Consider the following 144,179-nt stretch of genomic DNA (forward strand, 5'->3'; position numbering starts at 1 on the left):
CAAATGCAGCCACTGCAGAGTGGGTGGCAGTCGCGATGCTCCAATTACGCTTAAAAAAAGAAGACACTTTTCCATCAAGCATCTCAGGAGGCCGATTTTTCGGTGGTATTAACAAAATTTCACCAGACGCACAATGCCGCCTACTGTCATTAACGAGGCGTGCTCTAAAAAACAAAAAAACAGCAATTCTGCTGCGCCAAACGTCATTTTCTTCTTTTCTCACTACCACTTCGTAGCTGCAATGGCGGCCGCTTGCATCATGTGCCAGGCTTTTAAGAAGGCAGGTGTTTTGCTCGAAGGCAGGACAAAGAGGCGGGAAAAGTTCCATGGGGGAAATAACAAGATTACTTTCAATATTTGCACAAGAAATGTTCTCGGAATGGCAAACTCAATATTCGAATATTCTCATAATCTGAGAAAGCAGTGGTTTACGACGGTCAGTTAACAGGTTGTGCGCACATTTTCCGACGGGAGGAGACTTCTTAGACTCTATGACTACTAAACAAGCAATTGTTCTTTTGGTCACACACTGAAAGTTCAGTTTATAAAAACACTGATAGAACTTAAGCAGTGGATTGGTGGGCCGGGGTAACGGCCACCGCTTCGATCATAACGAAATGCCTTCTGAAATCAAAAAGCTTCGCCAAACCTAGTCGAGCCCTTTAATCACCACAGGTACCTTCAGCGCACCTCACAGCTCTGGCATAATGGCAGGCTTTGTTGATGAGTAGACGGAGATAATCACTTGATAAACAGCACAGCTCCCAGGTACAACACTAATATTAAGCGGTTGTCTAACAGGAAAAAGCGTATGTACAAACTTGCAAAACATTGTTCTAACTGCGAGCGATGGAATGCTTATCAAACCGCTTCACGTGAATATATTACAGCACTGGAACAGGCGAAGAACACATTTTTACACGTTACCTTTCCGTCCATGCTATGCGCTGATCCGCGAAAGTTATGGCGCATTATCAACCCGACTGATATCGATAGCATATCTCTTGTTGACAATTCTGGAACTATCATTCGCCCGGAACTGCTAGCTTCTGTGTTAAACGAAGTTCTCACTTCCAATTCTTCTATCACCGCCGATCTCCCGCTTCTTAGCACAGTGTCACTCGATTATACGCCCATGTATCCTGTCACAATAGACCTTGATGGTGTTGCAAAACTGATAAACTCACTAAAAATATCCGCTGCTCCAGGCTGCGACCTTGTTAATGCCAAGTTCCTAAAAAATACAAGGGTTTATTCTTCCGTCATAACAACAAAATTTTTTCAGCAGTCACTTGACCAGGGTTCGCTACGTGCCGAATGGAAGGTGGGGAAGGTGATTCCACTCCAGAAATCAGGTAACAGGCAATCTCGACTAAACTACCGGCCAATTTCTATCACCAGCATTCCTCGTAAACTTCTTGAACACATCCTGTTTTCTCACCTAGCTAACTTTCCAGAATCCAACTCTTTCTTCTCGCGATTTCAAAACAGATTCTGAAAATCTTATTCATGTAAATCTCCACTTGTATCCTTTACTAACAAGTTGCATGTTATTCTTGATCGTAATTCACTAGCTGACTGCGTGTTCATAGATTTCGCTAAAGCGTTTGATAAATTATGTCATAGCTTATTTCTATAAAAATTGCAGCAACTTAACCTGGACTCAAAGATTTTAACCTGGCTTGAAGCTTTTCTTACAAACCGTCAACAGTTCGTTTCCATTAATGACCTCACCTCAGACCCAAGTGTGGTTCACTCCGGCATTCCGCAAGGCTCTGTGCTCGGTCCGCTTCTTTTCCTTATTTACATTAACGACCTACCCTCCTGCATTTCATCTCACATTCACCTATTCACTGACGACCGCGTAATATTCAGGGAAATAACATGCGATGGTGACATACTAATGCTTCAATCCGACCTCGACTCCACCTCAACCTGGTGTAAATCTTGGCTAATGGACCTTAGTGTTAACAAGTGCAAATAGATGCGTGTGTCTCAGGTGACAAATAACTTGCCGCATTATCACCTTAACGGCTTGTCTTTAGACTCTGTACACACTTATAAATACCTCGGTGTTCACATTACTAATGACCTTACCTGGACTGCTCATGTCACACATGTCGTTAACAACGCCAAAAAACACCGTAACTTTGGTAACTTCGCCATAACTTTGGTAAAGCACCTTCATCTCTGAAGCTTTTACTGTACAAAACACTAATTTTACCTAAACTCGAATACGCAGCATCAGTATGGGATCCTTATCACCAGAACTTAACGCACTCGCTTGAGATAGTCCAAAATCCAGCTGCTCGATTCATTCTCATTAACTACAACAGAAATGCCACCATAACCAGCATGAAATCTAACCTCGGTCTGCCATCCCTTGCGTCCCGTCGTCCAGCACTTCGTCTTCGCCTTTTTGACAAACTTTTTCCCCATTCTTACCTGCGCGAAGAACTTATTTCACCCTCGCAGTACAGGTCACCACGGATGGATCACGCCCACGAGGATGGGATACCATCCTGCAGAACGAAAACCTAGTTTCATTCATTTTTACCCCAGTCATCCGACGAGTGGAATCACCTTCCCGCACCATTGGCACTAATTAATGATCACCGTTTATTTCAAGATGCATTAGCTAACACTGTATGACTAGCAACCTTCTGTAATATTGTGCTCATATTTCTTTGTTTTGTTGCTTGTATAACCACTCCCCTCAATAATGCCGTATGGCCCTGCGGGTATTTTAAATTAATTAATTAATTATTTCACTGCAGCTCATGTCCTTGTCCAGTGTGCATTAGGCGTCATCCTGGGAGACGTCTTTGTTTGTGTCTGTCAGCTTTCGTCTACTGAGGCTGTCGGAAGTATGCGTGGCCAGGCGCGGTCATAACGGCCGTTTTCTCTTCCAAGACGGTGCGACGCGACTCATCTGCGCCCCGTGCATAATAAAAGGTGATGTTGTGATTATTTGTCCAACAGGCACTGGTCTGAACGCGTTCTTGTCGTCGAGAAACTGTCCGCAAACGTTATAATGCGCGTCTGCGGACGGAATGCACGAGAATGCAACAATACTTTATCAGCTGCGCCAGCGACAGAGTTCCTGGCTTACTTATTTTCCTTATTCGCCAGTTACAGTTTTCCCGTTGAATGCAAAGCCTCAGCGTGCATGAGGAAGCCTGTTGCCGCCCTTTTCGAACTAGTAGCCAGGGCTACCACTATCACGCACTGTTGAGCTGATTGGTTGGCATATTCCAAAAGAGAACCCAAAGCTAAACGGGAGGAAGTAAAGAAGCAAGCACTCACATAAACACTCAACAGAAAACAGAACGCATCTCTCTTTATTGTTTTGCTCTATACGTATATTTGGCTCCTTTACCTAATTCATTTAACCTCCCTGCCTTTCCTCCTCCTCCTTATTTCATTCCGTCAAGCTTTGAGAGCGCCTATATGGAGAAGAATGCAGTGTGCTGAGCAGGCTAGTATGCGCTCGACTTCGATAAGCAATAACGTTGCACATATACTGACACAGAGAACGCAGCAAAACGAAGCGCTTCTCGCAACCAACGTTTTATTCAGAAAAACGCTGCAAAGTTTTGTTTCAGCGCATTAAAAGGTAATCAAGGACGGTATTTCAGTGCAATGCTTGAAGTCCACTGCGCTGGAATTCATGTCATGAGTTAATGAAATAAGGCATTAGCTGTCAGGTAAAAAAGACCCAATGAAAGTGATTACCCAGAAGACGTTATTATGAGAGCAAGTGAAAAAGTTGTTTAATTGGTGAAATGAAAACCGCACGAGCAGCGACAGAAACGAACGATGCAGATCTGTGAATTTATCACATAATCGTCTCTGGCACGTAACTGAGAAGCTTCCCAGTCCAGTTTATGCCCAGTCCCAGAAAAAAATGTGTGAGAGTGGCAGGAGTGAAGGAAAAGCGAGCCGTATGATAAAGCATGTTTCGCTGTTTGTTGCTTGAAAAGTCCGAGTCGTGTATAAGGTGCGTTTGTCCTGCGGGAGGCTGTATATCGGCCAGACTGGACGGCGTCTGAATGTGAGGTTAAAAGAACACCACTATTTCTTGAAAAATGATTATTCTTCCCGCTATTCTTCATGCTTCATGCTTAACTCTGTCGCAAATGATGCAAGCGCTGTTGTGATCTGTTGTTTCCTGAAAAAAGTGCTCTTTTCCGCAACCGCAATCAAGTGACGCGGAAGAGGGCACAGGCATTCCGTGTTATCAAAACCAGTGAATCATATATGAGTGATTCATACATCTGCTTGTCTGGGAATGAACTACTTTTTGTTGGAACGTCAGGTGAGATTTGCATGTTAAGGCTTCACGCCAACATGCGCGTGTCGTGTGAGTAAACTGTGTCACGCCTTTTGTGTTTCGTTGCCTCATACATCTGTATATATTGAGGCCTTATAAACAACAATGTTAGTCGCAAGTAACGCCTCGTACTGTTGCCTTCTCTGTGTGCGCGTGCGTCCAGCGCAATTATTTCTCGAAGGTGTGAAGAACGCCTACCGTTAGTCCGCCACTGACTGCCGGCTTTTCGTCCATCGGTTACACAAGCGGGCTGTGACAAGTGAACGGCCACATCTCATCTCAAGCGTTTCTATTATATTGGTTAATTGTTTTATAACCCAAGTTTAGATAGAAATAACAATAAACCACTCCCCTCAATCGCTACGCAATCTAGGGAGGCAAGAATTTTTAGTTCTGTTCTTAAGCTTATTTTGTGTTGTTTTTTTCGATGTACACTCTGGTGGAGAAGATAATAGCAGGAAAAGTGGGCGGCGCTAGTCTCTAAACCGCTTGTACCAAAGGGCGCGAGACCCCCAGTTCATTTGCCCGCCGCCGCGACTGCCTTCAAATGCAGCTGAAATGGCACGCGTCCACCCACTGATATTCTGATGCATGCTAAAAACGGCAGCAGAAGTCCAAATAAATTCCGACTCTAATAAGCACTTCCTAGCGTAGCCAGGATTTGCGTTTGGGAGTTACGCTTCGGCATTTGAATGCATAATCAGGTCTTTCATTATTGATCTCTGTGTCTTCTTGACACGTGCAGCGCTACACTATCTGGATAATTACGCGGTTCGGTGCGTTCGGAAGTTTCGAAGTGCAACCACTTGCTGATTAATGCACAAACAAAAATTCATGAAAGTATTTTATCTGAAAAGGCATGACTAGACGAGTTGGCATATGTTCACGATTTGTAGCATTGAAAGACATCAGACGAGAAAAACTGCGGCCGACGTGACTGCTGAGCTAAATTAAAATGTTTCGAAACGCGAAAGTAACTCATGCGTGAGCTATCAAGACCAAGCAACTGCAGATAGAATACAACAAAACCAAATGCATAAACGGAGCACCAATAACCAGGCACGAATATTCTTTGAAGGTGGAATACAAGACAACCAGCTTTTGAAGTAATTGCTCGTTAGCAGTTCATACCAGTGTGCTTCTGAAAGCAAATGTTTTACACTCTTAATGGCAATTTCAAGTAAAAAAAATAGAAACACATCGAGTGTTGATTTTGTTCTTTTATTTTGAAAAACTTGTAATGCAGCGTAAAACGGTGCGTCACGAAAAAATTTATTGTTTCGCGAAAACATTCGGTGCGCGCACTTACAAACAATCCGCGTAGCCCCAGAAAAATAGTCACAGTTATTTACACGCAAGAAGTACCAATTTTGACTCCAGTTTGAGTACGGCTCTCGATTAAAAACAGTAGACTCCACAATTCTTGAAGGCTATGTTTTTCAAGCCGGCGTTACTTCGCTCACGCATAAACAACGAACAATATATTTCAAACCTGCCTTTTATTCTGTTGCACTCTGATGACATTTATTTTTGGGGGTCTATCAATGCGCTGCGCAGAATTTTGTCTACGGTAAGCTCGATTCAAGAGCGTCCACTGAAGGCTTGAAGTAAAGTTGTCGTCTGTAATTCTTCGCTGAATTCAGTAGAGCTGATGCAAAATAGATTGTCAATAAAACTTTCGGAAGTATTGTTTCTTGAATTCCCAACCCAGACTACCATATCAATCCTCGTCATTTAGATCTGGGCCAACTTGAATACCTCAAGCATCGTGGGATCGGACCCCGGCGGCGGCGGCGGCCTCATTTGTGTGCAGGTGATGGGAAAAAAGCGACGTGCTGTGCTACGTCAGTACACGTTATAAACCCCAGGTTGCCGATACTGACCCACAGCGCTGCACTACGCCATCTCAAATAGCCCATGTGGAGCTTTTGGACGTTAACCCAACATACCACACCAGGTTAAAAGTTAGGCCCTCCCAACTTGCAATAATAAACACGCATATTTTTAATGGTTTCTCTGCATTCTCATGCGGACGGCTTCTGCTGCGGTGAACGTCGCACAACAGATCAAAATCTAAAAAGCGATTAGTATCCAAAATTACCATACATATCCTTTTGAGCACCACGCTTCATAAAGCGCATGCGATTTCTGGACAATATTTTTAAGCATTGTGTCGCCATCGAGCTTGCTCCACAAAAATTGAGAAACAGCGAATGCCTCGACAGTACCTATCAATTAATATCTTTCGTTTAACTTGGGGCGAAAGAAAATAACCACCTTCAGGGCAATAAATTAGCCTCAAGCAATTACCTTCCAAATTCTTCTAATATTAAGCATTCCGTTCTTTCCCCTTTGTGCCGTATAAGCTGATTAAAAGCCGCTTAGACAGTGGATTTTTCAATTATATTTCAGGAAGGTTTTTATATTATTGCCCCAGGAAGTAACCTAAACCTAAACGCACTTGAACAACGAGGTGCACGCCGAAAATATTTTTAAAAAAAACCTAAGAAGTGACAACAATTCTTTGGCACTACGGCGAACGCTAAATTGCCGTCATGAAATCCCTCAAGCAATTTCAAATTCCCATAAATAAGGGGGCAAAGGTCCACACTGAATGCACCAGCGTTAATCAGAGTTCCTTGTGAGTTTAGACGTCCGCACAACGGCATGCAAACGCGGAGACAAACTTAAACAGCGTGCGGTAATTAAATTTTAAACAAAGCGATTATTTAAATCACAAATGCACTACAAACAGCCTCACCTCACAAATCCTGGAGTACGGAGTAGGCTCGAAATCATCGCGGCCCACAAGTTGCAGCCATGCGCGTAGTCGAGCACCGTCCTTTTTCCCCAACGGACAGCGCATGAAGCGTTTTCCGTAATTTTGCCAGTTGAAACAGCCAACAACGCACCAAGACGGCATCCTCGTATGCTCTTGTGCAGCTGAAATGCTGTGAAGTGGGGCATTTCGTGGTCAATGCGTCGACCACTGACAGCTCTTGCAGCGTCATAGCACTGGGACTACCACAGTTGGCCGACTTAAAACGCATAAGCCACAAAATGGCAGCCCCCATGAAGCAATGGTCGATGCTACCAACTTAGTAATTTGTTGAAGTACAGCACTTGCAGCGTCATAGCACTGGGACTACCACAGTTGGCCGACTTAAAACGCATAAGCCACAAAATGGCAGCCCCCATGAAGCAATGGTCGATGCTACCAACTTAGTAATTTGTTGAAGTACAGCACTTGCAGCGTCATAGCACTGGGACTACCACAGTTGGCCGACTTAAAACGCATAAGCCACAAAATGGCTCGCGTTGGCCACGTGCGGCCTATAAAGAGAAATAGTTTTCCACTGTGTTGTATATATGGTTAGTAGTAAACATGTAGAAAGCGTTCCTGCCGTTTATGCGCTAGGCATTGAATAAAACAAGTTTTGACACTCTGCACTAGCCGGAATGATTTTACTTCGGGACAGTAGTGAGGGGAAGTGCTGGCCTTGTTTCGTCGGAGCAGACATGTGCTCATCGTCTGCTGACATACGTACGTGTCGCGCTGTGCGAAAAGTGGGGACAGCGTCGCGTCCCTCATCTCCTGTCTCGCTTAGCGCTGTTTTTAGCCGCATGACCACGCACCAGCCAGGCCGACTTGTCCTCTTGTTAAGCTGGTCGATTTGGTGAAAAGTTTTGATTTCTAGAATTATTTTCTTTCCTAGCCCTGAAGTCTAGTTTCGTGACGAAAAATTATAGCAAAATATTGAGTACAAATTTATAAATTACGTTTTTTAGAAGTGTGGTCGTCAAAAATTGTGAGGTAATTTCTTTGATTTCAGTGCCGCATTTCTTTGACCAAAGCGAAAGCGAAGATGCCATAAACGAGAGAATAAACTTTAAGGTTCCTTTTGTGACCTCTCACATTTTCTGCGACTGGATCACTCACCTTCGTAATTCGCATGAAAATCAAATGATTTCATTTGTCGCAAACTATTCCTGAGACGTTGAGGAGCGTAATAAATCTCTCGATTTTTTCCCTACACGTGCAGTACTGTGTTAGTTATTTCTTGTAAGAAACGTTTTCATGTAACTATGCACGCATAAGTACTGATCATATAGAAAAAGAACTAATCGCGTCATCGTAATGAACAGGGCTTTATGTACATGCTGGCATAAAAAAACCCCACTATCTACTAAATTATTTGAGACCTGGGGGGACTTGACGACGGTGTTAATTATAATTACCCAGAACTGCACCAGGTATAGCTATAAATAAAGGGAATTAGTGAAACTAGCGTAGGAATTTCATATTTGCACCAAGTTTAGTTACATATCGCATGCATGAGTAACGAAAACACATTTAATTGCCGCGTCCCCTCTTAATCTCGATCGCCACGTGTCTGTTAGTAGCACGCCTTCGGCTCCTTCTTTCCAAACAAGCTTCGCGATCATGTACTACCTCATGAAACATGACACATGCATGATGCAAAGTAAAAGCATATGGCGTTTAGCACACTTAAGGTACGCTATTCTAAGCACACCAACGCGACCGCGCAAGATTGACACAACTTACCAGACTTCTTTCTACTCGAATGAAATAATTACGTCGTCATATCAAGAAACAGTTTCAAGTAAATATTGAATGTCATAAAACGCGCCATTAAAACATGGTGTGCTATTAACAAAAAAACGCATTACTTGGGGGCGAGTGAACCTGTCGGCGCCCCGTGCACTCCGGCTCAAGGTGATAAGTACGTGTGCAGCTGCATATGTCTTTTTTTTCCTTGAGCAATTATCAGCCTACTATCCTGAAGTTCAGGTGAATGAACGCAGTAACTTGCAAGTTATTAAGTGCATTGAGTGGCAGTGACTATCGACTCCCAGACTTCGCGCTTTACTGCCGTGGCCCAATGCCTGTTAGCCAGTTTCTGAATGCGGCATTTATGCGCGAGAAACCTATCGAGGCTAATTTAATATTTTTTATGCTTCTACGCGGATCCAGCAGTGACGCAGCTGGTCAATACATGCTGCTTCTGCAGTGCACAGGCTTGAAGCAGCCGCCGGTATAGCTGGGGCACGGTCGAGGACACACGCCAAAAAGACTGGAAAACCTCTTAAGTGAGAAAATAAAGCCGAAAATTACGGACCGGTGTCAGACAGCCCACCTGGGACCTGGACCTGGGGGTCCCTGGCCGCCGGCAAAAGCACGTCAAGCGACCTCCTCGGCGCTGTGCGCCATATCAACGCCGACACAGAACATCACCGCCAGCTGAACTCCATGCTGCACTGATGGCAGCAGCGCCAGCGACGGGTCCAGCGGCCCCTGTAGTTGCGGCTACAGACCAGGCCCCGCCAAACAAGAGACTGCGCGACGGCAGAGCCAGCAACGAGCCTCTGACCGACCATCCAGAGGACATGGACCAAGCATCATTTACAGTTGTTTCGTACAAGAAAAAGAGAGCTACCGGTGTTCCTGTAGTTTTCAGGCCCACTGAGGAAGGAGGAAGCCTATGGAAAGCCAACCCCAACATTGTGGCTTCGCCGGTTGTAGCATCGGCTCAAGAAAAAGTCCTCAGCCATCGCATTCACAAGGATGGGAGCCTGATGGTTACAGTATCGACGCTGCCCGCCGCCAACCGTCTGCTCACGGTAACTAAGCTGGCTGGAGTGGCTGTAGAGGCCAGAGTCCCATACTCTTACATGGCAAGCTATGGCAAAATACAAGATGTACCTGCCACCTACAAAGACGAAGATCTGCAGGAATATCTACGCGACCAAGGTGTCCTCTCAGCAAGGAGGCTAACCGCCTACACTCCTGAGGATGGTGGAAAGATAAAAGCGGTACGCCGTCGCACAGTTATATTGGAATTCGCAAAAGATGCGCCGCTACCAAAACGCGTAACGCTGCGGTTCTGTAGTTACCCTGTAACTGAATACGTCGGAGCAGCAACTCAGTGCTATAAATGTCAGAGGCATGGCCACATATCAAGGCACTGTAACGGCCCCGTGCGCTGCAAAGTGTGTGCTGGCCCCCACTCGCACAAAGAATGCACTTCGAGAGCGCAACCTAAATGCGCTAACTGCGGTGGCCCACACCCTGCTTCCTATGGAGGGTGTTATAAAAAGAAAGCAGCCACAGTTGCTCGCACGGCAGAGCAAACAAGGGAAACCCCCTAAGCGCCATGAACCACCACCTAACCCCGACGTGGTTTTCACGACTACGGCAGCTCTTTCCGAGAATCAGTCAACACAGCGTGGCAGAGCAGCTGACAAGACCTACGCAGATGCGGTAAAAAAGAAGCGTGGGAAGTCCGTTGGTCCTCCTTCATCAAAGCTACTGCAACGCACTACACAAGACCCGACAAACAGCGTCGCTTGCTCTGACCCCAGGGCGCCACAACATGACAAGAAGATCAGCGGCAGGCAGCAAACCGGAAGCTCTGAACAAGATGTCACATGCCTACTGATTCCGATGCTGTTTGCAGCCATCAAGGCTCTTATCCGTGCAAACCCCTCGTCAGGAAGAGTCCCAGAAGTAGAAGCTGTCCTTGCAATGGAACCGTTGGTGTCGGTCTCCTACGCTCCGCAGGGGCGCAATACCACACTTTAGTAATCATGGCTTCCACAGCGAGAACTTCACCGCAGCTGACAATCCACAACATCTTTCGTACATGCACCATTTTCCAGTGGAACGCTCGCGGGCTACGCTCTAAACTCTCAGATTTACGACAGCTCGTGCGAGCGTACCGCTTCCCCTTCATAGTCATCTGTGAATCACGCGTCGAGGAAACTTTCCGACTCAATGGATACTATTTCCATCATTCACAACGACCGGATAACGTCAGCAGATTGCTGATAGGCTTTCGCAAGGATATCCCGGCCTCACCGGTTGATGTCCCGCCTCACAGCGACAATGAATACGTATGCGCTGTCACAGTTATTGCCGGACAACAGTACACTCTGATTGGAGTATATCTTGAGCCAGGCACGCCATTTGATGCTTTGAGACTTGAAGACTTGATAGCAAGGACGCCCTCTCCGCATATTATTTGCGGAGACTTCAATGCTCATAATGAAATTTGGGGCAGCTCACATACATGTGCCCGAGGTGCCAAGCTTGCAAAACTTCTCTCCAAGCATTCAGTTCAGCCATTAAATGACGGCAGCATCACCTACCTCCGAGGCCCGACGACTACCAGCAGTATCGACATGACATTTGTCACAAGTTCATTCGCCCACAACTTTGGCTGGTGCACTGATTTGGAGACACGTGAAAGCGACCATTACCCAATCCTCATATCGGCTTTCCATGCGCAGAGGAACCCAAAGAAATTTCTTATAAAATCTACAGACTGGGACGCATACAAGGACGCTATAAGCAGAGGAGTTACTGCGGCAACTCGCAATGAGGAATTAGCATCGACAATTGCGTATTGCCTGAGGGCGAGTACACAACTTACAGCTAAAAATGATAACCTACCTTCAAATGATGACACATTCCAAAGGCTTTGCGCTATACGCAGGCGAGCTGATAGGAAAGCTCTGCGCACAAAAAGCCTCGATGACCTACGTGCATGCCGACGGGCACAACGTCACATTCGACGCTACATGGATAAACTCAGTCGCCAAAAGTGGCGTGACTTTTGTTCTACGCTGGATGTGCGCAAACCAGTAACCAATATTTGGCGGGTAGTTAGAGGTATGCGCACGCCACTTCAACAACTCCACCCCTTCGCTGCACTCTCCCTTCACGAACAAAAATCTATAAAAGAAGTCTCAGAAGAATACTGCAAGCTGCTGTCGGCAGGGTCAGGGCATTCGACACTCTCCGCAGATGGTCAAACAGGCATCCCAAAGGCGGCAGTGCCAGCGTTAGACCTGCCTTTCACAATGGAAGAACTATCCACAGCTATCGCGGAGACTAACAGGCACACGTCTCCGGGTCATGATGAGGTGACCTATGACGCCATTGCAAAGCTACCCTACACCTCCCGTCTTCGACTCCTGGAGTATTACAATTCTTCCTGGATGGCTGGTGCGGTCCCCACGGAATGGAAGGTGGCAAAAATCGTGCCCGTTTTGAAACCCTGTAAGCAGCCAACAAGCTACGCATCATTCCGGCCCATTGCCCTACTGAGCTGCGTAGGTAAGCTCATGGAGCGCATGATCTGCAAGCGCATAACTTGGTTCCTAGAAAGCCGAAATGAGTTCCCCCAAGAAATGAACGGGTTCCGTCAAAACAGGTCTGCGACTGACAATATCATCGCCCTCGTCTCATCAATTGAGGAGTACCTTCATGCTGGGTACATCCCAACAGCCGTTTTCCTAGACATCAAGGCCGCTTTTGACTCCGTCTTTCACCATGCAATTCTCGCAGCCTTTGGCAGTCTTGGCCTTGGAGGAAGGCTATACAAGTGGATTGGGCATTATTTAAAAGAACGACAAATTTTTATTACCACTCCAAACGGTCCAACACGCTTTCACGCAGTGGAGAGGGGCGTACCACAGGGAGCGGTGCTTAGCCCTCTCCTGTTCAATATTGTCCTTATTCACATCAGAAGACACCTTCCGCGAGGGGTCCGCATAACAATTTATGCTGATGATATTTGCATCTGGACCGCGTCACGTTCGCGCTATATTACCCAGCAACGTCTTCAGAGAGCACTATTGCACATTTCGATGTACCTGGCTTCCAGAGGTCTTCGTCTCTCGCCAGAAAAGAGTGTTGCAATGGCGTTTACAAGAAAAACGATGACCCGATATCCGGCTGCTCCTAGGCGGACGATCGCTGCCATATGTACGATCTCAGCGATTTCTGGGTGTTGTAATCGACTCTAATCTGTCATGGTCACCTCAGATCAAAAAACTCCGTGCGAGGATTACTGCAGCATCGCAAGTGCTCAGGTTCATGGCGGGAACAAGGTGGGGTAGCAACTGCCGATCAATGCTTCTGCTTGAAAAAGCCTACGTTGAAGGAACCTTGCGCTACTGTCTACCAGTGCTTCAAAGATTATCTACATCAAGCAATAAGACTCTCAATGCCGCACGGAACAACTGCCTGCGAATATGTCTTGGCCTCCCCAAGGGTTCCTCTGCATCAGGAACAGTAGCGGAGGCAGGATGTCTCCCACTAGAGGTAATTGCCGCCCAGGAAACTATGCGTACCCATCTCCGCCATGTCCTGCAAGGGAAGAAGCACTTCCTACACCGTGTCCACCTAACTCACAGAAACTCTAGCTTTGGCCAGGCAGTGCAGCTCCTGCCCTTTCCTACTATTAATCAGCCTCAGAAACTACTACCTCTGGCCTTTCCTCCATGGACACTCTCTCCTCTAAAGGTGAAGAAGTCTGTTCCAGGTGTGAATGCAAAGAGCCGCATGCCACAGGCAGCACTTCTGCAAGCTACTCTCGCCTACTTAATCGAAGAATATACGCAGCACACCCATATCTTCACCGATGGTTCAACTACTAAAGAAACTTCTTGTGGCCTTTATGTGCCCTCAACAGGCCATGCCCTTTCTTACCGGCTGCAGCGGAGGACCTCCTCTACAACAGCTGAGCTTCACGGCATTAAGAAAGCTGTTTCTTACATCCTGCGCCGAACCGCCGGCCGTTGGGTTATCTTCACCGATTCAAAAGCATCTCTGCAGATCCTGGCCAACCTGCTGAAGAAAACGAATCACCAGCCAGTTTCCCTGGACATTGGGTATATCCATCATTTAGCTATTGCCGCAGGCCACTGCATAACATTTCAGTGGGTACCTGCTCACTGTGGCATTATGGCTAATGAAAAAGCAGATGAAGCGGCCCGTAAGGGCCATCAACATCACAGATACATTCTAAGTTTTCTCACGAAATCTGATGCGTCCCAAATGGCTAAAAGTTTTGCGTACGAAGAAACGTATCGGCTTTGGAGTTTGCCGACACATCAGTACCAATTTCTTCACTCAATCGACCCACATCTTAGATCAAGACTCTCACCCAGACTTCCTCGACAACTCGAAACACTTTATCACCGACTTCGTCTGAATGCTGCATATACAAATGGCCTGCGATACCGTTTTGGACAAATGAACAGTGCGCATTGTGACAACTGTGCTTCGATAGAAACTGTGGAACATATCCTGCTTGAGTGCCCTGCGTATGCTAACGAGCGTGCGTACTATGAACATTGCATGCAGAAGCTCTGCCCAGTGCCCCTAACAATGGACAAAGTTTTAGGCCCCTTAGCCTGCTTCAGGCAACAGAGACTTGCAATGAACTTTCTTTTTACATATTTAAAAGCCATTGGACATCTCGATAAGCTCTAAATTCACTTGCAGGTTACCTTCATGCATTCTTCTTGCAGTGAACTTCGTCAGCCCATTCGTCGGACTATGCACTCCATCATTCCATAGGTTACATCAATACTCGCCACTGCATCCTTAGTACCCATTTCATGGCTGCATTTTATTTTCGTTTTTTTTTCCACCTCTTCCACGCTGCTCTCCTTCAGTCTTTATCTCCCAAATTCCCCTCCCTACGCAGAGTAGCATGCCAGCGATATTGAAACGCCGGCTAAATTCTCTGTTTCTTCATTAAAGAGTCTCTCTCTCTCTGGGGCACGGTAGGCACGGGCAAGCGGAACCTCCCTATTGAAAAATCTCGTATATATGTGTTAAATGTGTCTCATATATACGCAATTATTGGATATGTGTCCACATATATGGTCGTATGAATACGTGCTCGTATGGCATACGCGTTCTCTCCACGTATGGCAAAACACATATATACGGGTGATACGTGCCTCATATATACGCTATTGGATACGTGTCTCCCTGGTCCCTCGTATATACGAGGGCCACGTAACCTTCGTACAGATACGAGGGCCTCGACATGGGGATACAATCAACACCCTCTAAATACTTTCTTCAGGCCTCTCCAGGCCCTCCTTTCCACACGCGCTACGTCACGCCAAGTGTCCGGTCAGGCTGCTCACCAAGCGCGGCTCCGCTCCGCTCGGTTGTCTCCCTCGATGTGCTCGCGCTTGCCCGGGCAAGCACAGACACGAACGCAGTCTTGCAGTGAGCGTCTAGCTGCTGCTTGAGTCTTTCAGCCTGGCGTTGGGTGCATTTCCGTTCGCTCCTCGCACGGCTGTGTCTGTTTCGTGTGGCCGTTTCTTGTGTGGCGTGCGTACCTGTGCTAGCGCACGAATGGGAAACTGATTGCCTGCCGTGTAGCGAGTGCAACTTCGTGAAACATGGGCCGGTGCTGTGTTCCCGGGTGCCGCGGGAACTACCAGAATGGTCCCAAAGTACGTGTTTATTGCTTCCCAAGAGACGAAGTACGAAGAAAAGCCTGGTTGCGAGCCATTCCACGGAAGGATTTCACACCTACAGAGCATTCGAGGGTAAGACTCTGAAATATTGCTTAATAGGCGCTGGTAATTATCTTAGTTGTGAGCTGTCGCTCCCGGAAAGGCATGCTGTCTTTGTAGGCAATGATATCACTTCTTACACTTATGTATGAATTGTCCAGGAAGCATTTAGTTCTGTGGATGTGCATAAGGCTTGTGTAAAAGCTGTGTAAATATGTAAAAGCTGTTCACTATTCAGACTCTTTTTACTTAGTGTTTTAGGCAATGGAGAGTCATGGCGAATGGCCTTGCTTCATTTTCTCGTGCAGGTGTGTGAACTGCACTTCCACGCAGGCGACTTCATTACGACGTTGTCACACCAAGATGAACTGACAGGGAAAATAATAGAGGTGAAGCGTGACAGGCTACAGTTGAAGATTGATGCTGCGCCTTCTGTTTTTCCAAACTGCCCAAAATACTTGTCCTCAACGCCTGGACGGAGTGAATCGCCAGAGACGAAAAAAGCAAGAAGGGAAAACGCTGCTTTGCAGGAGGCTATGAGGAAGTCACTTCAGTCTAATGAGCTTGAACAGAAAAGAAACAAAGTTTCATCTTACGAGGAGTTCAAATCTAAGTTGCCTGGAATCTGCAACACGAAATTCTGGACCGTTTCTGTCGATGAGCAGTGCGTTAGGTTCCTTCTCATCGAGAATGATCCTTCACCTAATGTGAAATGCGCCTTGGTAGTTCTCCCTGATCTGTCACTTTCTGTTTTCTTGAATGGAGTGAAGCTTCTGTCGCTTCCTTCAGGCAGGATTCTGCCAGCTCAAGTATGCGACACCTCCAGCCTGTCCTTGCTGCTAGAAGAACTCGAGATAGGCTTGCATAATATACCTGAGGTGACGAAAGAGTCGAAACATACTAAAGTATTGCAGTTTGTCGGTTCACTGCTTGCAGACCTCATTGAGGACAGTGATACGACGAAAGAACAGTCTTCTTTGCTGAAATTTCTGGTTGAGCAGATAGAGCTTCTCCTCGCGAAACAGCATGTGTATAGCGCAGAGCTGCTGGTATTCGCCAGTATTTTGAATTCAATTTCTCCTCACGCATATCACTTCACAAGAGCTGCATCAAGAATCATTCTGCCCCATCCTTCCACACTGCGCCGTGTTTGCTCAAATTACAAAGCTGACCCTCTTGTGGAGCAAAATCAACCGCACTGTCTCTCCTACATCCGAGAACGAGTCAAATCAATGAAAGACCACGAGAAGACAGTGACCCTGATGATCGATGAGATCCACATAAAACCATACTTCGACTACAAAGGGGGCACAATAGTAGGATCGTCGGTTCATTCAACGGAACCAGCAACAACAGCCCATGTGTTCATGGTACAATCACTCCTTTCTGCAAACAAGGACGTCATTCACATATTACCTGTGAGCAAACTGAGCGCAGAAATTTTGCACGAGCATGCTAAGAACATAATCATTAATGTTGAGAAAATGGGGCTCAAAATTATCGCTGTGATAACGGACAACAATGCTCTGAACCGCAAGATGATGTCGTTATTTGCTACAAGTCCTCAGGTGAGCATTGTCTATCCCCATCCAGCCGATAACGCTCGCCCTCTTTTCTACGTGGTCGATCCTGTGCATCTCTTGAAGTGCATTAGGAACAATTGGATTAACCAGAAAAACCCTGGAACATGCCTCTATTTCCCTGAAATGGACTTGAGTGGAGCAATGCCCGAAGGGCCTCCTCGTATGAAAGCTGCTTCTTTCGCAGCTGTGCGGCAGCTTTATTCTTCAGAGAAGACGTCGCTTGTGAAGGCTGCTTACAGACTGAACGCAAAAGCCGTGAATCCAACCTCAATGGAGCGGCAAAATGTAAAGCTCGCTCTCGACGTCATTAATCAGTTTGTTTCAAATGCCCTCAGGACACATGGTTCCGCGTTCAAGATTCCTCAAGCTGAGTCGACTGCTCTTTTCATTGACGTTATCCTCACATGGTGGCAAATAGTCAATGTTAAGACCCCTTGCAAAGGCCAGAGGCTAAGGGACAGCATGCAAGACCCTGTAAGGTCTGTTGATGACACACAGTTAGCTTTCCTGAGCGGCGTTGTGGACTGGTTGGACGCTTGGGCAAGAATAAACATCACCAGTGGCTCGCTGACGAAAGAGACTCACAGTGCTTTGCGACTGACATGCTATTCTCTGGTAGAACTCTCGCGCTACTGCTTAGAAGAACTTCACTTCAAGTACGTACTGCTGGGCAAATTTCAGACGGATGCGCTAGAAGACCGGTTCGGCCGTTACCGCCAGCTGGCAGGATCACAGTACCACATTTCCGTGCGTCAGCTCTACGAATGTGAGAAGAAGCTTCGTCTTCAAAAACTTTTGACATTTCCACGCGAGGAAACAGAGTTTGAAGACGTAAGTGAGGATCTTGTCCCATGCAACTTTTCTGTGGCTGTCAGCGACGACGATATTACACACGCCCACTCTGACATGGATGCTATTGTCTACATTGCAGGATACGCTGCTCATGCTGCTTTAAAGAAGCTTTCATGTTCTGCTTGCTTCAGCACATTGGTGATTGAAAATCGAGAGATCGAAGCGGAAAATACTGCCATGATAGCTAACCTGTCGAGAGGAGGGCTGAAGTTTCCCCAGCCATGCACAGTTCACATGGTACTGATGACTAAACTAGTTGCAGAGAAGTTGTCTTTTGGAGCAACCGCGGAAGATTTTCTCTCCTGTAGAAATCAACGTGGTGTCGTGATTTCACAGACGATTTCCCTCCTGGACGAACACGACATTGAGACATGTGAAAATGGCCACACTGCACAAACTCTCCTGCGCTTGGTAGTACGCGTTGCAACCAACGTTGTTCTAAACAACTTTTGCAAACTAAGAAATGATGCCATACAAGACAATGCGCAGCAGAAGGCCGCAGCCCGGAAAGCAGCAACGCTTAAGAAGAAGTAAGTTTTATTCCCAAGCAATAAAAATGCTTTGCGCACACTTCATTGCTGGTGTCTCGTCGTTTTTTATTGTAAGGGTCAGATTAGCTGTACAAATACTCAACAGCGCAACATTATTGTGAGTGTCATTATTGCTGTGTGTGAAAGCTTTAAGCAAAACACAATACAGAATAAAACTAACACAATGCGCAGTAGACGGTGTTTTTTTTTTCAATGTTCACGAACTTCTACTTTAACAACTAGATATACGCATGTGCGGTCTGTGCGGATGGATTTTACCGCACGGCAGACATCATGTACGTGATAGAACCTAATAATTAGATGATTAATTGAAATTAACTAATCAATTTTTTATTATAATGACCAATAATGCGAAATTGGCGGCCGTATGCTAAATTGTTTATTATAAAAAACTGTATTAGCAGCTCGAACTTTCTTGACAATAAGGTGTTCTGCAATAAAAAAAATATATAAAGCAGATAAAATGATAGCCTAAGGCGCGCACAAACTAGCGAATTTCTTTTCTGCAGCAACGACAAAAATGAAAATGAAGGAATCACTTATAAGGCAGCTACGTACGGCAGTACCCGAATAGTGCAGACGGGCGCGGCGCGCTGAAATCGCGGAGCGCGGGGCCTGCACGGTCCCTTGGCGTGACGTCACGCGGCCGGTGGAGAGGCCTTAGCATTGAGAGGGTGTTGATACAATGGCCTTGCAACACGTACTCTGGTGTACAGTTAATACCTCTGAATATGTAGGCTACCTGAATGAACTTGCAACCCTTCAGTGCAGCAAATGCTGCATCCCAGCAGTAAATACCAGGCTGCAGTCAATGAAATAATTTTTCTTGCTGCCTTTATTTTATCATTTTTATCTGACTACAGCCATTGACTACAGGGGCAGGTGCAGGCGATGATTACTTGATGTCCCTCAGTATGTCCGCCAGGTAGCAATTCAACTGCTCTGCGCATTTTCTCATCCTCGGCAGCTTGTGCAGCTTTGATGTATGCATCAAATGCATCTGAAAGAGTATGAATCATGACAAAATTGAAGACATGCAGGTGCTGTAAAATAAAGGTATTTAAGTCATGCACACTTAAATAAACAAATGCCTTTGTCAGTCAGGAAATGTACCTAAATAAAAGAGGCTTACTGCCCACAGCTGCTAGTTTTTCTGAGCTCATCCGAGGCTTCTGCATGCCACCAGCCTTAAGCGATTGCCGGCATACTGAGCCGGTGATGCTCCTTCCCTGAATGCTCTTTCCCCTAAGGCTCTTCGGGGAAGGAGCATCACCAGGAAGGAGCGTTACTTTTGTGGGGAACCCCACAAAAGTTTTGTGGCGTCCTTGCAAAACAGAAAGTCTCGACCTTGGGAAAGAAGCCAGCGCCACCGCTCTGCACTGACAATTTCCGCTCCCGAGGTGGATCTGCAATAAAACAGCTGCACATATGCTTTGTATAAAGCCCTATAACAGATTGGGGAGAGAGTTAATATTTGCCACATTAAAACTGCTAAAATCCTATTCCTCAGGACTCCTATATGTAACATTACGAAACTGGCAGTTTTCCTTGCAAACGCTACTAATGATAAAACATGACACATCGCTCTCTTCTTTGGAGTGAGCAGCACGATGGGCCACCAGGTCACGTTTATGTGCAATCATATAAGCTGCCTTTGACAACATAGATGAGCCTTTTTATCTTTACTTCAGGCTCCACTGCACCCTGGCAACAGTAATGCTGCCAAATATTCGGAAACACAGAACGAACAGATGAAAGATTATGAATATTTAAAACACAGCAATTAAATCTTAGCACAAGAGGCTGTGCTAATTAGAACATGAAAGGTGAAAGGTTGTGGTCATGGCTTAGTGATCTATGAGTTCAATAATGCAAAGCTGCCCTGAGCTGTCACAGGTTCAAATTGTGCCTGGGGCTCCTGCGCAGGCAATTTTTTTCCGCTCCACGCCATTTGGATGGAAAATTCCACGTGTCCGAGATGTGTGCACTGATCCTCAGCCCTATACGTTTCCACAGTTTCTAGATTGTTTGCCTGCAGTTACCAAGAACGAGAGCTAAGAACATTTCAAGCTTACAAACTAGTTCTAAATATGAGAAGCCATCGTACCTGGCCATTGACCTCAGCAAGAACACCTGGATTCCATGGTGCAGCAGGACCCATGCTAGTGGAAGCCTGGAAAGTGTGCAAAGTGTTCGCATTTGCAACAAGAGTAATGTACAGTGTCGGTGAAGTCTTAAGGCCAAAGGCTTTTCACTTCAGCCGCATAACAGAGCCATTACAGCAATATTAAAGACCAAGTGACCTTGAAGTGCTAGCAGGTTTCTTCTTGCGATACAGAAGCTTCCTGCTTGACTACAGTTTTGAATGATCCGCTACATGAATTATTCTAGGAACATTGATTTCACTGCAGCTTAATGCTGTAGCCTTAACAATTTGACCTAGACTGTACATGGTACATTAAAGGGACAGTGAGGAGAACTCAATCAAATTTCTTTTGTAAGCAAAATCTGATAGTTCAGCATTTCATGGCTTTGTTGCCGCTTGTCCGAGAGCGAAAGATGCATTTATTTCAAAGAAATTTGCATTCGAAGTTGAAAAAGTTTTTCCCGCCACTTCCATTCAAACTCGGGAACTCTTATGACATCACGCCGCACTCTTATGACGTTACAGGACGCAGTGACAAGAAACATGACGTAAACGCAGACTCCGTGATTTCTCGCGGCTAGCGGTGCGGTCTAGCAGCAGCCAAAATGAAAGCTACCGCCGCCACACGTTGAAGGCATCTATCGGGGGTCGCTACCATTGCTTCGTTTATGTTTGCTCCGTGATTTCTCGCGGCTAGCGGTGCGGTCTAGCAGCAGCCAAAATGAAAGCTACCGCCGCCACACGTTGAAGGCATCTATCGGGGGTCGCTACCATTGCTTCGTTTATGTTTGCACCAGCATTGCTTCGTTTATGTTTGCCAGCGTTACGATGGATCCCGTTCCCGAGCCCGATGACAAAGTTCTCGCACAACTCCGGCCTGCATTTCAGCGACCTCTGCCCCACAGAACGTGCGATACCTTTGAGGGAGCACGGTTAGTTAGGCGCTGGCGGGTCATTCCCCCTTCCGCCATGAGCAGCCGTTGCAAATTAAATATCATAACCCCAGTGCGGGGAGTCGCGAGGGGCCAGGACAAGGTCAGTGTGTCGCGCCCATCGGAGGCTGGCCGGGGCTTTGGGGTCAACAGATTGTGATTCCTTGAACGGCGCGGTTGCACGGTGCAGAAGACTGCGTCCAGGTCTCCCACGGTTGCAAGGGCGAGGTTATTTATTTTTTGCCACAAAAACGGATGGGTACTCAAGGGCGCTCGCATTTAAAGTAGGCGGCTTGAAAGTAAGGCCGACGCTTCAACGGCTTCTCCGCATTTCCGGAGGTACAGGGTCCACTGGATCGGGTTCTCTCGCCCACTTGCATGTACCTTCAGATGTGTACTGTGAATGGATTAAATTAGCCGAGAGTTCGAAAAGAACAGCACCGCTTAACGACCGAAGCTATTGAATGATGTCACAACGCGCACCTCGCCGCGGAACCGTATCAGTCTGGTCTGGCTGGCACAGCTGGCGCACTCGGCGCGAAATAGAGACATGCTCTAAGTCTCCGCCAATGTGGTCAGAGTGCGCCTAAGCTGCCGAACGCGTCACCGGTCAAGCGCAGTTGGAGTATAGAGGGTCTCGCTTTGGCCGACGTGACGGTGTGCAGTGCACGCGCATGCGTTACGCCAGGCTATAAACGCGCATTAAAGGGACACTGAGGAGAAATTGAGGTTGCCTTGTATCGATAGAATACAAGCTCCTGATCACAAAAACGCAACTCTTACAGAAAACAAAGCTCTTGTAAGGTAGAAAATAGCAAGGACCAAAACACAGGTATCGCCGCCACAGGGCAATCTCGCAAGTACAAGCGTGATGACGTCATAGGACAAGAGACGCCACCTTGGAGGAATGTTCCTTTTTACATGGAAGCTGCTAAATCTCTGAGGCTGACAAAAGAAGGTTGCGCGGTTCAATATTGAAGTAAGTTTTGTTTTAAAACCGATAGCGCACTTTTATCACACCAGGAACACAGACAAAAGACAACCTCAATGTTGGAAGCAAAGAAAACCAATGCTTGGGGGCGCCACAGGCAGCCACGAGAGTTTCGATTTGTTATGGCGCTTCGCGTCTATGAGCTTTGCGTGCCCCGAGGTTTTGTTTTTGACGCACCTCTATTTACAAGTGCCGAACAGCAGAGGAACTCCATGTGCCGCTTCAAGTGCTAGTTAACCTTTGAAGGCGCCTGTTAAGGCTGGTCAAATGATCGCCACGGTCGATGAAAAACTATCATGGCACGATGGTCGGTGATCGTACAAGGCAGTTAGCAGTATAAAGAGCACTTGTGTCGTCGTACGCTCGCTTGGCAAAACATTCCCGGCTGTGCCAGTCAACTTCAAACTACTTAACAGAAATCATTTATTAGGGACGGGAGACAAGGTACAAGGCAGTTAAAAAAAATTGATGGCCTAGCTGTGTTAGGCCAGGATATACGTAGCGAAAGCGCGGAGACTTCTGCATCGGAAGAGTGCAATCACTAGACGCGCCTTTATTCATGGTTAAATCTTGAGCCGTCGTGGCGGAGTGGTAGAGTCTCCGCCTAAAACTACAAAGGCCCTTGTTCGATTCTGAGCCTCGGCACAGGTTTTTTTTTTTTCAGTGAGTGGGCGGGGGGTTTCAGTGGCTACCATAAGTGCCGCCACTGAATACGTTGGTTAGCTGTTAAGCGCAGGCTCTGTTAAGGTGCGTTTACACTCCGGAGTAATGCGAGCGCGCGCTGCATGGCGACGTCACATCGGCCAAACCGAGACCCTCTATGCTCCAACTGTGCTTGACCGCCAACGCGTTCGGCAGTTTCGGCGCACTCTGACCGCACTGGCGGAGACTTTAAGCATGTCTCTATTTTGCGGAGGGTGCGCCAGCCACCGCCGGCCCGGCCAGACCGATTCAGCTCTGCGGCGAGGTACGTGTTGTGACGTCATTCAATAGCTTTGGCAGTTGGACGCAGCTGTTGTTTTCGAGCTCTCGGCTAATTTAATCCATTCACAGTACACATCTGAAGGTACATGCAAGTGGGCGAGAGAGCCCGATCCAGTAGACCCCGTACCGCCGGAAAGGCGCGGAAGCCGATGAAGCGTGGGCTTTACATTCAAGCCGCCAACTTTAAACGCAAGCGCCCTTGAGTATCCATCCGTTTTTTTGGCAAAAATAAAATAAATAACCTGGCCCTTGCAACCGTGGGAGACCTTGATGCCGCCTGCTGCACCGTGCAACCGCGCCGTTCAAGGAATGGCAATCCGTTCGCCCCTAAGCCCCGGCCAGCCTCCAATGGGCGCGACTCACCGACCTTGTCCTGGCCCCTTGTGACTCCCCGCACTGGGGTTATGATATGATTTGCAACGGCTGCTCATGGCGGAAGGGGGAAACAACCCGCCGGCACCTAACCTAACCGTGCTCCCTCAAAAGCATCGCACGCTCTGTGGGGCTGAGGTCGCTGAAATGCAGGCCGGAGTTTTTGCGAGAACTTCGTCGTCAGGTTCGGGAACGGGATCGATCATAACGCCGACAAGACGCCGGTGCAAACGTAAACGAAGCGACAGTAGCGACCCCCGATAGATGCCTTCAACGTGCGGCGGCAGTAGCTTTCATTTCGGCTGCTAGACCACACTGCTAGCCGCGAGAAATCACGTCTGCGCGTACGTTACGTTTCACGTCACTGCGTCCTGTAGCGTCATAAGAGTGCGCCGTGATGTCATAAAGTTCCCGAGTTTGAATCGGAGTGGCGAGAAAAACTTTTTCAACTTTGAATCCAAATTTCTTTGAAATAAATGCATCTTTCACTCCCGGACAGGCGGCAACAAAGCCTTGAAATGCCGAACTATCAGATTTTGCTAACAAAAATAATTTGATAGAGTTCTCCTAACTGCCCCTTTAACAGAGCCTGCGCTTATCCGCTAACCAACGTATTCGGTGGCGGCATCTATGCGCGCCACTGAAACCCCCCACCCACTCACTGAATAAAAAAAAAAACCTGTGCCAAGGCTCGGAATCGAACCAGGGCCATTGTAGTTTGAGGCGGACTCAACCACTCCGCCACGACGGTTCAAGATTTAACCATGAATAAAGGCGCATCTAGTGAGTGCAATCTTCCGCTGCAGAAGTCTCCGCGCTTTCGCTACGTATATCCTGGCCTAACACAGCTAGGCCATCAATTTTTTTTTAACTGCCTTGTACCTTGTCTCCCGTCCCTAATAAATGATTTCCATTAAGTAGTTTGAAGTTGACTGGCACAGCCGGGAATGTTTTGCCAAGCGAGCGTACGACGACACAAGTGCTCTTTATACTGCTAACTGCCTTGTATGATCACCGACCATCGTGCCATCATGGTTTTTCATCGACCGCGGCAATCATCTGACCAGCCTTAACAGGCTCCTTCAAAGGTTAACTAGCACTTGAAGCGGCACGGAGTTCCTCTGCTGTTCGGCACTTGTAAATCGAGACGCGTTAAAAACAAAACCATGAGGCACACAAAGCTCATAGACGCGAAGCGCCATAACAAGTCGAAACTTTCCTGGCCGCCTGTGGAGCCGCCAAGCATCGGCTTTTTTTGCTTCCAACATTCAGGTTGTCTTTTGTCTGTCTTCCTTGTGTGATAAAAGTGCACTCTCGGTTTTAAGACAAAACTTACTTCAATATTGAACCACGCAACCTTCTTTTGTCAGCCTCAGATTCGCAGCTTCATGTAGGAAGGAAAATTCCTACAACGTGGCGTCTCTTGTCCAATGACGTTATCACGCTTGTACTTGCGAAATTGCCCTGTGGCGGCGATACCTGTATTTTGGTTCTTGCTATTTTCTACTTTACAAGAGCTTTGTTTTTCAGTAAGAGTTGCGTTTTTGTGATCAGGAGCTTATATATTCTATCGATACAAGCCAACTTCAATTTCTCCTCAGTGTTCCTTTAATTGGCATCTCCAGGAGATTTTAAAGCACTTTGAGTTTACTATCACATTACACTTCTTGAACCTTGTCTCAGTTGCAAGAAATAATTCTGCAAAATAATGAAATGTCAACAACTAGAACACAAACAAAAACTGCATTTCGACCACAAAGCCATCGCTAAGCAATACTGCTCCGAGCTGCCACAGGTTAAAATTGTGCCTAGGGCTGCTCTGCAGGCAATTTTTTTTCTGCTTCATATTATTCGGACAGAAAATTTCCCATTTCCGAGAGGTGTGCAGTGATGCTCATCCCCATGTTTCCGGTTTCTAGATTGTTTGCCTGCATTTATCAAGGATGAGAGCTAAAAGCATTTCAAGCTTACAAAATCATTCTTGTAAGATCGACAATTGGGCTTTGATGCCCCAGCGCCCCGTGCTGAAGAAGGAGCAAAACACAGGCGGAAGACGAGGCTGACAAAGTTCTGTTTGGCACACAGAAAACGCTTGGCTACCAAGGTGCGCTGTACTAGCAAAGATTGTGGCCGTCGACACTTCTTGTTAGCACTGCGCACCCAGCCCCTCCACAAGTATAAAGACGCAAATCAAACAAGAAGTGTGGACGGCCACAATCTTTGTTAGCACGGCGCACCCCGGTAGCCAAGCGTTTCTGAGCACCAAACTGAACTTTGTCAGCCTCGTCTTCCATCTGTGTTTTGCTCCTTTATCAGCACTGGCCGATGGGGCATCAAAGCCCACTTGTCTTACATTCTAAGTATGCGACACCTTCATACCTGGCTGCTGACCTCAGCAAGATATCCGGGTTCTGTGGTGCAGCAGGATCCATGCTAGTGGAAGACTGCAAAGTATGAAAAGTGTTCATATTTGCTACAAAAGACTAATGTACAAGGTAAATTAAACGGCAACTTCAGAGGATTTTCAAACATATTCTGTTTACTATCACATTACACTTCTTGAGCCTGGTCAGAGTCCCGAGAAATAATTTTTCCAAATAAGGAGCAAAGAAATAATGAAATACCATTAACTAGAACACAAAAAAACTTGATTTCAATCAACAGATCAAAATATGATGTTAAAGGGTTTTACTGGTAACACTGGTGACTCACATTCTGTAATGCACCAACTAGCTTTAAAGGAGTATAAACACCCATCTTTTGGGTGTGTGTTTTTGCTTTCTAATGAGGCATCAGGCATTATTATACATGGATTACCTTGTGGTATTCTCCTATTCTCAAGTCTAGCAAGAGAACAGCAGTTCACAATTGGTAGCGAGGTAAGGGAAAAGGTAAAGGAATACGTTTATTTAAGGCAGGTATCAATAGTGACAACTGATCCGGATCATGAGGGAATAACTAGAAGGATAAGATTGCGATGGAACGCATATGGCAGGGTCTCTCAGGTCATGAATGGCAGTTTACCAATATCCCTCAAGAGAAATGTGTACAACAGCTGCATCTTACCAGTACCCACCTATGGGGCAGAAACGTGGAGGCTAACAAAAAGGGTTCAGCTTAAGCTCAGGACAATGCAGTGAGCCATGGAAAGAAAAATGATAGGCGTAACGTTAAAGCAGTATAACACCTACCGTTTGGGTGCGTGCTTTCTTGCTTGTAATGATGCATAAGGCATTATTATACATAGAGTAGCAGCTAGTAATCTCTTACGACCGCTTAATAATTTATAATAGCATTTATTTTTCGTCCAGTTTCGGCTTCAACACTTGAACAAGGACAGTGACGTCAATGTGTGCTTACACGTCACGAGACATGAAAAAACAGCAATATAATCACTGCTTGCACATTTGTTGTCATTCCAGCAATTGAGGAAGGCTGATTTCAACACTGCAGTAAATTAGAACAATGAAGCAGCGATTCTATGGACATTTTTCCATGGCTCACGTGAAGGAAAAGCCCTCTTTGACGTCAGAGCCATCGTTCGGCTGTTCCAAAACTGAAACAGCATGCCAGAAAAAAACAATTATAAATTATTTAGCGGTCGTAGGCAAACATCACATGGTGATTCATGCCTAGTAGCGTCTTCTGCATCATTGAAGAAAAGAAAACATGCCACCAAAATTAGGTGTCTATACTCCTTTAAGAGACCGGAAGCAGGAAGAGTGGTTGAGGGAACATACGCGGGTTAATGACATCCTAGCCAAAATCAAGAGGAAGAAATTGGCTTGAGCGGGGAATGTAATGCGAAGGTAAGATAGCTGTTGGTCCCTAAGGGATTCCAAGAGAAAGAAAACATAGCAGGGGGCGGAAGAAGGTTAGGTGGGCGTATGAAAAGGTGGGCGCAGCTGGCAAGACAAGGTTAATTGGAGAGACATGGGAGAGGCCTTCACCCTGCATTGGGTGTAATCAGGCTGATGATGAAGATTCTCCCATGACTACTAAATAATTTATAATCGAATTTCTTTCTCGCACCGTTTCAGTTTAAAGAGCTGAATGGGGACTATGACGTCAAAGTGAGCTTATAGGTCATGCGAGGCATGAAAAACTGCAATATAATCGGTGCTGCTACATTTGTCATTCCGACTATTGAGGAAGGCTGGCTTCAACACTGTAGTGAATTAAAACGATCAAGCAGCAATTATATCGCATTTTTTCCATGCTTCACGTTACATATAACCTCTCTGATGTCACAGTCTTCACTCGGCTGTTGAAACCGAGACAGCATGGCAGAAAAATTCGATTATAAATTATTTATAGGTCCCAGGCAAACACCACATGATGATTCATTCATAGCAGTGTCTTCTGAATCATTGTAGGGAAGAAAACATGCCACCAAAATAAGGTGTCTATACATCTTTAAATCTTTAAATTATCATTGGGCTTTTTCAAATTGCCGTGCTCGGAGAGCCTGTTCGCTGCCAGAAAATTCACTCCTGACAGGAAGGTGCATCATGCTCACATGAACTAGTCGCCGCCAGAACCAGCCTGCTGGCAATCATGGCGCCAAGGCCGTCCATGGATCACGGAAGGCGAGTGCCCTCTGCTGCTTTGCTTGCTGTTGTGTCTCATTGCTCGCATGCGTACAGTAGAAATCTGATCCTTGGGAGCGAAAGAAAGGACGTTAGTTATTCAGGGCAGCCGCGGACTCTTGCACTCAGATGCATACATCAGTGGCAACAACTTGCGTTTATGTCCTTCAGTGCGTTGTGTGCTGTCGTGAAGTCTGCATGTAAGCTTTGAGATATCCTCAAAAGCATATGTGACGGGCAGTCGCACTCTAAAGACTTGCATTTGACACCACATAGGAGGGCTAATTGGACGGTGTTAATTGGAAAGACATGGGTGAGGCTTTTGCCCTGTAGGTGTAGTGAGGCTGATGATGAAGAGGAGGGAAAAACTGCGGATGCACTGCTCAAACAACATGCTGTAGTCTCAGATTATTGCATATTTGTTAACCACACGCTAATTACTTGGGCGCCAATGATCGACCCTGCCTATACTGACTCTGCTGTGGTAGTTGCAATTTCTGTTTGTGAACTAATTCCTGTGGGCTGTAAGCAGAAAACAATCAGGATATGTTCCACTCAACTGTAGTCTGCCGCCCTCCAGCTGTTAATATTGCTGCCAGCAAGTAATGCACGCATTATTTTGACAAGCGTGCATATCAGCTGGTTGAACATTTTTCTGAAGTGCGTGCACTGTACAAATTTAGCTGCACGTCGTGTCTGTATGCTATCGCTTTTACTGCAGAGCTAGCACTAGAATGAAAGGCATTACAATCTGGCCTTGCATGTCGGCCCCGCACTGTGTGTGCAGGCATGATGATCCACACTGGGAAATTTTTCTTTTTGATGAGTCAAATGCAAGGTGAAGTATGCATACGGTATTTCTCAGGTATTTTAAGCACTTGTGGCAGAAGACCCGAGCACCAAGCTTTATGGCAACAACCGAATCGGCACACGCAAGGTTATGCTTCATCTTCAGCTGTGAAATGAAAATGACCTCCGTAGAGAATAAAAATTTTGAACAACAAATTTGGCAGAGCACACATGCACGCCAGCCGGCAGCCACTACTTAAAGTGCCCCGACCACCCTCTGGCTGAAAATGTCTTCTACCAAGGTTGTTGTGAGGCACCGTCCCCGGAACACACAACCGCAAACAATCTTTAATAAAAGACATTATATTGGAGTTACATATATGGCAAACTAGCTACTTTTCCATGCTCCTCTCCTTCCATTCCCTCTCAGAGGTTTTTCTCCCTTCTGCTTGGACCACTAGCTTTAGTCCTCCATCCCTGCTTGTTCTGTGTGGCTGCCCTTCCGTTTACAAGAGTAGACAGCACCCCTTTTGTTTGAAAGTGAAATGGGGAGCTTTTGGTGGCGTCCGCGTTGGGCCTATTATGAACGGAATGCACACCAGCCGAAGAGGATTAAGGTGCAGATCCCATCGACAGGGATGACCACGGTGGCGCAGCAACAGCAGCGGCAATTTCGACAGCGTCATCAGGAGGCCGACGACTGCACAAAATGAAAGGATGACTAGCTGGGAAGGAGCCTGTTCTTCCCACGCTCGGCTCGATTCAAATGACCTTCCCCCTTTGACTGGTTCCCTGCAAGAAGCGACCGACGATGAACAGATGACGGGAAGAGGGGAACGGTGCCTTCCAGTAATTAATCGTGTCTTGACAAGAGCCGCCCCGACCGGAGAGAGCCCACCGCAGTTGTAGCCCACAGCGCAGCACCGGTGTTTTCGATAGACACGTGAATAATAATTATCACCCCTCGTGAATAATAATTATCAGAGGCCCTATCCGTGTCTCACGTGGCCCGATTCGCTTTGGTATGCCGCATAACCGAAGATTAGCAGGGCTTATAAATTTCCAGCAATACATATATTTAACCAGTATCATGGCACTGAGAAAACAGGCCACCGAGTTGCAAGCCGAAGCTAAGACAACGTGCTGCAATGAGAGAAGTGCGCTGTCCCGCAACGCCGTATCGGTGGGCTCGATACAAAGCTCTCTGTTGTTGAAGGCAGCCTGGCTGCTCCCCCAAAAAATAAATATTTTAGACAACAATGCGAGGAGGCAATACGAAAAATGAAACTGTGACCTGACATGAAGCACAAAATATATGAGAGAACAAAAAACAGAACGATGCTTCCATTCCACATGCGGTTCTCTAGTGTCCTACGCAATCTTTTACAATGGTAGCATTTAAGCAATATCTCTATACTACAATTCAAAGATCTGCTACAAAGCTCTCTGTTGCTGACGGGAGCCTGGCTGCTTCCCGCAACCATAAATATTTTAGACACACACAAACAGAGACGCCTGCCTGGCTCTGAAGTATGCTGCTATGTAATGTACATATTGCGACTGGTAAGCGTGCGAGTGGCAGTAGCAGAGGCATCCGCAGTAAAACTTCGCCCAGTACATACATGTATCTGTGCAACTGTTGTTGCTGGCTCAGACTTTTCAAGGTCCATTGCAGTGATTTTTCTCTTGGACACCCTCTGGATAAGCTCCGCTTTTGTTACTGGAACACAAGAAATGAGAGATAAAATAATGAAAGCGACAGCAAACACAGGGCAAGCTACGGAAACGGATCAGTTAGTGTGTCGCGTTCATTGCTTTCCAAAAATCATATGATGCGAAAAATTAGCAGATCTGAACACAGCCGATTTCCCCCTGCCTCATACAATTACTTGAATTCATGAAAAAAATCACGATATATTATTTCGCTCAGAGTGACGCTTACGTCGAGACCTGCTACAACGCGACCACGCAGTTTTTCCCTTCTTTGGGAAGCATGCGCTGGGCTGCTGTGTGCTCGGATCGCAAGCACAGAGGAAGTGGTATCGTAAGCGTTCTGCAAGTGCTCGCAACAGTAAAAAAGCATGTGCATCGACTTTATGTAAAACGCCACCAAGCTTTGCTAAAAGCGTTAGGCTTGACTGTACACGCATCACACGTTTGGCACTTCTGAAATCTGATCAAGTAGCAAAGTAACTGCAAAACTCACCTCCAAGCTCCATTACTTGGGCGGAATAGAATGCCTTCTCATCTTTTCCGCCGCGCCAGTAGACGTCCTTTTTTTTGCCAGGTCGCTAACGCCAGTCGGTGAGGCATCATGGATAGGTGTAGCGCAAAGGAAACAAGGACGACATAGAGACGTGTACGATAGCTTTTGCGCCGTCGGTCGAAGTATTTCACGTACGCATAGCTCGCCGCAGCTGACGAACCCATAGTGGAAGTGTCACATGTGGCTGCAAAACACACAATCTAATAACTGTAACAACCACACACACCGACACGAGTGACGACGCAAACGTTCGTCCGCCTTGCGTTGGACGCGAACGACCGCAGACTTGGATTGGCTTGGCGACGCGCACCGCACAGGGCACTGCATACGATGATGATGATGACCTCTTCTTTACAAACCAGAATAATAAATACGTTTTATTCGTTCAATTTCGTATGTTTGTTTCCTGCAGCAGAACTTGCGTCTCCGACCGTGATCTCTATACCGCTCCATGTCGCAGCCTCCTCATGCAGCGCATCCGGCCATCCAGTTGACTGCTGATTGACCGCATGTAGTAGCAGACGACGCGGGGCTCTACACACCATGAAATACTTATAGTTGAAAAGTTACAAATACTACTTTGAAGGGGAAATAGTTATGAGTTCCGTGCCAAGCTGTGCCACAGAGCGTTGGTCCAACATAAGCAGAACCAACTGCAGGACCAACTAGCCCCTCAAATCGGTCTTGCACCTGTGACTGCCCGTGTGAATAGGGTAGCTTACTCTGTGGGCTCTATCATGTATGAGCTTTGTGGTACCGCTGTAACCTAAATGTTTGAAGTGTTCTGCGATTTCTGATCGCCACTGCATTAAACAAAGTAGTCGCTATGTGACAAATCGCTTTCGGTTTCGGTTTCAAAGCTGGAAGTTATAGTGGCGCGCGGTGCCTGATTGTGCTTTGCGCTTTTTACTTAGTGCTTTAAGCAGAAAGTTTTGTGTGGCTTACGACAAACAGGAAGCACCTATAAAGTCTGGGCCTAGCCGTCAGACGACGCTAGAACATTTTCAGTTTCGGTTTCGAAATATAAAACCTCCTGTTGCGCGGCTCTTGATCATAAATAACGCTGGGCCCTTCCCTGTTCTCTGCGCTGTAAACAGCAACTTCTGTGTTATCTACGATAAAATAAACACTTCTTTTAGAACTCCCCTAAATGCAGCAAGTGCTTGAAAAGTCTGTAATTGCTGCAAAAAAGTATTTTCTGGCACGGTGCGAGGTAGATATCATAAGTACTATATTGCCACTGACCTGAAATCAGCGACTTAGGACCAGCAGAGGGGGAAATATAGATTGCTGAATAGGTAAATTGGTGCACTGAAAGAATTTATGTTAAGAAATCAGAAGTGTGCAAGGTACGAGGAGGAAGAGGCTCTCAAAAATAAACTGCTAGTGTGCGCTAGAACACGGAACTGGGTAGCACAACCGCGCCCTCGATCGAGGTACTTCGATCGAGGTGATCGAGGACCTCTATAATTATAGTTTCGCAGTGTTCTCTGGCACACCGCTGTCGCGTCCGGGTCGTGATGGCAGCGGGTGAAGGTTTGGGCTATGCTCGAGACAATTAATAATAGCCAGGGACTCCGGAACTCTTTTTTTTTTTTAGTGGGAGGGCAGGACTTCGAGCTTATTTTATTTATTTTTTAATGCTCATTTACATATATATATATATATATATATATATATATATATATATATATATATATATATATATATATATATATATATATATATATATATATATATATATATATATATATATATTCAATGTTCAAAGCTTGATGCAAAGTATCACGATGCAGTGACGACACTCCAGCTGTCAGGAAGACAACGAAAAGGCTTCCAAAATTAACTGTTTAAGGGGCTGACTCACGCCCACTAAGAACTGAATTACTCGGCGGCTGCAATAGGCTTAATCATGCGTGCTCGGCGGTCATCGACCTGAATGCCATGCAGTTCTTGGTCGTGCTGAATTTAAAGCTGGCAAGGAACCTTCGAGATAGAGAACCAAAAGCAGCAAGAATCTGGAAAAATGTGGAATCATTTGCACGTGGCCATGATCAACGGCATAAGTCTGGTCGCACCTCGCATTCCAAAACAAAATGATAAAGCCGCGTGCCGGAGGTTGTGAGTGCGAACGAACAAACGGTGCAATGATTTATGGCAATATAAAATTAATTGAAATGAGGAGCTTATAGGTGGGAAGCTGTACGCACGAGGAGTGATCAATTTTATTAAAAAAGCCTGTGCATAGTTTGTTTAAATTCTGCTAATCGTGATCATGTACGCGGTCAGGTCGATATATAGTCGATCGAATTCTGTAGGGACATGACCGGTTCAGGTTACTCATATACCAAATGTTTTACAACTGGCTACTAAGCCAAGCAGCTCATGCAGCCCCATTGTGCTTTGAATTAAGAGGTTAGAACTAATATGTGTTTCAATTTTCAGAAATCTGATCCAAGTAGAAGCAAATGGAGATTGGGGGGGCACATCCCCCCTGAAAAATGTGGGGGGGGGAGGCGACCTTCCCCATTTCCACCCCCCTGTTCCGTGCTTCTTGAGTATAGCCCCACCTGAACTCGGGTAGGCAGCCCTATAGGTACGTGATCGGCCCACTGGAGTGGGTATATCTCGCATATTTTATATCTGATATTGGTCGCAAAGCCGATGTCTATTGGTAAACAAGTTTAAAACATCCAAGGTGTTCTGAGAGATGTTCGATCCAGTGAAGCATTCGGTCAGGAAAGACCTTTGAAGGCAGTTCGCAGTGTATACCGGATTGTTTTTTTCCGAATATATAGCTTTCGTTGAACTATAGGAACTTTTTGGAATTCTTTTATTGACATATCTCAAATAAACCCTTCATTTCTGCAAGAAAAAAAAACACAAACGGGTAAGCGGCCCTATAGATACGTGATCGGCCCGCTGGAGTGGGTATATCTTGCATATTGTATATATGTGATATTGGTCGCAAAGCCGATGTCTATTGGTAAACAAGTTTGAAACATCCAAGGTGTCCTGAGAGATGTTCGGTCCGACGAAGCATTCGGTCAGGCAAGATCTTTGAAGGCAGTTCGCAGCGTATACCGGATTGTTTTTTTCCGAATATATAGCTTTCGTCGAACTATAGGAACTTTTTGGAATTCTTTTATGGACATATCTCAAATAAACCCTTCATTTCTGCAAGAAAAAAAACACACACGGGTAGGCGGCCCTATAGATACGTGATCAGCCCGCTGGAGTGGGTATATCTTGCATATTGAATATCTGATATTGGTCGCAAAGCCGATGTCTATTGGTAAACAAGTTTAAAACGCCCGAGGTGTCCTGAGAGATGCTCGCTCCGACGAAGCATTCGGTCAGGAAAGATTTTTGAAGGCAGTTTGCAGTGCATATCAGATTGTTTTTTTCCGAATATATAGCTTTGGTCTAACTATAGGAACTTTTTGGAATTCTTTTATTGACATATCTCAAATAAACCCTTCATTTCTGCAAGAAAAAAAACACACACGGGTAGGCGGCCCTAGTAAATAGAATGGTTAACAGAATAACAGAATGGTTAGAAAGGGCCAATGCAACATATTTTTACTAAGAACAGAAATTATGTGGACATGTCCTTAGTGTTCCTTTGAGAAGCAGTATTTTCTTTTGTGTGTTGTGTAAACTATAGTTGAATACAACTCAAGAATGAAGAGGCAAATGCTTTTCTATAATTCCCTTCGCAAGATGTTTGCATGGAAGGTACGACAACCTGAGCCAATCAGTATGGCGCACACTATATAATTCGGTTGCTGCATGCCTACCACACCCGTTGCCTTGTGACAGGTAGCTCCATTTCTGTGAATGAAGGTGTACTAGTGTTTCGGCTGTTTATTTCTTCAGCAGGTGACACTTCATGTCTTTTTATTTTATGTTTGTTTTCAGATGGGCGACATGTTCACACAGTGAAGAGGGCATATATGGCCCACTTTTCTTTTTGTCATTACCTGTCCATATTCAGTTCTTTAGTTGTCACGTCACAGTTGTTTGGATGGACATTTATTCACTCCGTTGTGGTCTATGCCCAAGGAAGCTGAGTCAAATCCAGGCGAGAGCAGCCACATGTTGATATAGGTGAAGTGGAAAACACGCCTCTTTGCTGTGCTTTGTCAGCGCATATGCAGTTGAAGTTAATCTGGAGCCCTCTACCATGGCGTCTACAATAGCTCATTAGAGACATTGTCATTCTCATTATTGCTAATCTCATTGTGGCAGTGCTCTATGTGCTCGGCTTCTATACGCGGACATTTAATGGATCACATTGGCCTGTTAACGGGCTCACATCTCATCGTCATCATCAAAACTCTCATGCACTGCTGGTTGTGTCCTCCTCCTCCATGCTCATTACAATGCCTGGTCCTTTGAGAGGCATCTGCCACTTCATTCTTAAGTTGTATTTGAGTATAGTAAATATGGAGAAATGTAACTAATATTGTATGTCACTTGCTGCTGTGTTGTTCATGTGGTCTGTGTACAAAACTCTTACTCTTGTTCCATGATATAGTATATATGTAGTGTTTTTGTGTATTATGTAAGTTTGTTTCATTAAACAGATGGTATTGGTGGATTCTGTTTATACGAGGGGAGATCAGTATATTTTTGCCTCCTGGTCTGTAACACATTTATCACCTCGTGAAAGGGAAAGACGTTACAATGAAAAGAAAGTTTGATGTTCCCACTTTTCATATTTTCATTTTGCACATGGCACCACTGATATTGAAGTACTCACAAGGAAAATGTTAGTATACATCAGTGTACGGTTATAATAGTTTTTCGAAACCAAATTTTAGATGGCAGAAGGTGTTCTCCCTATCATTATCCACCATCGAATGAGTCCAATTTATGGTAATGGGTATGTTATGTTTCCACTCAGAAGGTGGGTACAAACTGTACGTACATGCAAGATCCAGCTGTGTTGAGTGTGAAAGACGAGGAGTGCAGTGGATGCCCACTGTCTGCATCTCGCATCTGAGCTCGTGGCAGATGTGAATGAATTTATTTGTGATGATTGTCACATTAAGCAGACGGTTATTGTGGGCATTCTTGAACTTGAGGGTGCTGAAGGACCGTGCACTTTTTCTTAAAGTTTGTCCTAAAAAAATCCATCATTTAATGTGACAATGCTTGGCATGACAACAAGTTAGGTGGCAATACCGCCGTGTTGAATAAGCTGCAGTTTCGGGATGTTCTTGGTGCCTTGTAGCTACTGGCTATACCGTAGCTGAAGAAACATTTGAAGATCTTTAGTGTCCAGTTGGGGCCATCAGCCTCATTCTTCTCTGAGAGCATGTAAACAAGAATAATGCATCGATGATGCAAGGGCATCAGTGTAAGTGGAGGACGATATCAAAAAATGAATTACACCTGTGAAAAAAGGCATCTGAAGCTTCGTTTATAATAATATCTTTCACTTTCAGTAATTAGCATGTTATAGACAAGGAGGCAAATTATTCAACACACCTCTCAAGCTTGGGATATATGTATGGAAATTTTTGCATCTGTATAGTCACTTCCTTATTATTGGAAGCTACTTGAGTCATTTATCCCATGGACCAATGTTTTGTGGCCTCATTATCTATTATGTTTTAGATGGTGTCCTTGGCTTAATTTTACTTTTCCTGAGGGTGTTCTAAACTTTTTTTTGAATGTGTGCACTTCAGCTGAGATGTAGCTTTGAAACAGGACAGTATTGGAATGCCATATGCTTGTCCATTCATGTGCTAAGCTGATACAGCGTAAAATGGTACTATACTTGGGATTTAACATCCCACCACGTTAGAGGGATCTAATTTGATCACCTGTGTTCTTTAATTATGAGCTCAAGTGCACCGCGTGAAAGACAAGATGAAATGTTATCCATTTAATTTCATACGTCGAGCCTTATAAAAGACATATATTGTTACGTGACGGCAAGCATGGTGAAGAGTACTACATAACAAATGGCGATGGAATGATTTAATGGCAGTGGGCCTAGCGCGAGAGCTCCGTGCCGCGCCACTGCCCACTTTGTCGTCTTCGAGTCCGTGACACTACCCGGGGCTGCCGAGCGATCGTCCCGATCGCGCGAACTGAAAGACCGGCAGTGAAGACGAAACGCAGTGCGTGACGATTAGCGTGACAGGACGGATGAACACAGAAGAGAAGAAGATGCAGGGTTTGCCGTCACGATGAAAGAGATGAACAGATGATGATCAGATGAGCGCTGGTCCAAGAAGCTTCCGGGCCGTAGCTAGCTAGGTCACCTTGAGCCGACAGCCGAGGCCCATGAACACACCGAACGGCATGGGCAGGGGCTGTGTTCGAATATGTTGGCGACTTCTAGGGTCGGTGGGGTCATAGGTTCGAGTAGCGGCGGCGTCGTCAAGTTGTCGTGTCTTCTGGCCGGGGCTGGGGTGAACGACATGGTCGGTTCTGGTCTGGCGGGCTGGGGCACAACCGGGCGGTGCGGGCAGGAACACACGACCGACGACCACGGCACACGCAGGACACCGAAGCTCCAGGACCAGGATGGGGATGAACTCCGCACCTCACGCCAAATGTTACGCGACGGCAAGCAGGTGAAGACAGTACTACATAACAGATGGCGATGGAATGATTTAATGGCGGTGGGCCTAGCGCGAGCGCTCCGTGCACGCCACTGCCAACTTTGTCGTCTTCGGGTTCGTGACAATATCAGCTCACTGAGACACGCAGTTCACCCATATGAGTGATACGAGAGCTGCATTTGCCTCAAATGAGTGATACGAAAGACACATCGGCCCATTCGGGTGATACGAAATCTATATTTCGGCTCAAACAACTGATACGATAGACACGTATCAGTCCATAGAGGCATACGAGGGACACATATGCCCATACGAGGGATACGAAGGACACATATGCCCATACGAGGCATACGAATGACACATATCAGCCCATACGAAACACATATTGGACACATATCAACTCGTATGACCACATACTAGACACATATCATCTCGTATGACCACATACTAGACACTATAAATTCATACGAGACACATATGCATCCATATGAGATTTTTCGATAGGGTAGTTATGCCGTTTCACTTACTGCGAATGGTCACCGATCATACTTCTGAATAAAGCAGTTTAAAATAAACTACTGATCGTTTCGGAGGAAGTCGGGACAATAAGCGACAAGTGCCAGTCGTAGGCGATGTCAGCAGCCCGGCTGTCAAGTGGTTCTCAGGCGAGCGATCGTATCGGCGCTTCCTCCCACAGATTTTCGCACTGCGTTAACAAGCACGGATGCAACCGGTACAAAAGAGATGAGCTTATTTAATAGAAATAAAGCGCAGAATGAGTTTTAAGTCATGCAAACGAGCGCTAGCTGTTTGTAGGCAGCGATGTAAACAACAGTATGAGTACAGCCGTCCTCATTGGCGCACTGCTGGAGAAATTTCATGCTCATGTGGTAAATGTTCATTGGTGTACTATTACTTTCGAGCACTTACGTAGACATAACACGAGCTATTTGCTAAGCAAAGAGCAGGAAAAAGCGAGCAGCGGGTATTGACCCGCCGCGGTGGCTCAGTGGCTAGGGCGCTCGACTACTGATCTGGAGTTCCCGGGTTCGAACCCGACCCCGGCGGCTGCGTTTATATGGAGGAAAAACGCTAAGGCGCCCGTGTGCTGTGCGATGTCAGTGCACGTTAAGGATCCCCAGGTGGTCGAAATTATTCCGGAGCCCTCCACTACGGCACCTCCTTCTTCCTTTCTTTCACTCCCTCCCTTATCCCTTCCCTAACGGCGCGGTTCAGGTGTCCAACGATATGAGACAGATACTGCGCCATTTCCTCCCCCCCCCCAAAAAAAAAACCAATTATTACCAATTATTATCAAAATGAGCAGCCACAGAGCCGAAATCAATCGCGCGGCTATGGGTGGGGCGAAGCCATGGCGGCGGCAACGCCTACTGACCGGTTCGGGCTGTGTTCGCGTTTCAAAGGCATTCCAAAATCTGGAATGTCTCCGCGGAGCTCCGTCGACTCGAATGGCATCTGAACCGAATGCCGTCGAAAAATTTCGTGTAGCAGCGTAAGTTCGGCAGTCGAGCCGAATGACATTCCCTTGGAAGGAATTATTATAACCCTTGGTGACCACCAGGCTGAATGCTTTCAAGAGATCGTTCCAGTAACAAAACTACAATGAAAGTTAATCAAGTTATTCAAGCTTGCTAGTTATGCTTGTGTAATAATGAAATACCGTTAGTCTTGCGAGTTCGCTACCAAGCAACTCTCAGACAACTCCTAAGGCATCGCAATCGGAATTTCATGCTCATGCGGTAAATGTTCATTGGTGTACTATCACCTTCAAGCACTTACGTAGACATAACAAGAGCTATTTGTAGTGTAATGGCACGATGGAAGTGCTGCAACACAGCGATAGCAATGCAATGTACACTTTAAGCAACGCAGTAAAACATGAGCTTTTACCCTTTATTATGAGAACTCGTGTGCTTGAAGTTCTGCTTCAGTTAGGTGGCGGTCCGCTTGAGCTGCTGCAGCGACTGGAGAGCACGCGGACGACTTCTTTCACCAGGTCGGCGCGGTTCACCACCAAATCATCCCAGCCAGGCGTTTGGGTCACTTCTCGTCCATGCGCACAGATGAAGTCCATGGCACTCCCGCGGAGCACGGCGGCGTTGTGTTGGTCGGCTAAGATGAGGGCGGCCGGGGCATTCTCGACGTCCAATCCCTCGATTAGCGCCTCTTCACAGAGGTTCCGAAGCTGTAGAATGAAGTACTTGTCAGCTGCAGCAAAAAGGGGGCCTGCCAGCTGTGCTAGTTGCGGCGTGCGGCCGGTGTAAATGAAGCGCAGCAACGCGCCTAAAACGTCGTAATCCATATCAGTGATTTTGATGAAACCTTGCGCTTCATATACCTCATGGGAAAACATTGCTCGAAACACCGGCGACCGGGCGGCCAACACCGCCTTGTGGGCGCGGTGCGTTCCGCCAACGACCTGAATGGTGACATCGGCAAGGTCGCCCCTGTCTAGAAGCGCGCCGAGGTCGTCGGAGAGTCCGTGCTGAAATACTTCGGCGTTGGCGCTCCCGAATCTTCCAGGCGCACTTACGTAGCCGCGAATGACTGTCAATTCACAGCGTATGCGGAGGTTGCCTGCCAGCAAGAAGGGAGAAAGGTCGATCTCCAGGGCACTCATCCGGATAAATTGGCAGAAACACCAGTTTCGTTCACCTCTGAACACTCTAATGCTCATGTACTGTTTGTTGCTCTCCTGCCCACTTGCATTGACGATGAAGACTGCGGCTTCTGCGCGAACATCACGGGCGCCTGCATATCCAAGGCCGAGATAGAGATAGTCCTGGCCATCGTCGGCCGTGCGCTGGATCAGGTTAAGGCGCCATTCTTCATCGTCTTCTTGTGAAGGGAATGGGGAACTATATATCCCTTCTTCCAACTGCGCCAAACATGAGTTAAAGTCTCTTAACACCCAAGAGAAGGAAAGTTTTTCGGTGTTCATCTCTGTCATACAAGTGAACTCGATAGCGGACATCGTGGCTGTTCACGAAAGATGGCTGCAGGCGGCAGAATGAGCGAGGACGTGCGAGGACGCGCAGTGCGATGAGTTCCATGTAAGCCCGGGCGATGTGGTCTGGCGTTCCGTGCTAGGGCGCTTCGATGCCAGCGCGCGCGCCGCAGACGAAGAACGCGAGCGCGCGTCGCTCTTGGTTATAACCTGCCTCGAGTCTCGCCGCACCGCGTCTCTCTCAGCTTGCACGGAATAGGGCCTCGAAGTTCGAGGCACGTTATTCCGTGCAAGCTGTGAGAGACGCTGTTTGGCGTTCGAGGTTTGCCAAGTACAGCGCGTGCTCGCGTTGTCTGTCTGCGGCGCGCATGCTTGGAACTTGTGTGCCCTTTCCCCTCTGGGGTATAAAACTAGCACGAATAAACGCCACGTCGACGTTCTTGTGCGGAATTGGTCGCGACTGGCACTCTGCCGACACAACTAACGATCAGAAGAGCGTGCTGTCGGGCAAGTTGGCGTCGCACGATATAAAACAGTGGGCGCTGTTGTGTGCCCGCGGCGTACCGAGTCTAGTAACGTTGGCGTACCGAGCGTGTGTTGGCAACTGTGGACACAAGCTGCATGCGTGCGTATTGACGCCTGTTGTTGTGCCGGGGGCATGGCTTCCTTGTTGTGTGTCAGTATTGTACCATGTTCTTAGTTGTGCAATAAATGAAGTGCAGACACAACAAAGGGCGACGAGGACCGGATCAAGAACGCTCCAAGAACGGCCTGAAGATCACCACATCAAGCGACAGTAACTGGCAGCCGCAAGAAGAGCATTGACAAACACGAAGTGTCAGGCCTAACTCTGCGAGCCCGACGCTGGGCGGGAGAACAATAGCAGCTCAAGCAGCGCTAATCTGTAAGCTCGACAGTTTCGATGACACTGTTGAAGACTGGTCGTCGTATATAGAAAGGGCAGACGAATACTTCGCGCTCAACAGCTTACCGGAAGAGAAGGTAGCGACTATAATTACAAGCATGGGAGCGAAAACTTACGCTATCCTTCGCAAGCTGACCACGCCGAACAAACCCTCAGAGAAAACGTACGCAGACATTAAAAAGTACCTGGGAGACTACTTTTCACCTGTGCCTCTTGAATTGTTTGAGCGACATCGGTTCTACAAGAGACTTCAGAAAGAAGGTGAGTCTGCTAACGAATATATGGCAGAACTGCGGCGGCTTTCACAGAACTGTAACTTTGGGTTATTTTTGGACCAGGCACTGCGGGATAAATTTGTGTGCGGTCTTCGCTATGTGCAAGTCCAGCAGAGATTGCTAACCGCAAAAAAGGTTACGCTAGAGCACGCCCTTGACGAAGCAGTAGCACATGAACTTGCCGTGAAGGACATCGCCGAATTCAAAAGCAGGGAAGAAGTGCCGGCTTCCGTGGCTCATGTCGAGAAGGAAGCACGACGATGTTACAGGCGTGACCGCAAAGGGCATCCACCGTCGAAATGGAAGTTTCTCACAAGTGTTTGCCACAAGTGCAATAAAGTTGGCCACATAAGTAGCGCGTGTAAAAGCAAGTCAAGTGACGCCAATAGAGCACCACGCCGGTCAAGCCTTACTTACAAGAATAGGCAGGCCTCAAAAAGTCAAGTGCATGCCATTAAACAAGACAGTGATGCATTTGAACTTCTGGCACATGTCGACGATGGGAACAAAAGCAGTCCAATCTGGCTGAAGCCACAGATTGAAGGCACACATTGGAAATGGAGATGGACACTGGATCCAAGTATTCTCTTGTGCCAAGAACCACGTACAAAGCGCATCTCTCTCATCTGCCTCTGGAGGGAACTTCAGTACGGTTCAAGATGCTGACTGGTCAAGCCTTCAGCCCTAACGGTGTGGCAACAGCCAATGTCACGTTTAGGAAGTCAACACAACGCGTGCAGTTCTTTGTAGTCGACACTCCAGGACCTCCGCTCTTTGGAAGAGACTGGATTAATCGTTTCAACCTTCTCGAGCTGAGCAGTGTATTGAGGATCGACAACCAACTTTGGCCACGTGCAGATCAACTGAACAAGATCCTCGCAGAACACAGGGACGTCTTTGATGATAGCATTGGAAAACTCAAGCACATCAAACTGAAACTGCGTCTTCAAAGTGGTGTGCGACCGAAGTTCTGCAGGCTACGACAAGTGCCCTATGCCTTGAAGGAGAAAGTGAACACTGAGCTTGAACGGTTGGAGGCAGTCAGCATCCTGACAAAAGTGAATCACAGTGATTGGGCCACGCCCATAGTGCCTGTAGTGAAAGCAAATGGAACTGTCTGCATATGTGGAGACTTCAAAACCACAATCAACCATCACTTGGTGGTGGAACAGTATCCCTTACCACGCATTGAGGACATCTTTGCAAAGTTAGCAGGAGGACAGAAGTTTTCAAAGATAGATCTGAGACAAGCCTACCTACAAATGGAAGTAGACGATGAGTCCAAGCCGCTCTTGACCATCAACACAGGAAAAGGGCTGTATCAGTACAACAGAATGATTTTTGGCATCTCCTGTGCCAGCTGTGTGGCAGAGAACAATAGATCAAATCCTGCAGGGAATCCCAATGTGCCATGCTACTCAAGATGACATTCTTGTCACTGGTGAGTTAGAAGATTCTCATCTCAAGAACCTAGAACTAGTGCTCAGACGACTGCAAGAGTGTGGGCTCAGAGATAACCTCCAGAAATGTTTGTTCTTTGAAGACTCTGTAACATACTGTGGTTACAAGCTCGATGGAACTGGGCTACACAAGACAGAGGACAAGATCAAGGCAGTGATACGTGCTTCTACACCTAAGTCAACATCTGAGTTGAGGTCATTCCTTGGCCTTGTGAACTATTACGGGAAGTTTATTCCAGACAGTGCTACTCTTCTCAGACCACTGCATACACTTCTGGAGAAATCATCACCATGGAAGTGGACAAAAGAATGTGAGGTGGCATTTCAGCAAGCAAAGAAGATTATAGTCTCAGAAACTGTCCTTGTGTATTACAACCCGAACCTGGAAGTACGTCTAGCATGTGATGCTGGCCCCCACGGACTCGGAGCAGTCCTGTCGCACAAAATGCCTAATGGGAGTGAAAGACCCATCGCATTTGCATCTCGAACCTTGAAGGGTTCGGAAAAGCAGTACTCTCAGATAGATAAAGAAGCACTAGCCATTCTCTGGGGTATACAAAAGTTCTATGCATACCTGTATGGAAGACACTTCAAGCTGATCACAGATCATCAGCCTCTGACACATATCTTTGGCCCAACTAGCAGTGTTCCTGCGATGCAAGCAGCACGCATTCAACGTTATGCCTTGTTTCTAGCTGGGCTCGACTACGAGATACAGTACTGCAAGTCATCGGACAATGCCAATGCAGATACATTGTCACGCCTTCCTCTTCCAGACAGTCCTGAAGACAAACCAGATGAAGCTGAACTTTTCTACCTGAACCAAATGGAGCAACTACCTGTAACAGCTCATCAAGTCAGACAAGCCACAGAGCGTGACCGTCTGCTATCGAGAGTCCGCTACCATGTTGTGAACGGGTGGGACTCGTGCAAACAAGACAACGAAATCCTTCCATTCTACAGGCGTAGAAATGAACTCTCTTTACACCACGGCATCATTGTTTGGGGCATAAGAACTGTCATTCCAGCTGTATTACGAGAAGCAGTCCTCAACGACCTGCACTCTGGACATCAAGGCACTGTGAAAATGAAAGCGCTTGCACATTCATTTGTGTGGTGGCCATCTGTTGACACCGATATCAAAGCCGTCACTAAGAAATGTGCAGGGTGCTCCAAAGAGAGCAACATGCCAACAAAGGTCTCTCTACACCCGTGGGAAGTGCCGAGTGGACCATGGCGCCGAGTTCATTTAGACTTTGCAGGGCCATTCCTGGGCAAAATGTTTCTTATTGCTGTTGACTCATTCTCAAAATGGAATGAAATACATGTTATGAGTTCAACTACGGCAGAGCACACCGTGGATGCACTGCGCGTTATGTTTGCATCTCACGGCATTCCAGAACGCATTGTCACGGACAATGGTCCTCAATTCACATCGGAAGAGCTTCGGACCTTTCTCATGCAGAATAGTGTGCGACACACATTTAGCGCGCCATATCACCCGGCGACGAACGGTCTTGCAGAAAGGTTCGTGCAGTCCTTCAAGCACAGTATGAAGGCCATGAAAGGAGAGGGATCCATCATCAAGAAGTTGACAAACTTCCTTTTGGCATACCGTACGACACCCCACTGTGCTACTGGTGAGACACCAGCAAACCTTTATCTCGGGCGCGAGCTACGCACTCGACTGGCACTATTACGCCCACAACCCAGTGGACGTACGTATGAGAAACAAGGGTCATCTCAACCAAGTAAGCCTCAGCACTCCTTTTCTGAGGGGGAAGAAGTTTCTGTGCGCTCCTATAGGGGTACGAGTAAATGGGTGCCCGGAACAATCACAACCAGAACACGGCCTCTATCATATGAAGTGGAAGTTGGAGGAACAACCTGGAAACGTCACACTGATCAACTGCGCAAGTGTTACACCGATGACAAACGCCATCTGGATCCGGAACCTAAATTTCTACCCAGTATGCAAACCTCCCCGGACAACGAGACATCACCTGCTTGTGTTCCAGATGAAAACAAATCTGCATCACCTCAACGTGATGTGAGTGCACCAGAAGACAAACTTAATACTCCTCGGGTAGCAGTTCCCGTGAGCCTCCCTGATCCTATCACAGGTCACCCAGTGAGGGTACGTCGACCACCATCGAAACTGGACTTGTAAAAAAATTACAAGGGAGAAAGTGTTGTGTGCCAAAAGCAGCGGCGTACCGTGCGTGTGTTGGCAACTGTGGACACAAGCTGCATGTGTGCATATTGACGCTGTGTGTGTGTGTTGTGCCGGCGGCATGGCTTCCATGTTGTGTGTCAGTATTGTACCATGTTCTTAGTTGTGCAATAAATGAAGTGCAGACACAACAGGCGCAAATCATGGACAAGGACCGAGAAGAAACACAAAGTGCTTGTCAGTCGTCGGTTGTGTTTCTTTTCGGTCCTTGTCCAATTTTTGCGGCCACTTCTTTTATAACATCTAACGATACAGCCCACTTCTCAGAGCTAAGGGGCGCTGTACGACCACATTTTTCCGCATGCGCACGCGTCGTTGCGACCATGCGCACAGCCGCGTGGTGCGTTGCAGACGAGGTGTTGTACGATCAAGCATGCGATCAAGTTTGCTGCATGCGACCTAGCGGACGACTCCGGCGTTCTGACAATTGGCGCGCTCGTCAGTGCCGCACGGCACTGACGAAAACACGAAGCTATCTTGCCGTACAAATGCACAGACATTGATATGGTGGCTCACCCGAGACATGTTTAGCTGTGAGATTTTTCGTAGCAGGTAAAACCGCGATCGGCTGTGATAGCCATGAATCTCGGCGCGGCCAATTCTGACGTCCACGAACGAAGTCGCAACAAACTTTGCAACACCGCCGGCGAGGTTCTAAAACTGCGTCGCGGGGAACGATTAACGTTTGTGCTATTTCTACTTCAGAAAGTGATAAAAGGCATCACACCGCGACCGTGACACAACTCGTTCGACCGCTAGTCGGCTAGACTACGCTGAAGACCACCCATATATGCAACCGTTCTAACTACGATATAAGGTTTTTGCCTCCTGATATTTCAAGGGTGCCCCCATTGAAAGTTACGCTATACCCTAACACGCAATAACGATTTCAGAATGACGACGCGATTTGTATCACGAATTCTCGGAACCAAGGATACGGGACTAGAACAAGCTATAGGTTAGCAGTACATATTCAATCGTTTGTAATTATAACAGGGAAATTCACATAGCTGAGACCAGGTGCAGGTTAAATCATCAATTATTCAAACTAGCATAGTGCAGTCTTTTTACATGTATTTTAATTGCTTTTATTTTGTAGCTTTTCTGTTAATCCATGCACACTTTAGTTGACAGTAACAATGTCAAGTAAACAGGCCCCCTTGCTGTCTCCCCACTTAACTGCTATTGCAAAAGACTTATCTGTTCGTCGATATATGTAGTGTGTATCTGAATTGTGTATGTATTAAAAATTCCATATTTTAGTACTCTGCTATCGAATACGAACCCAAATACACAAGAAAATTATGACATTCCCAATAATTTGAAATATGTAAGATCAGTTGTATCTGCAACAGTTGTGCATTTCACAGAAGAGTGACCGTGCAACAGTACTGCTTTCTCTCTCTAATGTTATTCGGTCCGTTAGAAAAGGCAAAATTGGAATAGCACAGTGTGGTGACAAAGGGGCTAAGCCATGAATCTATCACTGCGCTGAACTGCAGAGCTTTGTTTTTTGCAGTGACAGTGGGCGACCAGTTTTATTTTACCAGTCATTCCTCAGCTCATATTGCAATGACAATTGCACAAGCTAGAATGCAGCAGTGCAAACAAGCCTGGAGAGTTGTGCTCAGAGCCAATCAATGGTGACACATGCAGAAACAAGCTGGCATGTTATCTGTACAACTCTAAAAAGTTCTGAAAGTGCCCATTTGAATGAGAACAAAGTGGTTGCTTAGTACTCAGTAAAAAGCCATGCATGCCTTTTACCTTCAGCGTAAACATAACATGATGTGGGCGTTGGTAAACTGGCTTACATCTGGACGGCTCCTGGTTGAGGTTGGGAAAGAATACTTCATATATTCAGGGAAACAGGATGCACTGACCATGCATAGTGGTTATCTCGAGCAGAATTTGTAGAAATATATTTACAAGGTGAAAGCTGTGTTGTTGCAAAACACAATGAAATAAAAAAAGCATACAAGTGTGTGCAGGGCATACAGGCGTATATCCTATCATGTAGCTTTACAGTACAGTTTAGACTCTCTTCTGAGCAGAAAAAAAATGAGGGATTGTAGCAGTGATTCTGGTTCCCAAAACAGCAGTTAAAAGTGGGCATTTTCTACACAACTTGCCATGTATAAAATTTTTGACCGTGCTAGCTGTTGTTATTAGCAACATCTTTTGCAAAGCAAAGCTTTTTTCATTGCCACTTGGTTTTCAAACTGGCAAAGTTCCCTTTAGGCATGCCTTACGTTAATACCTAACTGCTTGAAGATCTTTGCCTAGGCTATGCCTACTTTTCGGCTTCATACAGGGAGTGTATGTGAATTTCAACAGCCCTAGAAGGACTGCATTGATTAGGCAAACAAATGTCTTGTTTTGTGGCCTTTTAAAATTTCAAAATAATGCACTAAAATGATAATCCTCCTTAGGGCCATATATGAAAACTTGTTACTAAGGTAAGGAAAACAGCAACTCCATAAACAAATTAACATTGAGTACAGGTTTGTGCCTTTCTGTGCGTTTCACTGCCATCAATGTAAGAAAACCACATTCACACGCAAAATTCACAGCAGCTGTAATCTCGCTCCATTCATGACAACAGAACTGCATGTGAAACGTAGCTTTATTATAGAGGAGCAGGAGGCACCCTTTTATAAACACTGTAAATAATGGCCCCATAACATAACTGGCTGGCCATTTCAGATGAGGATAAGGACCAAATGACACAGGCACATAAAACTCACATGCGTAAACACAAGCACCCAGCATTTTAACCGCATCACATAATGGAAGTCTCCATGTTGCTTTGCTTGAAACAGGGTACGACACAAGCACAAAGGAAATACTTACACATATCAGCTCGCAATGGAGACGGGTATGGCTGACATTAAAAGCTATTATTGCAGTCCTATTAACACTCCCAAACAAGCCATTCCAGAGCACGCAGACAGCTGTTCTGGAGGGTTGGAATGTTGATATTGATAGTGGGATGGCAGACCATATAGCAATCAATGAAGACTACTTAAATGAAACAGTGAAAGGAAGCAAGGCAGCAATGTGGGCTAGTTGGTTGCACATTTGATGGGAATAATGCGCTACACACGGACAAGAACCGACAACTGAAACGATGGACACAGGACAAGCGCACGCTAACAACTAAAATTTATTCTGGCACAAGGGCAAATAAATACATTTCATGCACATGCTCAAAACAATGAAATTATTTCCACCGGCTGTGTTGCATGCTCTTTCGTTTCTTGATTAGTTCTAACTCCTCACTTGATAACAACACCGAGGGTGTGCTTGCGCTCTTGTCTTCACCGGCCTCCTATATCTCAAAGGCTTGTTTTATTTTCTTTCTTTCTTGTCCCTTGCACAAGCTAAAATTGTAGTCCAATCAAAGTAAGGTGAACATTGGTGATTTGTACAAAGGGGGGGCTTATCCTGTGTCCGTCGTTTCAGTTGTCGGTTTTTCTCCGTGTGTAGCGCGTTATTCCCATCAAGTGAAAGGAAGGTCATTAGTCATTAATGAATGTAAGAAAAAGGGAAGGGCCAAGCATAACACATTTGGGGTTGACCGAGATTCCAAAAAAAGAAAGGCAGGATGAACAAGAATTAGCATGGGCCAACTGCTCTTAACTGGCTAGGATCACTTAAATCCCACTCAGAACGGTACGATGCAAGACATTATTTAATAAAGGATTTTATTGCATGCTTTCTCAAAGAGACTAAGGAGCAAGTGTATGTCACGAAGAACGAAAATTGGCTATCACAGGAATGCTTTTCAAAAAGCGTACCGATCTGGAAGGAACAATTTAATGGGCCATAGCAACCTAGCAGTGTGAGAGTATATAGTGTTTTTCACAATTAAGAACCCATGCTAGTCAGTCATAGAAATGGTGCAATGATTTGGTGCTTGCGACATTATCAGAACTAAAAAATTTACTGCATTCTGCTGTATGCAGCCATGCCTCGTTAATATCCCCCCCCCCCCCCCCCCCCCCCCCCCCCCCCCCGTGATATGATGGGTTGAATTATGGACAGTTTTTCTGGGGATGAAACTTTATCAAAGCATGCATGCCTTAACATGGAAACTTGCTGTTTGGACAAATGACAGGGCTTAAATGCACAAAGCCAATTGGGACCAGGATATTTTTGTCGTGTAATATAGACTGCGATGCGGAAGTCTGGACTGTGGTAACCAGATACTATAACATAGTACAAGGAGTGCTAGAAGTGTTTGGCGACAAATACAGACTGGATCATATGGCTGTTGCACCCTGGAATTGCCCTCATACCACTTGCAGCATAGCATGCAGTTTTTGTTAAACATTGAACTGACAGGCACACTGACTCTCTCCGCTTGCACTTTCAGACAGGCAAAGCACTACTCTTTCTGGTGTCAAAATCATTGGGACTGAAAGGCTCGGCGACTCATTTCCTGGCGCACCTTGTTCACTGCACAAATTAATTAATTAAGCTGCTCGCTGACTGTATAACCTTTTTGTTCTAATCTTACAGATGTTTACTTGCAACACTAATTTAATGTTTCTTTTTAAACTGAGCACAGGGCAAGAACAACAAAAACTACTCGAGTTAAAGCATGTCGGCCACGAGGAAAGCTCAGCACAGGTGCAAAGCAGAGAATCTTCAAATACAATCCAAGCAGTAAAGAAATGGGTTGAAATTAAATGTGATCTCAACCTCGACAGGTCGATGGCTGCACCGGCACTGTAGGACTTTCAGAAACGGCTCAATGTCAGCATTGCAGGGCCAACCACAGTGCAATAGCGCATAGCACATTTTGAAAAATCAAAATAAACCTTGTTAACATGGTTTTGGCAATATGCACAAATGTGGCCCTGTCACGACCATACGACAAATGTGAACAGATGCGTGTCTACAGAAACCTATAGCAGAGCATTGTGGAAGGTGCAAACAAGCATCTGCATTCAAGCAAACAAATTTAGAAATGCAAAGAAGGCGAAGGAATTCTAGGAAGCAATCTACATTTACGACAAATACATTCTCATAGGCCCACCATCGCCTTCATCCTGCAGGCAAACAATGTTCACTGCAGGCAGTCACAGGTAAATAAACATAGCAGATGCATGTGCATTGATGACATAAGTTACTGGAAATGCTCTACAGCTCTAAGAATATACAGGCGGCTCCATTATGGGAAATTTTGAGCACCTGGTTATCCTTGAACTGATACCTAGCTTGGTTTGCGATAACACAAGGCTATGAAGTCTTGTCCATGATGACATGAGACGGTGACAATTCCGGACGTCTGGACAAGCTCCTTATGCTATCGCATAATATGTGTGACAAGTGCAACTGCTTTCAAGCTAGTTTTCATCTAATATCCTAGTCATTTTCAACTGGTTGTCCCCTTTCTAACTGGAGAGGCCTGCATACAGGGTGCCATAATTTAAAAAAAAAAAACCTAAGTGGTCTTCTGACCTGAAAGGAAGTGCATGTTAAAAGCTGTGCAAAGTATTTAAAGCCCTTCAAACACTGCCCTCACCAAACCTGACCAGACCAACATCACTCCGCCTGCTGAGCAAAATACAATAACATATTACACATCGCTGCCCTGTCCTACCTACCTCACTTCCCTGGATCATATGCAATTCAAGCGCTGTGCACCAGCGAACATGAACAAACTTGCTCAACTTTCTGCCCAGTTGCAATTAGCCTCTACACAAGCCATACAAGCAAACTAATTTCCTGGTTGGCCCTGGATCTACTACAAGATCAGGAAATAACGCTAACGGAACAAGCTCGTTCTCTCCTCGGTGACGATAGCAAAGTCATCAAATCAAGTGCTTCCTTTCTCTATAAACAAAGTGGAGCATAAACATCACAATTTCTGCATCTTGCACAGGAAAAAAAAAAGAAACACCGCAACAACTGAACATCATCCGAACGGAGATACAAAAATACCAACGGAACACCATGTGCTTAGCCCGATGTGGGTGGCATCACTTGGTTACGAGGCAGAGTGATTGCTGCCACAGAGGCAGGCCGTGACGGCTCTCATTTCCCGCACCGAGATTGCAAGCTATCGGCAGCTGCACCTGTCCGCTCCCGTCTATCGGCAGTTGCTTCTGTGTGATGATTCATGGTTTTCTGCTATTTTCTAAAGAAAATAAACAGAATCACACGTCACTCGGTCATCGATAGGCGCCGACCGGGAACAGACTAAAGTTGTCTTCGTCGATTTTCGAGCCGAGCGCTCCTTGTAAGTTCATCTCGGCAGGCCCGTAGCATTCACTGCCTTCAATCAGATTTTTTTGCGCACTTAAGACATCCGCAAAGTACCTTGATTTTAGACGACACGCAAAAAAAAACAGGAACTAGCCATGGAATCAGCTGTTTTCTTGCAGGCCGCCATGGGCGCGTCTATTTGGAGAGGAAACCGATAGGGACACCATCCCCTTAGCGCAGAAACCTAGCGCCTTATGGCCCCTAAGCATTTTAGGCGTTTCAGAAATCTCTAGGCTGCGATATTTACGTGTCAAAAAGTACCTGGTCATCTCGCTTTCCTTTCACGCGAGGTAACCCCGCGAACTTCGAGCGGGCGACCAAATTGGTGGTTCGTTTCCTCTCGCTGTGCTAGCTGTCGCTTCCAGCGTTTCTTAGTGCCGATTTGCAGTGGCGTTGCGCGGGGCACGCGTCAGCGACATCCAACTGAAGCTAACAAAAAGGGTTCAACTTAAATTCAGGACAACGCAGTGAGCTATGGAAATGAAAGTGATAAATGTTACATTAAGAGACAAGAAGAAAGTAGAGTGGGTCAGGTAGCAAATGCAGGATAACAACATACTATATAGTTGAAAACAAGAAATGGGCTTGGGCAGGGCATATGTAATGTGAAGGCAAGATAACCGCTGGTCCTTAAGGGTAAGATAAGATTCCAAGGGAATTAAGGGAAGCACAGCAAGGAGTGGCAGAAAGTAGGCTGATGAGATTCGGAAGTCTGCGGGGAAACGGTGGCCGCAGCTGGCACAGGACAGGGTTAATTAGAGAGATGTGGGAGAAGCCCTTGTCTTTGTTGTTGTTGTTGTTGTTGACCTCACACAATGGCACATACCCACAAGGGGGATTGGCCATAACCAGGCGGTGACTATTTAAATGACCACTTCCATGTGGCAAGCATGGGATGACCTACCAAAATTTGTCTTCAAGTGGACATAGGCTGATGATGTTGATGGCCATATCATTAGAAGAGTTAACTGCTGGACTAGTTGTTGATCATACATAACAAAAAGATTTTTGCGCCAAAACAGCACACACAGGAAAGACGACGACACCACGGGCCAAATCACAATTTGCATGTTTCCTGAATTTGGCCTATTTCTGAGCAAATTCTGTTTTCTTTTCAGCTTCGTTTCTTGGATGCAGCAAAAGCGCAGAAGACGCAACTTTTTGCTGGTGACGGGTACAACCTGTCGGCAGGCAAAGGAAATGAGGAGCCAGCCAAGGCGGCTGGCTCCTCAATTCCTCAAGACGGCTGGATCAGAGGCCTGGCAAAGGTATACGTAGCAGGCATTCTTGCACCTTCGCCAGCCAGGCAGTTCGTTTTGTACTGCCATATCACTGTGTTGCCAAGGGCCGCCAGCACGGGGATTCCTTTGAGTACCAGAGGTTGTAGAACCTGAACTACTCCCTGCATTACTCACAGCAGTGGATACTGCAGTGACAGTGAGGCCTCTTTCTGATGTGTTTCTGAGCTGTACATATATACTGCTTGGAATTTGTTCACTTCACTTGGGCCCCTTTAACATGCAGTGGCATCACACAGCACACAGGAATGTTTGCATTCGGCAAACCTGCCGGCATTTGTGACCAAAATCAATCCGGAGCTCCCCACTCCAGCATCGCATGTAGCCCATGTGGACCTTAGGGACGTTACAGCCCATGTGACAAGGATTATTCACATTGACTTATGTTGTGCTGTCCTCCTTCAGAATTTCTACCAATGGCAAGTTAGAAATCTTGGGTGGGAAGAAAAATTGTGAAGGACATGAATTGTGTGTGGACCTTTACTGCTCTGTAAGCTGCGTCCCTGCAAATGTCAAGGTTTTTTTTTTAATTTATGGTGCAGCCATGTCTTTGTTTAGAAATAGCAGCACCCCACAGGCTTGTAGCGCTGCGTGTTGGCACTAGTTGGATACTTTTCATGCAGCCATAGCACTCGCAGAGCTTTGCGGTGTCCCTTCGCCAACATCGTCACCTCTGTATGTGGAGTGGAGCCTTCCTGCTGGGCATTTTGCGCCAGTCTACTGGTACGAGTCCAGCCACACACACAGAGCGCTTATCCTCGGTCGTCACCTTCGTCACAATCTGCACGGACCTTGGCCTGGCTCCCCATTACATACAGTCTCGGTGAATCTGCAGGCCATCCTACTCGTATGAGCCATCATAGTAACAGCCATGTGAATGCCCCTTTCAGCCTTGTTTGCTCAAGGTGATCAGTTCTGAAGTTTTCTTTTAACTGAAGGCAATAGCAGACATAGCCATGTACCTCTGCTGCACTTCTCTAGTCCACCAAATCACCTCAGCACCGTGCATGTGCCTCGTGCTATGAAGTAAGCTTGCTGCTTAGCCATTTCCCAGTTTATCGTGCACAAGCTTTTTCTCCAGGCCAGTCTTGATTGACTGACACTGTTTGCATCAGGTGCCATGGAGAGGGTTGCCTAGCATCTTGGTTCCTAATGAAGCATTGCACAACGACAGACTGGTCCCGGAAAACATGTTGTACTATGTTGGCCATGTAAGGTGCTGTGAACATAAAAAGACATTCTGAAGTAGAGGCCTGCTGCTTGCATTGTGAATGCTGATGTACTCAGTCATTTACTGGTGACGTCATCTCCAACTCTGGAGTCTGTCCTGCAGAAGGGTTCATGCTAGAGGAGTCCTACCCAAGGGTGTTACCTGCCTGTGCTCTGGTTGAGAGAACTGTAAACATGCAAACCCTAGTGAAGCTTTTGGAACATTTTTTCCTAATGCAGTGACTCATTTGATACAGCTTTGAAGCAGTATCCAAGGGAAACGTAGCCGTGTTCACGAGAACTGAGCCAAATTGCTCCATTTGTACACCATGCCATCCTGCAGTTGTGTCACAAAAGACAATGTAGTGTCATTAAAATTAATCTTACAGCTAAAGGCATATCGAGTGCTCTTCTGTCGATGAACATACAACTGTCACAGTCTATCATTGGCTAGTATGCCAGGACCATCACAGACCGACGTTCCCTTAGCCATTTCCCTAGCAGCTGCAGTTGTGCCTTCTTGTAGAATTTGCAGCACTTCTTACAGGTTGATATCACATTGTCATAGTGAATGGTTTTGCAAAAAGGTTTAAATATTTTCAAGTGCACATTTGCCCATCACAAGCCATAATTTGGAGTCTATTTCATGTTCTATAGTCATGGCTTGCCTGAATTCATTGCCTCTCACTGAGGTCCAGCATTTACTGCTGGTTTCAAGATATTTCTGCACCACAATGGACCTGCATAATGGTGTTGCTGCAGATTTGGTCTGAACACCTAAGTCCACACTCAGGAAAGTCACTGATAAAAATCAGCTAGCTCAGTCAGATACCGGTGAAATATGCGGCAAGTCTTTGACGAAACAGGGTCTTTATGTGCACAGCTGCTGGTGGACTGGAAATTGAAGGTAGCATTCATCGTGCTGCACCCGGATCTCATTTCGTTTGTCCTGCAGAAAGAAGTGATGACATGTGACATGTCTGGTTCCTCCTTCATGACCACATGAGGCAGTTTTTGTCTGAAACCGCCACCCAGGACCTTCCAGGTGCATCAATATCATCAGCCTGACTATACCCACTGCACGACAAAGGCCTCTCCCTAGTTTCCCCTATTAACCCAGTCCTGCACTAGTCGCAGTCACGTTATCCCTGCTAACTTCCTAATCTCATCTGCCCACCTTACTCTCTGTCTCCTCCTGCTATGCTTGCCTCCTCTTAGAATCTATTCTGTTACCCTTAATGACCATCGGTCCCATGCCTATTGCCCATGTCTATTTCTTCTTCATTTCGACTAGGATGACATTAACTCGCATTGTTCCCTGACCCACTTTCTTCTTATCTCTCAATGTCACGCTTATCACTTTCCTTTCGATAGCTCGCTGTGTCACCCTCAATTTAAGTTGAACCCCTTTCATCGGCCTCCAAGTTTCTGCCCCATAGGTTAGTACTGCTGGAATACAACTATTGTATATTTTTCTCTTGAGGCATACTGGTAAACTGCCCTTCATGATCTGAAAATGCTTGCCAAACTCACTCCATCCCATTCTTTTTCCTCTAGTTACTTCAGTTTTGTGGTCTGGATTTGTGGTTACTACCTGCCCTGGGGACATAAGTGAGAGTAATTGATGCACAGAATATTTTAGGTGTCAAGCTGCCGGATAGTTAGTACTGTTACCTTGGTACCCAGCTGTGTTGGGAAACTAGGGGTCTGTGCCTGTGAAAACCTGGGCCACCTTCGGATGGGGAGCCCGAGATAGGAGAATTTCTAGAGCTCAAAATGCATCAAGTTCAAAAGCATTGTCACGTGCACATTCTGCTGTAGTGACTCACATGTCACTGCCTGGATGGAGCTGTAGCTGCTCTTATAGGAGACTGGTTGTGCAGCTGTTGATTGCATTTTGTTGAAAGGAGAGGTGGATCACTTCACTCATTTTGACGTAGCTAATGTGACGTATTATGATGTGATGTGTACAGAGTGAATTTGAGTGCTAATTGAATTTCCTCTTTCACAGATAGTTTCCTAGTGTTGTGCGTGCATTGTGAATTTCGATAAGGCTTAAAGAGTACAAGCGCTGTGGTATGCAGTTGTTTCGATTTGTACAAAACATTTCAGCTCTGCACATTTGTTTCCCTATCCTCCGCTCGTGTCTTTTTTTGTAGTGCAGAGATAGGAACGGTAAATTATCTGGGTACAAGTAGTGATTACGGAATGGCAATACGTGTAGCGTTGGTTTAATGGTCCTACCTGTTGTGGCTTGATGCTCGTGTCTGTTCATCGAAAGAAGCGACTCTAATTGGTTACTGTATATATTGGTTCTGTCTCTGTTCTGCTCCCGCTCCTTGCAGAGTGCCATCCAAAGATAGTGCTGAAGAAGGTTGTTATCACATGCAACCATTCTTTGTCCAGTGGACAGCCTTGTCACATTCCTAGTTCTGTCTGTGTGTTCTTAAAGAGAAACTGCATTGGAATGTCTACGTACTTAATTGCTGTGCATTAGCAGCAGAGCCGTGCACAAAGAGGTAGTAGTGCACCCCCAAGTGGCATGATGAAGAGGGCACAAATTTTGTCCCCCCATATGGAGAGAGCTGCGCATGCTTATGGTTAGCATTTAGAGTAACCGCATGACTCACAGAGGTGTTTTTTGATGCCTTACCTCCTTGCATCTCTTGATTACAAAATTCTGCTTACAATGTAAACAATCTAGTAAGTTTCTATGCTGTTAACTTTGGTGTGCCTCTTGTACCACCCTCAATTCTGCATGGTTGTGCTGACTTCTGGGAAAGGCCATTGGCTAGACTTCTGGGAAATGCCATTGGTTACCGGGAGAAAAGAGACTGGAGCATGGCATCATCTGCTAATCATTGTCACACTTTCATACACTTCTATATTTTGCAGGCTTCTTTCAGCTTTGCAGTGAATCACCTTTTAAGTGGCTGGTATTGCATCACAATTGCTTTTTCAATTATACTTATACTGCAATCATGACTAATTACGCCATGGCAATGACTGCTCTTGTTTTTACCTGCCCACATTCCGACATGCTCTCATTGCAGTCATTTTCAAATCACATGGTGCCTGTCAGTGCAAGCGCAGCAGAACGGCCCTGGACACTGCCCATGCTTTCTGGAGGTACCGTATTTACACATAAATAAAGCGACCATAAATATAACACGAGTGTGGAGTTTGAGACGTAACAAAAATGAAAATTTTTTTTAAAAATTATAACGCAATCCCAGCCTGCTCATGTCAACTACAACCGAGAGCTTGGAAAAATGGAGGCGGCACGCAAAAATACGAAAGCGATGTATTGTCTTCACATGAACATTACATAAACATTATTTCAGAGGCAACACTCCAGAAGAGCATGCAATATCGTCGAGCGCAGCGAAGTCTTCTATGAGTTAAATGCAGTCTCCCACACAGTAGCAGCCGCCATCAGCACCGTGCCACCATTGCAGCATGTTTTATGCCGCCCAGTCCTGTGTCCTTCCGCCCTTCTTTCTTTTCGCTACTCCACCCATCTATTTCAGTGCCCTCTCTTTCTTGGCGGCCTGTGCAGCTTTATTTCTACAAATTTTCACCCTATGCGCTCAGCATGGCCCCAAGGTCGTCGCGAAGTTCGCTTTTTCTAGGAGCTTGGTAGTCTTGCGGTGAAGCTTGCTGTAGCTAGCTTCAGGAGCAGCGAGAAAAAGAAATAAAATCACGTTATATTTGTCCTTGCTTTCGAATATAACGCGATATGCATTCTGAAACCAGTGAAGTGAGGAAAAAACTCGTGCTGTATTTGCGAAATGGCGGTACTTTTTGCGAGACTGCTCTCTGAATCTAAGTTTTGCCAAGAGAGTTCTAAACAGGTCCAGAGTCCATTGTGGCACAAACAGTCAATGTTTAAATTCCATCTGTTGTCGCTCCACGGCATAAACATGAATTCTGTATTACATGCTATATGTAGTCTGAAATATTCATAAGTGAACATTCCTTTGGACTGCAGAACTGTATCGGTGTTGTGTGAATGAGGTATTGATGGCCTGGCATCATAGAAAACATCTATCGAGCTCTGTTAGGTGCTTCCTTATGTAGCTAGGACAGCATAACTGGGAAGTGGAAAAGAGAAAGAGGGCATGCCCTATGCAGAGTGGAAAAGATGCAGCTCACATTGCAGCATGTCATATCATAGAACATGTCAGAATGAGTCAACACTTTTATTGTGTACTTGACGTATTGACAGTAGGTGCCGTAAGGAAGTCAGAAATTTATTACAGGAGAACTCCTCCTCTTTAACTGCAATTTCGCGCTTCTCAGCTCTGAATTTTGCATTTATCAGGCTAGCTTCAGAGCTTCCAGTGCACATTAGGGCATTGATTGCGTTGATCTATTAACGCTTCCTGCACCAAATGTGGCATCTGCATACACATGAATGCCAGAAAGGCTGGGCCAGTCTTCTGTTCCCAGTAGATATGGTAGAGGGTAGGGTAGGCACCACAAAAGAGACATTTATTTGAATATTGGGTAATGCAGTACTGCCTGTGCATTCCGGTAAGGATGTGTTCATATGTGCTTGTTGGTAGCTGCCACCAACAGTTTTGTGAAACGATCGTCAAACAGGGCAAACTTAGCAGTGAGGGCCACAAGTTCTTGGCTACTGCGGGCTTGACTAGCCAGTAATTCACCCAACATTTTTTTCTGATCCCGACTTAACACCATGTTCGAGGGTGGTCCAGGGTTAGCCTCAACATCCCCAGAAAGAAGGAGCAAAATTTTTGCAATCCCTGATAACAAACAACTACTAGTTTCAGCAAGCACAACAAACACAGTGGGGTCTGCCAACAGCACTAGAAATTAATCGCTTCTATAGTAGTTATTTATGAGATTCACCCACCTGTAAAGCGAAGCAAAAAAAACCTCAGGCAGCTGTCCGTGCTGCCGCGAGACCCTGAAGCAGTTCATGGAGGGTGATGGCCTTTGAGAGGTGTGTCAGCATCAAACCACACATTAAGGCTAACAAATTGTCCATACGAAGGCTGCATGCGGGTCCTTGCTTGAAGCAGGATAAATTTTCCGCATATTTTATGCACTGCTCGACAAAGCAGGTAATGCGTGGCAATTAGAGTTCTGTGCACAAAATTGGCATGGAAGCATTGGGCGTTGTTAAAAACCATTACACTTATTGTCAATTGACCAATGCGGTTCATTGGATGTGCGTTATATGCCACTGCACAAAAATTTTACTTTGTAAATATGAGATGTCAGTTATATGGGCTTATATGGGAGCTTCCAAGGGGAATAGCCAACTCCTTAATTATAACCATTATTTCATCGCAAACCATTTCGTTATAGTGAGGTTTGACTGTACCTGTCTTTTTGCAGTCAAGGTACCTAAATCTCCAGCGTGGAACTGTGCATTTGGAAGAGCCCTTATTTTCAACATGAATCCTGTACTTCATGTCGCAGATCTCTGCTCAAGTCAAATAGTGTCCGATCCATCACTACAGGGGGAATGTGCGTTTCCAACAAGAAATTTGTACTTTATGTTGCATATGTCTTTTCCTGGTCAGAGCATGTCCAGTCCATCTTCACAGGTGGATGTGCATCTGCAATGATTTTCTTAATGGGGGCTCATACACTCAGTTTTGCTGCTATGGCTTCCATCTGAGTGGCTGACAAGTGCTGGTGCTTCATACTCTTCTTGTGGTCACAGTGCTCAGCCTGGTACTCCATAGTTATCTTGCTCACTTTCTTATGTGACGACCATAGTTGCTAAACAATGCATGGTCCTTAAACGCTTGTTCTCAAACTACATTTATATTGGAACCAGTCTTTATGTTGGAATATCATTTCCTTTCCTTTCATAGTTGCTCTTTGGCTGCAGCCTGTCAGGTTGGCATTGACAGTGCACACATTCCAGCTGTCCCAGGCCGCTCCGGTGGCTCAGTGGTTATGACGCTTGGCTGCTGACCCAAAAGACGCGGATTCAATCCAGGTCGCAGCGGTTGAATTTCGATGGAGGCGAAATTCTAGAGGCCCGTGTACCGTGTGATGTCAGTGCATGTTAAAGAACCCCAGCTGGTTGAAATTTCTGGAGCCCTTCACTGTGGCGTCCCTCATAACCTGAGTCGCTTTGGGACAGGAGACCCCCAAAAACCGCATTCAAGCTGTTCAAGTACACTTCGCCCTGAGAAATATTGTTACATGCAAAATGTTTTCGTACGCATAAAATGTATTCCATTGGGTTATGTATCTACTGTATCTTAGTGTTCAGTTTTGCTTTGTTATACTGAGATGACTTGGGAGTCAATGTACTACTCATAGACGGCAAGTTTTCAATCTGCCAAAAGAGGGGGTGGGGTCCAATTAGCACCCTCTCTCTTTTTAATTGTTTCCCCTCTCTCTCTCTCTCTGTCTCCCTATCCCCCTCCCATGCATGCTCCTTGGCAAGCACTATATATGCGGCTATACATATAAATATCAGTTTTGTCTCTAGCTGAGCGAATATGCTAGACAGAATGACCCCATGGTTCTTAAAATACTAAATAAATAAATTAACAAAAAGACATAAAAAATACTAACCTCTAGGTAGACATCCATAATGTCCTTAGTTGAAGTGAAAGGAAACACTGGGCAACACAAACATTTCCACAACAAGCTAACAATTCATATGTCACAGACTCATTACAAATTATTCATTTGCAAAAACCACTGGGCAATGCAAACATTTCCACAATAAGCTAAGATTACAAAAACTAAAAAGATTTTAAACTCTTTGTGTCTAAGGAACACTGGGCTCTACAAACATTTCCATAGTATGGCAATGATCCAAAATTTAAACATGGAATAAAAAACTGCTTGTCTATCAAAACTGTAAACCAAATGCCAAACTCTATACGAAACAAAAGACAGAAATTGGAATCAAAGAGCAAAGGTTGTAATGAGGCAGTGGAAACACAAGGAATTGAAGGCTGATTTTATGGGAAGAGATAATTTGAACTGTCACAGTTTGAAGAAAGCTGGCACAATTTACTTTGATGAAGTTCACTGTCGTTCGTTTCAAACAAAGGCTACTGTGAAATCAAGATTATGTTTCTTTTCGCAGTTGATCTCCGAATAACATTGTCCGCGATCCCACTGAGATTTATTTTTCAAATCAGCTCTGTGTGCCCATGGAAAAGGGCTACGTGAATATGGTTTAATGAAATCCACAACGCACTCTCTCAGGTTTCTGTTGCCCCTGAATTCCATCACTTCTTGGAAGCACCCACTAGTTATCTCGTTGCGTAGAAAGGTTATCCATGCCCATATATCAAAACTAATGTTGTGGTGTGCTCTCTATGTAAAAAGGAAAAAGCAGAGTTAAAGAAGAGTGATTTTGAAAGGTGCGCTCATAGCTGATATTTCGGATCAAAACAAGATCCTAATGTTTGGGGACAGTTCTAAGTCTTCAAAGAGACTATATGTTCAAGCACAAAAAACCGCACTTGTCAAGTGGCCAGTCATTTGATTCCGCATAGAGACTTGGAACAGGAGACGTTCGGTGAGCTCCTGTTGCCAGTCAGATCCTTGATGGTGAACGGGATCTATAATCGCAAGTGGGAAACAAATCTATATGTACCCGTGGCAGTTTAAGGCCATGCTGTTCTCGCAGTGTGGTTAGGCAACTTTAATTCTTTAGAGAATTTGTTGCTGGGCTTGTTGGTTTTGGTCCATTCTGAATTATTTAGGGTGCCAGGACGTCCTGTGTTTTTCTACCTTCATCCTGTCCTTGCGCCCTAAATAATTCAGAATGTAATTCTTTAATTAATTTGTATAGAACCGTACGAAACAAGATATGCTCCCCCCTAACCACATCATGCAACCTCCGAGGGGGACACATAAAAAAAAGAAGGGGGCTCCGGCCCATAAGCCCCATCGCAGTCGGCACTTATGGTACTACTTGCAGAAGCAAAGCTGCACAACAGCACCCGCTGGGCTAAGACCTGTGGAATTTGCGTATACTGCGTAGACCTTTTGCATGACTTTCAACAAAACCTTCTTCGTGACAGCATATGCAGCTCGTTCGGTCGGAAAGCTGTCCGCACTGTGCGCCGTAAATAATCGGGGGCTGAGTAAAAAAAAATGTAACATTGCCGCACAGTGCTTTGGATGGTGTCATGCAGTTCAGTGTTTCGTGCAGCATAAACTTTCTAGGTATATAAGTTAGACCCTAGCTTGTGGCAGGGGTTTGAACAGACGACGTATTACCGGGGGGGGGGGGGGGGGGGGGCTGCGTAAAAAAAAGTTAATCATTTTTTTTTGGGGGGGGGGGGTCAGTTGTGGAGTGGGCAGGGGGGAGTTTAATCTTGATCTCTTTCTTGCGCTACAACCACAGCCCAGTGTTCACTATGGCAGCGCCCTTGGACTTATTTTGAAAGGGGCTATGCAGAAGAAATTTAGGCCTCGCTGCGCGAGAAAGAATGCGCAATTTATCTTAATTTCTGTTGTTAATTAATATAAGGCTGCTTCTGTATCAGTTTGTAAGCAAAATACACTTTCGCATCAGTTCCTACTTCACGAGTTTGTATCCATTTCAAGTCAAAACGAGCCTGTAGCCTAGCACAACTCGGTGAAACGTAAACAAATATGGCGGAGTGCGTGCGTGCGACGTGTAGTGTACTTCAACATAAATCCGCCTTGCTTCAACCTGCATTTCGACCTGCTTAACAGGTAAAGCCATCGCGAACGTGTAGAATATTAAGCGAGAGCGATAACTGACATTTAGCTAGCGATTCCAGGGAATCAGGGTGCCAAGAGGATCGAATGCGAGTGACTGATGGTGGCGGCGTTTTTAAAGTGAGTTGTTTATAACGCAAGTAACCCTTCTTAATTAGCATGCCGGTACTCAGTGTGCGGTGTTTGTTTTCATTGCTTATTCGAGGCGGGCTATTCTTTCGTACAGATGCGGTCATAATATGGAGCACGCGTTATACACAAACCAGCGATTGCTTGTGGTGCGATCTCCTAAATACAAGCACAAGAAAATAAAAGCTTATCTTCTATACAGTCGCCGCGAGAAAAGTTACACGTTGAAGCGTGGACCTTACTATTTCGGCCGCTGCTGTGCATGAGCCTTAGAAGTTTTCGGAACTCTAAAAACACGAAAAACGTGCAATTGCACATCGCCGAGAGGCCCAGCCAGGTATTGATAGTACAGCCTGCAAGCAAAATGGGCACAACCATCTTTCCCGGAAAGCTTGGGCTCCTTTCCATCTTGTTTTTATTGCACGGTGCACATTGCTCGAGCGCTCTGCACAGGGGTGACGCAGACTGCATTTTGCAGGTGGCACAGGGAAGTACAAAGCATATCCTTGAGTTCGTGACCGCTTACTTGTACTGCATAGCGTCGGGCTTTATCGTATTTCCGTGTTCCGAAAACCTCTGCACTATATTGTTCACCAGTGAGGAGTCTGCCTTCTAAAATGGAGCAAGACGACACATCTTTTGTCCTTGGCGTTGGTCTTCCGTGTATCTGTTCCTTGCGTGCTGCAGTCGATTGTCGCTGTGCGCGCTATCGTTGCTTGTGTGTAAAAATTGTGTGTAGTTGTGTGCGTGACTTGTTGAATTGCTTGGGAAAAAAACTATAGCTGTGCTTTTGTCTGTAGAGTGTCATTTGCGCATGGTGGTGGTGGTAACTATATTTCGTTGACAGAACGGATTTGGTTGATTCTAGTGGGCTTCCAGAGTACAAGAGGTGGCTGTTCGATCAGGCCTTCCGGTTCTGCATGTTCTGGTCGTGGGGTCCGGTCTTTCCGTTCCCAGTTCCAAAGCGCAGTTGCCTGCAGTTGAGACGGTGGGTCCAAGCTGAACGCAGCATCCTCCCACTCTTGCTCGTTTGAGAGTTGCCAACCTTTCTTCGGTTTCAGATTGTTGCATTCGAATGAAATGTGCTTTAAATCTGCTTTTGTGGCCCCGCAGAGCTTACAATGGCGGGTGTAGGAAGCCCTGGAACATGGGGGTTTGGAAATGTGTTTATTTGCGGTTTCTGCCATGCCACCTGTTGATGTATGCTAAGGCTTTTTTCAGTCGGTGGGAGCATCCTTCTGTTGTTTCTATAATGTGCAATTCCATGGTAGGTGGTCAGGGTCTCTCAGGGCGACCGCAGGACCGGCTCATGCATTGCCAGGTTAGCGAAACTTCGGGCTAAGTTGCAGGCCACCTCATTCCCAGGATACAACGTGTGGGCTCGAACCCATATGATTCTAATGGGTTTTGTGTTAAGGTATTGCTCTTTTAGGATTTGTCTGGCGGGTTTGTGGATCCTCCCTTTTGCAATGTTTCGAACGGTTGTCTTGGAGTAGCTGTAGTGTACTGGACTAGTATTCTTGTAGTATACTATATAGTTCCTGAAAATCGTCTTGGCTTCCGTTTTTATAATGTGTAAGGCAATGGCCGCTTCTTCTGCTTCGTGTACCTTTGTGCTCCATACGGAAGCAGCTGATATTGGTTTTACATCCGTGTCCATGATGCCTCTGCAAAAGGCATCATGATCGCAGAGCTCTGCAGTGCCCATGCATACTGCCTCCTTATTGTTCGAGTGTTGCCTGTGGAGGGCTTTAGCTCTCTCCTTCCGTCTTTCTGCGTGACATCCAGGATGCGTGTTTTTTGGGATTGGATCTATTCTTTGATGCCTGTGTATGTCTCTTGGGATTTCTGCAGTATTTGTCCCTATGCAATTCTTGCTTTATATCTAATGTTCCTAGAATGGGACTTCCCATTGGTGCTTTTGTTGGTCTGTTGTACTGCGTGGTTCTATGTGCCTCAGATTGCTTGGGAAGCGTGTTGTGGATGCCTAGCTGCAGCAGCCTGTACATGTGTTCTTAGGGAGATGAAAGGCTGCCTTGCATGACTGTGCTGCGAGCCATTCAACCTTCTCCTTATCTGCTGCCTGAAGTTTGAGAAAAGGAGAGGGAGTATACTATACGGCTGAGCATTAGGGCCTGCACTAGCCTCCTTAAATCTGCTTCCATCTTTCTCTGGCATTTGTCATTTGTCTTATGAGCCTGTTGATTTCTCCAATGTATGCAATAAGTTTGGAGAGCATTGCTGTGCTTTTGATCCTTGGCTGTAGTGTATCTGACTTGATGCTTACAGAAGTGATTTCTGCCTTTAGGGCATTTGTGATGGCAGTGTGGGTGACATTATCAGTCTTTCGTGAGGTCGAGTGCCAGTATTGCTTTAGTGTTGGCCTTAGTCAGTGTGCATATTACATCTTCAGAAAGCTTGAGCATTATAGCTTGCATACATAGGTTCGGTTGGAAGCCTGTCATCATGTGCGGGAAGAGATTGTGCTTGTCCATGTAGTCCTGTAAAGTAGATAGTGCCACACGCTCCAGAACCTTCCGTAAACATTAGGCTAGGAATATGGGCGTGAGGTTGGTTAGCGAGTTTCTTTCCAGGCTTAGGTATGACTATGAGAAGTACCTTGGCGTGTTTCCAGGTGTCTGGCAGCCGTCCATCTTTCCAGCAGTTGTACTCTGATCTCCTGAATAGAGTCCTTTTCTGGGTTTTGGAGTGTTTTGTTGGCAAGCTCCTCTGCTCCTGGTGCAGAGGATGTGGTAGTTTTCTGCATGGATGCTATTACCTATGGTATTGTTTTGTCTTTATCATTTTAGGGTTGAGGTTGCTGCTGTAGTTGCGAAGAGTTTTTTTTTTCATGCTGTGTAGGTGCTTCTGCATTTTCTTGATCATCTCTTCGTCATTGGGTGGGCTTCCATGCTCTGTTTGTGTTAATGTTATCTGGGTCTAAAATATATCTTAGATTTGTTCTCATTATTGTTTCTCGAGCATGGCTTTTGATTTGTCTGTCTAGTTTGGTTGTTATAACCGTTAGTTTTTGTTGTGTTTGTTTCAGCCATCTCTTTTGTAAGCTATTATGTGTCTGACACATGTGTAATAACGTACTATCAGTGGCTTTGTTTTCTGCTTCTATTCCTATAGTCTTTGTGGTGTGCTCTGCATCCTTCAAGGGTCAGTGCATTCGTTTTGTTTTTCAATCTTCTTGCCATCTGCATTGCCTTGCCTTCTTTCTTATCCCAGTTTACCACTCGTGTCTCCCTTCTTGGGTGTGCTGCTAAGTAATGGTCGCTTCCTAGGTTCTCATTTATGTTTCTACATTGTGCATGTATCATGTTTTAACATAGGGTCAAGTCTGGGCCTGTGTTGGCTTGCACACTATTTTTTATCCTAGTTGGCACTAGCAGATCCATCACATGTGTAGCCATTGCCTCGAATGTGTTGCCAGAGGCTCATTCCTTTATTTAAAATTGTTCTGTAACCCCCTGCCATGCGTTTTGCGTTGATACTTTTAAGGGATTCGTTTTGCTTATTTTTCTGGATTCGTTGATGGCTTTCATTATTATAGGACTCCGCTTTTGGGGTTGCTATATATATCTAGAATGAAGAATGGTCCTTGCTTCTTTTTTTGTGCTACAAGCTCAATCGGGAGGTAGTGTGCACAGTTTCATTGTGTGTCGTGCTGTATTGTCATCATATTTCTGTGGACCAAGACGGCCGTGAGTGGTCTTCGTTCCTTAGCATTTTCACGTTTTATGGTCGTGAACTTTTACTTTTTAGCCTTAAAGCACTGCTTCACGAGCAATCCAAAAAAACCTGAGGGGACTATGAAGCCACAACTCTTATTTCCCTCGAGGTATACTGGTAACTGCCATTTATTATTAGAGTTGCTGCTAGGTGAAAATTTGCTTGGCCCATACCCAAAATTGGATTAGGGCATTATGTACATTGACTTGGAGTTAAGTATTAGACAAATACTATTTCCACATCTTTAGAGACGTCAGTAGCCCTTACAGGCTGCCACGTGATGTGGTTGACCCTTGGTCTAGGATGCCGCACCTGGTTGCTGCCGTATTGGCTGGCAAGTATGAGAAACCTCTGTACATCTCCTTCCCTGCTGGGCAGCAGGTGTTTCCACTGTGTCACGCTTGGGTTGTCTTTTCAGATCCAACTGCATGCGGGCAGGTCCATGTTACATGTACGATTGTCGGTTAGCTTGCACCACGGGCATTTGTCAGTGTATTGTGCAGGGCACATCTTTTGGAGTTCATGCAGGTGTGAGCAGGTGCCTGTCTGCAGCCTTCTCTAATCTACCACCTCTCTTTTGGTTAGTTTTTTGTGCGGGGCTGAGTAGCACTTCCATCAGCCCCTGTAATAATCTAGGATGTCTCAATATGTTGGAATGGCACGGTATATGCTTGGATCACCCCTCAAAATTAACTTCGCCCAAATCAATTGAGTCAGCCCACTTTCGCACGTCTTGATCGGTTTTGCTGTTTTATATCCTAATCATTTTTTACCTTTGTGTCTTGTAGGCTCTTTTCTTTTGAGAGGGTTTCATTGTGGAGCTGTAGGTTCTCCCATTTTCTGCAAAGTTCCTACAGTTCCATTGCCATATCTCCACCAAGCCCTGCCCCATAATTGGTTTTAAGGAGGAATATGGGCTGTGCTGTGGGATGACATAAGGCTAATTGAGTACACCGTGCTGATGGGCAACTTCAATACCAGGGCAGGCAAGAAGCAGGCAGGCGACCAAGCAGGGGGAATGGTTTGTTAATATGCACAGTACACAGGCCTCTACCATTTCACCTCCGTTGAAATGTGACCGCTGCAGCCAGGGTCGAATTAGCGTCCAGCTGAGCTACTGCGGCTTTATGTTGCTGTAGTAGCTTGTTGGTTGCATTTTCTGCGTTTGCAAGGAATTTTACTTTTCTGCTAATGCGTTACCCTAGTCTCGTTTTTATGTTTGCTTCTATTTCCTCAATTCTGTCAAATCTGCTTGCTGCAAGCACGGTGCTACCTTTGTCATTAATGTAGTATGGTGGTTGTACATGTGTAAATCTAGTCCATGGAAATAAATGGAAAGTCATCCCCAGAGTCGTGGATTTATGCCTAATGCTTCTTTTTATTTCTTTTCGCAGACTGCAATTTTGCAAGGTTGCATGCTACAGGAAGGCCCCAGTAAATAAGACGGCGAGACCACAATTGCAGGTTTATTAAGCACACTCAAGCGCTGTGGTAAGTTTTCACACTCCAGGCACGCAGGTCTACGTTGTCAATATTCAGGCTTTTGTAATGCAGTCATTTAAAGAGCACACGAAGGCGCTCTCTCCCCAACAGTATAGGTCAACACATAAAACTGCAATCAATGTGACAAAAGAAACGTATTAGGGAACAGCAATTTATTTTGTGGGCCAGTGCCCTCCAGTACCATGACCTCTCATAATGAAGCAGTTCACCCGCAGGAATTTTTAGGCTGTTTTCATCATCCACAGTTGGACAGCAGCTTTCACGTATTGCACTTGCAACACGTTGAATGCTGAATATTAAAGAAGTTGCTTCCTTGCAGCAGACGAACCACTGGCGATGCCATGCTGCAGGTCTTTGGCGCGCACATGTAAGAGAGCCAAACAAACACGCAGAATTAGTTTAGCTGTAAGAGAGGTTCCTTTCCTTGCAAAACCACAGTGCAAAGACGAATGCACTGGTTATGTATGTGCCCTTTCTATCTCCATCCTTCAAAGCTGGCCTGCTAACTGCATATTAATGACAGAGTCACTATTTTCACCTGACTCAGCTTAAAGGGACACTGAGAACAACTCTATTGCTAGCAAAATCCAATATGTGGGCATTTCAAAGAGTTGTTGTTTGTCCAACAGCAAAAGACTAATTTATTGCAGAGAGATTTGGATTCTGAGTTCAGAACGATTTTCCCACCACTCTGATTCAAACTCTGGACACTGATGATGTCACTTCCAAAAAGTGACGTGAACCATGACGTAAACGCGGACTCTGTGATTGTTGACTGCAAGCGGGGCTAGCAGCAGCCGAAGGAAAAGCAACCACCGGCCAGACGTTGAAGGCATCTTTTGTATCTTCGTTGACACCGGCAGCTGGTATGGATCCCGTTCCCGATAACAAAGTTTTCGCAATAAACTGTTAGCTCCGTCCTGCATTTCCTCAAACTTAGCCCCAGAGAGTGCACAATGCTTTTGAGGACTTAGGAAACTGGACTAGCTGGATACCAAGAGTATTGGGCACTGACGAGTTGGCAGCAAACGAGCTACCGCTTCGACCTGCAGAGTGCGGTCGTATGTTACTGCCGAGTCTCTCTCTCGACAGTGTCGCTCGAACCTTGGAACCCTTGTGTTCAGTAGATAGATGGATGTCGTTGCATGTGCCGTCCCTAGCGCTGCTAACCATGTGCTCTGTGGAAAGAATCTGAAGGAAGGCTTCTTGTGAGCACTGCGCAGGTGCGTTAAGTGGCGGCTGTGATGTGTCGGCACCGTTGATTGACAGGAATACAGTAAAACCTTGTACATTTTTTTTTACTTGCGGGAAGGAACATTATCCAAACCACCTCATTTTGAGAAATGTAACTGCTGAATTGAGGTAAAAAACATTTATTGGCAATTTCACTTTATAAAAATGTCGATTGGCATTTCTTGGCACAAGAGCTGAACAGATCCTATTCGAGAGCTCGCTGAATTCAGTCCGCGTTCGTGCTTTCTTTAGCGCAGAAGGAAATTCGTAACGCGTACGGTCCGTCGATGGCAGTGACGAAAGTAACCAAAAAATCTGCCTTGCAATTTTTAGATGCTTCACTCCTTTGCTCTCCAGTACTGTGGGAAAGCCACTGCGGCAGCTAATTGTCGCAGGGCTTCTGCTTTTTAAGCTGCGTGTCCTAGACCCGGCCAATTCATATATAAGTTGATCGCTGTAGTTGATAGAAGCTTCGCCTCGTTTCTTTTATGCACCGCAAAGAAGCCTCAGCGTTTCTCCTCTTCATATTGTGACCCCGCAGAAACAGCCATTGTGAACGCTAGCACAGTTTTTATTTTTTGTGCTTGATGGCGGCGGTGGTGCTTCGCCTTGTCGCATTGAGGCACTGCAAAGAAGCCACCACAGTGGGTGACTGCCGCAAAAAACACATTGTGTGCCCTCTCGTTCGGCCCACTTCTATATTTGCACATGTGCAGTTGGTCAATAAACGTATTATACGAAGTCTGAAAGTCTTAAGCGGCACGGCGCCTCGCTATCCCTAACGCGCCGCGCCTGCACCTCTGCAATGCAGCGTCTGACGAAGCCCCTGCAGCCCAGACTCACTGATGTCGCCACCGCGGGGCCTACTCCAACCGCCCACGCCACCGCGCAAAATCCTGTCGCAACCAACACTGTGAGCGACGCTGGGAGCTCCAGATCGACAGCCGCGGCGCAGCCGGCAGCGGTCGTCGTCGCCGCAGCGTCCACTGCTAGCCAACTCCACGCTCTAAGGGACGCCAACACCTTTGGGCCCATAGACGCGTCGCAGCCGCCTGCGTTCGTCGACGCCGCCGGTGCCGCCGTGCCTACACCAGCCACATTACCCGCTGACACCAAGACCTGCAGCCCGGCACCAGCGTCACAGATTGCGCCTCAGGCTGACGATTCGTCGGCAGACATGGACTTCATGGCGTCCCCGGTAGACGACACTCCATCCCCGGAAATCGGCTGGAGCACCATCGGTGCCAGCCGTAAGCCTGCTTCCGCCACCCGACCCCGCTCCGAGCTCATCACTGTTGGCATACAACTCCCTCCTGGTACCCTCAATCCCAAGCTGCCTCTCTACGACGTGCTCGCTGCAGTCACCTCCACTGCACAACTTTCCTCCAAGACCTGTGCAGACATCACCCTTCAGGCCAGGCCAGCCCAAAGCCTTGTGTTTTTAAAAACTCATTCTCCTCTCACCGCCCACCTCCTACTTTCTATCACGCACCTTCACGGTAAGCCTGTCAGCATCAAAACTTATTCCCCCCATCCTCCCATCTCATGCCTCGGCGTCATCCATAACGCCGGTGGTCACTTCACTCCTGATGAGCTCATGCATGATCTAGAATCTTTCAAAACAGATATTCTCGCTGCTCGCATGATGGGATCCACTCAATCAGTGCTCATAACGTTCGCTGGTACCGTCATCCCCCACTTTGTATATTTCAAACGCGTTGCCTTCCGGTGCCATCCTCATAAACCTAAGCCTCCCACCTGCACCCGTTGTCTCACTCTAGGCCACCGCGCCCACCAATGCACCCAGCACAGCGTTCCGGCAAAGTGCCGTCGCTGTGCTGCTCCTCTACCCGCTGACCCTTCCGCTCATGTGTGTGCCCAGCCCTGGTGCGTTCATTGCCAGGTGAACACCCACCCCTCCCTCGACCCCACTTGCCCCTTCCTCCTTGCTAAACAACGCGAGTGTGCTAAAGCTGCTCATCTCCGACGCCTAGCTTTGCGCCGGGCCACTCAACCCACCACCCCCTCCTCCTCCTCCTCCTCTAATCATGAATATCCGTCAGCTCCGATCACGTCACCACCACCACCATAGTTAAAGGATCCTCGGTGCCAGCGTCTCTCCCTTCCACTACACCACCCTCCCCATCCTTGACTGACGTGAGCCGCTCCTTCGACCTCCGGCTCGCAATGCTGGAACGCCAGCAGCGAGAGCAGCAGCACAGTTCCCACGATCTACAACAGCAGATACATGCCTTGACTCAAACCCTCCAGACAACCACCTCCTCTCTTACCTCCCAGCTTAGCAAGCTAAATGAGCACCTTGCCACGTTCCCCACTCCCTCCTCCAGCGCCCAGGTCGCCCCTTTGGCTGACCTTGTCGAAACCACCACACAGGCACATCACACTCGCTTGGTTCAGCTGGAAACTTCGGTTCTCCAGATTCTTACCACCCACCAAGCACAATCAAAGCAATTGGAATCTTTCACATCTATGCTCCAATCCGTCCATGAGTCACTGCCCCCGGCAAAAAAGAAGGAACGCATACCATCGCGTTCCTCTTCACTCTCATAATGGCGTTTGGCGAGGACCTCGAAATTGTGCAGTGGAACTGCCGAAATCTTTGCCACAATAAGACCACCCTCCACCAGTTGCTACTCACCCGCCCCTCTCTGCCTCATTTTCTCCTTCTCCAGGAGACCCGGACGGCCCGCAATGTCCCAGGCTACCGCGCCTACCATGCCACTACGGCCACACCACTTGCGTCTATTTATGTACGCAGTGACGTGCTCGTGGAGCAAATTGACATCCCCTCCACCCTCCTTAAATATTTAGTTTATGTGGTTTATTACCACCCTTCTTCCCGCATCTCACTCGTCCTTTTGTCTTTTTACAACCCCCCGGTCACTTCCTCTTTATTCTCTGCTCTGGGCAAATTCCTTCACTCTCTTCCTTCTACCTCCCATCTCCTCTTTGGTGGTGACTTTAATGCCCCTCACACACTCTGGGGCTACCCACAAACCCTCAAACCCGGCCGCCTCCTGCATTGTCTGGCCCAGGAACGCCACCTCACCCTTCTTAATACTCCTGGCTCTCCTACTCGAGCGGGCATTGCCTCACAACGCCCCACGACACCCGACCTCACATTCTCTCGGGGTTCACTTTCCTTTCACTGGCAGGTGACAGCCGAAACTCTTCTAAGTGACCACTTTCTCATCCATATCACCACCTCTCTTTCCCACATCCCTCGCTGTCATCCGGTTATTCACACTGACTGGCATGCTTTTCGCACTAATCTCGCCTCGGACTCCTTTCAATCCTACGACGACTGGACGTCGCGCATCTCTGCAGCGCTCACGTCCAGTAGCCGTCGCGTTCGCTCTCGTTACCCAATCCAAGACCCAGATCCTCACCTTATCCGTTTATGGAGTCGCCGTAAACGTCTTCAACGCTCCTTTCGCTCCCAACCACACAATGCCCAACTTTCCTCCCGGATCACTGCTCTGCGGGCTGAGATCGTCGCCCACTGCGCCTCCCTCGAGCACTCTCGTTGGAGTGCTCTTTGCGATGGCCTTGATTCTGCATTGCACTCGCGATCTGCATGGTCTCTCTTTAAATCCCTCCTTGGCACTAAGCCTGCCCTTGCTCCCACTCTAGCTAAAGCCCTCACTCAGGGGACTCCCTCCGAAGTTTTTGATCAACTCGCCTCTCTCTACCTCCCGCCCCCTCTGGCACCCTCCTACCCGGTGTACTCAGGTGGACCTAACCCCATCTGGACCAATGCTTCACTCTCCGGGAGCTCGAATCTGCTCTGGCTGCTAATGCTACACGCTCGGCTCCCGGTGAGGATGCCATTACATACACCACACTTCGTAACCTTCCTGACTGCGCCAAAGAATTCCTCCTTCAAACCTACAATGAGGCCTGGGAGAGCGGCTGCTTGCCGAGCTCCTGGACATCCTCCCTTATTTCTATGATTCCAAAGCCGGGCAAACCTCCCTCTCTCTCTAACCTCCGCCCAATCTCCCTGACGTCGTGCGTTGGTAAGACCCTTGAGCGAATGGCTCTGACTCGCCTCTGATTTTCTTGAGGCACGGGAGTTCTTCCCCCATTCTCTCATTGGCTTCCGACGCCACGTCTGTGCACAGGACATGTTTCTGATTCTCCAGCAAACGTTCCTGTCCCCTACACCCACTCAAATTTACGCACTTGTGACTGTCGATGTTCGCAAGGCCTTTGACGGTGTTTGCCACAATCACATCTTTTCTCAACTCGCCTCTTTGGATTGTGGCTCCCGCATGTACTCCTATATCCGCTCATTCCTCTCTAAACGTGTGGCTCTCTTTCGAGTAGATACCCACTTGTCTAACCCACACCACCTCACCCGTGGCACCCCTCAAGGTGCTGTTCTCTCTCCTACCCTTTTCAATCTCGCTGTGGCCCCTCTCGCCTCCCAGCTAGCTGAAATTCCCAACCTGCATCACATATTTTACGCCGATGACATCACTCTCTGGTGTTCATCTGGCTCTCCCGGTCACGTACAGGACACCCTGCAACGTGGCCTAGATCTCATCAACTCCTTTCTCACCACCGCTGGCCTCTCTCCTGCACCTGAGATATCCGAGCTTCTCCTTCTCAACCATTCCTCCTACCAGCGCTCACACAACCACTTCGTCTCTCTCCACCTTTCTGGCTCTCCCATTCCTGTCGTCACACAGTGCAAAGTTCTTGGCTTCCCTTTGCATGCGGCTAAGAATGTGCAAGCCCTCCACCGCGCTGTCACCACCTGCCACTCTGTAACTCACCTCCTGCGGCGCGTGGTCACTCGACGCTCAGGTCTCCACGAGGCTCACGCGTGCCGCGTTGCCCACGCGCTGGCCCTCAACAAGGTCTTGTACTTTGCACCCTACGCTTCCTTTACCCAGACTCAACGCTCTTCAGACTGCCCTTGTGGGCCTCTACAAGGCAGCTCTCAACCTCCCTATCACTACCTCTACCACTAAGCTCTTTGCCACAGGCCTCCTCCATCCTCTTCGTTCTCTTCTCAGTCTCCATCGTGACTCGCAGCTTGCCCGGCTTTCCCTTACCCGTCAGGGTCAGTGGTTATTGACTCAAGCGGGTATCTTGCCCATTCCAATCTCCCCGTTTACCTCTCCTATTCCCACCCCCGCTCCCAATCTTCGTATCCTTCCCCTCCCGACCAACATGTCCCCCGTCCTGCACACCGGACGTCGACATGCGGCCGCACAGCACCATTCCCCGCTCTTTGATACCCAGGGTGTAGCTTACACGGATGCCTCCTTCGTGGCTCCTCGAGGTTCCTGCGGCTACGCCCTGTACCATCCACACCTCCCTGCTCCTGAAACCCACACCAGCGGGCCGTATCTACACCCTCCAGACGCATTGTCCCTCGAGGTCCTCGCCATTGCGCATGCCCTCCAGTCATTTGCCCTCCTTCCCTCTCTCCAAGAGTACACAGTCTATTCAGACTCACAAGCCGCTATACACCACATACAGAAACGCACCCTGACCCCTTCTCTCCAACAGGAGGTCGAACGAGCGGTCTCCGCACTGCAGCCTTCCATCGTTTTCCTCCGCTGTGTCCCTGGGCATTCAGGGATTGACGGCAATGAGCTGGCCCATCAGCTCGCCCGCGACACACTTTTCCGGGCACCGTTGATCCCCTGGCCCAAGCCCTCGGAGGACGGTGGGAGACTCACCCTTCGCCGCACCATAAAAGAGGTCTACCTTGAGCTCCGCCTCAACAAATGCCTTTACCCTCCCTCTTATCCATCACTCACGGTGCCAGTCTCGCCTTCTTCGGCCAGGCACACGTGAGGGTGCAGTTTTAGTGCCTTTTGTATCCATCTGCCAGTGACTGCTGGCTCTGCGAGTGTACTGTTCAATATTTATTGCTTTGAGCTCCGCATGCACAGTCATGCCATCTCAGGAGAAGGGGTGTTATGCATCGGCCTGTATTTGCAATCTACCTTTTCTTTTTACCAGCGAACAGTGCGAGTTGTGGGGTTGTTTTATACGTGCCAATGTAGGATGTGCACATAATTTGTGCACACCCTTTTGGAGCTTTAAATTACTGGGAAAAGTGCGCAAATTACGCAAGGAAATATGAAACATTGCCTTGTTTTGCATGCCTTAAATGACGTAATGGCACGTCGCAGCTGTTGTTCAGTTGATGAAACTGAAACAGCGTGAGAGAAGAAATTCGACTATAAATTATGTTGCAGTCATAGGTGAATGCCACACGGTGATCCATGTTTTGTAATGTCTATCACTTGATTTGAAAGAAAGCATGCATGCAAAACTTGGGTAGCTTAGTCCTTTAAAGGGCAATTCTAAGATTTTCTTGATCTTCAGGAAATCCAGTGAAACATTTACTGTACTGTGGGCTTCCCTCCCCACCCTGAAGTATGGCAGCCAAGCAGCAGTTCATTCCTGCACAATGCGTTTTAAAGTCTTCAGATTTCGTGGCCTCTGTTCAGGTGTTTTCTGCACACAACACCACATTTCAGTGTCACAAACATCAATTGCATGTCACTGCCCACTCACTGCTTGAGCAAGTAATTTTGAGGGCCGTATTTGGTCGCATTGGGCCTTTTATAAACCGAGAGCACTTCCAATCACTATTTCAGCCATACAACATGCGTACAATGTCTGTGTTGCCATCGCTGCGCCAATCAAAGCCTTGTCACTGGCCACATGCCAAGGTCCAGTTTCAGTTCGCTGCTTTAATGCAATTCCACTCAGTATCCTGAAGAACAATTTGTTGCGTTGGAGATGTGATGCAAACCCCCAGATTTTCCATTTGTTATAATTTGGTCCATTTGTTCCCATTTTTTATATAATTTTGATATAATTTTGATATAATTTTTAATATATATTTTTATAGTTTGTTTCCATTTGTTATAATCCCGTTGACTGCACACGGTGCAGCTTTCAGGTGACACTACTTAAAAACTCTTGGGGACAAGAGCCACTTTTGAGAACAAGGGCACAGGTTTCAAGGTCAATTTGTAAAGCTGTCCGAATCATCTTTCTCTCTTGTATGAAAACAGTCATCCATGTATAGTCTGTAGTCTAAAAACAGTCATCCATGTATAGTCTAATTTTTTATGCTACACCAGAACCAATATCACTGCTGAAAAGGGGGGCCTAAAGCAGGGCCCTGATGTAGTCAAGAGGACATCAGCATGACGGCTGCTTCGACACCCTTTATCGCTGCTTTCTGTGCATGACCAGTGAAGCAGTTTTAGAGGCAATGTAGTATATATTTCGACGTGAGCCAGGAGCATAGTAATCTGTATCGATGGCTTTCTGAAACTAAAGCAGAAATGCATTCACTCTCGAGACCTTTATGAAAAGACCGAAAAGTGCCCGTTGAGAAGGAGAATTCATCGAGTTTTATACTAATAACACAGGGCATTTAGGATCTAGAACCATGATGGTAATCAAAGTTATATGTGGGTACAGATACTTGTGTATACTGCAAGCATAATCATTTTCTCACTGAAAGCTGATTAAAAAGTTGAAAACAACAGTAGGACGGGTTTGGTTTTATGGGGCTTAATGTCTCAAAGCGGCTAGGGGTACAAAGAACATCGTAGTAACTGCCTCCAGATAAGTTCACAACAAAAAGATAAGATCATATACACAGCAGTGGCTCTACCATGTACTGCATGTGCAATGCAAACCCGTGCCCTCCATATGTCGCATACATTGCTGTACCAACCAAGCTATGCAGGGGACTATGTAACCTATGTTGAATGCAGGAATGCATTTAAAAACTGTATTTGCATCTCTCTGCATGCAGATTTTGTCCATCTATCCATCAATCCACAGACTATCTGAAACGTGCGGCTCAAACCTGCGCCTTTCTAGTAACAGCATGGGTAGTGGGGTCACAATGCGGCACACTGAGGCCATTTGCACCAAAGCGAGCCAACGGCACTGCTCCTCCTTTCGCCTGCCATGTAGATCACATAAGCTTATGCTAATTACACTTGCTAATAGCTACCTTGCAATAAAATGCATCAAGAACAACAGCACTGCTAAATGCTGACGTTAATTTAATACTTAGCCAAGCACAAACCGAAAAACAAAGTTATATCAGACACAGTAAGAGAAAATTTTATGCATTTGTGATTGCAGAACGTCGCCATGAGATGAGCAAAGAGAGATTCCCCGAAAAACATTGTACTTTTTTACACCGAGAGCCACATATGCAACGCCCCCTGAAAAGCTGCAGGCTGTGCCTAAAACATTGTACCATCTCAGTAAGATGCGCAGAAACACTTCAAAATGCTTTTAGCATGGCCCAGCATTCCAGGAAGTGCGAAGCAAGAGGTGCAGCATGGCTGCCTGGATAGGATACATGGCAGCGCCTGCTGGCTGTGAGGCGCAGCCGCACTACATCTAATTCTCGTTATCCTGGGCGAGTGTGCCAAAGGAAAGCAAAACGACGTGGGTGCATCCAGGCTTGTTTACTTTGTTTAATCATTGAAAGTAAACATGCTGCAGTATTTACGAATGTATTCCCGAAGTGGAGTAGCCTAGGCGCAGCGCAGACTAGACCACAAAAATTTTAGTGTATGTTCTGTGCAGCCTAACATTGATAGTGCTCGCTCTCCATTCTCTTATTAGGAGAAAAACCAGTACTTTTGGTTGTGGTAGTCTTGCTGCCATAGGTAGCATAAAAGGGGTTTCACAAAGCTGCCGCCGTCCCCATTCGATCACATCTTACTATGGTTGGGGGGTGGCACCGGTTTGACAAAATGTGCACGGCTCCAAAAATATTTCCGTTCTCCAATTTTTCTCCAGTAAGGCTCTCTGCATTTCCTTGCTACCAATCTGTAAAAATATTGTACTGAAAGCTTCACAACTGTGAACACTTAGGTATAATCTGCGGACCATAAGCAAGGTGCTGTCATAGCCATGCCTTGTGCTGCAGTTCCTTTAGTGATTTGAATATATCTTTTCATCATCATCAGCCTGACTACGGCCACTAAAGACAAAAGCCTCTCCCATAACTCTCCTATTAACCCATACCTGTGCTAGCTGCGGCCATCTTGTCCCTGCAGTGCAACTTCCTAATCTCGTTTCCCCACCTAACTTTCTGCCGCTTTATGCTGTAGTTGCCGTCTATCTGAATAGAATCAGTTACCCACAATGACTATCAGTTATCTTGACTTTTCACTACATGCCGTGGCCATTATTATTTTTTGGAGACCGTTAAAACGCAACTTAGTCAACATTCGCTCCCTACATCTACAATATTTCGGGTTGCCCCTACTTCAATCATTAGTCATTACACATTTTCAGCATACCAGAGACATACTGCTGGAGGCTTATACCAACCTACCTTACCTGGCCGCATGCATGTCACTGCACTTGCGTGGGATGCATCCGGTAAAGCGGTGTACGTATCCGGTAGAATGTCTCTGGTTTTACTTGCAGCTGTCTCGTACAACATACGCAGTGCATAAATATACACCCAGGTGACACAGGCTAGAACGCTATGAACATGAATGAAAGTTTCATAAGAACTGCAGGTCCACACTTTTTTAAAAGAGCTAAAATAATTTGTGTAAAATCATGCGAATGTTTAACACAAAGAAACATGTATTTCAGTAGCTGTAAGAACGCAAATTTTCTAGCAAGACGAGCATCATGCAGAAGCTGTAGCACCACCGGATCTTGATTCACCTCTGAAATACTGCGCATTTGTGAAAGCACGAAAATGGGCTAACTGGTCACTGCTTGTGGTGTCTATACAGAATTGTGCATCAAAAATTACACACACAACAGTGCAACAAAACACAAAGTTAAGCACTGGACTTAGATTCATTCCGAAGTGGCACTTTATATATGCAGGCACTATCACTGAGCCCTCCAAATGAGCAGATAAGCATGGAAGCCATGAAAGATCATTCAGTGGAGAACGATTCCTTCCACACTTCTATTTATTTTTCTTTGGCAAGACTGTTCCATTGCTCTTTGGCAATACCGCCTTTTGAGTAAATCATGAGCTGAAGCCCACAATTTGCTCATGCTCTGCATGTAAGTTGGAATGCGCTCATATGTATACAGACGTGAGATGACGTCTAGAGGGCTGCGATCTGGAGACCCAACACTTCATGCTATTGTCTTTCTGCAGGGAGCTTTTTAAACTAACATTCTTGCTATAAAAACCACTGAATCTATAAAATTTCCTTTTTGTTTTTGCTCTGCACAACACAGCGCGAGTGCTTCAGACAAACCTCTTTGCCTGTACACAAGCCAACATATTCCTTCATGCGTGCATGCACAAACAAAAACTGAACACGTGATCCTTTCTCACCTGCAATGGAAGAGAACTGAACCGTGCTGTGTCTCGCCACAAAGCCATGCTCCTGCTCGTGGTGCTGCAACAGTTCACGACTGTGGAGAAAAGCATTACAACAAAGGTCACATGCGTAAGTTTTCTCATGAGCTGATGAGCTCGCAGATTCGGGACGCTTATTTCGCACATGCCTTCCTTTGGGATTTCTGAACAGCAAATTCAGCTTTGCACACAGCACAGATACTTATCTCGTGCTGGTGACTCAGCAGGTGGTGAATTTGGTCCTTCCATTCCAATGAGGCCACGAGGCGGCAGGCACAATGCTCACAGCACTGAAAAGAAAACTTTAAACAAAGGACGCGCAACTGTGCAATCTGGCGAGTGTAGAACGAGAGAATGTGACCCAAACGCAATTAGCGTAACGGCTAGAAAACAATCCTGGTGCACCTCAAGCGCAATTAATGGCGATGTCCTAACCCATTGTTTTAACGTAGCCGAGGTAACGTGGCTGCGTAAGGGCAGTGACAGCGTGTCTCTGCGGTCCGACAGATTCAAATCTCCGCCTGCGAAATAAAAGTAGTCACGTGATTGGATGCAACTAATACCAACATATCAACAAATTCAATTCATATAGAATCAGAACATAAAAAAATGTGTTTATAAAATTCATAAACTTTGTATTGCAAAAATATCCAAAATTTTTATTTAAATGAGAAAAAACAAACAAATGTTGCTAGGGACAGAATTCTAGGGAGGGACTAGAGCTAGGGACTGCTGGGCATGGACTGAAGTAAACACAAAGAAAAAGGCCGGTTCCGGGCTCTGCCTAGACGCTTCGGCCCGAAAGTGAAGCCACCGGAAGTTCGGCAGCGTGTCCCGGAAGTCAGCCTTTGGCAGTGCATGAAATCGGACCTGAGCACGGTTTTCCTCTTTTTGTTTTCATTTTCCACTTAGCACCTTGTCTTTTCGACGTTCTCGTCTTTTTTTCATGACAATGCCTACCTGTTGCGCCTTCAACTGCATGAGGAGAGCAGCAAAGTCCTCGGGAAAGACGTTTCAAAAATAAGGTGCCATTGCATCGTTATGGGACGACACTGGCAGACGACAGAACGTCGCTACACACAGTTCGTACGGAGCCTTGTGTGCTCAGCTTTGTGTCATCCCGTTGCGCTTGCGTCGCCAACTCTCCTCTTTGTTGGGATGCACGTTGTCACGCTCTAAGCCCAAGTTATACCATCAATGATTTATAAATTTAAGAAAGAATAGGTGGAAACCTTCATTAGGCAGCCGACATTGCAGTCCTACATTTTTCAGCGCCAATCTCTGAGGCTGACACAGGAAGGTTGCACGGTTCAATATTGAAGTTTTGTTTTAAAACCGATAGTGCACTTTTATCACGCAAGGAAGGCAGACAAAAGACAACCTGAATGTTGGAAGCAAAGAAAACTGATGCTTGGCGGCGCCACAGGCGGCCAGGAGAGTTTCGATTTTTTATGGCGCTTCGCGTCTATGAGCTCTGCGTGCCCTGTGGTTTTGTTTTTGACGCGTCTCGATTTACAAGCGCGGAACAGTAGAGGAACTCCAAGTGCCGCTTCAAGTGCTAGTTAACCTTTGAAGGAGCCTGTTAAGGCCGGTCAGATGATCGCCATGGTCGATTTAGAAACTATGATGGCACGATGGTCGGTGATCGTACAAGGCAGTTCGCAGTATACAGAGCACTTCTGTCTTCGCGCGCTCGCCCGGCAAAACATTCCCGGCTGTGCCAGTCAACTTCAAACTACTTAACGGAAATCATTTATTAGGGACAGGAGACAAGGTACAAGGCAGTTAAGAAAAATTGCTGTTGGCCTAGCTCTGTTAGGCCAGGATACACGTAGTGAAAGCGCGGAGATTTCTGTATCGGAAGAGTGCATTCACTAGATGCGCCTTTATTGATGGTTATACCTTGATCCGTCGTGGCGGAGTGGCTATAGCGTCTCCGCCTCAAACGCCAAAGGCCCTGGTTCAATTCCGAGCCTCGGCACAGGATTTTTTTTTATTCAATGAGCGGGCGGGGGGTTTCAGTGGCTACAATAGATGCCGCCACCGAATACGTTGGTTAGCGGTTAAGCGAAGGCCCTGTTAAGGCGCGTTTATGCTCTGGCGTGACGCGCACGCGCGCGTGCTGCAAGGCGACGTCACGTCGGCCAAAGCGAGACCCTTCCAACTGCGCTTGACCGCCGACGCGTTCGACGGCTTCGGCGCACTCTGACTGCACTGGCGGAGACTTGGAGCATGTCTCTATTTCGCGCCGAGTGCGCCAGCCGCTGCCGGCCCGGCCAGACTGATGCGGCTCCGCGGGGAGGTGCGCGTTGTGACGTAATTCAATAGCTTCGGCAGTTGGGCGGAGCTGTTCTTTTCGAGCTCTCGGCTAATCTAATTCATTCACAGTACACATCTGAAGGTACATGCAAGTGGGCAATAGAGCCCGATCCAGTGGACCCGTTGGATCCAGCGGAAGCCGTTGAAGCGTCGTGCATCGGCTTTAGTTTCAAGCCGCCACCGTTAAACGCGACTGCCCTTGAGCGCCCATCCGTTTTTTGTGGCCAAAAATTAATAAATAAATTGGCCCTTGCAACGATGGGAGACCTTGGCGCCGCCTGCTGCACTGTGCAATCGCGCCGTTCAAGGAATCGCAATCCGTTGGCCCCAAAGCCCCGGCCAGCCTCCGATGGGCGCAACGCGCCGACCTTCTCCTGGCCCCTCGCAACTCCCCGCACTGGGGTTATGATATTTAGTTTGCAACGGCTGCTCACTGAGGAAGGGGGAAACGACCCGCCGGCGCCTAACCTAACCGTGCTCCCTGAAAAGCATCGCACGCTCTGGGGGGCTGAGGTCGCTGAAATGCACGCTGGAGTTTTTGCGAGAACTACGTCGTCGGGTTCGGGAACGGGATCCATCGTAACGCTGGCAAGACGCCGCTGCAAACGTAAATGAAGCGACGATAGCAACCCCCGATAGATGCCTCCAACGTGCGGCGGGGGTAGCTTTCATTCCGGCAGCTGCTAGACTGCACCGCTAGGCACCAGAAATTTCGGAGTCTGCGTTTCCGTCACGTTTCACGTCACTCCGTCCTATGGCGTCATAAGACCTCTCCGTGACGTCATAAGAGTTCCCAAGTTTGAATTGGAGCGGCGGGAAAAACTTTTTCTACTTTCAATCCAAATTTATTTGAAATAAATGCATCTTTCGCTCCCGGACAAGCGGCATAAAAGCCATTAAATGCCGAACTATCATATTTTGCTAACAAAAAAAAATTGAGAGTTCTCCTCAGTGTCCCTTTAAGACGGTTTCCTGGAGTAAAGATAATTCTACACCGAACCACTTCCTAGTCATGCTGAATTTAAAATTTAGCAAATTATTCTTTACTCAGAAATATTCTGCATTGCCCAAGGCGCGCTAGCGGGAGGATTGACAGCGTTGAAAAGAATAAGTCATTGCTACTGCCCACTTGATCACGGTAAAATCAGTGCTTCTACTATTCGCTCTAAGTAATTAGCATAAAGGTTCGTCCTAATCCGGTATTCTCGAATTTTGATGTGATCAGTTTGTCTGGATATGTAATGCAGTTGTTTGAGTAAATATCTTTATTAATTCTAGTCATTTTTTGGAATTCTGGGAACAACAATTTCTCCCGGAGTTTTTTGGACCAGAAAACAACACTTGCCATTCGAATTCACTTTTCATTTTTAGAACAGTTTTGTCCTCGTTGATACCGTAGCATCGCAAACATTAGTTTAACTTTTAAAATTACCTTTTTGATATTGTATGTTTAAATGTGATGCTGATAAAATAGTGACTATAAAACAGCTTTACATATACTACATGACCCTATGAACATACGTTTGCATAAACGTGCGAGATATCGAATTCCTACAGCACATTCAGAAAATTGCATGCTTTTTCTCTGCAGCTTAGCCGCTTTCGATATTACGGCGCTGGTCGAAGCTGTTTTCTGCGCACGCTTTTTCTTTCACGACCACCCGCCACACTTCTACAGGGCTACAACTATTAGGCGCGAACCACCTTGGTCTGATTATTAGGTGAAGACCTAAGCAGCCACCTTATGGCGCCACGCCAAATATTGCGCCGTGTTGACATTCCGCATAAACTGCGGCGGCGGAGGATGCTCTCCAATCTGTCTGCCCGGCGCTCTTAGCACTACTTTTACATGCAGCGCCTTCTGGTGCCGCGCTGAGATCTCATCATTGAAACGACCCGCATACGACCCACAATTACCAGTTCTAGAACACCATAGTATTCACATTCGTCAGTCGGCGCCACGTTGCCTGTGTGATTGTCTTTCAGTTGTGTCAATCGCTGTCAACACGTGTGCCACTCACCGTCAGTTCGAGGCGCACTTTTCGCGGTGACATCCAATTTAGGTGACATTGAACATAGAGTTTTAGGAGCGCTATTCTTGGTGCCTGTGCGGTAAATATAAGTGATTGTGAAGCCCAAAAATTATGCCGCCACCATCTGGAAGACGTTTAAGTAACGAGCGTTAGCTGTTTAGAAGCGCAATCTATCGTCCATGCGATCTATTACCACGTAATTAGGCTACTTTTCCATACCTCACAGCGAGCGGGCGCCTACCGCCTTGGAGCTGCCGAGTGCTGACGTCACGGCCGCCATGTTAAGCCTAACTAGAACTAAATATTAACCTAATTAGGCAATAATGGTGTATAACGTGTTCTACTAATCGAGCCTGTTACGAATATGCCTTTATTAGATCATGACGTCCTCGGTTAATTAACTGTAAGAAATTAAATTTAAGCCTAACCATAACAAAATATCCTGATTAGGCGATAGCTGTGTCTAATATGTTCGACTCATCGAGCCCATTACGAAGTTAGATCATGACGTCATCGGTCAATTAATTGTCAATAATTAAATTAAGCGTAACCATAACTAAGCATTAACTTCGTTAGTTAATACTGCTGTCTAACATGTTCTACAGATCTAGGCGATTCGAATATCTAATTTGTTTTATGACCTCATTAATTACTGAGTTATAAGCGATCAAACATAGTCACGTGACTAAATTATGACGCCACAATAATCAGTGACCTCACCAATCAATCACCAGTTGAATATACTAATCACGTCACGAATGAATTGCCAGTTGGGTTGCTATATCGATTTACTTGGGGGCCGCTATCTTGAATTCCTCGAACTGAAAATTTCACACCAAAGGGAGGTGGGAGTAGACCCCAAGAAATCAAGAAACGTGATAAATAAGAGCTAAAGTGCCAACTCCAAGGGCACTTCCTGAGCGTACGCGTCCAGTGTCAGCGCTCTTGGCGTACGCCGGAACGGGCGTCGCAAAGGGATATGCATCTCCATGTTCCTGGCGCTGGCTTGCTTCCCCCCTGGAGCCAAGAGAGAAAATTTCAAGCCGTGAAGAGAAGGAGTGGGGGGGGGGGGGGGTGATGAAAGGACAACTTAAACTGCGAAGAAAAGTTCAGGGAACCTGAAAGAGCTTCAAGCCACGAAGAAAAGAGTCACGGAGAGCCCAGGGATCCTCCTATTGTTATAAACCGGACCCCTCTACCGATGCGAGCGCCTGCGCTGACGCCGATATCTAGCACGGACAGATATCGGCGCCTCTCCGAGGCTCGCTGGCATCTTCTGCAGTGCGCATGCGCAGACCGGCTTTGGCTTATGCCAAGAGCGCCGACGCTGAGCGGGTACACCGAGGAAGGGGCCTTGGAGTTGGCGCTTAACGCTATTAGGCCGTGAAAAGCTAAATACCAAGGTTAAGAGAAGCGCACCAGCTGTCGGTATTCCACCACACGTCACCTCACCGCAAAATTTTTTACGCCAGCCTCACAAACACCGAAGATATCGGTGATTAAAAATGATGTTTCTTCTTTCCCCTCTTATCTCCCCTCAACTCATCACTGCCGAAACTCCATAAAAAAAAAAAACGGCGGGACTATGCCCCGCTGGCCAAACGTCACGTCGGTCGGCCCCACGGATCTCCACTAGGGGGCTGGATGCCGCATCGGGTGCCCGAAAGTGAAGCCACTGGAAGTTGGGCAGCATGTCCCGGAAGTCAGCCTTCGGCAGTGCATGAAATCGGACCTCAGCACGGTTTTCCTCTTTTTGTTTTTGTTTTCCACTTAGCACCTTGTCTTTTCGACATTCTCGTCTTTTTTCATGACAATGCCTACCTGTTGCGCCGTCAACGGCATGAGGAGAGCAGCAAAGTCCTCGGGAAAGACGTTTCAAAAAAGGGGCCATTGCATCGCTATGGGGCAACACTAGCAGACGACAGAACGTCGCTACACACAGTATGTATGGAGCCTCGTGTGCTCAGCTCTGTGTTGTCCCATCGCGCTTGCGTCGCCAACTCTGTTCTTTGTTGTGATGCACGTTGTCACGCTCTAAGCCCAAGTTATACCGTCAATGGGGTATAAATTTAAGAAAGAATAGATGGAAACCTTCATTAGACAGCCGACTTTGCAGTGACCATTTTAGTAATAATAATAATTGGTTTTTTGGGGAAAGGAAATGGCGCAGTATCTGTCTCATATATCGTTGGACACCTGAACCGTGCTATAAGGGAAGGGATAAAGGAGGGAGTGAAAGAAGAAAGGAAGAGGTGCCGTAGTGGAGGGCTCCGGAATAATTTCGACCATCTGGGGATCTGTAACATGCATTGACATCGCACAGCACACGGGCGCCTTAGCGTTTCGCCTCCATCGAAACGCAGCCGCCGCAGTCGGGTTCGAACCCGGGAACTCCGGATCAGTAGCCGAGCGCCCTAACCACTCAGCCACCGTGGCGGGTGCAGTGACCATTTTGCCGAATTATGTTTAGACCGAACCGGAGTGGTGGCGAGGACACAATCTGGTGGGGTGCCGTCGGTGTTCTCCTGGTACACATTAGCGCGTCCAAAAGGTATATGGTACTATTTTTTCGAAGGAGCTTGTGTATCAAGTACTGTTTCGTACTGTAGCAAATTATGCCTGAATGGGCTGTTATTCGTGATGCTTGGTGCAGTTGACTTCTAACAGCGCTTGTCACATGCGCTGCAGCATTCGTCTTTCTCGTCAGTCGTTTCTCTCGCGCTGTGTAGATGAAACATGGCTATTGAGTTTGATTAAAAGCACGTTTGGAAGGTAAATGACACCCTAAAGCGATAAACATCAGCTGCCGTTGATGAGAAGAGACATCTTCCACAACCAAACCGAAACTGAAACAGCGGCAATTCGAGTGTCAGGATTGCCGCGCCATTGCCTTTTCTTTGGTACACGAAAATTTGTTTTTAAGATTGCCTAGACTGATAGTCATTCCACTACTTACCCTAAGTACGCTCGTAAGAAAAGAACCAGATCAGACAATAGTGTTTAATGCACGTACCCCTTTGCCGCGGCATGGTGGGACCGGCATGCCTGTTTTCTTCGGTTTCTCTGAAGTTACAAGGTTTCCTGAGCAATGCACACATTTATCTCATTGAGCTTATTCGTTTGATATTACAGCAGACGTTACACAAAAAACAATGCGAAAAACTGAGAATGAAAGGGCGAAAGACGCGACTTTTTGCATTGAAGCACACAGCAGACAACGAACTTCCGGGACATGCCCCCGAACTTCCGGTGGCTTCACTTGCGCCTACTTCGGAATGCGGGAATGGCAGTGACTGCTGCAACCAGGTCAAAATAACGCAAGCATTATTTCAACCCATGACGTCGCATCTGGTGTGAAGGAAAGTCGTCACGTCCGGCAGTTCGTTTGCCGTTCGAGCCATGTTTGAGCGGAGCCGAGCATTGCTTTCAGTAACACTATGGCCGGTCGGCGGAAAGGGCGCGATCCTGTTCCACAGGAGTAATTTGTTCTTTCTAGCTTTTGGTATGCACATACTGAGTGATTGCCTGGTATCTGACACTCGGCATTCCGTTGTCAACTTCCTTGCGGCCGAATATTTTGTGTTAGCAGATAACCCAGGACTAGCACTGAGCCCCTTGCCAGGCAGTGGATCCGAAAGGCCCGGAGGGAAGGACTCATCTGCTTTATCATAAGTACTGCTCAAAAGCTCTGTGCAGGTCTACAGAAAAGAGCTTGCGCTGAGAGTTCTTTTAGATATTTCGTCAGTGCAGCCCAACGTAGCTCATGATCATGTAAAACACGCATAATTACCAGCTTTTGCGTGCTCCCGAAAAAAGGCAAGAAACTTTTGACAACGCTCCAGTTGATCCACGACCGGGTTTAATACTAATAAATACTAATAAAGCCGGTTGTGAGTTGAACAAACCGTTTGTGCGATGAGTTTTATACACGGTCCGATTTTTTGTGGCCACGCAGCTGGGAAAGACTGTAGAGTGTTACCTTAATTATACTTTACATTTGTGTGCTGCTGTTACAATTCGCTTTCTAAAACAGGTGCAAAAATTGCGGCGAGATAAGCGATTACACTTTGGTGTCTGCAGAGCGAAGCATGTTCTTCTTTTAAATTCATATTTATTTCAAAAAACAGCACTTGAAAAACTGGCGGGCAGTTATCTGGTATGCACGGGCCTTCCCGATTCCAGCTTCGAGTCCGGCGTTTGCTTGCTGGCACAGAGGTTGAACAAATGGGACGTTAAAATGCTGAGGCAGCAAAGGCTTTAAGGTGCCACAAGGTGAGCCCTCCACCTTCTGTGAGAACTTTAAAATGAGTGCTGTGCCACCTGCATTGAGCATCGGTTTTACGTGGGCAAGGTGTTTGTACCCAGGTGGCCAAATAGCATGGACCGCATGAGGCAGCTGGAAAAGCAAGCTTCCTTTTAAGGCCTCTAATCTTAAGACCTTTTTACAGCTGATGCTGTAAAGAGGCATTAAATAGATGAACATTGTGGACAATATGCTTGACGTCCTTTCACTGTTTGGAAGCTTGTGGGGTGCATAAAGCTCATAAGGCACTGTTGCAGTGTGTGACAGTTCATTGTGGTGATATTAGAAGAAGACATAGTACAGCACAACTGGACAGAAAAGGAGCACACAGGATAAGCGCTTGTCGTGTGTGCTCCTTTTATTTGTCCCGTTGTGCTGCGCTATGTCTTCTAATATGCTATACCAACAAGCCCAAACTACCCCTTTAAGATTGTGGTCATGATAGGTTTCTTTGATTTGACTGCACTCTCTGCACTACTTCTGTGAAGTTCCGCGATGGTGCCGGCAACCTGCAGCGTCAGTTCAGACAGTTCAAATGCAGCTTGGCACTGGCCGCTTCCAAAACGAATGGTCGAGTGCAGGCCTGATTGTCTGATAGCCTTGCTGTCGTCACAAAATTGCACCCAAGTGCAAAGCGACGACACCAATGACCACCAAAATCCTGAAACACTTGGAAGAATTTTCAAGCAGCAAATCGCAAAGAAGTCTTACCATGAATCTGCTCTAAGAAATGGTCATTTCAAGGAAAGAAAAAAATATTTTACATGTATACACACAGGCGACTTACCAATTAGCGCTGAAATGCTGCCCATGCGACTCGACTTGACAGCTTAGGTTTTCATTATGACGCCTCAAACAGTCACTCACCTCTTCCATGTGTAGGTCAAATAAGCAGAGAAGCTATGGCACGTTATTTAATGAAATGATGACAGTTATTTGCTTAAAGGTTATGGTTTATGGGGGTTTAACATCCCAAAGTGACTCAGGCTATGAGGGACGCCGTAGTGAAGGGCTCCGGAAACTTTGACCATTTGGTGTTCTTTAAGGGAGCATAGACACCTAACTTTTATGTGCGTGGCTTCTTCTTTTGAATGTAATGACGCCACTGCGGTGGCTCAGTGGTTATGGGGCTCGGCTGCCGACCCGAAGGACATGGGTTCGATCTCGGCTGCGCGGGGTCGAAATTTGATGGAGGCGAAATTCTAGAGGCCCGTGTACTGTGCGATGTCAGTGCACGTTAGAGAACCCCAGGTGGTTCAAATTTCCGGAGCCCTTCACTACAGCGTTCCTCATAGCCTGAGTCACTTTGGGATGTTAAACCCCCATAAACCAAACCAATCTTTTTTGTAATGAGGTGTAAGGCATTATTACTCACGGGTTACCACGTGGTATGCTTCTACGGCTTCTAAATAATTTTTAACTGAATTTCTTTCTCGTGCTGTTTCAGTTTGAACAGCTGAACCATGACTATGACCTCAAAGAAAGGTTGTAGGTCTTGTGAGGCATGAAAAACATCAATATAATTGATCTTTCTACATTTGTTGTCATTGCTGCTCTTGAGGAAGGCTGGTTTCAGCACTGCAGTAAATTAAAACGATAAAGCAGCAATTACATCGCAGTTTTTTTATGCCTCTAATGACCTAAAACCTCTCTTTGACGTCACAACTCTCATTCGGCTGTTGAAACGGAAGCAGCATGACAGAAAAATTCGATTATAAATTATTTACCGGTCATAGGCGAATACCGCATGGTGATTCATGCATTGTGGTGTCTTCTGCATCATTAGAAATAAGAAAATATGCCACCAAAATTAGGCCTCTATGCTCCCTTAATGTGCACTGACATCGCACAGTTCACGGGCCCCTAGAATTTTGTCTCCATCAAAATTCTAGAGGCCCGTGTACTGTGATGTCAGTGCATGGTAAAGAACCCCAAGTGCTCAAAATTTCCAGAGCCCTTCACTACCGCGTCCCTCATAGCCTGAGTCTCTTTGGGACGTTAAACCCCCATGAACCATAAACCTTTCAACAAAGAACTGTCATCCTTTCATTAAATAACTGGTGCCATAACTTTTACGCTTCTTCGACTTACACATGGGAGCCGCCATATTGCTGCACCGCAGCTGCGCTTCCATTTGTGCGAGTGCAAGCCAGCCTAGAACTCGTGCTACACTTTTTGAACTAGTGCAGAAAGTGCAGCCAAATGGAAGAGACCCTATGATTATACGGTTATTTCCTTTGCATTGGGTGGGTGACAGTTTTTTGTCCTAGCCATTGGATAGAAAGAAGAAAAAAAATGAAATGTGGAACCATTCACTATTAAGACAACAGCTTTCACCTGCAGACCCTAAATGAACAAAGCCTGCCTGTATAATGAACAAAGCAACTAGTCTGTGACGGATCTAGCAAATTACAATTTTGAAAGTAGGCCTCCTGCTGTGAAACTGGCAACGTTTGTGCCCCTAGAGGCAAGCAGAGGCAAGAAGCCACAGATGAATGTAGGTAGGACAGGTAGCTGAACGAGGAAGTAGTTCCCATAATTGAAGAATACATGGAAAGACAAGGACGAGACATGTTTATGTTCTTCCTTCTATGTTTGTCATTTTGTTTTCACAAGTTAGGAGTAGATGTTTGTTGTAGTTTCACTTTTTGAGGAAAGTGGGGAAGGGGGTTGTTCATCTTGAGACATGTAGTCCAAAAGACAGAGCACAGGAGTGACTCACACAACATTAGTGTTTGTGTTTTGTTCCTGCTGCTCTGTGTGGTTGCACCCCTTGTCCCCAAATGAGGCATTGGCATGATCTTACGTGGTGCTATGCTGGTAAAAGGATGTCTGCTGCATGCATATGGATGTGTGGCATTCAGATTCAAGCACCAACACACGGCTTCTAGTGCAGTAGGAATTACGGGAGGAAAAAAAGCCTCAAGGATGTAGATGAATAGTTTAGTTCTTCAGTTTGCCTTTTCTGAAAAATTCTGTGGCAGGAGGTTTTAATACATGTCAGCCCACCCTTCATGTAATACTCCCTTGTGGGCCTTTGAGGTACAAATAAATAAAAAAAAGTAATGCCCTTTCAAACAGTATAATTTGCAGCTTTGGTGCAAGATTTTCGGTGGCCACTTCAGGGAATGTTTGCCCAGAGCTTGTAGTGATTGCTTAATGGCGCTTGGTTCCAAGGACCGTACTGTTAACCAATTGCCCTTGTGCCTCTTGGTGAGAAAATCTGAGAGGGCAAAATGACAATTTACTGTAGCTGTGAACAGTAATGAGCTGGATGTATTGCCAAAGAGAACCGAGGTCATCTGCTTGACAGTGGTAAGAATTTTGGGTTGGTTAGAGCATAGATGGCTTAACACCATCTTCCATATCTTAATAGATGTGGCATTGTTGGCATGTGTAATTAAAAATTTGTTTCGATATGTGTGGCTGGTGAGCTGTCAGCTCTGGCATGACGAAGTTGTAAGCTCAACCAGAAGTACCTGTGCTATTTGAGCTCAGGGCAAGAGCTTTGAGCGAGGCCACTGCACTACGTCCTTGTTGTACATTTGGCTTTCACGGTGCTCCAACTTCCTCCTTCCCATTCTGTTAGGAATGTCGCCATGGGGCCGAGCGAAAGTGGTGGGGTGTAATTAGAGCAGTGGCATGGCCATAAGGTCCATCCGAACAGCACTGCGTGAGACTTGTTTGCTGGATTGGCCCCGCTGTCAGAACTGAGGTGAGTTATGAGTGGGCCACTGTGGAAAAAAATAAAAAGACAGTAGACCAGTGAAAAACATGCCACGAATGGCAGAGAGCTATAGTTTGGAGGCAACCTTTGATGCCTTTGTTGCCCTTTGATGCCTGTGTTGCCATTGTGGTCAAAGTTATCTGTGAGACCATCAAGGGCAGCACCTGCTCTGAATGCATCGCATGGCAATAGATCAGAGCTTCAATTTTATATTTGGATCATGGGCCTTACTGCAGGAGGTGTATGAATCGGTTCAGATTTCACATTGAGACGCATCAAATTCAGAAACGTTAGTACTCACAGGTACAGTAAAACCTCGTTAAGGCATACCTCGCGGCACTGTGGAAAAACTGTGCGCAAAGCGGCAATATTGTCACGAAGACCACGAAGCTGGCAGTGGCGCGGGAACAGAAAGGTCACGCTATAGGCGAGCGGCTATTAGAATGATCTCACCGCCATCGTTCATCGCCGCTTATTATCCGGCTGGTCGCCACGTAACAATATGCCCAAACTGAAAGCAGCCTGAGTATATCCGTTGACCTGGTAAAAGACGATACCTGAGGCATTTCAAAGAATGCGCAGGTGAAACCTTTTAATCACATAGCTACGAGTGCAGCCTCGAACGTATGTAAGCCAGGTCCCGTGTCCCAGCTGCTCTATTAGGCCGTATTTGAGTGAACAAGCAAGTGTCTAGCATGCATGCAGTTTTTTCCAACAGTACAAGTTTGTCTTCAGCTTCCATGTAGGCGTTACTTTCATTGGATGGCATTTTGCCAATGATGGAAGCAACAGTGTCTGTACCAAACTGTGTTGAAGAAGGCTTGGACTGCAGTGTCTAATACATCACCAATCATACAAAAAAAAATGAGTCTCCGCAGTGCGTCCTCTGCAACAAAATACCTCCTGTAAACAGGAGGCATTTAGGAATACCTGCTCTATTCCGAGGCCTGGATTGGGAACAGTTGGGATAAGAGTTAATGGAGAATATTTTAGTAAGCTGCAGTTCTCAGGTGATATGGCTAAGTCGCGCAGCAGATGAACTGCAAGGCAAGATCAGTGAGCAGAATGGTGGGTCTAAAGAATTAAAGCAGTATAGACGCCTAACTTTTGGGTGCGTGTTTTTTGTTTGTAATGATGCGTAAGGCGTTGTTATACATGAATTACCACTTGGTGTTCTCCTATGACCACTGAATAATTTAGTCTAATTTTTTTCTCGTGCTGTTTCGGTCTCAGTTTCAACAGCCGAATGAGGACTATGACACCAACGTGTGCTTACAGGTCACGTGAGGCATGAAAAGACTGCAATATAATCGCTGCTTCCACATTAGTTGTCATTCCGGCTCTTGAGGAAGGCTTGCTTCAGCAGTGCAGTAAATCGTAATGATGAAGCAGCGATTATATGGGCGTTTTTTCATGCCTCACGTGACACAAAAGCACTCTGACGTCACAGCAATTGTTCGGCTGTTGAAACTGAAACAGCGGGGCAGAAAAAATTCAATTATAAATTATTTAGCGGCCATGGGCAAATATCACATGGTGATTCATGCATAGTAGTATTTTCTGCATCGTTGTAGAGAAGAAAACATGCCACCAAAATTACGTGTCTATATTCCTTTAGCACGCAGAAAACCAAATGGAAAATGCTCTTGGCCAATCCCTCCAATGCAAATGCTGTGTGGTGTATAATATTGTTACGTGATGGCTGTCCAAAGAGAGGCGCGATGAACGATGGCAGAGATATAATTTAATGGCCGTTGGCCTAGCGCGAGTGCTGTGTAACGCACCACAGCCAGCTTCGTCGTCTTTGTCAGAATATTCCTTTTTCTCATGGACATTGTCACATATAGGAAACTGGGTGGTGTGTCATTCTTTGCATAAGAACTTAAGGACACTGAGAAGTTCCCTAGGCAGCCGCTGACCACATGCCATACGTGGCAAAATTACTTTTGAAAAGTAATTAAATTTCATTACTGATTACTTTCCTAGAAATCACGGAAGTAATTAAATTACATTACAAATTACTGGTCTCATTAGGTAATGCCATTACAGTACAATTACCTGCCTTAAGTAATGAAAATTACTTAGTTTCGATGCTAAAATGTTGCACATTGGTCATAGTTTGTGCAAAATTTCGAGGGTTTTTTGTTTGCACCGCCACTGAGCTTGAAAACGGGCGTCGGAAATTTTGCCCCTCTTTAGTCAATTTGAACAGCCAGTTTGCTGATGTAGATGAGGTCTTTATCATATCACTCTTCACTTCACTTCACTTTATTACCTTAAAGACCGCACTTTGGGGGTGTTACATAAGGGGTGGGAGTACATCAGAAGTACATCGTTCAATGTGTAATATGGTCCCACCATTCTGATTTTGAAGAATTTGTCATCCGCGTAAACAGCGGGAGTGCATTGACTGCTTATCCACGCATCGTCCCAGAAGTGCACAGGTGCGCGAGAAGCTGCAAATTCTGCTGTTCAATTGATTTGTTCTGGAGGCAAGTTGGTGGAAATGCATTGCATGTCGCTGGGACGCTGTTGCCTATCTTTCCCTTGAGTTAGAAATAGGGCCTCAGATTAGGCCACAAAAACCCGACTACTCATGGCCAACTTTCTTACACATGTCAGTTGAGACTTCTTGTCAGTGTGGCGAAGTCAAAGTACTTGCTCAAGCACTCGCAGTGCGTCTGCGCAAAGGTGCCATATGGCATGCCTTGGTCATCGAGTTCTCCTGGTGGCCATGCAGTGCGTTTGTGTGTGAGACCTTATGCAGTGCAGGGAGGTACGTAGCAGTCCTGTGACTGATATGCAGACTCTTCACCAAGGCAGTGCTGACGCCTGCGCACACATCACCTCTCGTCCGCGTGCGCCGCTTCCCTGGGGTGCTGGCTATTACTGCTTGCGCGCTTTTAAGACACAAGCCTTAAATGGCACACTCTGATCCCGTCTGTGGCAGTCTCATTTCGGTGGAGGCGAAATGCTATAGGCCCGTGTACTGTGCGATGTCAGTGCACGTTAAAGAACCCCAGGTGGTCAAAATTCCCGGAGCCCTTCACTATGGCGTCCCTCACAGCCATAGTCGATTGCTTTGGGACGTTAAACCCTCATGAACTGCATCTTTGCTTTGTAGATGCTCATCTCCACAAACGCGAGGCTAAAGAATGGCAGATACGAGGAGAAGCATGGCCTCGTTATGCAGCAAAAGTAATTTCGTTAGTAATTAATTACTTTCCGTGAAATTACTGCTTGAAAGTAGTTCGTTACATCACTTAATTTCCAGGCCACTAAAGTAATGAATTACATTAGAAATTACCGAGAAAAGTAATTTAATTACTGTAATTATATTACAGTAATTTAATTGCTGGCTAGTCTGCCATGCACTGATTGCACACTGCTTTTCAATGAATGCAAAATCCTGACATGAAACATGATAGCTTCTGCAAATGGTAAGAAACAAGGCCTTTTGCATTTTTAAGGCAGAGGTTTGTGCCACCTTCACTTTTATTTTTTTGTCTTGCCCCCCTCCTTTTCTCCCTTCATATTTTTTTTGGATGTTATGAATGCAATGTTTTAGCAACAAGCTTGAATTAGCCCCTATGAAAATTTTTTTTGCTGGTCTTCACGTGACTGTCTCTATGTCCAGGTTTTGCGCCATTTCCTAGTCCCTGGCATTTATTGGCACTTTCACTTCATTAAAAACTTTGTGAACGTGCTGGCACAAATTTTGAAAAGTTCCTGTCTGGCGCTTGCAAGTTGTTTCCTTTTTTTTTTCCATGGGGGTGAAGTTTCATGGCATGTCCAGTCCGTCAAATATTTCTTACCGTTCTCAGATACTTTGTCCCGTTACACTTGTGCATTGTGGAAGAGCCGCAGCTGCTCCTAAGATGCTTTGTGTCCTTGCCTTTGTGCAGGGCAGCAACGGCGTCTTCTCCGCAGTGCTCAAATGCATGTGGGCAAAGCATTCAAAAATGATGACTAGCTTGGCTGGCATTTTCTCTTGGTCTCTGAATGCATCATATGGTCAGAATTTGGCAAAATTATGGACATGTATACCAGGGAATCGTTTCAGAAAGTTAACCAGGATTTGTATTGTGAATAAAAATAGCACAACACGCATAATTTTTGGTTTTGTGATCCTGCAGATGACACGAACCAAGAACAGAACAGCAAGATTCTACTGTATTTCTTTGAAGGGCTGTGACGGTCTTAAAGGGTGTCTAGCAACCTAGAATTGTCAAGACGAATTTCGTTTACCTGGAAAAATCGGGGAGTTGTGAGGGATACCATCAAGAAAGTGGTCAAGTCTCGGAAAACGATGGGCTCAAATTAACGCAGAGGTCAGCTGCAAGTTTTAACGATACTGTGAGTGTCCAGCACATGGTCCGTTCTTATTGGCATGACATATTTTTGCTTCTAACGAGTATTAGGCATGGAAGCCTGTCTGTTTTAGCTGTCTTTTTCTTGTCTTCAATTGAGTGAGCATTGTTGGTTCTGTACAGGTTGGTTCTGTACACCCCGCAGGGGGGCGCCTGCAGCTTGCAGGCGTCGCGACGGTGAGTGGCGACACCGCGGGTTCCCGAGCATCCGCAGGGACATCCCTGCAAGGGGATGATGGTGAACTGTGCATCACCACGGACCCGAGCACCCGCGCCTCACCGTGCGTGGCATCGCCGTGTCCGGGGAAAAGGGGATCCTGGTGGTTGAGCCGATGCGCGTTTGGACCCTTAAGGCCCCTTGGCGGAGGCAACACACCACTTTGGCCCCAGCTTCCTGGCACTGGGGGGAATCGGCAGTCGCCTTTTCCTATCCTCCTCTCCATCTTTCACTTTCCTATCTCTGTCTCACAACTTTCCTATATCCTACTCACTTCTTGGTTTTTCCTGTTTTCCTGGCGGCGAGGGTTAACCTTTTGTGACCAACTACCCTGAGTTGAGTCATATTTGGTTATAGTTAAGGTGTACAGCTGGCGTGGGCAGGACTTGCTTTCAAGTTCCTGTCCCGTCCCCTTGTTGGACTCCGTGGTGGGTGGCTGGCACCATGACCGAAAAACTAAATTTTTTCATGGCTCCACCCTTATCCAAACCTGATCGCTCTCTAAAAAGAGGGCGGAACGAAGCAGCTGATTTTTTTCTCAAAAAAGAGACAAACATTTTCAAAGTTCCGCGTAATCCACAGTGAAAGTGACGGAATACAGGCAAGAATAATATCCCCATTCCTTGTGTCAAAATGCTTAACCGATACCTTGGGCCCTGGCTACAAGGTCTCAAAAATGTCCAGCGGCGACTTACTTCTTGAGCTGCGCGACAGCATCCAGTGTTCAAAACTCTCCAGCATTGCGTCTATAGGGGACATCTCTGTCTCAGTAACCCCCCACCGATCTCTAAACACAGTCCGAGGTGTAATCTCGGAATCAGACTTTATCCATATCACAGAAGCTGAAATGCTTGAAGGGCTTACCGACCAGAATGTAATCGACGTTCACCGAATCAAGATCCGCAGGGATAACAAAGAAATAGATACCAAACACATGGTCCTCACATTTAATACCAATACCTTGCCCGAAACGATCGAAGTTGGATACTTGAAAGTCAACGTCAGACATTATATACCCAATCCCCGCCGATGTTTCAACTGTCAAAAGTTTGGCCACGGCTCACAAAGTTGCCGCGGCCGCAAAACCTGGGCGAAATGCGCTTCGAAAGACCAGCATTCTGAGGAATGTGACGCAGCACTGCGCTGCGCAAACTGCGAAGGAGACCATGCAGCGTACTCCAGGGCATGTCCGTCCTGGAAAAAAGAAAAGGAAATAATTATCATAAAGACAAAAGAAAACATTTCATTCAAAGAAGCAAGGAGGCGTTTTGCGCTTACGAACACATTCTCTTTCACAGCAAAACCCAACTTCGCTGATGTGGTGCGCGGGGGCGTAGCACCACACAGCTCTACGGCACCTGCCGAGGCTGCTGTCACAGAGCCAGTGGCAGGGCCATCCACGCCCCAGGCAGGGACAGCGAAGGCTGCTCTGCCACCCTCAAAGCAGGGAGCGCCGGTCCATGGGTCGGCATCCCGCAGGACCTCCCCCCGTCGGGAGAGGCCTGAAACTAACACAACCGCGGGCCCTCCGCGGTTCTCCAGCACCTCGGTTGAGGTGATGGATACAGCACCCACTCCGCCTCCACTACAGAGGCGGAACAGCTCTCTTGAGCGGAAAAAAGCCAGGCCCCTCATAACGGGCCCACCACATAAGTAAATCTCCTTTCATTTTCTCTCAAAAACACAAGCATGGCTTTTTTAATTCAATGGAATTGCAGAGGACTTATGCGGAATTATAGTGACATAACACATATTTTAGGGTCAATGTTACCCATAGTTTTATGTCTTCAGGAGACCAATCTTGGTCCACAACATGTACATATCCTGAAACATTATCAAACTTTTAGACGCGATCGCGAGCAGGCAAATCGACTCTCAGGAGGCGTCGCAATTGTCGTCCAAAGCGGCGTCCCTGCTCGAGAAATCAAGCTCAATACAAAACTTGAGGCGGTTGCAGTCAGCATCGTCAGCTATAAAACACTAACAATCTGTTCCGTATACATTCCTCCACATTTTACATTAACAGTCCATGATCTAGACGAATTGATAGATGAACTTCCAGAGCCATATCTGGTAGTTGGGGATTTTAACGCTCACTCCCCTTTTTGGGGAAGCGAGTGCTGCGACTCTAGGGGGCAAACAATCGAAGATTTTATCCTCTCAAATAACATCTGTCTTTTAAATACAGGAAAAGCAACTTATTGTTGCCCAAGCTCGGCAAAAATGAGCTTTCTCGATTTAGCTTTCGCATCACCATCGCTTTTTAACGATTTTAAATGGGATGTTTTAAATGACCCCCTGGGAAGTGATCACCTACCTATTATTGTCAGCCTCTCATCGTCTACTGCAGTCATCCCCACAAGACCACGGCGCTGGAAACTTCACCTCGCCGACTGGTCACTTTTTACAGAAAGTGCCACACTAGAAAAAGAATTTTGTGAAGATCTCAGCATAGACGAAATTAATGGAAAATTTACTACATGCATATTATCGGCCGCTACACTAGCCATACCACAAACAACAGGACTCGTACACAAAAAACATAAAGTATGGTGGACACAAGAATGCACATTGGCAAAAAAACAACAAAATAAAGCTTGGGGCTCTCTGCGTCGGTATCCCACAGCGGAGAACTTGATTGCCTTTAAGAGGGCCAAGGCCAGAGCGCGATTCGTTCGGAGAAATGCCGAGAAATCCTCGTGGCAGAAATATGTGTCCTCTATAAACAGCTCAATAACCTCAAAAAAAATGTGGGAAAAGGTTCGAAGATTGAGTAGTGACCATACCCCTTTCACACTTCCTCTATTGACTACACCCGGGACACAAACATCATTAGAAGAACAGGCCAACATACTAGGTGAGCATTTTGCTGAAGTTTCCAGTTCGTCCAATTACACAAACACGTTCCAGAAGCACAAAGCAATAGCAGAAAAACAAAAACTTCCATTTGCAGCAGGTATGCACGAGGACTATAATCAACCCATCACACTCCAGGAATTGATTAGGGTATTATCTTGTGGTAAAAAGACAGCAACAGGCCCAGATAATGTGCATTACGCTATGCTCGCCCATCTCTCTGAGGCTGCCGTGCAGGCATTGTTGAACTTCTTTAACAAAATATGGACAACTGGGAATATACCTGAGGAGTGGAAGAAAGCAATAATAGTACCTTTTCTGAAACCCGGAAAACAACCAACAAGTCCTAACAATTACAGACTGATAGCCCTCACCAGCTGCATCGCTAAATCTTTCGAAAGCATAATAAACATTAGACTGACCTTCACACTTGAATCTCGTCGACTCTTAGATTTACATCAATGTGGATTTAAGAAAGCATGCTCGACCACTGATCACCTTGTCCGCCTAGAAAACACCATCCGAGAGGCGTTCATCCACAAACAGCACTGTATCGGTGTCTTCTTCGATTTGGAGAAGGCATATGATACCGCGTGGAAGTTCGGCATCCTCCATGACCTAGCAGATCTAGGGATCCGCGGCAGGATGCTGAACTGCGTGAACGACTTCCTGACTAACCGCACATTCAGGGTCCGTCTGGGAGCAACTCTATCAACGACATTCACCCAAGAGAATGGCGTACCCCAGGGATGCATTTTAAGTACGACACTCTTTATAGTAAAAATGAATTCTTTGGCCAAAGTAATACCTAAGTCCGTAATGTATTCAGTTTATGTAGATGACATACAGATAGCATACACTTCTTCCAACATACTGTCCTGCTAGAGACAAATACAAATCCCACTAAATAAACTGGCTGCTTGGGCAGAGAAAAATGGATTCAAGTTCTCCCCTCAAAAAACAGTAGCTGTTTTATTCTCATTACGACGAGGCCTACAGGTCGATCCCAATCTGTGCTTGAATCAAACCACACTACCAGTCAAACAGGAACATAAATTTTTAGGCGTCACTTTTGACAAGAAACTTACATTTCTGTCACACATTAACAACCTGAAAAAGAAAGCATCCCAAGCCCTCAATGTATTAAAGGTACTCTCGCGAAAACGGTGGGGGTCCGATAGAGCATGCCTATTGCAAATATATCGCTCTTTGGTGCGCTCCAAGCTGGACTACGGGTGTGTGGTATATGGTTCGGCAAGAGCATCCTACTTGAAACGACTGGACCCTGTTCATAATCTTGGTTTGCGCCTATCAACTGGAGCTTATAGAACATCCCCGGTAAAGAGTCTTTACGTTGAAGCTAATGAGCCCACACTAGAGGATAGAAGAGTCACACTAACATGCACGTACATCCTAAAAACCCGTTCTCTCCCTAAACATCTCTGCTATCCCATTGTTACCAAGTGCCCATCTAGGAGATTATTCAATAATAAACCACATTTTATCAGGCCACTAATAATGCGCTTTGAAGATAAATGTGAAGACTTAGCAGTACTGGACGCCCTACCTAATATTGCACAAAGACATGAATATCTACCACCATGGTACAGCCTTCCTTCAGTGTGTAACTTCACATTGACACATGTAAACAAAGAGAAAATACCACACGAGCACATACTGCAAGAGTTCTTTTCACTACAAGAAAAATATAGCACTTACACCGAATTTTACACTGATGGCTCAAAAACAGAAAGTCATGTCGGAAGTGCAGTAATTCAAGGAACAAATGAAAAAATGATATGATTGCCACAGTATGCATCAGTATTTACTGCGGAATGTTATGCCATCTTTGTAGCTGTAGAACAAATAGTAAAACAAAACATAAAAAATAGCATCATTTACACCGATTCACTGAGTATGCTAAAAGCGCTGATTTCTACAAACGCTGCTGAACCCATAATAGGAAAAATCATACATAACATAGTTAAAATTACAAAGCAAAAACATAACATTATATTCTGCTGGGTCCCTAGCCATGTTGGAATTTTAGGTAATGAGAGAGCAGGTGCTTGTGTAGCACAAGCTAGAATTGGCCATATAAAACAAGTTAACATACCACAGAGGGATTTTTCTAAATTACTGCACAGTAAACTCAGGAATAAGTGGCAGATTGCATGGGACAAACAAACAAACAACAAACTACATTCTATAAAACCTGTTTTGGGAGAATGGACATCATGTACACATCAGGAGCGTTTCATAGAAGTTATTTTGTGTCGACTACGCATTGGACACACACACCTTACTCACAACTTCTTACTGACAAAAAAAGGCAAACCTCTCTGCGAAATGTGTGGTGATGAACTCACGGTAAACCACATTTTAATTGTATGCAAAAAACTGGAACAACTGAGGAAAAAATATTTCACAACATTGTACAATGAATACATCCCACTACACCCCATGTTACTTTTAGGAGATCAAGCACTGGTTGATTTTTCCAGCATTTTTAAATTTCTCAGAGAAGCCAATGTTTTATACAAACTTTAGATATAAAAAGCGTAACCTTTAACAAAAGCTCTAACCATGTGTTTGGCGCATCATATCCTCAGTTGCTTTTGCGCCATTAAAATCAATATAACTAACTAACTAACTGGTTCTGTACAGGTTGCCACACTCCTCATTAAATTTGGGCTGGTGCATATGAATACACAGCTACGTTCAAAAGTATTTTCTATGGAATAAGCCGTAGACATAGTAATGTGCAGAATTCATGCACATTCAGTATACTGATGCAAGGTGCCACGCCACCCCAGTGTGGCATCAAAATCGATCTGTAAATCTTGCTCTCAGGCCTCGTCATTCTTGTAGGCTATTGCGGAAGCAAACAAATAAAGTCTAGTTTCTCTGCGGTTCGAACTGTGATGACAAGGTCGTAAAAAGCTGTTACTTTTTGTGGAAATCGCTTGGTGCTTGTCCCGTGGCATTGCTGCTATCGAAAGGGATGCCAGAGTGTGCCTTCATTGGAAAGACAGTAAAAGGCAGTGCTTCTCAGTGATGAGCAAACCAACCTTTGTCAGCCCTCTTGTTCAAGGGTTCCTTCTTGAAAGCCTGAAATATTCTTTTGCAGTACAATGAGCAGTGTATGGAGCCTCTGAAAGCATGCAGAGTGTTCCGTTTAGAAATTTTCCAGAATTTTCTCAAAGTAGAGTTGTTTGTTTCTTTTGTGAAAGCACATGTAATGTCAGCACATATGGCGGTCACTCTTATGAACCATTAAAAGAAAGGAAAAACTTGTGAGCATAATTTTAACAAACTTCCAAATCTAAGACTCCAGATCACACAGGCACTTTTCATCTAGTGAGAAGGGAAACAGCTGCTGAAATTCCTGCACAGATCCCTAGGTGAAATGTGCCAGCATCTGTAGGTCCGTTACGGCCAGGGATTCCAGTGTGGTGAAACTCGTACACAAGAGTTAAGCGGGCCATTTCCCATCAAGAATGCTGCATCTGGGGCAGCATTCCACAGCTGGCGGTGTCGCAAGGGAGTGTGGAAGAGGTCTTGCTCTCACTTTTGTTGTAGCTTAAGCTGCTGTTCATAGCTTTTTTGTGTCATTCATGTTTCTCAACAATGCCACATCACGTCATGCGCCTTTTCAGTGTCTGAACTGTGACAAGAGCATCTCCACCGCAGCTGTGGCCTCGTGCTTAAGTGCTCGCTTCGGCTACGGGAGGTCGTGGGTATGATTCCCGCGGCCTCCAGTCCACCAGCCAATTAATCCAATATTAACAGGCGGTCCCCCGGCCTAGTGCTCGGCTCTCCAGGGGTGCACTGCATGGGAAGGATAGCCTGCGCCTCATAATTCCCATCAAATGCGGGCACAAAAACGTCTCCACGTGGTTAAAACCTGCAGTCCAAAACTCTCGCCTTGTGCCAGTTACAAAACTTACGTTCACTTCTCTAGCCTCAAGAGAGATGTGCCATAGCTCTCTCCGCTCACAAACTGCCTTCGAGCAAAGTGCAGCGGTATTTGCTTGCTACCGTTGTGGCTGGCTGGCTCACACGCATCGGCAGGTGTGCATGACGGGTTAAAAAAAAAAAGATGGTCTTCTACTGCACAAGGTGGATTTAGGGTTGCTTGACGGCGGAACTTATGTCTGATCCGTCAAGGCAACGGTTTGGTCGAAGACCCTTCTCCCAAGCATCTCACCCTAGATGAGCCGAGCACCATGGCGGGGAAATCTTAAAACCAGTGGGTACCCGGCGTCACTGGGAATCGAACGCAGCACCTCCCGAATTTGAGGCGGATGCTCTACCACAAGGCCGCGCTTCGGTGCTATGATCTTCGCCAAAAGGCTGAGAAATGAAAAGCCGAAAGATTGTCGTTCGGCAGCTTACAAAGTCAAGCTGTCATGTTTTTTCCTGAACACAGTTATGGCTCAGACTAATTGTACCATTCTACATGATTTTCCCGCATTCATTGAGATGCTCAATAAGCTTTAGGATGCGATAAATTATGAAGAGGAATGAAATGTTTCTTTTCATCACTGCATTTTGTGGAAACATGTTTGTATTGTAATTTCAAATATCTGTTTTATAATTTGAACTACTCGAAAATAAAGCATATCGCAGTACTGGCCGGCATTTGGAAAGGCCCTGATAAGCACAACATGTGTACGAGAGCAGACGATGCAGTGGTCCCTGTGTCACTACTTTTGGAGCCCACATGGCCAGGGGAGTGACGTCATAATGCACCCCGACACACAGAAACCGAAATCGCTCAGTATGAATAATGCGGTAATATTTAATGTTCATATTTGAATTGCGGAGCACGTATCACACACCGGGTGGGAGTATGCAATGTTTGAAACTAAGAACACTCCCACCAAAAATTTGATGTCTCTGCCCCTTTAAGGTTTTGGGTTTAGCATATGGAGCTTGTGACCTCCTGTGTGCCAGCGTCAGAAGCCTTTCAGAAACCCTTTCGTTGTTTGTCTTGACTGTTTTTATTCATTCTTGGTCTCTGCTTTGTACACACTTCTTTTTGTGTGTGGTTTCTCTGGCACATCTTGAACAATGTTACTTTTATTCTTTTTTTTAAGGGTCTTTCTAATGTCCATATGCAAAGCCACTACAGGAGTGCATGGGCTGCTGCTGTAGCCTGTTGGGAGATGTCCTTATCTTTTTTCCCTCATATGCATTCCATTTTCGGTTTGTTTGTGGGTTTCTCTTAGTGGTTTATTAGTTGCATTTTATTGTTGTGAGCTTGCATACTTTTTTCTCTTTTCATGGCATCCAACCCTGTGTATGACTGACACTAGTGGAGGGACTGCAGCAGCCGACCTTGCATGGCGCGTCATTCTCTGGTCCAAGGCACCTATTCCCCGTTCCAGGCTACTGGCTCAAGATTGTGCCCACAAGTCTGCACCTTGGCCTACAGGCAAAGTCGCATTAGGCCCACATTGGCCAGGACTTCCTTGCCAAATAAAGTGTTCCTACCGACACGCCTTGTCAGTAATTGATGTAGCGTGTGAATAAATGTGTAACAACTTCGTTGGCTGTATAGAAAAACCGTGTTACAAAGCAGTTTTTTTAAGGCCATTCCCAGCCACCACATTGTTTCCTCTGAGCAACCTACTCATCTTTGAGGTAAGTGCTTGCCGTGTGTCGCATCACAGTCTGAAGTGTTGCTGTAGAACTGCATGTTGCCTTCCTGTTTATGCCATTGCAGCAGAAAATGCTCCACAAAGGGAATGAAAAAAGAAATTTCGCCAACATACTGCTTTGAGACAACTGCTAAACGTGTGCTGAAGCCCATTGAACATTGTAATTGAGGCCCTTTGAATTGAATGTTCTTTATAGGTATTTTACAAAGGCAAGATAACAGTCCTAGCAGTGCTACTGGGATTGCTACTCGCTGCAAACGAGGCGGATTCTGTAGCACTGGGCTCTTGCTGGCAGTTTTTGAAATTCGCATTACCCGAAACTGCACTGTAAAAGAGCATAATGAAAACGATGTCTTCCCTTGTAATTCATGCCATGCAACATGACATGGAAACCATCACATGGCCAGTTTATCCATTGCCTTCAGGTTCAAGACATCTGCCAGTTTCTATACGGTAGCTTGCGACTGTTGCACTGGAAAATTACATTTCTCTTGAAGGCACTTTTTGAGCAGGAATTGGGTTTACCCTGGTTTTCGGGGTTTATGTTTTGGGTGCACAAACTGCGTAATATCGGACTTTAAGTGCCAACAAGAGGCCCTAAATATTTGCTAAATTTGATTTATAGTCTTCTCTTACTGTTGTAACCTATCTTTTCTCAAGCAGAACGGTGGCTGAGTGAATACGCATCACCTGTTAATGTCAGATTATTTTTTTGTTTCTCAGCTGCTGAGGGCCATTATTGCCACAGGGGTATGTAAGGTGTGTACTGTAGACAGGGAAATCGCTTAATTCAAACCGACGGTATTTACAAACTGGCACTTCGCTCCCGTCAAAATTGCGCATTTCAGTGCGACAAAGCATACGCAACGGCCGTACAGCTTACCTGTCCTGACCGATGAAGCATGGCAATGCAGCGCGCTGCATGTGGTCATCGTGGAGAACCACTCGTCTACTACCCCCGTCACACGGTGCTTTCGAAGTGCAGTTTCTCTCCCCAGCTGCCCTCCTGTTCCTGCCACGACGTGGGACCAGTTTATTTTACCGTATGCGGGGCCTATCGTGTGCAATCTAAGGCGCCGCTGACAGTGCTGATGAGCGGTCGCATAAGAATCAAAAGACCCGTACCAACCCTTGTGGTCGGGCTCTCTTTATTCCGAACTCTGTGTAAAGAACTATTTTTCGGTCCTCTTACCCTTTGTTTCTAATCAACATAGTTTGAACAAATTTTCGGTCACTTAATAGTTTTAAGTATCGAGGCGTAGAATGCCTGACCATTGGTACGTGGCCATTTATATATTTCCCACCCATGGCGAGCGCACAATTTGTCCCTAAACGTAATGACCGTTGGATATATTGTCTTCATCTTCAAAAGACCTGTCGAAAATCTCAAAAGTCATTATAGCGACAAATTTATATATGAGACTGCTCAAAGGGAGCACGACTAGAAAACCACCGCCGCACACACGCGCTCACTCTTGGCGCTCTTAATTCAGTTCCAATAGATTGACCGAAAGTTTGTGCTATAAAAGCGAGCACGAAACGACGAGAATTCACTGTGTGAGCGTGTGTTTGAGGAAGGATCGCGCATAAAAGGTTTTACCACTAAACGCACTGATTATAGTGCTTGCATGAGGCACAGCCAAACGGTGATATCAATATAAGATGGAATTCCTCATCTGGCGCTTCCAGCCCTCGCAATGAAAAGAGGTAGGATTAATTTTTCCCTTTGCAAAACAAACATCTAGTAGAACCAGCTGTTACGTTCGCGGTTGCTGCGTTTTTCCTGGTACGTTTTTTTTTTCATATTAGTCAGATAGTCCAGCTGCCACAGAAGCCCCTACAACTGAAACTCGATCGCCTATATCTGTTACATAATGCAATTGTTGCATAATTCCCTTGTCGTACGTCGCAAAAGTCATCTCACGATGGTAGTTTACACCGTCCCGGAATTCGTTCAATGCGCGCGTAATGGCGACACCGGCCAGAAAAAGCGATACTATACACGTACTCTATATAGGCACTTGTTCGCCGCTGCGTTCGGCGGCGTCTGGAAGCACCCAGGCCAACGCCAACATACTTACAGACCATGTGATTTTTGTGCGTCTGTTGGCACAGTTACATCGACGCTGCGACGCTAGCGCAAACGATAGCACAAAAAACGAAACTATGCCGCGGCAGATGGCACAAACAGTGCTGTACGAAATGCGCTTGCGTGGGTTCGCTCCGACAATTTTGTTTCTGCCATCCGCTTTATTGTCGCCTGCACCTTAAAATACAGAATTTCTAGATTCCAATATAGCGATGATTCTATGGGATTTTTTATGCGGCCACCGCGATAGCAGCGAAGAAGCGCGCGCGTACCGCATCTTCGCACGCTCCAGGCATGCTCCCTCTTCATTGCTTTACCTTCCACAAACAGCTGCTAAGGCTAACCGAGACTCATCGCAGTGCGTTTCTGAAGGACGGTATTTGCTTATGTCAGCTTTGTTCCCCTTTCCCTTATATATCGTGTTCATTCTACTTGATCGCCATTGGATGTGCCATACTGGGCACATCCAATGTGCCCTGTATGTCCCACAAATCCTCTTGAATAACGTTGCCGTAGGCTCGCCTGATATCCAGAAATGCTAGCCATAGAGGCCTGTGTTCCTTTTCAGCAATCTCTATATAATGCGTCAATGAAAACAGATTGTCGATAGCTCCAACCTCCTCTGCTTCCGGAACCCATTGTGTAGCTCCCATAGCACCCTCTCGTTCTCCACCCAAGCCTGCAGTCTGTCCTTTATAATCTGCATCACCACCCTATAAACCACGCACCTCACTGTTATGGGACGGTATTTGCTTATGTCAGCTTTGTCCCCCTTTCCCCTATATATCATGTTCATTCTACTTGATCGCCATTCATCCACTATCATTTTGTTCACTACCTCTATTAATGTTTGCTTGGATTTCGGTCCTAGCTTCTTTATTAACGTAATCGGAATACCATCTGGTCCTGTCGACGTGCCACGTGCGACGTGCCACGATTTGGGGCAGGCTGGGAAGAGGCAACAGGGTACTGCTACCCGCCTGCGGCCCGTTTCACATGCATGCGATTTTCGCCTGCGACACTGCGAATTCTGTCGGTCTGCGACTGGGGAGGGCCGTCGGTCTAGTCGCAGACGGCTTGAGATCGAGTTCCGTCCGGTTGGAATTCAGTCGCAGCGTCGGTGTGTTCGCTCTGCGACTGACCATTGGGGAGCGCCGAGACGGCGTGCGACGTGCGGTCACGTGGGAACTGTTACCGCGGTGGAAGCAAAACTGTTTATCCTAATCAAAACATACGGAATAATGCCTTGAATCTAAAAATACGCTGGTCATAAAATCATCAACACATTCTGTGTGATGTTTCTGTCGCGTTTAATAATAGGTTGCCTATGCAAACACCAAGGAACCTTGCCGGTTCTTCCGAGCGAATTCGTTGTGTCGGTGTCGCATATGAAAGCAGTGACCAAAAATCGCACTGCGGCCTCACCGACTACAGCGGATACGGGCCGTCATCGCCCGGATTCGTCACCACTTCCCCTTGCCAAGCTACACAGGGTTCAGGCTCCCTCCCCTTTAATCCGGGGTAATTGTCGCTTCGCTGGATGCTGACCCTTTTATCACATATGTCTGGAACCCTGCGAATAGTGATGCATGGCAATGACCTTTACTTTTATGGTGGCCAAACATGAAATGGTGTTCAGCGAGCACGAAATCAAGCGATTTACTTCGTCACTCTTCTGTTTTGTGTTAGTGCTCAAGAAAAGACATTTCATTCCTACAAAGCGTTCTAGAATATTGCGTGTTGCGGAACTTGCATACGAGCAGGCAACAAAGTTCTTAAACTAACCATGAACGCTATAATACTCATTAGGAAGCAGTTTCAAATATGTCTTGAAGAGACATGCCTAGGTAACAAAGCACTAGAAGGGAGGCAAGCTGAAGCGGCAAGTTTGTTCGGTTTGTGTAGAACAGTTGTTTTGTTTGTATGCTTGGTTGTCTTAGTGTTTGCATTAAATGCCTGTGCTCATTCCAACTCAACCGTTTGTTATATCCGCCCTGCTTGACATCGCACGGAATGTTGCACATCAATGAAAAGAGGATGCTAAAAATAATACGCAGACGCTCGTGCTGAGAGGGCGAAAACAGAAGACCAAGTAGATAATGTAGATAGACCTTGTTGCCATGTCAGTGATTATAATGATGCAACATAACGAGTCTATAAGGGCTTGTTTATTGACACCACTTGCTGTGTATGCATGAGAACAGAGCTCGGCACAGCACACATGCATTTTAGTTAAGATAATGCAGGTGTAGCACTGATCAGACTGCAACTCTTGTTCCTGTGCTTGCTGAGCTGGAAAATAAATTTGAATTTGCAGCCTACTGCAGCTACACTTGCATTGTGTCGCTCGTTTTACTTCAGAGTGGGACTGACTGGCACCTCTTAGCTGTTTTCAAAGTGTAGGAACATTACTGCAGGCTCTCAAACAGCTTTATTTTAGCCGCCGTCTCGGCCACTGCCCATGTACTCCCTCTTGCTGGCTGTCACTCCTGAGCATTCCACCTTTCCTTTATTGTCAGCTGCCTTGCTGTATCTACTGGGTGCCAAGGGCTGCATACGGGAGGCCCAGGCATTGCTGAAAAGAACTCACTCCACCGACTAGTGCCCAAGACATTTTGCCTGTCAAATTTATCATCCTAGGTGGTCACGTTTGTACTCTTGCTGTGCAGGAAGACAGATGGCCTTACTGGCAGCGGGCACGACAGATGGCGTAACGGCTCGAGGTGGCAGGGGAGGCCGGTAGCTGGCACCAGACGGGCTGCCGGTAGAGGAGGCGAGACACTGACCCCAGGGAAGCGTTGCCCTCCGAGGGACACCTGATCCCCTTCGACACATCCCCAACGAGGCCATCGGCTTTCCCATCGTAACAGCCGCGGGTTCCTAGGAATTTGGCGGGTGCCCTTGGTCAGCTGCATGAGCAGCGACGGCAGAAAACCATTGGGCGAGGATTACCCGAGAAAGAGAAAAGAAATTCCAGGAGAAACGCGGCGGAGGCAGAAGGGACAACGGAAAAAACTTCGACCAGACACGGGCGAGGCGAACGGATGCAAGATCGCGTCGGTCTACAGTCAGCGAAGCCGGACCTCGGGGACCGCAGCAAACTGACCGCCAGCTGAGACGCCCAAGAATCCTGAGGCCTTGACCCATCACAGCACTGCCAGCCGAGACGCCGGGAAGAGAGGCAGACCACGGGAGAGCCGAAGCAGCCGCGGCCCGCTGATGCAAGACGAGCGGAGTGGAGCCCCAACCTGCCGGACCGACAGCCAGGACTTCTAAAAGCCAGCGGTGAGCGAACCACCAGTTTCGCCTTCAGGCAGGGAGGAATAAATAATGTTTTTCCGGGTTTTCGCCTTGTTGGTTCACTTCTCCTTGCTTCCGCAAGACCCGTAGATTGTGTGACCGACCCCCGACAGGCGAGGACGTCACAGGTGGTGGCAGCGGTGGCATTTTGCTGAAGTTGTGGCGCGAGACATTCACCCTTGCACCGAAGGAGAAAGGGCCAACATGTCGCTATCGCAATCACAGAATTCTCATGACGGAATGTTAGGAGCTAGTGCACTAATGCTGGGCAGTATGACTCCAAAGTTCACATGGGATGACACTGGTCCCAAAATCAGGGACTTTCTGCAAATTTTTGAACAGTTGGTGAACATGGGAGGATGACAGGAAAAACAAACGATTGGGATGGAGATGTGCAAAATGGTGGCGGTGGCTCAGGATTTCGCATGGAGGGATGAGGAAGTGGATAGCGCTGCCACATACAAATCTTTCAAAGCGCTTGCATTGAAGTGTTTCGATAAGGAACCGGTGAGCATGAAAGTTGTAAAGTTCTTGAACGCGCACCAGAACCTTAGTGAAGATGCACGCTCTTTTGCGAGCCGTTTGAAGAGACTCGATGTGGAGGCCATGAGGGACGTTATGGCGAGGACACGTTGAAGAAAAGTGCAAGACACAAGATCCTAAATGAACAACCTCTCTCCCAATTCCTTAATGGCTTTCGTGATTATGAGGGGAAAGTCTGCAGGTTCAGATTACCGCACGTTTAACGGTAGATGAAATAGGTTGAAGAAATAGACCAGGCGGCATGTGGAAAAAAAACGTAAGCCTTGAGAGGAAAGGATTCACTAACACATGAACAGGAAAGCAAACAAAAACAACACTCGCATAAGACAAAGAAGAGCTTGAGGAAAAAAGGAAAGGTTCACTCAGCGTTCAATGTTCAGCGAAAGTATGAGCTTGGTAGATGGTGCTTCAAGAGAGGAGGTGTGGCGTGGGGAGTGCAGTCAGTGGGCTCCGGTCAATGCACTGATAGAAGCGTCGCATGGATGGTGGTGGTGGAGAATGGATGGCGGTCTCCACGGCAGGCCTCAACACTGCCGTAGGAATTCGCCTCACCTGTGGAACGCAGGCGCGGCCCCCAGGTCAGGTAGCCCGGGGAAGCAGCGGGGCTATGGAGGCGGCCCGCTTTCAGAGGCTGCCGGCCACGTGAAAAGCAGGAAGCACCGGCGCCTGGTTTTGGTGGCTCAGGCTGTCGACGGCAGCCTGTCTAGGTCTGGCAGCCCGGACTTCTGCAGCGGAGGCCCAAGCCTGGGAATTCGGGGAGCCAGCAGCAAGAGTCCCCGTTCGTTGCCGACTGCATTCCTCCTGTTCTGCCCCAGCACGCGCTCTAACTCTAAGCCACGTCTCACTTCTCTTCTTCTCGTCATGAGCGTCTTCGCCAGCCGCAGTGTGGCGCCGGTGCCTTACAGAAGAGCCCCCCCCCCCCCCCGCGAAGAGTATTTTCCAGGGAAAAGAAACTTTATCGGAACAGCGGCGCACTCTTGACGGTTGATGAGGTCGCTGACAAGCTGGAGACATTTCACCGCAAAAGGCACACCCCACAAGACACACCACGCACCACACACATACAGCACGCACCACCCGCTGGGTCACGCTGGTCCACGGTTCACCCCACATGCGCTTGAAACGCAGTATACATGCAAAAGAAGTGAACAAATCAGTCAACAAAGCAGGTGGGCAAAAAGCGTTCAAGACCTTATGCACAATATCACACTGGTGTTGTGCCTAAAGTAACACCTCCAAGTTCACAGCTGGCTCAAATAATCCGCGCCAACATTTGTGGATCCCTTACTGTGCTCAACTTGGAACAAATACTTCTGGAGCACGAGGCTCCATCGGAACACGCGGCTGTTAAAATGTTTGACCTGGAACTAATACTTGAGCGACTGATGGTCGGTTTGGATCCTAAACGTTCGTCCATAGAAAAAATACGGTTCCCTTTCCCTTCCGGTGGTAGCGCTTCCCTTTAAATGAGGATGGGGATGAACGCCCGATAATGTCGACCGCCACTCGCTCAAGTGGTATAGAAGTGAGAGGTGTTCGGCCCAGTGGAGCGATCCTCAGCTTCCCCTTTGGCACGGTGCGTTGGCACGCATCACAAGACCTGACAATTTTTTTTTATGTCAGCCTGAACCCCAGTCCAATAAAAATCACTGAGTACCCTGGCTGTAGTTTTTCGTATGTCCTGATGGCCGAAGAGTGCACTCTCACGCGCCAGCTTGAGGACGTGAGTGCGCAAGCACTTCGGTACCGCTGCTTGCTCGATTACTTGACTGGGACCTACTTGGTATGATCGGAAAAGAACGCCGTTCTTTAGATGAAGGGAATGGGCAGTCTGTCCCTTTCCAGGATAGTGTTGCCCTAGATTCTTCTGACAGACCTCTAATGTAGCGTCCTCCTCCTGATGCAGACGAAACTCTGGCTGTGACAAGTGGAGCGCGTTACGAGCGGGGCTTTTGCTACACTCCGAAACGTTCATTGCCACAGTAGGGGCGATATCAGCCGAGCCTGTGAAGTGTCTCGTGGACACAGGTTCCAGAGTCAGCCTGTTAAAGCGCAGCGCACTGACAGGTATAAACTCCAACTAGGAGAAGGTGTTCTAAAGGTGCGAGAGCCAGATAACCCTTATCGGCATCACCGGAGACTGTAAAGGCACGTTCAGCGTCTACCGCATGCCTTTGGCACTTGGCTGCCACGTATTCATTAGCAGTTTTTTGTGTGCGACGACAGTGGCGTGCTTCCTGTAGCCGGCATCATCAGACAAGACACCTTAAGAGACCAATGGATCGACAGGCTGTTCAGCCAGGGTAGGCGGGTAGGGTACTCGGGTATTCGTGTAGGCGGAGCTTATATCCCAATCGATAACTGGGTGCCCAAAGGCCGGCGATACAGAATCACGCGTGCGATGGGCCCGAAGGGAACCTACCCGTCACGCTGATCGAGACTACGGTGCTTCCGGCGATTAGTGAGTGCCTTCTATCTTGTAGGCGTTTGTGACCCTTATCAAGGGGACAGATGGTGGTGATAGAGGTGTCTCGACTGGAGGTTAATGGACTTGTAGGAGCGCCCGCCCTCATTACAACATGCGAAGATGAAACTATCCCGTCAGGGTGGCCAACCTAACCCTTCAGAACATACGCCTCGGGAAAAACAGGGTACTCAGGGATTTGATAAGACGTGGCGGTAGACAAGCCGATTCTAAATATTAACTCTAAAAGAACGGGAGTTGCGGGCACGGTACGCATCCGAACATGGCCTCAAATGTGCTCATCTTTGCCTGCCTGCAGGTTCCGCTACTGACCGGTGCATTTACAACGCCATCAACTATGTTCAGCGAGCTGGAGTACAAGCCGATCGCCGAGCCTTATCTTCAGCCGCCCTCAGTGACGGCGAGGTGCGCTGTCTACAACGGAATCTACCACAGGAGTTTTCACCAATCACCGTCGACCACGGTCCTGCCGATTGTCTAAATAAGGAAGCACCTGGATCCTCACAAACTCAGTTGCGGGCACGGTACGCATCCGAACATGGCCTCAAATGTGCTCATCTTTGCCTGCCTGCAGGTAAGACAGAGTGCACGTTCGTTTCGAAGCAACCATTTGTCTCTTATTGTCGTGCCGTGCCCCCGTACACTGTTTTTGATTTTGTGTGATTGCTGGTCTGTATTTGTTAAGCTTGTGACAAGTGGGGATGTTGAATTGAACCCGGGTCCCCCTACCGTTGATGAGAAGCTGGAACAAATTCTTCAAACACTAAAGAACTTACGAAAACGCTTGGTGATTTTAAGCGCGACCAGCGAGCAGTACAAAAGGACGTTAAAGAAAATGGTACTGCTATAAAAATTCTCGAAGACCGTCTAAATAATCTTGAATCTGCACTTTCCAGTGTAAGTAAGACACAAGAAGTAGTCAGCGAGTTAAGAAAAGATATCACTCAGCTTTCGAAAAAGGTAGATTTGGAAAATCGCCAGCGGCGTAATAACTTGATCGTATTTGGACTGCCCGAAGAAGATGAAACCCCTGATGATCTGTCAAAAGCTGTAAATGAAAAATTATTAACTGTGGTTGGTGTCTGCGCTACGAGTATAGAGCGAATGCATCGCATAGGAAAAAAAGGAGCATCGCGCCGGCCGGTGATTTTCCGATTATACGACTTCAAAGAAAAGATTGCAATTTTACAAAACTGCAAAAAGCTTAAAAACACGGGCATTTCTGTTGGGGAAGATTTTTCAGAGGGTGTGGTTTATCGCAGAAAATGCCTCAGGGAAAGTGCCAAAAACGAGAAGTTGAATGGAGCACGTGTGCGTCTAGTGCACGACAAGTTATATGTCAATGATAAGGCGTACTACTGGGACGATGATGCTGCGACGCGTGTGGCTTATCAGGTAGCTCGTCACAGCTCAAACGATAACACCCCGGAGCAAGCGGAGTCGCCTTACTGACTTGCTAACCGTAATAAATTTGAATGCGCGAAGTTTAGTGAACAAGACTTCAGATTTTGAAAGCATCCTTCTCGAGCATGAACCAGACATAATCGTTGTCACTGAAACGTGGCTTAACGAGTTTATGGATAGTACAGAACTTCTCCCACCTAATTACACAGCTTTCCGTAAAGACTGTGGAACTAGAGATGGAGGTGTTGCCGTTGTTTACAAATCCAGTATTTTCTGCATTGAAATACCGTCACCACCAGAACTAGAGTGCGTCTTGTGCAGTATGAAAATCCGTACTATCTCTTTCACAGTCATTGCGGTCTATAGACCTCCGGGTACCACTGAAGATTATATACAGTCACTAAATGATTGTTTAATACCCATGTTTGCTAACACAACAAAGAAAATTATAATGGCTGAGGATTTCAATCTGCCCCATATAGACTGGGTAAATTATAAGGAGGGGACGGTTGATGTGGCAACATCCCGTGCCTTTTTAGATCTCGTATTTTCCATAAATTTGGTTCAACTGGTCAGCACGCCTACACGAATGCATGAATCCGGAAAATCCCTACTTGATTTAGTCTTTCTGAGTCAGTCAGCAACACAATATCATTCACGCTGTAACGTTATGAGTGGTCTTTCCGACCATATGATGGTAATCGTCCGGCTGGCCATCAAGTGCCAAAAACTCAACCCCGCAAAAACTGCGCTAGTCCCTGATTTTGCTAGAGCAGACGATGTAGGGGTACTGGATTGTCTAGAACAAGGCTTCGACGGTTTCAGTAATTTTGTAACTCTTGAATCAACATCTGTAAATCAAGCATGGGAACTGTTTAAAAAAGTAATTCACAAATGCATAAAATCCTTCATTCCTATACGCATCAAGAAAGTTTGCAAGAGAAATCCGTGGATATCGCGGAATATTATTCACATGAAGCGCCAGTTGAAACGTATGAGAACAAGATGCGCAAATACAACCTCAAATGCAACAGATGAAAGGGTTAAAAACCTTTCCCAGGCATTTAAAGCAGAGATTGCGAGAACAAAACAACGGTTTATGAATGAGTCATTAACTACGTTCATTAAAACATCTCCGGGAAAATTCTGGCGGTACCTGTCAAAACAGAAATCCCCCATTCCGTTCTTAAAAAATGCTTCTTGCACAGTTAGTGATAGTAGTGAAATGGCATGCCTTTTCAACGAATATTTCGAGTCCGTATTTACCTAGGATGATGGTACAACACCGCATCTAGAAGACTCGCCAAACATACCGTCTTTACCGGATATAAAAAATAGTCACGACGGAGTTCTTAACCTTCTTCTTAATCTGGACACGAAAAAATCCGTGGGACCGGACGAAATTCCTAATACCTTCCTAAAAAGGTACGCAGAATGGTGTTCCTACTATCTTGTAGAAATATCTAACAAGTCTCTTCTATCTGGTGACGTCCCTGGCGACTGGAAGTATGCCAAAGTAATACCAATACATAAGCAAGGAGCAAAACATGATGTAACAAACTACCGACCAATATCTTTGACGAGTACGTGTTGTAAAACATTAGAACACATTTTAACTAAACACTTAATAGAATTTGCTGAAGCAAATGGGGTGCTGGGAAGCCATCAGCATGGTTTCCGGCGCGGATATTCCACTATTACCATATTAGGTGAAGTTGTACATGACATTGCCAAATGTATCGACGAAAGAGGGCAAATAGATATCATCTTTATTGATTTTAGGAGAGCGTTTGATAGAATATCCAAAAAACAAATACTACAACTTCACAACTTATTGAAAAATAATATTGTAATAAAATGGATTGAGGCCTACCTAACGCATAGACAGCAGTTTGTTTTTCTTAATAACGTTGCCAGCTCAAATAAAAATGTACGATCAGGTGTTCCACAAGGCCCTGTGATAGGTTCTTTGCTTTTCTCTTTGTATGTTAGCGATATGAGCACCGGCTTTTCACCAGAGATAACGATTAAACATTACGCAGATGATACTATTATTTATTGTAATGTAAAATCTTGTGATGATCAGAAGAGACTGAATGACCATCTGGACATAATCAGTAACTGGTGCAAACGGTGGCAAACGGACATGAACACAGAGAAGACCGTTTGTATGCATATGACACGTAAAAAACAACCCTTTGTATTTTCTTATAAAACTCATGAGGTCATTCTAAAAGATGTCGCTGAGTTCAGGTACTTGGGCTTGTGTCTCAGATATGATCTAAATTGGTCATCGCATGTAGATCAAGTTTGTGATAAGGCGATCAGAAAGCTTTGGACGCTATGGAAGAAGCTAACTGATGCCACGCCAGATGTCAAGTTGTTAGCATATAAAATGACAGTCCTACCACTACTTACCTATGCAAGCCCCATTTGGGAGCCATACACTGAGCAGAATATTTTGAAATGTGAACGTGTGCAGAACAAGGCTCTTAGGTTCATTTATAATGCTTATTCTAGAATGCAGTCAGTTTCAGAACTAAGAATAAAAGCTGGATTAACCCCTGTTAAGATAGAAATGGAACACAATAGGATTGTTTTCTTTTATCATATTTTAGGTGGCTATTACAAAGTAAAACTCGAAAGGTACATTGTAGCAGACAGTTCCATCCACTCAAGGACAAAACACACTAAACATATCAAACCATTGACTTACAAGACACTCTTTTCATTATTCTTTTCTCGTGAGGACAATAGATGACTGGAACAAACTACCCAATGAAGTTATAAATTCTGAGACTAAGGGCTTTGAAGCTGCACTACGGGAATATTCTATGAGTGCGTAAAAAAAATGTATTGTATACTAGCCTTGTCACCTGTCACCCTCTTTGTCATCTATGTACATTGCTCTCTGTTTTCTTTTATTTAACTTTTGCCAGTCGGACCTACTCTTAATTATAATTGCTGTACTTTGCTATTACGGCCACGCGCCTATTGTTCTTCACATTGCACCACAGCGGTTGACGTTTTTGTGCGCTATTCAAATATTTTCTTTTTTTTTCCTGCCGTCAGTGACGTGCAAAAATTCCTAATGTTCAAAGAGTTTCTTTTTTGTTTTTGATTGTATTTTACGTGCAAAAGTTCTAACAAGATGTGTACTTTGTAAAACTGCAACTCATGCCTTGGCCTGTGCCGGCAGTATGAATAAATAAATAAATAAATAAATAAATAAATAAATAAATAAATAAATAAATAAATAAATAAAAAATAATTTACTGAGGGTGTTTGAGTGCTCGCACATTGGGGAACCACAGAGGATCGATATCGAAAGTCTGGTTTTGGAGAATAGCTCAATATTCCGAACCAGCAGAACCAACCTCGAGCTTTGCCAGGCCATTAAGCAGCAGATACCCACTGGGGACGCTTCTCCTGTCTACCGTCGAGCCTAAAGGATCCCTTTCGCTAAAATGGAGATGGAAGCACAGATAGACCGGCTTAGGGCCGGCGTCATCTAACATTTTATGTCACCGTAGGTTGCACCAGCCTTACTGGTAGCGAAACTTGATGGAAGCTACCGTTTCGTGGTCGACTATAGAAATCATAGGGTCACTAGGGTGGACCCCTATCCATTGCCAAACATTCACGAGACCCTGTCGCAGCTTGAGAAAGCGAAGTATTTCACTGTGGTGGACATGGCGAGTGGATACTGGCAGATAGAGATGGATACCCGTGAAAGAGAAAACAGCTTTCAACACTCCTTTCGGGCACTACGAATGGGACCGTATGCCAATGGGACTCGTAAACAGTGCGGTAGTATGGCAGAGAACGGCTGACGTCATACTAGCAGGCCTATTGGGAAAGCTTAGCTTTGTGATGTGTACCTCGATGACATCATTATTTACAGCAAGTCCTTTGAGAGCCACTTGCGCGATGTGAAGAAGGTGTTGAGTACTATTAGCGATGGGGTCCTTAAGCTGAAACCGGCCAAGTGCCAGTTCTTGAAACCACAGGTTAGGTACCTAGGACGCGTTGTCTTGGCTACAGGTGTCCGGCCTGATCCAGAGAAGTTGAAGTGCGTGAGTTTTCCATGACTGAAGAGAGAAACCTATGTCCGCCAGTCCTTGGTCTTGCCTTCTATAATAGATGTCGCATTCTCAATTTCACTGCAGTAGCCAAGCCACTGACCGCACTAACGAGCAAACAACCTTTTCTGTGTTCTTCTCAGGGTGAGAGAGCTTTTCGGCAACTAAAAGACAGACTTGTGGAAGCGCCTGTTCTTCGCTTCCCAGATTTCAGCCAGCCGTTCATACTAGCCACTGATGCATCTAAGCATGCTCTAGGCGCAGTCCTCTCACAGATGCATGGCAGCGAGGAACGTCCGGTAGCTTACATGAGTAGACAGCTTAACGCAGCTGACCAGAATTACGGTGCAACCGAACAAAAATGCCTAGCAGTGGTGTGAGGAGTGCGCCACTTTCGTTGCTACCTCTTCGGACGCGCTTTCAAAATTATTACTGACTGCCAACTCCTGAAGTGGCTAATGAATGTCCAAGACCTGAACTCTAGACTCGCTCGCTGGAACCTGCAGCTCCGGGAATATAGCTTTCAAGTCTTTCATTGGCCGGGCAAGACAAATCAGAACGCTGATGGGCTCAGCCACTCTGCTGTAGCTCGCATAACAGTTTTTCCCCTCGGTGGAGTGGGCCCCTCCACACGATGAGCAGAGGAGGGACCCGTAAATTAGGAAAATTGTAAACGAGTGTTTTTGGTTTATGGGGGTTTAACGTCCCAAAGGGACTCAGGCTATGAGAGACGCCGTAGTGAAGGGCTCCGGAAATTTCGACCACCTGGGGTTCTTTAACATGCACTGACATCGCACAGTACACGGGCCTCTAGAATTTCGCCTCCATTGAAATTCTACCGCCGCGGCCGGGATCGAACCCGCGTCTTTCGGGCCAGCAGCCGAGCGCCATAACCACTCAGCCACCGCAGCGGCTGTAAACAGGTGTGAGAACTCTGAGGGAAAGGATGCTGGCCGATTTTGTCTGGATCAGCAAGGTATTCTAAGGTTCAAGGAGAGGCCACACGGAACGGGTTGGAGCGTTGTTCCGTCGTCTATGAGAGGGGAAGTCCCGTGGTTGCATCACGCAGCGCAGGCCACCTAGGCTTCCGAAAAACCTGTCAGAGGGTCAGCAAAGGGTATTCTGGTCTGCTCAGTACTGTAGAAACTGAATTCTGCATGTTTCCAAAAATCCTGAAAGGAAGGAAACCCGCTCCACTGCAGGTTTTTTAGGATTTACACAGACTGTTCGAGAGGACTGCCATGGATGTCGTAGGGCCTTTGCCGAGCACGACTTCCGGCAAAAGCTACATTCTCGTATTTGTGGAACCCCTGACTCGGTATGCCGAAACGTTCGCTCTGGAGAACCAAAAGGCTGAGACTGTTGCGAGGGCATTTGTCGAAGGGGTGGTATTGCGTCACGGAGTTCAGTCACAGCTACTCACCGACCAAGGAACTAATTTAACCAGAAAGCTGATGCAAGCTGTTCTGAATGCAACGGGGCCGTCGAGAGGTTGAACCAAACGATGATTAAGATCCCTTTGCTCTATGTGCGCAGAGATCAGCGTTATTTGGATCTTTGGCTGCCATTCGCAACATCAGCTTACAATTTTGCCGTGCACGATGGAACTCAGGCAAGGCCCTTCTTTCTACTTTACATGAGGAAACCAGTGCTCCTTGGGGTTGCATATGAGGAACCGAAAGGTCACTATGGCACCCTAGACGACTACCGGGCTGAGCTCGCGCAAAGGTTAAGTGACACACACAAGACGGCGAGAGGGGCCCTCCGGTCGGCCGCAGAGTCACAAGTAAGGCGTCTAGAAAATGCTAGCAAGGAGGTAGATTTCAGGGCAGGTGATAGTGTATCTGCGCGCCCAGGTCCCATCAAAATGGCTCGCGAGGAAGCTGTCACCACGGTGGGTCGTTCCATATTGAATAGTGGCGAACCTGTCCAACATGACCTCTTTCATCCGCCACACGCAGTCTGGAGATGAGAAGATAGTCTATGTTAATAGGCTGTGTCATGCCAGAGGTGCCGAAGCCTCCCCTATGAAGTTCGGCGCGACCACGCCTGATGGTGAATTTCGGGTCTCCACCACCCGATGTCTTCTAAAATGGTTTGCAGAGCGTTACACCAGAGGTATTGTTAGAGCTCACCGCTCGCTTCGAGGACACCTCTGCTAACTCACGACTACGCCATAAGAAGTCGCGAGCCGCCTATATACCCTCCATAATCACTTATAAACTTTGTAATACGTTTTCGGGATCTAGCATATTCCTATGAGCTGCTGTGATCATTTCTTTTTCATGCTAATAGCCAGCTAGGTCTTGAAAAAAGAAGAGAATGAGGAAGAGCGTTTACTTTACTTGTTCTCGTGACTTTTCTGCGGTTGCATGTTTTACGTGAAGGGCGAAGTTGTCCGCCGTGTGAAATTTACTCCTCTGCCTGGGGCGGACTGAGGGTCCGCCCACATTGTGCGTGCCATGCAACTGGTGCCACTTCAGCTCGAGGATGATGTTTAGCGGATTTGATGTACTCGCACTGTGACTATTGCTAAAAGATTGAGTTGCGAACTTTTCAACGTACTGCCGGTTGTGAAAGTGAGGTGTCCACAAATTTTTCTTAGAAAATTTCTCTATAAGAGGGGGTTGTGAAGGGCTGCATATGAAAGGCCCAAGCGTTGCTAAAAAAATATGTCTCCGCCGACTAGTGTGAACGACATTTTGCCTGTCTTCAAATTTATCGACCTAGACATGTCGGCAAAGACGGTGGTGTGGAATGCGGCGGGCGCTACAGAAAACAGACGGGCAGTGACAGCCAGACGGCTAAAGAGGAGAGGCCGCGCGCAGTTCCCAACGCTATCGAAGACTTCCCTGCGGCCTGTTGTGCGGTGTCCCCCCACCGGCGCACGCAGACGGGCACGTTAGTGCGTTTGTGTGTGCAGGCCGACAGGCGGCCTTACTAGCAGCGGACACGACAGACTGCGTAAGGGCTGGCTGGAGGTGACTGGGGAGGCCGGCGGCTGGCACCAGACGGGCTGCTAGCAGAGGAGGCGAGACACTGACACCAGGGAGGCGTTGCCATCTGAGGGACACCCGATCCCCTTCAACACATCCCCAATGAGGCCATCGGCCTTCCCGTCGTAACGGCCACCTCTTCCTAGGAATTTGGCGGGTGCCCTTGGTCAGCTGCATGAGCAGTGACGGCGAAAAATTATTAGGCGAGGATTACCCGAGAGAGAGAAAGGGAATTTCCGGAGAGATGCGGCGGAGGCAGAAGGGGCAACGAAAAAAAGGTCGGGCAGAGACGGGCGAGACGAACGGACGCAAGATCGCGCTGGTCTACAGTCAGTGAAGCCGGACCTCGGGGACCGTAGCAAACTGACTGTCAGCTGAGACGCCCAAGAATCCTGAGGCCTCGACCCGTCACGGCACTGCCAGCCGAGACACCGCGAAGAGAGGCAGACCACGGGAGAGCCGAAGCAGCCGCGGCCCGCCGACGCAAGACGAGCGGAGTGGAGCCCCGACCTCCCGGACCGACAGCCAGCTCTTCTAAAAGCCAGTGGTGAGTGGACCACCAGTTTTGCCTTCAGGCAGAGAGGAATAAATAATGGTTTGCCGTGTTACCGCCTTGTTGGCTCAGTTCTCCTCGCTTTAGCAAGACCCGTAGATTGTGTGACCGACCCCCGACAGGCGGGAACGTCACATGCGCATTACACTACTTTTCTTTTCAAAATACGTTTTCCAACTACGGTAACCATTGTTTCTCTTCTTTTGAGGCCTGTCCTGAAGGAATCACTTGGCTGATGTTGTGGGGCCTTGTTGTTGCCTGTTTTGGCATTTTTTCCTCTAGCTTTTCGAAGAACTAGGAGTTCCTTTTATTTTTTGTTCAACTGAACTGTTAATTCTATGTTATTGTGCTGCCTGTGGCTGAGAGTGGCGTTTATGAACGCCTCTTCCCATCTCATCGCAATGGCAGACTCTCCAACATGTGAGCAGCGGATGTGATGAAACGATCAGGCACCTACTTTACGACTTCCCTCGTTTTAAGCGAGAGCGTGCCATCCTGGCTGCTGCACTTCGCCGCTTGGTTCTCTTATAGAAGCAAATATTCTGGTATCTTGGACAAAACCTGCATCACAAAGGAAAGCGATGAAGGCGCTCCTCAAGTTCCTAAAGGACTCAGGGTTGAATTCCAGACTGTAAACTTTACTTGTGCACCCTCTGTCCCCTTATCACAGTGGTCAGTGGACACGTGAAAAACTGATTTTGTTGCCGCTTTCTTTCTTTTTTCTCCCTTTGTTTCCCTCCTCAGGTGTAGCGTGGCCTACTGGGCGTCGCCTAGTTAAGCTCCCTGCCTTTCTGTTCTTCTGTTTTTCTCTCTCTCGATACGGTGCATTCCTGTTTGTCTTCAGAATCGGTGGCAGCTTCAGCTCATTTTTCCATCTTCCTTCGTCAGCGTGAGTTGATATCATTTTCAGCAAGGCTCGGTTTATCCGCTCCACCTACCCACTGGCCTGTCGCTGATATTGCATTGTTTTTCACTTGGATTTCTCGAGACTAGAAAGTCTGCTCCTTGGATGTAAAAGGGCCTGTCGCCTGGCACGGCTTCTTCTGGGTTTCCAACAACAGCATGTATGTCATTCCTCTACGTTCGAGTTGTATTTGTTCTGGTGCTCTTAGTCACTATGGCTTCTGCCACCACATCCCGGGACCAGGGCTGCCACGAGGTCTCTCCAGAAAAGGGGCTTCATATGTGTACTGCCACTTTCATCAAAGGGTTTCCTGGCAGCTCTATTGGTATCAGATGTTCTGGCTTAGAGATTGACTGACCAGCTGACATTGGATGTAGTTCATGCTTTTCCACAGCTGTAGGGATTGAGGGTCACCATGTTTTATTTCTAAGGCATTTTCATTATGTGCTAATTAGCATGCGTTTTGCAATGATGCAGGCATAAGTACAGTTCTGCTTCTCAATACTGCCCGTACAGGCATATAAAAGTTCATAGCATATCTCTGCGGCACAAGACAGGCTAAGGGACCTAATACGCAGTCCATTGTTGGAGGCACTTGGGCAGTTCTCGCCATGCAATACTCATAAGTATGCACATTCGTCGGCGTATGCAGTGTACTCAAACAGGATATGCTCCACAGTTTCGATTGAGCTGCAGTTGTCACAGTGGTGACTGTTCTCTTGACATAAAATGTATCGTAAGCCATTTGTGAATGCAGCGTTCAGAAGAGGTCGATGGGAATTAGTTTCCAGATCGCGATAAATTCCGGTGGAAGTCTAGATCTTAGATGTGGGTTGATTGAGTAAAGAAATTGGTACTAATGATGTGACTGCAAGCTTCACACCCGGTTTTTTTTCTTCAGAAGGAAATTTTTTCGCCAGTTGGGGCGCGTTAGATTTCGTGAAGAAAATACTGCAACGACAAAGATGTGTCAACGTGGTAGCGGCAGTGCTATCGTTGAGCGCAAGCTGCTGGCTGGCTCTAGAACAACCGCCGCCGGGCAGAACACCGTTCAGTGCCAGGCGTTCAGCCGGTTCGACGCATCCAAGGCATTCACCATGAATCAGGGTCACTGAAGATTATAGGGAGTTGCTGAAGATGGGACGAGCGCTAGCTGACGTGTGATCTCGTCTTTGATGAACTGCTGAATATCGTGCCTGAGCTGCGGCCCTCCTGTGATCACGGCAGCAGTGGACGGTGTGGCAAGTGAGGACGCGTAGCTTGTGGAGCACCTCCTAGCTCTGGCGCAAGCTGATAACGGAGGCCACGGTGTCCGGCTGCTTGGTCAGAAGGATTTGGAACGCATCTTCCTCGATACCCTTCATAATATTTTTATCTTATCAGCCTCAAAAATATCACTGTTCACGCGTCTGCAAAGATCTACCACGTCCTCAATATAGCTAGTGAATGTCTTGCCAGGCTACTGAGCCTGCTCTCGTAAGCGCTGTTCGGCGCGGAGTCCATGAACAACTGGTCGCGAAAATCCGACAACTACATCACTGTGCCATAAATAAAGGGCACGACATTATCTACCAATGGCTACCAGGGCACAGTGGCATAGCAGGCATTCACCACGCGGATGAGGTTGCGGGGACTGCTCACCACGACGGCGTTGTATCGATCCGTTTTTCGAGATCAGACGCAGCGGACAGGCTTCGCGCACTTGCGAGGGACATCACGCTTGCCACGTGGAATTCTGGCCAATTTTCCAATTCACGTTTAAAAGCCTTGGACCCAGGTTTGAATAGCCGGCTTCCATTTGGCCTACCACGACGTGAATAAACTTCGCTGTGTCACCTGTGGCTTGGTGTAGCTTTCACCAACCATTACTCGTTCTTAATCGGTACGGCTGATAGCTGCATGTGCCATCTGTGGGTATGACTAGACTATATCCCACATTCTTTGTGACTGCCCTGCCTACAGTGCCAAAAGGCAGTCGCTCTGCCGTGCTTTGGAGCGTCTAGATCCACGCCCACTGACAGAAATGGAGTTTCTTGGCCACTGGCCGCGGCGATCATCGGCGCTGAAGGCCTCCAAGGAACTGCTCCGCTTTTTGCGAACTTCTGGCATGCATGATAGGCTGTGACTTTAACAAACGCTGAATTTTCATAGTGACTCTTCTTTCTCATTCATTTTTTATCCCCTCACCCCTTTTCCCCCGTGTAGGGTAGCAAGCAAACCGATTACACTTCTGGTTAACTTCCCTACCTTTCCTCCTCCTCCTCCTTGTACCATTGTGCTTCCAAAGTAAGCATCTGTTTTTGAACCATATCAGCTAAAAGCTGTGAAAATACTCTATTTTTCCACGAGTGCAGGAAATTGTTTTATTATAGCTTGTTGTGGAATTCGTTTTTTGCGGAAGTGCGTAACAGTGAAATCATAGATTGCAGAGAAAGTGTAGTATGGAGGTGGCCGATCTTGTTTTTAAGCAACGCCAGGTAACGTGTAGTACGCCGATATTTTGGCATTTTTGTCAATTTTTGTCAATGAGACCTGGCTATTTATCGAGGAAATGAAACTCTTCCAAGATGCTTTTTCGGCATTGCGACGTAGGTACCGAGCTTTAGCTCCTGCGTTTTTAAAGTTTATAAGGTTCTCCTGCGTGAGGTATCTGCGAAAGATGCCCCAAGCTTTTTGTTATTTTTTTGCTTCTGTGCAATCTCGTGTCCCCAACACTTTATGGTTCTGTTGTACTACTCCTGAAGTCTTAGGGATAGCCAAGTGTGCGGCAGCAAGAATACAATTTGTGAACTTTTCATTTATATCATTAGCATTAAGGTTTTCTAAAAATATTTTTGTAAAGTGGCTCCTTTTCTGAAAAGTTGCCATTCTGCTAAATGGAGCTTCCAATGCCGTGGTTTTGTCGGAGTGACTGATGGCGGACATTCCAGGCAGTTTTCAGCAAAGAGATTTTTGCTTCCATAGGGGTTGTCGAAAACATCCCATTTAAAATCTATAAAAACCAATGGAGAGCTAAAAAACAAATATAAAACACTCGTTATTCCTTAACTAGGAGAGCAGTAATTAGCTTTACAGGTGTTCAAGAAACAAATATTGCTGGATAGTACAAAATCCTCAATGGCCTGACCTTTGCTATCGAATTTCTCACTGCTCCAAAAACAGGATTGCGAATTAAAATCTCCAACTACCATGTATGGCTCAGGTAGCTGTTCTAAAATGTTCTCGAGTTTATGTTGTGTTGCTTCGAGGTGTGGTTGAAGATATATGCAACAAAGTGTAATGGTTTTGTAAGCAACCACAGTGGCTGCTACGGCTTAAGCTGCTACTCCAGGTTGCACAATTATGGCTACACCTTCCGAGAGTTTGCTAGCCACCTCTCGGTCACGGCGTCATACAGTACATTTTTTAGCACCTTTGTGGGCTGAGGACCTAAATTGGTTTCTTGCACGTATAAAGCAACAAGAGGAATTGTATTTAAAATGACTTTTATGTCATTACAGTCATTTACAATTAATCTGCAGCTCCAATGTATTATGAAAGCCATCTTAATGTTGTGTGTCCGTGCAGAGAAAACTAGATTAACCTGGATTTGGCCCCGTGACTCGGAGCCTCAACTTTTTTGATCGATCCAAGTTTTCGGGCAGGCTGCATGACCGAGAAGTGGATTGAAGCAGTCCGGACAGTCAACATCCTGTGCCACGTTCAACGTCAGTCGTAGTGGCGTGCATTTAAAGCTACATTTTCAAATTATGCATACGTTAAAACTCCTGCGGCATGCATTTAGAATTTTGATAGCATTAGAGCTACTAGCGCTCGTCCTGTGTTGTCTCTGCACTGTCCTGTCTTCATGCGCTATCTCTTTTTAAAATGTTATGCACCAACTAGCCCAAAGTTCTACCTTATCACTTTCTTAATCCAGGCGTCTAACCAAACTTTTGGCATTTGTGCAGCTTCTTGCCACGCTTCAGTTCCTTTGACGTCAGTGATCGTCTGAAACACGCACGTACCGTCGCGATCAGGAGGCAACAGAATACGAGGAGGGGGGGGGGGGGTATTTTGGCATTGTCTCGCAAACATATCACCTCAAAATGTCTGAATGTATGACAGGGCATGTACTTACACTCATAATATTACCTTGCAACTGGGTTGAGAGGCGGTGCTAAAACATTTTTTTTTAATCCGAGAACTCACATCTCGTAAGCTTTGTTGCCTATAGGACGTAGTGATGCCCACAAAAGTTTTCCGAACATCAAGATCACAAAAAAGCTGGATTTCCTCGCCTGCTGGAGGTGAAGCCAGGCATTGAGGGGTGCACTGTGCAGGTCGTGCAGGGAAGTGCAAATACTCTCCATTTTGTGGCTGCATGCTTACGTCGAGTGCCAAACAATCAGATTTTTTTTTACGATTTCTGTGTCCCATAAACTTTTGTGTTCGACTGTGTTCCGTGGCGTGCACACACCTCGTCGTTGTGGAAATTAGCTGTTGTTGATTTATTTTACGGTATTTTATAGTCAGAGTGACAGCTGCGAATTCGTGGAGAAAGAGTCAACAAGCATCTACACTAAGCACCTTGCGAACGTATACAAAAAACACAATAGAAACGCATGCCAATTACTATAGTTAGCCGAGTCTATGCAACCAAGAGGCCTTCAAGAGATAAAGAGCTTTCATACACCATAATCGTCCGATAACAACCGTGGCATGCATTACTCATTGAAATGCTACTTTCCAATGATGCCAAAGGGTGAATTTCCGCAATAAAATAAAACGCAACTGATTAAGCCCTTCAGAGCGGCAAGAACAACGTATTGCTATAAGCCTTTAATGTGCATAAAACCAGAAAAGGCCCCTTCTTGCGACACTGGAAAGCAAGCACATGATGCAACCCAAGAGCATAGCTAGCGGTCGTACACAAAACGCGGCGGAAACTTGGAGCACGTAGCGCGGACAGCGCATTCCCTTCCCCAGTGTCGTCATACCCGCCACGGCGGCGCTGAGTGCGGCGCTGCTCCGCAGCGTTCTGTGGCCACTGTACGCAGCCACGACTCATGCGCACGTCGGTCAGGATAACTGCAACGCAGTTAGGCATCCAGTGCGCTCCACTGCGTAAGTTAACGAGCATGGAGCCTCCAGAAAACTCCTTTGTGCCGTGCGGTTTCCTTACCGTTGCTAACGGTTGGAAGAAGAAGCCGACTTTCAAGGTTCCTCACTAGATCCCGCTGGATACATACATGGAGAAAAGTGAAGCACGATTCTCGCGGCAAGCCTCGCAGGGAAAGTACCACGAAGAAGGGTACATACGAAACGTGATGTTTAACAACTTGTCGCAGGACCTCTCATGCCCTCCTTCGCAGTATTTGACTACTATGTGTGAAGGGCGGTTTCTGTGAAAGGCGGCGTGCCATTGTGGAAAAGGCAACAAGGGAAGTACTTTCTGGCCTCTACCTATGCCACAGCCTTAGTGGAACCGGCCAGCATGTGATTGGTCTGTTTTAACGGCATCTGCCGCAGAGACCCTCTAAGGTGCCACGTGCACTGATCTTCTCTGCGCGTGGATCCAAAGGGTGGGGGGCTGGGGGTGAGGGGGGTATTTCAACATTCTGCCTCATAACCGCTATAGAAATACGTTTTCCTTTCTTGCTTCTGCTTGGTTAGTAAGAGAGTTTCAATGCGGGTGTGAATCGACTTTCTTTTTGACAAGGCATTCGTGACGACGTTTTCTGAATATCCCATTTGCACTTCGTACTTTGTGCATAAATTAAACTGAATTAAATGCACGCATTAAAATTAATGCTATGTATAAGATTTGATTTATGATATTAACACATGAATAAAACATTTAATAATTCTGGCAACAGCACTTAAATATAAAAATTAACTGGCAATATTTTTATTAGGCTTTTGATTATTTTAACTTTGCCAGTTATCATTATTTTATGTTATAAGTACTATGATGCGCAAGGTGGGTGTGGGCACCCAGGGACGAGGGGAAGAGAAGTGCGTCAATTGCGGAGGCGAATTGAGCGGAAAATATGCAACGACTATGAGGCTAACACCTGTTACGTTTAGCGATAGGAAAATATAAATTCAAGACGGCCAAGGCGCACGATGAATCTCGGTGGTGTGGCTCCGATATGAAAGTGAACAGCCAGTTTGATTGCGAAGAGCGAATTTTACTGTTAGTTTAAATGCATCTTAGTTAAAAATGTCATGCGAGAATTATTTGTTCAGAGAAAGCCTTATTAGGAAGCAGAAACGAAGCGTTAGACTATAATGAAGTAACCACATGGTTATATGCCAGTAACATGTTCCCTTCCAGACTACCATCACCTGTACCTCTGGAGGAGAAACAAAATGGGCCCGTTTGATACAGAGCTTAATTTATTTTTGTATGAAAAAAAGAAATACAAATTTAATTTGGAAGGACGTAAGAAGTGCTGACAAGTAAGCGACCGTGTACGTGGTGGTCATGTTTGGAAGTTTATATATGTGATGCTGTTCTCGTTAGCAATTAACTTCATCGTCTTATGGTTGCCAATGCAACAGCATTCGACATAATGGCGTTCTGTTAGTAAATCGATGCTTTGTTGTGTTGTTGTTCGTACATTTATACATTGACACTTTGATGTTCGCGTCTTTTGTTTTCTTCGAAATATGGATATTTGAATTTCACGTTGTTCGTAAAAAGTGTGGATCTAAAAACACCATTAAACACATTTTTGAGGTCGCGATCCGTGATTCTCGTGGTGTTGTGATGCAAAAAAAGATGAGTAATGGGATAACTCGTGCTTCGTGTTCACAACTTTGAAAATTTATTGTATCGTTATCTGTTATGTCAGCACATGTTTTCTGCTGCGTGGTGCCATTGCTGTCTTATTTTCCGTCACTGCTATTGCTTGTTCAGTCGTGGATGGCAGTCGAAATGCGGTTTGAGCCCACCAGGATTCGATGGTGGAGCCGCAGGAGAGACATGCGTTACGAGCGGACAAGGTTTATATGGCAAGTGCTGCACCAATTTTTGCCACTGCGCATACGATGTTCAAACAAACATGCCCGTAAAAGACTACTTTCCGCTCCAAGAAAACAGAGGTTCCCGGAAAAGTCCCAAGTGTGATATATCTTGCCTTTTTATCCCAGCAATTACATGGTGCGATGTGTTCAAGACGTGCCAATGACAGCCCTTGACGTCACGGGGCCCAATCAGAGTTGAAAGGCGGAGTTAGCCTTAGGAACTGGCAGTAGACGTCGCCATGAGTCGAGGGGAAAGGAATGGCAGAAAATTATTTTGCAAATAACATACCTCGCTTTTAAACACTGAACAGCCTGTTATCTACACGTTATGCGGGCAGTTAACACCCACCTTGGAAAAACATTTCATAGGCCGTTCCAGAACTACTATCCAATTTAATGTTCCTCGGGCACACCCGAAGCATTTCGAGTTTCATGCCTCAGTGCGTTTCCAGCACGCTAGATTCTCTGCGTGGCCTCCTATTCCAAAACATCCAACTTATCACAAATGCCAATCGCCACTTATCCTGATGAAATAAAATTTCTGGCGATTTTGCCTTCCTAACGACGAAATATTGTGCGCAGGCAGGTTTTCAATCAGAACAAAAACATGAGGCGGGACGAAAAGAGTACGAATGCCCTCGGAGCGCTGCAGGCCCGCAAGCGCGCTGTGCGACAAATCCTTCCAAGTTCGTGCGTACAGATTTCACAAATCATAAAGCGCTCTTCAAAACGTCGCAAAATGTAAACACAGTCGCCGTTCTGTAATGTAAGCACCGTTAATACGTTAATCATTTCGCATACCGGCGAACACTTATAACTCGTCGTATACCCTCCGGGTAAGCGCTTCGTAATTTAATTGTCACGCTTTCCCCTACAGATATACACCAGGAATTGTAGTGTCCAGATGGCTGCGGACAACCACTTCATCATAGAATATGGCTACATTTGCTGCCTAGTGTCAGGAACAATATGACGATTTGGAGAGTGCGTGGCTGCTGTACAGGCGAGGTACTGGATAAAAAATTCGTAGTACATCTCGTCGTCAACGTGGAATGTTTTGCAGGAAATGGCGTAGGACACCCTATAGATGGCCTTAGCGGCACTCGAGTGTCGGCCAGGTCAAAAGGCTGCTGGACAAGCCGCTGCGTTCACCTGCTTGTAGTCATCGACGTGGGCAGCGTGCATATATGACCCCCCTGGCTACTTTCGCAGCTTTAGGAGCCGCCGCCCTGGTTCGTTTCTCTTCTTGCTGAACAGCGCTGAAAGCGTTCGTCGCTGCTTCTAGTGCTGTTGGGGATGGGTGTCCAAGCCCATCGCAGGCCACCATGTACTGTTGGGGCTTGCGCTTCAATGTCACCGGTGACACCAGAGTTGGAGACGGAAGGGCCCTTGAGTAGGCTGACTTGTTCAGCACCGCAGGTCCCGTCTCCGAAGGATGTTGTCGGACTCCGTTAAGGAGGAAACTGTACAGTAGGTTTGTTTACATTTTTACAAGCGTAAGAGCAAAAAAGGGTCGATTCGAATGCACTCGCTGTCGAGTTTTATAGCGTTCATCTTCCCGAGATTCCCCAGGACGCCCTCGCCGGGGTGGGAGTGGCCTGAATCTTTCACAATTGTTCCCACAAACTCACACTACCGTACATATGGACACGCCCACGTCACATGTTGAGCCTGGGAGAGAGGACGATTCCGTCGGGTTCACGTCGACTGTGGAAGGTGATGTTATCTTGCCAATCGAAGGTTCCCACGTGCTGTCCACACCTGTTCTTTATTAGATGGCGGCGGACGCGCAACGTTAGAACGCAAGGTCGGGAAGAGGGGCCGAAAAGTGGTCGTTTGTCCTGCGATGCCTGTGATGGTTGGGGCCGATGGTCGCCAGCCCGCCGCGGTGTTCACAACGCCGGAGAGCCACCGGAAATGGGCCCCTTTTGTTCTCCGACATAGTCACGACGATTGGGGAAAATAACGGCCGCTTGCTAAATGCGGTGCCGTCGGAGACATCAGAACGGGGCTGTGCTCAAACTTCAGCTCTCTACTCTTTCGGGTCCACACTCCGACCGGGCAAAGCTCGGTAATTGGAACCAGCTGACACCTGGGTCCATTCTGCGTAATCCTTGACGGCAGGCCTGGGAATGATCACCATCGAGTCGCTCGGAGCCACCCGGCAGAAGCATAAGTGTTGGCTGCCAACAGGCGAGACTTGCTGTCACCGTTGCTAAACCAGACTGGCTGTTGCCGTTTGTAACACTGCTTTACGGGCCGCCCAGTTCATCCGCCTATATTTCCCGCGCCGCTCATATCTCTCGCTGCTTTCGTTGCTTGATGCATGGCGACCCCCCGCCGTTCTTTTTTAGCCTTAACGATGTGTTAAGCCCCCGTCTCGCCTTCGTCTGCGGGTACATAAAGCTGCCGTTGGCATAGTTCTCTCTTTCTATCTCTTAATTGAACTGGCTCCTTCTCATGGATACGGTGGCAGCGCTGCCGCGCCGAGTATTTGGAAGCGTTAAACGGATAGGGAGGATGGAAATTTACAATAGCTGCAGAAACTGCGACTGTAGCTACGAGGTGGACGACGTCGGAAAAAGAAGCTGCAGTTTGCGCCGGAGCTACTTCGTTCACTTAGGGCTCGCTTTTTTGTTGCGAGAGCTGTACGTGCGACTTTCCCGAAACAGAGGCGGGTTTCTACTCTATCGCGTGATCACACCGTGCACGTGTTTTCCTGCTACCTTTGTTGTGTGGCTTTTCCTTCCATTGAGGTGACCACCTCGTGTCCGCAGCCACGCCTTGCGCTTCGTGCAATCTTCGTGGACGCCCGTTTTTAAGACGCCGTCAAACGCTTCGAAATTCCTCTAAGCAGCAACAACCTACCTTCGGACCCTCAGAACAGGAACGCTACTTCCCAAGGAAAGGAGAACTCCAAACATATCCAGGTGGCGCAGCACGAGCCTCAGAACAAGAACGCTACTTCCCAAGGAAAGGAAAAGAACTCCAAACATATTAAGGTGGCGCAGCACGACAGCAGCAACAATACCAAGGTAGGCTGGAATCAGGTTGCTGCCTCCTCAGCTAAACACATAGTAATACACAGTGCACTAGCTGTACCCATTTAGAATGCGTTAACCGAGAGCTCAGCTCCCAAATAGCCACGCTTCATGAAAGACTCAAACGCTTAGAAAATGCCAATTCCGCATCTCCTATGAACCCGGACACGGTTCAGCCCGCAGCATGTGTCCAGCCGCCACTGCCGTCAACGTCCGATGCAAAAAGCGTCGCCACTCCCACTTTCCCTGAGAAATGCGGCGCCTCAGCTTCCACTACTCCGACGCGGAGCGTGGCCGCTGCCGCCCCACCTCCATCAGACACCCCCTCAATATGTCATCATCATCATCATCATCATCATCAGCCTTACTACACCCACTGCAGGGCAAAGGCCTCTCCCATGTCTCTCCAATTAACCCTATCCTTTGCCAGCTGCATCCACCCTTTGCCTGCAAACTTAATCTCATCCGCCCACCTAACCTTCTGCCGCCCCCTGCTACGCTTACTTTCTTTTTGGAATCCACTCCGCTACCCTTAAGGACCAGCGGTTATCTTGCCATCGCATTACATGCCCTGCCCAAGCCCATTTCTTTCTCTTGATTTCGACTAGGATGTCACTAACCCGTGTTTGTTCCCTCACCCACTCTGCCCGCTTCCGATCTCTTAACGTTACACCTATCATTTTTCTTTCCATGGCTCGCTGCGTTGTCCTTAACTTAAGCTGAACTCTTTTCGTTAGCCTCCACGTTTCTGCCCCGTAGGTGAGTACCGGTAAGATTATGCTGTTGTTCACTTTCCTCTTGAGGGAAATTGGTGAACTGCAACTCATGATCTGCGAGAATTTGCCATATGCGCTCCACCCCATTCTTATCCTTCTAGATATCTCCCTCTCATGATCCGGATCAGCTGTCACTACCTGCCCTAAGTAGACGTATTCCGTCACAATTTCTAGGCTCTCGCTGCCAATTGTGAACTGTTGTTCCCTTGCTAGGCTGTTGGACATTACCTTGGTTTTCTGCATTTTAATTTTTAGACCCATCGATCTGCTCTGCCTGTCTAACTCATTGATCATGATTTGCAGTTCACCTCCTGAGTGACTCAGCAAGGCAATGTCATCAGCAAATCGCAGATTAATTAGGTATTCTCCATTTATTCTTATTCCCAACTGTTCCCAATTCAGGCCTCGAAATACCTCCTGTAAGCATGCAGTGAACAGCATTGGCGAGATAGTGTCTCCTTGCCTGACGCCCTTTCTTATTGGAATTTTATTGCTGACTTTATGGAGGACTAGAATAGCTGTGCAGTTGCTATATATATCTTCCAGTATTTTGACATAAGGCTCTTCTACCCCCTGATTACGCAATGCCTGTATGACTGCTGAGGTTTCCACTGAGTCGAATGCTTTCTCGTAATCAATGAAAGCTATATATAGAGGTTGGTTATATTCTGCGCATTTCTCTATCACTTGATTGATAGTGTGAATATGATCTATTGTGGAATATCCTTTACGAAAGCCTGCCTGATCATATGGTTGATTAAAGTCTAACGTTGCCCTGACTCTATTAGCGATTACCTTAGTAAATACTTTGTAGGCAACGGATAGTAAGCTGATCGGCCTGTAATTTTTCAAGTCCTTGGCGTCTCCATTCTTATGAATTAAGATAATGTTTGCATTCTTCCAAGCTTCTGGTACAGTCGAGGTCATAAGGCATTGCGTATACAGGGTGGCTAGTTTTTCTAGCACGATGTCCCCTCCATCCTTCAACAGATCTGCTGTTACCTGATCCTGCCCAGCTGCTTTTCTTCTTTTCATTGCATTTAAGGCTTTCTTTCATTCATCTTTCGTTACTGGCGGGATGACGCATTGTTGTGCACTGCTGTCTTTCTCATTAACGCTCTGATTACATTGGCTACTGTACAGGTCTGTGTAGAACTCTTCGGCTACGTTAACTATCTTATTCATATTGCTAATGACATTGCCCTGCTTGTCTCTTAATGCATACATCTGGTTTTTACCTATGCCTAGTTTCCTCTTCACTGTTTTTAGGCTACCTCCGTTCTTCATAGCATGCTCGATTCTCTCCATATTAAACTTCCTTATGTCGGCTACCTTGCGCTTATTTATTAACTCAGTATGTACCCATAACTAATTTTGGTACAGTGCAAGAAATCCTTTAGAATATAGTTACACAGCAAAAGCAAATGTTTACGCAGTTACGGCAATTCGGCTCTCAACTGAAACAACTCGGCACCGCTCACGATGATCTCCGCAGGACTGTATATGAACTTGAACACGGATCGCGAAAGCGTTCAGCCACGCTTGAAAATACAAGAATGAAAGCCTACCGTCGCTCGACCGTCTCAAGCGACGTAAGCGATTCCGAATCAGTCCTTAGTCAGGATGGCGCAGCATAGAAATACCTACCATCAAGAAAGTTTTAAGATATGGCAGTGGAACTGTCGTAACATCAACCGCAAAAAAAAAACTCCCTAAAGTTCTTCATTCAAAACGCTATAATAACTCCGGACGTGATCTGTTTACAAGAAACAGGCACACAGCCTACCCTTACGGGATATTACACTGTTATAAATGACACATCTCCTAGGGTCGCCACCTTGGTCTCAAAGACGATCACGGCTGTGCAGCACACTATGCACTATCCCAATCTACATCACGTCCTGGTTGAGATCATCCCTGAAAAACGTTGCAGGCCAAGCACTTTTATACTAAATCTGTACAGCCCACCTCGCAACACAAGAGAAGATTTCAGACCAATTATACATGAAACTATTTATATATCAGGCTCAAACCAACTGGTGATACTCGGAGATCTGAACGCTCCCCACAGTACTTGGGGATATGCGGTAGACTCCCAAAAGGGCAAACTTCTCCTGGAAGCAGTGAATTAAGAAGGATTAAACCTCCTTAGCGACGTTACAATCCCAACGAGAATTGAAAACAGCGTCAGTAGGGACATCTGCCCAGATCTAACGTTCTCGAAAAACATTGCAGCAGCTACTTGGACAAACCTGGGGGAACAACTAGGCAAAGAATACTACATCCTTAGTACATCAGTGCCAACGTCTAAACTTCGCCGAACGCTCGGTGAAGTAAATATTACGGGTTGGGAAGCTTATCGCAGGCGTCCCGCACCCGAGGAAGGCATCCAAGACATAGCAACATGGAGTGAACACATCAGGGAAGCTCATAAAGCTAGCACACAGAGTATACCGCGCACAACGAAAAACCCGGAAGTAGATCGTCACCTCCTACACTTGTGGGAGGCTCGTCGTAGTCTCGTCCGAAGATGGAAGAAGCAAAAGTTAAACCGCAGACTCCGACTTAGGATATCAGCACTTTCCGATCAAGCCCAGGAGTACGCAACGCAACTCGCTCAGCAAAACTGGATAGATTTTTGTGCCTCCCTCAAAGGCACACTCCGCACCTCTCAAACTTGGACCGTACTAAGAAGCTTAATTGATCCGAGCAAAACTAAAACCACAGTCAATCGCACGTTGCAAGAAATTGCTTACAAATTTCAAGGAAAAGATCAGGAATTGAAACAAGCCCTACATGACCAGTACATTGGCACTCAAACAATCCCGCCTTGCAATCTTCAATATACAGGAGCTCTGAACACCGATCTAGACGAGCCCATCAAGGTGGCTGAAGTATATGCGGCACAAGAGCCGCCAAACGCAATACAGCCGCAGGAGCAGACAAAGTGACCAACGCAATGATAAGAAACCTTAGCTGAAAACATATTGAGCAAATTACCGACTACCTTAATGGCCTGTGGGAGGAAGGACGAGTCCCAAACGAGTGGCGACATGCAGATATTATCACAATTCCTAAGGCCGGAAAGCGGCCCACCCTTGAAACATTAAGACCGATCTCCCTTACATCCTGTCTCGGGAAGCTCTATGAGCGAGTTATCCAAAACCGCCTCGTGAATTTCATTGAGGACAGGGATCTCTTTCCACAGTCTATGATTGGCTTCAGGCGCGGTCTCTCAACCGAGGACGCCTTTCTCTTGCTTAAGGAGGAATTTCTTACAGGTATCCCAAGAGGAAGCGAGCATCTGATCCTGGCGCTTGACCTTAAGGGAGCTTTTGAAACTGTCTCACACGAAGCTATCCTCCGCGAACTGAACTCCCTGGGATGTGGACAGATGATCTTTAACTACATTAGAGCTTTCCTCACGGACCGCACTGCAACTATTCGAATTGGAAATACCAGGTCAGATACCATACCAATGCCAAACAAGGGCACTCCGTAGGGATCAATTATCTCTTCCCTCTTATTCAATATTGCCATGACAGGATTGGCTCGTCGGCTGCAGGAATTACCCGATATAAGATTTACACTGTATGCAGACGATATAACTATCTGGACGACCAAGGGATCCCTTGCACAGAAGGAACAAGCCCTACAGGAAGCGGCATCGATTGTCGAAACATTTGCCGCTACTAGTGGCCTTCGCTGTGCACCGGAGAAGTAATCAGGGTGCACGGTCAAAATTACAAAAACTCTAGACCAATAGATCTCTATGTAGAAGGCCAACAGATTCGAGAGGTCTCGGCATTAGAATTCTCGGGCTTTGGATTCAAAGTAACCTACGCGCAGGACATACAATAAAAACTCTCAAAACAACCACCCACCAAATTACACGTATGATTCGTCGTATAACACGCCACAGGAAAGGCATGCGCGATGAAGACACTCTTCGTCTTGTACAGTCCTTGGTTATCTGCAGAATAGCATACGGCCTTCCGTATCATCATCTCACAAAGGGAGAACTTAAGCAGGCCGACACTGTCATTCGCAGCGCGTACAAAACAGCTCTCGGCCTTCCTCCAAGCACCTCGACCGAACGTCTAATCAAGCTTGGAGTCCACAACACCTTTGAGGAGATCAGAGATGCGGTCTTAGCATCGCAGAGAGCCCGACTCCAACAGACAACCACCGGAAGAGCCATTCTTCAGCGCATTGGTACACCACGAGATCTACAAGAGCTCTGGCGGCACACTTCCCTACCTGCAAAAATAATAAGACAGATCTCGGTGACTCCGCTCCCAAAACATATGCATCCAGAAATCCACAAAGGCAGACGGGAGGCTAGGGTCACTCATCTACGCCGGCATCTAGAGTCAGATCGCAAAGCAGTCTATGTAGACGTGGCGGCATACACTGAACCGAGCATCTTTGTTGCAGTCGCCCTTGACCACAATTTTCAACTACTGACGAGTGCTTCACTCCGGGCTGAGGATCCTGCCGCGGCGGAAGCCTCCGCCATCGCCCTTGCCATAAGGCATTGTGAAATGGCGGACAAATCAGCTCACATAATAACTGACTCGAAGCGAGCCAGTCAATATTACGTTACAGGGAGAGTCCCAAAAATGACAGCGGCTCTACTCATACCGTCGGGCCTCTCACCTACACTTCAACGTCCCCATAACATTACTTGGACCCCGGGCCATTGAGGTCTTCAAGGCAATGAGGCGGCAAACGATCTAGCTCGTGAGCTAACAAACCGAGCGGATCCTTGCCCGTACCTCACCCCTCTACCATCAAACTGGGGAACGGCTGGAGATGCTTAGATTAGATCGTAGAATATATCCCCCTCCCCATATTAAACTCACCACAGATGAAGCCACATTTTGGAGGCGAATACAAACGAATACCGTCCCTAACCTGTACTTGTACAGCCTCATTCACCCTTCCAAATTCCGCCCCTTCTGTCCATGGTGCGGCGAAAAGCCTACGCTGTTTCACATTTCCTGGAATTGTCCCCAAAAACCACCTCATCTAAAAACATTACAGACATCATACGAGCAGTGGGAGGCAGCCCTGACCAGCAATGGTCTGGAGGACCAGTGTCGCATCATCAGACTGGTCCAGGCATCCGCCCAAGCCACCGGAGTCCTGAACTTCAATGAAATAATAAATGTTTTATCTTTCTCTCTCTCTCTCTCTCCTCTAAGGCGCCATCTGCGCTTCTGAAAATGAAAATTGAATTTGAGGAAATTAAAGTTGCAATAACTGTCTTAGTTCTCCAGCGCGCATAGGAAGTTAAAGAAGAAAGAGAGAAAGAGGTGCTGTAATGGAGGGTTCCGAAATAATTATTTTAATTACCTGAGTACAGGTGAATAGCCACCCGATTCTTGGCCCATCCCACAGTGTGGGTATGTGCCACGAGGGCGGTTTCGAGAGTCAGGTGCGAGTGGAAATTACAGACATCAAGAAAATGCTATGCACCATGCAAAGTACCATTGAGACCCTACACGCAACATTCCTCGGCCTCGCAAACAGGACCACTAACCTTGAAGGAAACATGCAGATAATATTGAATCACTCCGTATACGCGCAACACGGACACGCACCGGCGAGAAGTGATGCCGGACCGAGCCACCATCAAGGGCAGCCGGGTAACTTGCATCAGCATCAACATGGCCAACGATAACCAAGGGATAGTAATATGGCAGTGGAACTGCCGCGGCTTCGCCGGCAAAAAGGGCGTTCTACAGCAACACATCAGGCACGCAACACGTAAACCGGACGTAATATAACTCCAAGAAAGGCTCACCAACGCGGCTACCTTAACAGGCTACAAAACGCAAGGCAGCAAAATCGAGGGGAGGGGTGTATGCACGCTCGTTAGGAAGCGTCTCACATTCGTTGACCACGAACTAAGCGGCGTCTAGATGAAACACGCTCTCATCGAACTGATACCCACCACGCAGAGGGAACAAAGTATATTCATACTGAACGTATACAGCAGCCCGTCAAAACGCCGCCAACGCTTCCGAGCGCTGTTTCAGAAGACGCTCAAGATTGCCGGGTCCCGTACGCTGATTGTAGGGGCAGATTTCAACGCGGCAGACACGGCATGGGGTTACGGCTACAGCACGACCAAGGAAAGACAACTCGGGCAAGATGCGCGGGAACTCGATTTCACGTTACTTACGGATCCGGCGCACCCGACGAGAATCGTTAACTCCACTACCAGAGACACGACCCCGGACCTGACGTTCGTCCCAAATAATAAAACTTAAAAGGAGGACGCCGACCGAAAGAAAAAAAACAAAAAACAACAAAATGACGTTTCCGCTCCCGTACGGGAGCCTTGTTCACAATGAGAGGGATTAGAAAGTGCATCAGGACTAAATACGTTTGAAAAGAGGGCGCAGGGAGCGTGCGTATACAGGAGTTAGATTTCCAGTGTTGCGATTGAGGGTGCGATTAGTCGTTTGAATGAATAATGACTCGAGGTGAAGGCGACGGTACAGATTCTTTTCAGTTGCCAGCACGTGTGCCCTACCCCAGTCAATATCGTGGCCAGTTGATACGGAGTGTTCGGCGATAGCATTAGAGTTCACTTTTTTTGTTTTTAACATCATTACAATGTTCTTTTAGGCGTCTATTAAAATCACCAGTCTCGCCGATGTAGACGCTGTCACAATCAGAGCAGGGGACGCTGTAAACAACGCCAGGGTACTTTTCTTTGGGGAGAACGTCTTTGACGTTAACCAGCGCATGCCGAAGTTTCCTTGTGGGGACATGGGCAACGTGAACTTGGAATGTGCGCAGAATACGCGCCAAGGCTTCGCTTATTCCAGGTGTGTAGGGAACAGCGGCACGTTTCAGAGGGGACAACACGGGAGTTTCACGTGTCGGGCAAGATAACTGCTTTACAACGGATGCCACAAAAGCAGCTGGGTGCTCGTTTCGCGCGAGTTCTTGCCGTACAGTACCAAAGTCGACTGCCCGATCTTCAGGAAAACTGCATATGCGTTCTGCGCGTTTGAACAAGGTTGTGGCAACAGATTTCTTTTGATTAGCCGGGTGCACAGATTTGAAGTTAAGGTATCTTCCGGTGTGGGTGGGTTTCCTGTAGACGCTGAATGATAGCTTTCCACTGTTTCGTTTTACCAATACGTCCAGGAAGGTCAACGCGCCATTAATTTCTTCTTCGACGGTAAAATCAATCGCTTCTTCAATGGAACTCCTTCCGCTCCCTTCAACTACAGAGAAAGCTGCGCCTTCAACGGTTGTCCATGACCTTTCTTATAAACCCAACAGCGCCGAGCTTTCCGTTTTAAACCTGGGCCTAAATTTCAACACTGAACCTACCCTGGATGCTAAAAAACTTGTGTGTGCCGTGGAAAACGCGGTTAACCAGGTTGAACCTTCGCGCCGAGATGAAGCAAGGACTCGTGCTGTCAGCGTCCTCTCCAGGCACCACCCGCAGCATCACACGTCCCCACTGACCACTGAACAGCGTGAAGCTGTGAGGAGCCTTCGCAAGAACATGGATCTTGTTATACTTCCAGCAGACAAAGGAAACACGACAGTTCTTCTGGACCGCAATGACTACATAAGCAGAATGCAAAGCCTACTGCAAGATGACGCCACCTACTCCCGTCTCGACAAGGACCCGACCGCAAAGGTGCAGCGCGCTTTACAAAAGCTTCTTTCTGACGTGTTCAAATTCGTTCCTCCTTCCCACAAAGCACTTTACTTCAAACTGTTGTGCCCGAATGGTTCCGCCCCCGCTCTCTACGGGCTTCCAAAGGTGCACAAACCTGGTATGCCGATGCGGCCCATCGTAGACTACAGTCGTTCTCCTCTTCACAGTTTATCCAGCTACCTTCACCGGATCCTCAGGCCACTTGTCGGTCTCGGCTCAACACACGTACGCAACTCGACTGACTTCATCAAGAAGGTAAGCGACGTATCACCGGACGATGACGAGTACATGGTTTCGTTTGACGTCAAGTCGCTTTTCACATGCGTTCACGTTGACCTCGCCGTACAAGTATGTTCTGCTGCCCATGAAGCTGACAATTGTTTACCACAAAGGACCCCCATTGACATTCCAGATCTCCGCAGGCTCTTACAGTTCTGCCTGGACAACACTTATTTCGTATTCCAAGGCTCTTTTTACCGACAACTTCAGGGCACACCAATGGGCACATCTATCTCAGTGACTGTCGCGAATCTGACTATGGAATTTGTTGAGAGCCGTGCCCTTGAAACATCCCCATCACCGCCAAGAATTTTTCTTAGATATGTAGATGACTGCTTCTGCCTCATTCGGAAAGATGATTTGCTGGCCTTTTCGTCCCATTTAAATTCCATTGAAGAAGCGATTGATTTCACCGTCGAAGAAGAAATTAATGGCGCGTTGCCCTTCCTGGACGTATTGGTAAAACGAAACAGTGGAAAGCTATCATTCAGCCTCTACAGGAAACCCACCCACACCGGAATATACCTTAACTTCAAATCTGTGCACCCGGCTAATCAAAAGAAATCTGTTGCCACAACCTTGTTCAAACGCGCAGAACGCATATGCAGTTTTCCTGAAGATCGGGCAGTCGACTTTGGTACTGTACGACAAGAACTCGCGCGAAACGAGTACCCAGCTGCTTTTGTGGCATCCGTTGAAAAGCAGTTATCTTGCCCGACACGTGAAACTCCCGTGTTGTCCCCTCTGAAACGTGCCGCTGTTCCCTACACACCTGAAATAAGCGAAGCCTTGGCGCGTATTCTGCGCACATTCCAAGTTCACGTTGCCCATGTCCCCACAAGGAAACTTCGGCATGCGCTGGTTAACGTCAAAGACGTTCTCCCCAAAG

The 144,179-nt window shown here is 46.7% G+C and overlaps 1 protein-coding gene and 1 pseudogene across 5 annotated transcripts; one reads left to right on the forward strand and one right to left on the reverse strand.

Annotated features, from left to right (window-relative positions):
• Positions 1-40,266: 40,266 nt before the first annotated feature.
• LOC144117563 (speckle-type POZ protein B pseudogene) lies at positions 40,267-40,959 on the reverse strand (annotated as a pseudogene).
• Positions 40,960-63,570: 22,611 nt separating this feature from the next.
• Positions 63,571-105,970, forward strand: LOC144115044 (uncharacterized). Of its 5 annotated transcripts, XM_077649172.1 has the most exons (6): positions 63,571-63,659; positions 63,728-63,785; positions 64,663-64,782; positions 68,927-69,023; positions 71,080-71,767; positions 105,790-105,970. In XM_077649172.1, exons 5-6 carry the CDS (start codon positions 71,446-71,448, stop codon positions 105,921-105,923), a joined length of 456 nt encoding a protein of 151 aa, XP_077505298.1. In that variant the 5' UTR covers positions 63,571-63,659; positions 63,728-63,785; positions 64,663-64,782; positions 68,927-69,023; positions 71,080-71,445; the 3' UTR covers positions 105,924-105,970. The 5 variants fall into 5 exon arrangements, 3 of the variants coding, with proteins under 3 accessions (XP_077505298.1, XP_077505297.1, XP_077505296.1); XM_077649171.1 differs by lacking the exon at positions 64,663-64,782; XM_077649170.1 differs by lacking the exon at positions 64,663-64,782 and having other exon boundaries at positions 63,577-63,785.
• Positions 105,971-144,179: the final 38,209 nt, after the last annotated feature.

This window comes from Amblyomma americanum, chromosome 1 (genome assembly GCF_052857255.1).
Source record: "Amblyomma americanum isolate KBUSLIRL-KWMA chromosome 1, ASM5285725v1, whole genome shotgun sequence".
Taxonomy (NCBI): Eukaryota; Metazoa; Arthropoda; class Arachnida; order Ixodida; family Ixodidae; genus Amblyomma; species Amblyomma americanum.

Excerpts from the sequence above, each read along its gene's own strand:
- LOC144115044 (XM_077649172.1), top strand. The coding sequence starts at position 71,446 with ATGGACTTCATGGCGTCCCCGGTAGACGACACTCCATCCCCGGAAATC. Across the intron at positions 71,768-105,789 it reads TTCTATCACGCACCTTCACG|TGGAGGGACTGCAGCAGCCG; the intron begins GTAAGCCTGTCA and ends GACTGACACTAG.